At 51.9% G+C, this 109,917-nt stretch overlaps 5 protein-coding genes across 6 annotated transcripts; 1 reads left to right on the top strand and 4 right to left on the bottom strand.

The window, feature by feature from the left end:
* Positions 1-7,919: 7,919 nt before the first annotated feature.
* Positions 7,920-56,843, bottom strand: NLRC5 (NLR family CARD domain containing 5). The gene is made up of 46 exons (XM_075765467.1): positions 56,736-56,843; positions 55,528-55,678; positions 51,594-51,759; positions 50,751-51,051; positions 46,793-46,990; positions 43,650-43,715; positions 40,208-41,963; positions 38,261-38,344; positions 37,816-37,899; positions 37,653-37,736; positions 36,729-36,818; positions 35,804-35,854; positions 34,843-34,908; positions 34,064-34,147; positions 33,021-33,104; positions 32,527-32,616; positions 31,856-31,921; positions 30,727-30,804; positions 29,946-30,029; positions 28,780-28,863; positions 27,461-27,550; positions 27,290-27,337; positions 26,770-26,844; positions 25,618-25,701; positions 24,811-24,894; positions 23,785-23,868; positions 23,068-23,157; positions 22,064-22,129; positions 21,492-21,575; positions 21,329-21,412; positions 20,782-20,868; positions 20,244-20,324; positions 19,606-19,689; positions 19,146-19,229; positions 18,424-18,507; positions 17,677-17,760; positions 17,501-17,584; positions 16,718-16,801; positions 16,125-16,208; positions 15,185-15,268; positions 14,043-14,126; positions 12,827-12,910; positions 12,582-12,665; positions 10,452-10,535; positions 9,247-9,330; positions 7,920-8,122 (listed from the first exon to the last, which is right to left on the bottom strand). Exons 3-46 carry the CDS (start codon positions 51,597-51,599, stop codon positions 8,041-8,043), a joined length of 5,487 nt encoding a protein of 1,828 aa, XP_075621582.1. The 5' UTR covers positions 51,600-51,759; positions 55,528-55,678; positions 56,736-56,843; the 3' UTR covers positions 7,920-8,040.
* A 771-nt stretch (positions 56,844-57,614) lies between these two features.
* CETP (cholesteryl ester transfer protein) lies at positions 57,615-67,287 on the bottom strand. Its single transcript, XM_010303537.2, has 16 exons — positions 67,060-67,287; positions 65,954-66,068; positions 65,107-65,241; positions 64,501-64,571; positions 63,348-63,435; positions 63,164-63,233; positions 62,807-62,867; positions 62,102-62,193; positions 61,644-61,823; positions 61,165-61,215; positions 60,679-60,846; positions 59,172-59,239; positions 59,012-59,054; positions 58,857-58,926; positions 58,434-58,519; positions 57,615-58,339 (listed from the first exon to the last, which is right to left on the bottom strand). Exons 1-16 carry the CDS (start codon positions 67,202-67,204, stop codon positions 58,265-58,267), a joined length of 1,518 nt encoding a protein of 505 aa, XP_010301839.1. The 5' UTR covers positions 67,205-67,287; the 3' UTR covers positions 57,615-58,264.
* Positions 67,288-73,226: 5,939 nt separating this feature from the next.
* Positions 73,227-80,085, bottom strand: HERPUD1 (homocysteine inducible ER protein with ubiquitin like domain 1). Its single transcript, XM_075765300.1, has 8 exons — positions 79,935-80,085; positions 78,887-78,964; positions 78,728-78,802; positions 77,492-77,613; positions 77,008-77,130; positions 76,030-76,377; positions 74,853-74,958; positions 73,227-74,230 (listed from the first exon to the last, which is right to left on the bottom strand). Exons 1-8 carry the CDS (start codon positions 80,064-80,066, stop codon positions 74,063-74,065), a joined length of 1,152 nt encoding a protein of 383 aa, XP_075621415.1. The 5' UTR covers positions 80,067-80,085; the 3' UTR covers positions 73,227-74,062.
* A 2,991-nt stretch (positions 80,086-83,076) lies between these two features.
* On the top strand, positions 83,077-89,430 carry LOC104632556 (partitioning defective 6 homolog beta-like). Of its 2 annotated transcripts, none has more exons than XM_075765297.1 (3): positions 83,077-83,450; positions 85,379-85,601; positions 88,351-89,430. In XM_075765297.1, the coding sequence occupies exons 2-3, from the start codon at positions 85,406-85,408 to the stop codon at positions 89,136-89,138; spliced, it is 984 nt and encodes a 327-aa protein (XP_075621412.1). In that variant the 5' UTR covers positions 83,077-83,450; positions 85,379-85,405; the 3' UTR covers positions 89,139-89,430. The 2 variants fall into 2 exon arrangements, with proteins under 2 accessions (XP_075621412.1, XP_075621411.1); XM_075765296.1 differs by lacking the exon at positions 83,077-83,450 and adding an exon at positions 83,955-84,220.
* A 2,325-nt stretch (positions 89,431-91,755) lies between these two features.
* Positions 91,756-105,015, bottom strand: ENKD1 (enkurin domain containing 1). The gene is given in 9 exon segments (XM_075765298.1): positions 91,756-92,157; positions 92,656-92,792; positions 93,644-93,813; positions 94,923-94,948; positions 94,951-95,083; positions 98,310-98,482; positions 99,720-99,944; positions 100,241-100,365; positions 104,836-105,015. Coding segments are annotated over 8 exon segments (1,110 nt in total). The 5' UTR covers positions 100,326-100,365; positions 104,836-105,015; the 3' UTR covers positions 91,756-91,996.
* Between the last annotated feature and the right edge of the window lie 4,902 nt (positions 105,016-109,917).

Below are 109,917 nucleotides of genomic sequence, written 5' to 3' on the forward strand. Positions count from 1 at the left end.
CTCACATAAAGAGCCCTTTATGAGAGCTGGCAACCCCGAACCAGGACAGGAGACCGCAAGTGTTGCTTTTTCATCAACTGACCGTGTATTACGTTCTCGGCACGCCGGAGGCTCCCGGAGAACAAGCCCTGATTTACGGTGGCGCGAGTGACTCCGGCCAGCTTTCCCCGGGCAGAGGTTTCCACTGAAGTCATTGGGAAACTCTTTCCACCGGGTGTACCGGGAGCAAGAGAAGGAGTTATCCCTCCCAGACTCTTCACATGCCACGCTGAGACTGCTAAAAGGCAAACAAAGCCGATGCAATCCCAGTATACAACTGGGCAGACTGGTAAATCACAGGGTAGCCAGCAGCCGCTCCAGCACGGTGTAACCCTGCTGGTTTGGGACGAGGGAGCCAGATCACTGGGAGATGAGGGCAGATGAGGACTGGGGCAGGGGGGACAACACACAGCAGAGGCATCCCCCCAGGGCAAAGAGCATCTTCACCCACAGCTGAGCTCCGGGAGCAAACCCTAAGAGGATTTTTGTGCACGGGAAACCCCAGTGCACGGGGGCCGTGCCCCTCGTCTCCAGCACAGACTGGCCAGGCGGTGTTCCTGGGTTGTTCCGTGGGTTCCCTGACCCCCCGCAAGCAACGGCTTTACAAACCACACCGGCTCATGAGGAACCGGCGCAGGGTCCCTTGCTGTCCGCCAGCGCAGACCCCAGGAGTGAGGATGTCCGCAGGGCAAGACGCACTGATCCGGCTCTAGGTGATCTCATTTCTCTTTAGATTGAGCTCAGAACAGCAGCGGGGAGGGAGAAGCGTCACAGCCGGCATCTCAGATACTCGCAGTCGTATGACCCTGCCCACCCTCACGTTGCTACAGCGCGATGCCTGCAACCCGTTCAAGAGATGCAAACTGCAACCCCGACCAAGCAGGTCCTGGGAGCAGCGGGCACACCCCGACAGCGCCACGGAGGCAAGCTGCCGGCAAACCCCGTCCCGCGCGGTGAGGGACACCGGGCTCTTAGAGCAGCTCTAGGACTACTTGTCTGCCAAAGGCAAGTGCTAGGGGCTGCCCACATCGCAGGTAGGTGTGCTTTTGGGGACACCTGGAAGCCTCGCTGGGTGCCTTCCCTCCATGTTATCCCAGCCGGGATGCTCCAGAGGCAACAGCAGAGAAAGAAAAACGCACATCACCAGAAAATATACGTCCCACGCTATCACACAACTGTAACCAAAGCAAATGCAGTGTTTCCCTGAGGCTACTCCAGGAAAACATCCTCCACCGACTCAGTTCTTCAAAACAGATCCGTTCCTCACACCCCGAGCTTTTGTTCCCAGCCTTCCTCCTCCCATCGCTCTGCTCCCTGCCCCCCATGGGCTACAACTGGGTGCCATTTCTGGCCCCTAAAAAAACATTTTCTGACCCCCAGAAAAGCACAGAGGTATCACACACCGGCATGAAAGCCCCTGATACCTGGGCTGGCGGGAAGAGGCTGATGCCGGAGACAGAGGGAGAGATATCAGAACCGAGCGCCCCTGGGCTGTGCTCGCACCGGCCTGATTCTGACTCCAGCTTCTCCAGCAAGGTTCAAGTGCATCTCCAGGAGGCTTCAAACCTGGGGCTCGATGTTCCCAGAGATCCTCCCAATTCCTTCCCACGAAGCAGCTCAGGCTCTCAGGGAGTCGGCAGCAAGGACCCAGCCCTTCGGAGACGTTTCTGCCACTGAAGCTCTGCTCTCGACTCACCTCTCTAGCTCCTGTTCCACCCTCCTCGCGGTGACCGGCTCCGAAGGGTGTGTTTGCCCACCATGTCCTCCAGCCCCACTGGCTTTAATCCAACTGCTCGTCTAAATTAGGGTTACTCACCCAGAGGCTTATTGCATCAGGTCCTCAGGCTGGCAGAGCCGATGGGAAAACACCTCCCTGCCTGCCATCTCCCGAGCACCCTCACACTGCTGAACGAAACGCTCCGCTCGCCGCCACCTCGGAGGACGAGGAGAGAGGGGCAGCCCATCCGTGAGCAAAACCCCTCTCAGTCCCCACCGAAATGCGCTGCGTGAAGGATATCACCACCAGCCGGAGCAGCATCGGGCTGTAAACGGCTCCCGAAGAAACGCTTCTGCACTTCCCCAGCCTTCGGCTTCCCAGATCTCCCCCGCGACTCGATGCCGAAGGAGAAGGAGCTGCCAGGAAAAACCCTTACCAAAAATCCCCAGCCTTGGGGAGCGAAGCCACCAGGCCCCAGCGTTTGCTTTTTTTTTTTTTGGGGGGGGGGGGGGGGACGGGACGGACACGTCACGCATCTGGTTGGCATCTTTAGGAGCAGATGCGGATGCACAGAGAGCGGGGATGAGCGGGACAACTTTCCCACCGGGCATGAAGGGAGGGGGCCAGGCTGGGGCGGGGGTGTCAGCCCCGGACGTCTGCTCCAGGGGTTGGAGGGTCTGTCCCAAGGGATGAAGGATCTGTCCAGGGAGGGCAGAAAAGACACCACCCACCCGATCCACGCTAAACGATCTCATCGTGGGACTGCCTCAACCAACCCGTATCAAAACGGATGGTCCTTCTCCTTCTCCCTCCACCCCCGCCGCCCTCCGTTATCCCTACAGCATCCTTCGGGGAAGGGGGGGGGATGCCCCCCCGTAACTCACCGCTCCGGGCCGGGCCGAGCAGATCCCGCGGGGCCGTGGGCTAAACGCTTCCCCACGGCCGCGCCCGCCCCCCGCCATCACCGCCCACCCCCCCCCCCCCCCCCCGCCCCGTACGGTGATGGCGGGGGGCGGGCCAAGCCTGACCACCCCCCCCCTCCCCTCGATCGGCATCATGCATTTCGGATTTAAAGAAATAAAAAAAAATCCACCCTAAAACTTGCCAGCTGGCTTCTTCTTTTGCAAAGATTTAAAAAAAAAAAATAAATTAAAAAACCCACCAAACAATGCATGGAAAGGCTGGGAAATGATTTTCCGCGTTATCCGCCCAGCTACAATGAAAACATAACTTTTTGAGATCGACATCCTTCGCTTTTAACCAAAACAACTGATTTTGTGATGCCTGGGTGCCAGCGGGGCTTACCCTGGCCGGATGGTGTGGGTGCTCCCGGTGCTGGCATCACCCTACCAAAACCAGTACGGGGGCCGGGCAAGGACCCTGTGTCCCGTGGGACCTCGCTTCCCATGGGGAAAAGCTGGTTAAAGAAGGAAAACAGTCAAACCCTGATCCAGAGGCGGAGGGGACTGGCCGGCATCCCACCTCCCCGTCCCCCACAAGGAGCCGCCGTCCTTCCCCTTCCAGCCTGGTACCGCCGGGGTTCGGACCCAATGTATCATTAACAACCTCACCTGACACTCGGCGGACACATCATCAGGCGTCAGGGATGTTTATATAGATATTTTTGATATGGAGATAGGGTAATAAGCCTGGAAGCCTCCCTCTGAGGCTTCAGATTCAATAAACCAGCTTTATTTGCACAGGGCCCTTTACTACGGGCTCTGCTCAGGCTTTTAAAGATCACAGGCAAAATAAGCAAGTCCCGTATTCCCCCCTGGCCAGCTCTCCCCTCTCCTACAGCGTGAGCTGCTAAAGGTGGAGGAGTTTCCAGGCACCAAGTGATTTTTCAGCATGGGCAAGGGCCGCAGGATGGGCTCACGGGTCACCAATGCTCCTGCTCAGCACGGGCAGCACAACAGGCAACACCCAAGTAAAAACTGAACCCAGTTTTTAGGAGCAACCCCCTTCTTTCTGTGTAAACCTGGCCAGAAACCATCCCAGGAAGGGACGAGGTTGTGCCTGAAAGAGGAATTCAGTGGGAGAAGTGGGGTCTGTGCCAGACCTGGCTCCTACCTCCACGCCAGCTGCTTAAAATGTCGCTTGGGGGAAAAAGGGAGAGGCGGCCAGTATTTCATGAATGTGCCTATTTTTGTGTCTCCAAATTCAGTTTTCCCCGTGTTTTCTCTCCTGCCCAGCACGCCGCCTCCAAGTCACAGCAGGTTCAGCTCTACCTGGAACTGGTTTTAACGGAGGGGAGATGGCAGCTGCATTTCCAGCTCCTCGAAACAGCAGCCATCGCGTGCAAAGCCTGGCCCAGCCAGCTGCTCCCCAGCACAAAATCCGGGCTCCTCACGCCCTCCAGCAGCGTGTTTATTTACAGCCATGTATTTCTTTCTAAAGATCTGGTCTCAGGGGGCAAAATCCCTTCTGTGTATGAAACCAGTACTGACTAGCTCAGACATTGTCTGCTGGAGACTGCAGGCAGCCGGAAACAATAGGGGTGTGCGGAGCGTCCTGACACATTTCCATTTTTGGACCGTGATAAATCTGAAACCTAATAGTAACAGCTCTAAAAATGGCCCACGTTAATTATCTGTTTGGGAATCAGTTTGGGATTCAGCCATCGCACGCAATCCCCAACGGCCTCACATCTTCCTGCATACCAAAAGATTCATTTAACCCCTAAAAATTGGACAAAACCTCCAGGTTTCCCACAGAAACTTTCCAACACGACTGCAAGCTGGAGTAGGGACATCAGCAGTGCAATGAAAACGGGAAGCACATTGGGGGAAAGGCGGCCTAAAATTCCCTGGCATTCTCTGTAAGAATCAAACTAGGGGCCGACTGCATCGTTGTGTTTCACGTACAACTCAACCCAAATCTCAATTTTTTTAAAATGCAACCCACGCACTCAAAATACAGCACAGAGCCTGGTTTTAGCCGAAATCACTTGACTACAGACAACCGCTCTCCATTTTTGGGGTTTTGCTGACACCTGGTGTTCTGGAAAAGATGCTGTGACATCCTGCAAGTCCCTTCCCTGGCCACTCTCTCAGGTCTGAGCGATGTATGTTTGGGACCTAACCCTGAATTTGGGGAATAACCTGAGAAATGCAGATGTGCATCGAGATTTCAGCAGCAGTAACCTCTCGAATGGAGAGAAGCGCTGTGGCAGCAGCATCTGTACCACGCGGTGCGATGTTACTGCAAACCCGAGGGCATGGGTGTACACTTCCCAACTTCAGGAGTCAGGGGAACTGCAGGGATGAATCTCAGGTCTCGTTTATTTTTAACCAGTGCATTTCATTTCAAGGGAAAACTATCCAACGATGTGATCCAACCCCAAGAGATCTCTCTAGAATGACTGCTCTACCCGAGGCAGCCATTTAGGTTTAGCACCCAAGACCCAGAAAATAAAACTGATTTCAGCAGTCATAAAAGCAGCATTCTTATTTACTTAAAGTACGTTTTTCCCCATCAAAAAAAGAAGAAACAATTAGAAAGCACGTTTCACGCCAGCAAAGGAGGCAAATAACTTCTCACGACACCTGAACAAATCCAAATGCAGGAGTGGGTGGCATCAGATGATACGATGGAGCTGAACAGAGATCTGTTTGCCATGTGTCCTGGTTTCAGCAGGGACAGAGTCAATTTTCTTCCCAGCAGGTGGTACAGCGCTGTGGTTTGGATTTAGGATGAGAATAATGTTGATAACACACTGATCTTTTAGTTGTTGCCCAGCAGTCAAGGACTTTTCAGTTTCTCACATTGCCCTGCCAAGGGGAAGGCGGGGGGTGCCCAAGAAGCTGGGAGGGGACACGGCCAGGACAGCTGACCCAGACCAGCCAAAGAGATAGTCCATACCATATGACGTCATGCTCCGTATAGAACTGGGGGTGGGCTGGGAAGCGGAGCAGCTCAGGAACTAGCTGAGCATCGGCTTCGGGTGCTGTGCATCACTTGTTTTGTACATTCTTATTACTACTATTATTACTATTATCTTCCTTTTCTGTCCCATTAAACTGTCTTTATCCTGACCCACAAGTTTTACTCTTTTTCTTTTCTATTCTCTCCCCTATCCCACCGGGAGGGGTGAGCCAACAGCTGTGCGGTTGTTGTAGCTGCCGGCTGGTTAAACCACGACACGGTGCTATTTTCTGCTTTTCCTCCCGGTCCACAGGCCTGTGGTAACAGCAAAGGCTCCAGCTATGGATGCTATCGAAGACGACAAAATGGCCATCACCAAGTGCACAGAAATTCCAATCCCAGTACCTTCCTTCTTCATACAGAATAAAACTCAGCCTCTACTATTTAGCACACATCATACTTAGTCCTATGAAAATGGTGTTTAAAATGCAGTGAAAAAAGAATTTTCAGCTCACAGCCTGGACAAAAACGGACTGTTACAGCTGTCTGACCTCTTGTATTTCCAAAAGAAGTCCTGGGAGACCAGGGCCAGAGGACAGCCCAGCTGACAAACACACTCACCTTGAAAGCTGTGAAGAGCTAACGGCATCGAGACACCTTTCGGTACGTGACCAGGCTGCCTTTTGTGCCACACTCTTCCTCTGATGGACACTAGGAAGATTTGTATCTGAAAACTAGATCTGAAAACACAGAATGAAAATAAAAGCCACATTTGGCGAAGCTTTTCCTAAATTTCAGTGTTTGAATCTCAGGTACATGATTACTTCATTGAATTATGGCCTGATAAGGAATTTTACTACATCTTTTTTCTTTGTTGTTGCTTTTAAGCCATTTTCAGAGTACAGTCTCTGCAAAATGAGCCCAGCCGCTACACAAAAATGTCAGTACTTCACAGAGTCTAATCCTGGTCTTTTAATAAGGACAGTGGCTCCCTAGGAATAGCAGGCACCAGCTGTCCGTGTCCTCTGCCCAAAGGTTTGCTGGACCAGCTTTACCACTCAAACGCACGCCCTGCCCAAATCCCATCAGTTACGTCTCCCCAGACAAACACTGCTGAAAACAAAATTCCATAACTAAGTATCACCACAAGGATTAAATATTTACAGCACAAACATGGAAAGAAAATATTATAACACAATTTAATAAATAATAAGAATGACGTGGTCACGCTCCTGCAACTCAAGCTGTCTTTCCATACGTCCAAGGAGCAGCTGTAGTCCATCTCCTCCACCGAGCAGCAAACGCGGTGTTTGGGATCTTCTCCCTCTGGTTCCCACTGGTCCAACATCCATTGCCCTGCCACACGTAGGCTTTGGGATTCAGAGGACAGTAGAGGCTTGAAGGATCTACCAACATTTCAAGCTAACTGACCCCTCGCTTCACCTCAAAGAGATTAGTGCAATCAATTTTTCCAAAAACCCCACAAGGGTCAATAAAATACCACATGAAAACAGTCAGTAGTGCACATCCTCTCACACAGAATAATCACAGTTTTCTTACAAATTGTTTCACAACCTCAGTACTTTCAGGTTTCTCACTGAATCAACCGTGATATCAGCCTTTGCATGTTATCACGGGACAAATATTGATCATTTTTGGGCAATGATTTGAAATTTCAAAAGTCTTGAAGTTTCTGCTAGGAAACTGAAGCAACTCTGTATGAAAAGGAGCATAACATGAAGCAAACAAAATCACATATTATCATTTTTGGCCTAAAAATCATAGAGGTATTTCCAACATAGTTATATACAATTTGCCTGTTTGAGTGCATTTGTAACTGGTTCAACAGTTTACAATTTTGTCAATAATTTTACATCCTCTCCTGGAGAATGCGCATTCATAGAATCCCAGACTGGTTTGGGTAGGGAGGGACCTCACAGCCCACCCAGTCCCACCCCCTGCCATGGGCAGGGACACCCTCCACTAGCCCAGGTTGCCCAAAGCCCCATCCAACCTGGCCTTGAACACTGCCAGGGAGCCAGGGGCAGCCACAGCTTCTCTGGGCATTCTTTTCTTGGAACACCATGTAGGTGTTGTAATCTTGACTACAGATAATTAAATAGATCGCTGGCTTTCTGAATGCCTGAGCAGATGCATCTCATCCTCTCGAAGAGAGTTCAAAATGTTTTTATACCAAGAACACTGTCTTCTCAGCAGCGATTCTTCAGAGTCTTTTCTTTTCTGTACAATAAAAGCTCACAAAAAACCAAAACACCACTAAGTGTTCACACTTGGTTCAGTGCAACAAAGGAAGACCTAATAGTTACAGTTTTCAACTCTGCAGGAACTTTGATTTCCTGGGTTCTTCAGTGCAATTTTTGGAGAGCAATTCCTAGTCAGGCAAGGGTTCTTCTTTACTAGTAGAAGGAGAAACACAGTCTTGGGTCTTGGCTTGTCAAATTCTCAGCGAGGCCCCTGGGCACTGGATTGTCCCACAGCCTACAAGGACAGCAAACGTGTTACTGTATGACTAAGTACGGCGAGCAAGGAGGTGACATGCCAAAGGCAGTGGAAGAGGCAGTTTTGGGTTCTCGTCAAAGCAGGTCCAACAGCGAGACAGGAGCGAGGTATGGCTGTATCTTGGCAACACAGCAGCAAGCCAGCAGCTGCTGACCTGCTGAGATGGACTCACTTACCTGGCTTGGGAGAGAGATTAAGGCTTTGAAAAGTCCTCAGGCCACTAGGATCTCAGACAGTGGAGGAAGAATTGAGTTACACACAAGCAAACCGATTTATGTGAGCCACCCTTCCTCATCTACCTCATTCGGTGGAGTCCACCCCAAAGCTGCCCATACTGGGCTTCTACCGTGCAAAGCAGAGCGCCCTGAGGAGTCAGAGGGACTGCGTGCTGTGCTGCACCCGCCAATCTGAGCAAGCTCACAGGGGCCCCACACTCCAGCCAGGACCAGAAATGTTCCTCAGGGATTGGTCTCGGGCTGCTCTCACTACTGGGGAAGGCAGAGCCTGTTTGGGGCCAAAGAGACAGCTCAGGTAGGAGCAGACACTTGGCTGTGGGACCTGTGTTACCAGAAAGTTATCAGAGGTGCTCTCAGAAGAGTGACTTTTCAAATGAGCAAAGGATGAGTGGGTGTCTCCTACGAGAGGTTTCTAGTGGAGTTTGATACATAGAGTTTGGAGAAGGAAAGAGCAGGAAAAATCAGGTGTCCAAGTATCTGCAAGATATGGATCCCAGGACAGAGTGGGACAGGGCAGGAATGTATCTCAGAAGTGAAACCAGATGCAATGGGAGAAAGAAAACTTATAGGAAAAAATGTGACAAATTTTCTGATGGGGGACATTACACAACTGAGTCTTCATTTTTACCTCATTTAATGCCAGTAAGCTTTGCAGTCCCCTTTTCCCAGGACTTTGAGGGGGTGGAGCCGGCCTGGAAAACCCTCAGCTTACTTGGCTTGCGTCTGCTTCCCCTGCAATCTCCTATTCCACGCCAGCTCACCCAGGGCAGCAGGCCGGCATGGGTCACATCTGTCCCAGGACTGGTCACCCCGACTTCCTCTTGCTGAGCCGATACCCAGCCACAGAGCTCCGCGACAGCTGCTCACCTTATGAACTGAATTTCCGGGCACTTGGCAAGTTCCTCTGCTAGCTTTCTGGCCCCGCAGGCGCTAATGTGATTTTTCTCCAAACTGTTCGAAAAACAGAAAGAGAGTTTTAGAATCCAAAACCAAATCAAGAGTGTAAAACAGCTGAATAATCATCGGCTCCTTCTCCTGTCCCTGAAGAGCTACGCTTTTGCACAAGCACAGCAATGCCATACCACTTACATCAGCCTTACGTCTTTATGACCGTAGCCCTATTTATGCAAGAAGTGTGTGCGCTGCTCCCTGTGACCTCCTTCAGGCAACAGGACTTGTAAGCCAATCTCTTGCCCTTGGGGCACTCTAACTGATCCAGCTGTGAGCTTCGTGCCAGAAAATGCTAGTAATGACTTCTCCTGCCTCAGACACAACCTTTCTGCTTGTACCAGTAAAACAGCCAGGCTCTACTACATAGTTTCCCTGCCCAAGACAAACAAAACTCAGTTCCTGACCCTATGACCCACAGACTAATATTTTCATACAGCTGAGACACAAAAGACACATACCATGTATTCCAAAGGACCAAGGGGAAGAAAGCTCCGTGAAGTTCTGGAGCAGATGACGACAAGTCTCTCCCGTGGAACAGGGCTGGGCTGTGATGCCACCGGGCCAGCGCACGAGCTGGTGACATCAACCCCAGTGCTGGTTGCACTGCAGTTCCAGCACAGCACCTGCGTCTGAGCTCCCTGTGAGTCCCTGAGGCACAACGCTCACAATTTGGCTGCTCCATCCTGGGGAAGGTTTGCTGGCCTGGCTGCAGGCTTTCACAAAGGAAGGCTCTCTGAGCACTGCACCCATCCAGCCCATCCCAGACAATGAAGAGAAGTAAAAGCTTGCAGGAAGCAGCTCACCTGAGGTCATCAGGTGGTATGAGTCATGTCCTACCAGTTTGTCTTCCCTGACTCAAACAGGAGGCCTTCAAAGACTAGCTTGTGCTTGGATACCTACGCTGCAAACACCTTAAATAAAAACCGCCCCTCTGCCCTGTGTATCACCCAAGCAAGGCTGGCCCTCGGTGCACGCAGCAAGAATGCTAAGCAAGAATTTGAACTGCAAAAGCCTGTCTGTTGTTCCTAACATCTGTCCCCTTCTTGGAAGTGCTGTGGTTGAAGACTCAACGACAGAAAAACAAGTCCTCTTCCTGGGGTTGCTCTCAGGGCTGTACTCACTCTAACATCTTCAGCTTTTCCATCCCGGGGAGAGCACTGGCCAGCTCTCGGGCTCCTCTGTCACCAAGGGCGTTCCATGACAATCTAAGACAGACAAGAAATCCCAACTGTGAGTCAGCTGGCAAACATAAGGGGAACAACAGCGGTGCTCAGATTAGCCTGTTTACAAGAGCTTATCACCCTCTTATCATGGCAGGTAAACATTCCCCTGCTTTACAAGCTTAATTTTGAGAATTTCCTGTTTCACCACATATTACCACACCAGTGAGGGTGACCACAGAGTCTGAGGACTGTGGTTATCTCCGGAGTCCTGCAGGCCCAGGGAATGAGATGTGAAAGATGGAAATGACTGCTGAGCACACAGCTTTACCCCAGGGCAACTCCTCCTTGTGCCGATGGTATTAAAGTCTTGCAGCAGCTAAGGTGCCCCTCAGACCTGCTCTTCAAGCCGCCTTTGGACTCTGAGCTCCTTCGAAGGATAGCTCGCAGAGCTCTTGGAAGGCTGGGGTTTTCATTTTCTGATGAAAGTGAGAAAATTCTGCAGATCCTTTCTTTGCCACTGGCTGAGCAGCCTGGCCATTTCCCTCTCACCTGGAAAACAGCAACCTAGCATGGCACCATCAGTGCTTCGCTACAATACTGAACGCTCCCGGGGCCAGCCCACAGAGCCATTCCTCTGCCCAAGTCTGGGGAACTCCAGTTTCTTTATCATGTGTAGGAGCCAAAAAAAGAAAGGTAAGACAGGATCCAGCTTGAGAACTGGGGCCTTCCACCAAACAAGTTCACAGTCTGTTCTGGCATTTCATGGGTATCAGTATATTGCTCGCCGTGTCACGCAGGTTTTCCCAATGACAGAACTCACATGTGTGACAAGACAAGATCCTCCTAATGCTACTGTTAAAGGAGAATCTGCCAATCTGTTAATAACGCAGGAGTAGAAACTAACCACGTGGTTAACTAGTCTTAGTGCCATGCTGCAAGCAACACACCTGTGCACTGAATATGGCTTTACTCATCCCATTACTCCACTGGACTATGTAGTTGTAGCATCAACTACAAGTCACCTCTCCTGGGTCTGGCTTTGTCCTAATGCCCAGAGTCCTAAGATATCTGTGATCTCCACACAAACACCTCCTGGGCGAGGGAGAGCACAGTCTGGTGGGGGCTTATGAGCCATGCATCGTTTTACTCAAACCATCCACGAGTACTTTGCAGAGCTGAGGCACATAAGAGTAGCATGGCTATCGAGTGTCATGCTTTATGTCTTTATCACCCAGCTGGCCACTGCAAAGATGAGTGTGTATGGGTCTCACAGCTCTATATCCTGATAGAGGAGCAATCTCAGCCTGTACCCTGCCAGCACCTCAGGCAGTGTTAGTCTTCACTAAACTCAGGATTGACGAGACCACTGCTGACTCCATGGGATCTTGTGTACTACAATTAAAGTTAAGGTCCCTTTAGTGCAATGGGGCAAATTGCTTGTAAAAAGAGATAAGCTGGAGCAGGTTCCTGGCAGACTTCTCACTGAGGTTCTCTTGGGCAGGTGAACACATATCAGAATGTAGTTAGCCCATCTATGCTGTTTATTGAAAACATGTCAAACATCCACGCATCAGAGCAACCCCTTTTCTTCCAGTGTGGGGAGCGAGACTGCAGCTGGTGGTTCGCCCTGTCCATCTACAGGCTGAATTCACTTTGCTCTCAATCCGGCTTTTGCAATTGCAGAGAAGCTCCTGCTCTGAGAGCCAAACGTGGGCATCTTGTAAAAAAAATGGAGACAAGACTTGGACCACAGAGAAGAAGATGGGAAATTTGTCCCGCCTCACAAAGCAGATGCCAGAAGACGAACAATAATGGGCAGAGTTTGAAGATGAGTGTTTTTCCTCCATATTCTGTTCAGCTCTTCACATTCAGCTTCCAATAAGTTGCTGGTTATACCAGGAAAATTTCTGCAGTGAATTTTGTCAATTAGTAAATTACTAATAGATTTAGCACTAAAAAGTACGTAGTGATAAGTATCAGTAAGTATTTAGCAGGATCAGAAGCATACTGCAGTTGAAAACAGGAGCAGGCATTACAAGAAGAGTGACCTGTGTGTTGAAGGGTGTCCCCACACATTCCCACACTCACATTATCTCCTCCATGGATGGGCACTGTCGGAAGCCGTGAGAAAGTGATTTCGAAGCACTGTCAGTAATTCCACAGAGTTTCAACCTGAAGCGGCGGGGAGAGAAAAAACAGAGAGCACAATGTGCTGGTGTCAGAACCGGTGGGGAATACGGCACCAGCACTGTCTGCTGCGCTCCTGCCCTGGCAATGCTACAGCCAAAGCCGGCCACGCTCTGCCCGGCAGCCTTCAGTGCCCTGGTACTCACTCAATCTTCCGGAGGCGTTCAAAGCACGGCAGCCCCTCGGACAGCGCATGGATACTTCCTTCCCCAAGGTCATTTTCTGATAAACTGTAAGAGTAATGGAAAAGCTTTGAGTGGCCGCAGAAAAAGCAGGTACAGTCAGAGAAAAGCCACCACCAAGGCATAACTATGTGAATTAGCAAGTCAACAACTAGTACCCAGACTAAGTGAGGACTCTAGACAGCAGGGACAAGCCAGATGGGCTCAGGGTCAGTTCCCTGCTTGGTAAAATGGGAATGACAGCCCCGCTCTAACTCGCAACATAAGTCCATTCAGCAGCGAATTGCTTGCAGACAGCAACGTGGGGTTATACCAGTGGCTACGATGGACAGACCTGCAGCACATCATGTGTTGCAAGTGAAACTGGGAATAAGAAGTTCTACTGGAGTTAGTGACTGGTGTGACTTGAAATGACAGTACAGGGGAGTGGGAAGAAGATGTGGCTCTCAGACTCAGGGGGCAGCCGTAACTGCCATCCAGCCTTTATCAGGGTGTGCTGCTCTGTTCTCGTCTGCCAGCAAACACAAGCCATGGCAATACCTCCCCTGCTCTAACATATCTCACACCTCAATTACCAACGCCCTCATTCATCTGGTTATTTAACGATACGATAGGGTAATTTCAGTTCAAAGGGACCTACAGTGACTATCTCGTCCAACTGCCTGACCACTTCAGGGCTGACCAAAAGCCAACGCAGGTTGTTAAGGGCATCATCCAAATAACAAACAAACACATAACAATAATAAAACACGTAACAAACATATAACAATAAGTAAACACATAACAAAGAACGGTTGCATCAAGGATGCAGCAGGAAGAGTTAATTCTCATCACCTCCACGTTTTCAGTTCCACATTCAGAAATTCTCCCGCTCCCCAGGTTCCCTCATACCGTAGTTGAAAGGCACGTGGCTACACAAAGCCTGGCAAACAGCAGTGGCAGGCACGGTTTAACCCCTAAAGCGATCTCAGCTGCCTCGCAGGCAGTGCGCTGCAGCGACCGTCAGAGAGCGTCTCCCCTCATCCTACGAAACGTGTCCAGGGCGGGTGGAAAGGTTGCCCTGAGCACGGACACAGCCTACGTGACAGCCTCAGGCCTGTGAGCTGAAACGATTCCCACCCACAGAGCGATACCAGCCCATGCGTTTGGCACCATCCCAAGCGGACCCGCCATGGCCTACCTTATCTCTTCTAGCAGCCCACATGCCACCAGGGCTCTGGCCAGCTCCATCCCTCCTGCTGGCCCAATGCCATTGTTCTGCAAGCTATCAAAAGAAGCATAAGCATTGGAGGGTTATTTTAGAATAATAAAGCTGTAACAAAAGCTCATATTTAACTTGCCAAGAAGATAACTGCTGTATCTTTTGAATCAGCACCCGGTGCTGGTAATAACCTGGCATCCTTGTGGATTAGTCTTAACGAAGGGGCCTGGAAAACAGGGAGGTGACAGTTGGGGCTAGTAATGTGGCTAGCACGTCACATAGCTCCTGTTGCTGCCCTAAGGACATGCAAGCTCAGTGGATTTGCCCACAGTCAGCCGGTCCTTACAAAGGCAAAGCACAGTACTGCCAGGAGTCTGTCTCCAGCTCTGCCCATGGATCGGTTTGAGATGAGTGAGGAACGGCCTTCAGAACAAAGAGCAGGTGGGAAATTTCATGTCTGCAGATTTTCCCACACCTTTCCAGTGAAGACAAGAGCCCACCCACAGGACTGAAGTCTCCCACCACTGGGATTCCCTTCCTAAGTTATCTTTTGACGATACCTTGTACGCAGGCTGGAAGACACACCACTAGGCTAACTGAGCCCAGTGAGCTCTTCTAGCTCACCAATTTCTTGCTATGCTACTGTGAAACAGTATGAAAAAGTCATACATGTTAGACCTCTGTTACGTTAAACCATAAAAGGTTTAAAAATATAGTACCACTGAGTTCAGGGGGAAAAATGACTCAGAGGTGCCTGCACAAAACAGTGAGGGACCAGAAAAGGTGCTCACGTTTATGCTTACATTGCACCAGCACATGAGGACAGCCAGAGGCATTAGAAGCTAATGTACTCAAAACCAATTTTAAGGGTATTTAACTGTATATACAATACCTGGGTCATCTCTAAAGTTAATACTGCAAGAGATTATGCAAGAATAGTTGATGTGACTTGATGCAGCAGAATAATTGCAGAGGGTTTCTCAATCCTGAGACACTTAAAATAATACCTAAACAAGAGACCAGTGTACCACCACAGCCTAGACCTTTTTCCATGCCTTCTTTCAACCATCTCACATACTCCCAGGACATCCAGCTCTCCTGGAGCAGAGGCTGACACTTACTGCAGGATCTTGAGGTTGGTCATGTGAGGCAGACAGAGGGCAAGTTTCACTGCTGTCCTGTCTCCAAAGCCATTCCTTGATAGTCTGGAAGAAGCAGCGATGCAATGTTACTGGCAGTGAACTAGAGAGCCTCATTCCTCACCTACGTGTCACCCCCACATATCGCTGACCCCCATTCCTCACCCACATGTGCACGGGACTATGCTGACGGGAGCTAATGTCCACGATTTGAAGGACACTGGGAGTGGGAGGAAAGAACAATGAGGTTTTGTAATCCTGCAGCAGGAATTAAAGAGGGAAGTAAACCTGACGTGCACTTCTCAGGAGCACACCAATCTCCCTTTCTGACTAAGTTGTCCTGAGCTGGAATTAAACTGAAACTGCACTTTTTAATATGTGCCCTTAGTCCAGTACACTGTAAAATGAAAGTTATATGAATAGCTCTGGCATTTTAACTGTAACTCTCTCTCATTTGTGGTCTTTTTTATTGTTTTATTTCTTTAATATGGCAGGGGCGCATATGTTCTATAAACTGGTCTGCAATGGGATGACCATCTAGCTCAGTAAAGCTTCTATCTGTCATCTTCCCTCCGTTTTTGCAGCCGTATAGATTAATGCCGATTTCTTACACAACACAGGCACTGCACAGCCCATATGCCTGTGGCACTGGCTATTAAACCGCAGATTCATCTCTTCCCCACTGATGCAGTCCGTTCGGTTCTTGGGAATCTCGGCGAGATTGCGGTGAACAAGCAATCCCTAAACCTCCCACACCCAGCACGACACATTCCTATCCCACGCAGCTGTGAGTTTTTACCCTGCTCTCATAAGAATCAGTAGTAAAACTGATTTTGGCTTTACTGCAGCCAGATTAAATTTGGTTTCCATGCCTTGATTTTTGCTCAGCTTCCTGAAGAGACATCAGAAACAGCACACTTACAGTAGCTCCTCGATGTGCTTGCAATAGGTAAGAGCTTCCATCAGCTTCTCCCCTCCAGCAGGACTAGGACTGTTCCCTGAAAGGCTAAAAAAACCACAAAAGACTCTCAGTGACTGAAGGAGAACCAGAACGTACCAACCTAAGGTATTTCACTGTTTGCCTGGTGTGATGCGAGACTTGGGTCACTGCAATGACGGGCTACAGGGAGCTGCAGGGAGCCAGGGGCAGCCACAGCTTCTCTGGGCACCCTGTGCCAGGGCCTCAGCACCCTCACAGGGAAGGATTTCTGCCTCCCATCCCATCTCCATCTCCCCTCCTGCAGCTTCAGGCCATTCCCCTTGGCCTGTCACTCCCTGCCCTTGTCACCAGCCTCTCTCCAGCTTTCCTGGAGCCCCTGCAGGGACTGGAAGGGGCTCTAAGGTCTCCCCAGAGCCTTCTTTTTGTTTGGTAGATTTGTATCAGGTTGAATGACATTGAACACACTGGAAGATGGGACGTTGTATGAATGAAGGTGGCACAGAGCTTCCTGCACAGGTTTCCCCACCAACTGTGGCCACAACCAAAATCGCTGCAAACAAAACAAAGGGACTCACTCGATTCTCTTCAGGTTTTGCATTTCCAGCAGGACAGCAGCTAGATTTATCAGGCCTGGATCTCCAATGTTGTTGTGGCTTAAACTTTAAAGAAGAAAAGGAAGGCTGTGTTGTAAAGGAAAATGCTCAGTGTCAGGCAAAGTACAAGATCTCATTTAATGTCTCCCATCTGCTGGATGACACCTCTGACCTCGGCAGCAGAATCAAAGAGCTGCTTGTCTCAACTATCTCATGGAATACTAATGGCTGTTAATGAGGCATTAAAAAAATTACAAAGAGCAATGAAAATCACTGCATCTTGTTAATGGGTGGGAAATTACTTCAGCCAGAATACCAGACAGGCAACAGCTCGTTATTATTTTCCAAATGGAGAATGGACAGAATCTGGCTAGAGAGAGAGAGGAAAAAAGCAGAGCAAGCCTGGCTGTTGGCTCTAGATTCGTATCTTTTCAGAACAGAGAAGTGCTAGGTCCAAGGCTCTCTGAGGAGAGAAGGGGCCCTCTGGCCCTGTTCTGGATCCCAGGGGTTCCGGAGAAGATTTAAATCCAGAGGCTGTTTAATCCATTTTCTACGTGACTGCAGCAGAGTGGGTTAGATCAAATTCTCCTCTTCTGAACATCAAGCTCTGATGTCCTCTAGGCCAAGGTACCTCACACATGAGCATTTTGCAATCTCCCTGCTTTTATTTCAACATCACGTATAAGCACATCTGGAGCTCTCCAAATGTTGGCACTAGTGGTCACCTCTCTGCTGAGGAGAGACTGCAAGAAAGGAGACACTTACTTGATTTCCTCCATGTAGTGCATATTCCTGAACGCTTCTGCGAGTCTGGAGCAGCCATCGTTACCAATACTGTTGTGGTTCAAGCTGGAAACATCATCACCAGGAAAATGGACATTAAGGTAGTGTTACTCAATATCACAAGCCGGGCCAGAGGCGAGCTGCAGCCTCATACTTACATAAGCCTTTTCAGAGATGGCATTTCACGAAGCCCCAGCACAAACTTAGGAATGGCGGCACTGCTGAGTTTCATGTAGCCCAGGCTAAAAGATGAAATAACACAGAACAACTAACTACCCAGACCCATCACGCGAATGCTCAGAGCAGAGGAGAGCAGAACAAGGGTGTAAGAGAAGTGGGAGTGTATTCCAGTCCCTGCGAACAGTTTTCAATTTTGTTCTCTAATGCAATTCTACGAGACATGTTTGGATCCTAATAAAATACCAAGAGAATTCCAAATCTCTGGAGCAAGAACCCAGCCCCTCACAGAGCAAGGTGCCACTGTGACCACGTCTCATGACAGTGACCCACATGGTGCAGTGGCACTTTGCAACAGAACCTTGCACACAGGTGCCTGGAAAAGCCATCTCTGTGTGCAGGCCACCAGTTCATCCTCCAGGAGGGAAATGCTGGCTCTGGGACTGCTGCGTGGGAAACACTGCCTCCCAGCTGGGACAAGACCTATGTAACAAACACTACCAAAACACTGGATTTCTCCACTGGACATGTCCTGCCACAGATCTCTATCTCTCTCACTCATTGTTCATTGCAAATAAAAGGAATTGTTTCTTCTTCCCTATCTGACGTCCTCTAGCCACCGGGAAAACTACATCTGTCCACGGTACAGACAAAGAGAGGCTGCAGATTAACTACAGCTTCTAGAAAGACCTGGCAAACTCTGGACAGCCTGGTAGCAACACACTCACTTGAGCTCTTCAATGGCCTGGCAATTCTGCAAGCCCGTGATCAAGTAATCAATTCCAGTTGGCGTAATACTGCTAGAGGTCAGCCTGCAAAACAGCAAGGATCAAATAAGAAGGTCAGGTCTCAGCACACTGAGGAAGAGGAGTTTACTTCACTGCCCCATCCCAAACCCAAGCCAGCACAGACATCAGGGACTGGTAAGTTTGGAGAGATTTCCACAGCCCTCATGCACAGGACTACGAGGACTAGGTAGTTCAGAGATGTTCACATGATAACATGTACCAAACAGCGCAGTCTCTGCCTGGGCCAACCAACCTGCAGCATTTCACTGGCCAGAGATGCCCTTCACAAGTCTACCTCTCACTTAGAGGCACTTGAAGAGGGCTGCAAAAAGGACTGAATGCTATTCATCCCCAAAAGGCTCTCTAACATAGTAGGGTAGTATAAAATTACCTACAATGTAAACAAGAGCCAAGGGCTCAGTCTCAAATTGCTTTCACTTCAAAAAAGAGGAAGAGGAAAAAATATCAAAACACGCACCCGGTGCCCTGCACCGTCAGCATGAACTGCAGAGGGCTCTTGAGTTCCCAACTGAGACGTGGCTCAGCAGAGGTCACAGACCTCATGGCCATATTCCAGACAGAGTGTTTCAGAGAGGATCAGGGTAAGGCAGAGGGTTGAGCAAACGATAAAGATGTGGGAAAGACCACATCTGGGGACATACCCGAACTTCTTCAGGTCTGGAAGAGGTAGCAAAATCCTGACTAGCATTTCTGCTTCATCATTAAGGAGCTCAACATGGGACCATCTGCAAGAAGAGAACAACAGACGTGGGCTACATCCACTGACGACAAAACGTCTTCACCAAGCCCGCAACTAAAGCACGCCGGTGCTGGGACATTGAAGCAGTGTCACGACATTGAGACTTGACAAGGTCCCATGGGAGTTCCCAGCCACGATAAGACAGTACAGGCTGTCTGGGCACAGGGGAGGTTTAGATGTCTGCAAAGGATACCCCAGGAAGCCACAAGGTCTGTGGGTCTTGTCTATTTTCCATCCAAACACTCTAAGTAGAGGACCCAGAGGACAAGGGTCTGGCCTCTCCCTGCTGTGTGCTCTCTTGCACACACAAGGACATGCTAATCCCTTCCCAAAAAAACCCTCTACAGTTCCTGATTACTCACCTCAATTCCTGAAGCTGAGCACATTTTTCACGAATCCTTTGGTAGAAGCACGCATGCTCGACTTCTGGCTTGTACAGATTCAGTCTGCAGGATACGAACACAACACAACTGTCAGTGATGATCAGCAGACGCCACTGCAGCGTCTGGTGCCCCTTAGGGCCAGGCTTAGGAACAGATCAGAGCTTTGCAAGTGCCCTCCCTGGGCTCTCCTGCTATGTCCCGTCTACACCACAGTCCAGTGTAGAGAAACACAGCCCTTCCCCAGCCGCACGAGAGGACAGCTGCCGCCTTCTTCAGCTATGCAAAGGGAAGACGACACTAATGCTGTTCCTTCTCTACACGTTCATGCAGAAGCCAGCATGTCTTCAAAGTGCTCAGATCTCCTGAATGCAGGAGAAACTGCATCCTGCGGGAAACACGGGTGGATTTTTTTTGCCTCGTGCACATCCAGTACAGGCCTGAGGGAGAGTGGCCTGAAAGACATGCACGTGAATCATGTTCCTTCTGCGTGTGTGTCACGGAGGCACTCTGAGACTGAACCCACGGAGACCAGAGCCTCAGACAAGCTGAAGATGTTTTTCATCCTATGGTGAGTTTCAGAACAAGCAGAAAATAATTGCAAATAGTCACTTTCTCACCTGCTAATGACTGATTCCACCTTCTCCGGGCAGTGTAGGAACCTTACACCTAATTGGAAGAGGGTTTTCTCTTTACATATCCTGGAAAGGTAGAAATTAGAGAACATCATAAGCTTGTGAACTCATGAGGGCGAACAAATGCTATTTTCCAGAAGAAAAATCAGGAGAACTGGATGGCACAGGCCCATGCTGGTGCACGAATGCTAACCACCCATCTCTGAAAGGGTTTGCAATATTTAAACTAGTTCCAAAGTCAGCCTAATCTGGGTATCCTTTCTCCCAAGGGAGACCGGGAACATGGTCTCATTTCCACTACACCTACTAAGGCGTGCGACCGCAAACCTTCTAAGCACTTCTACCCGCCAGACATTTGGATCAAACTTGCTTCACGTTGGCTAACAGCTTACAAATCCACTGGAGACAGAGAATAAAGAACAGAAGAGCAAGTTAAAGTGGTGGCTTGAATCCCATTTCCTTAAAAGTATCGGGCTAAAAGAAAAGATCTGAAAGATACCAGAACTCGAGGTGATCTACTTACGTGATCTCAGTAATGTTTCCACAGGCCTGGACTGCCAGCTCGAGAAGGTTCGTGACACTTTCTTTACGCACCCATGGCTCTTCTATGCTGCAAAGCAGAATATAGGCAGCTCTGCTTTATTCACACACACGGATCCATCTCTCCCTCTGTCAGCTCTCTAATATACTCTGGAGTGGCCCTTGTGCTCTAATGCAACATATTTTGGGTGAAGTGAAGAATTTGTCACTCGGGTGAACTGTGGGATGCTCTGGTGAGACCTCTGGTAAGGACACAGTAGGAACGTGTCCACCAGGATTAGCAGCCTTCTCTGTAAGGCAGGTAGAGGTCTACCTATCAGTTTATGGCCACAGCTTTACATGATGCTGAGTAAGAATCAAGGAGATACAGCTGAAATACCAATAACTTAAAGTCACCCATGGAAATTTCTCAGACCAACACTACCTATCTTTGGAAGAAGCACAGTTCATTTTTGTTTTTGATGAAATGAGATCTTAAATGATCAGACCAGCCTCAGGTCAGTATCTGACCCAGCACAGTGACACAGTACCTGATTTTCAGAGGACCCAGGTTTTTCCTCAGTGAATGCAAAAGTCTCTCTGCAGCTTGGACTGTCACGTTGTTATTTGAGGATCTAGAAACAAAGAAAGATCATTGTAATGAACGACTTACAAACGGGACCAGCCAAATGGTCCAAGCAGGCATTAACTCACCTGTACTCTGTCAGACCAGTGCACTTTTCCAGGAGCAAGCACAACTTTTCCAAGTGGTCTGGCTGAAAGTTGCACTCTGCAAGTCTGAAAGGATGCAAAAGAGAACAGTCTTAGTTCCTTACAAACAATTCAGGCTTTCTGATCCAGAAATCTCAGGCATCACAACCTTTCCCACAGGATGGCACCAAAACCTTAAATGCCTTGCAGGGCTTCCAAAAAAGATTGTGGCAACACTTCAGAAGCATCTGCTGAGATGTTCTGATACGGCATACGTGTATGCTAACGGTGCAGCTCTTTGTAGCACCCTGTCCTGTGACAGGGACTGCAGGGACACCTACAGGTCCCTACGTGAGGAATGGTCAGTGGGGAAGCAGTGAGAGAAAGGGATGTGGGGTTCTCTGTGACGTGAGAAAGCTCTTTTCAGAAGGTGAATCAAAGGAAAAGTATCATCTATTGGTGTAAAGTATCACCGTCCCAGGAGCGAGGAGGTACAAGAAGTTTTGTCAGCCTTGTCCCTAGAAAAAGGACAACATCTTGTCAAAGAAATCACAAAAAAATACCTGTACCATTACCTCAAAATCTTTCTTGGGTCATCTCTGCTTGTCAGCTTGATGATTAAAGTTGCTTTGGAGCACAAACTGCACAGAGAAGACACATCAGTATAAGATTTGGAGTGAAAATGACTATTTTTCCCAGCAGTCAGAATTTAACAATACTTCAAGCTGCACAAAGAAACACAGTGACAGAGCTACCTGGTGCAGCTCACCTCTCCCTACAATAAACCAGCCTAGGGAAATGCTTCAGTAAGATTTTGCTAATGCTAAGTTGGCATAAGGCAGCACTGGTGGCTGGAGAAGCAATCCTGATCTGCTCTGATTTCGTCTGTCTCCTCCTGTCCCTGCGTTCTCTGCTCCGCTGCCAAGCTCTGGGAGAGCTGAAACAGAAGATTGATCTGCTTTAAACTAGCCCAGCCAAAAGATTCAGCAAAAGTGACCCCGGTTAAATTTGGTTCATGACAGATCAACTGCTCTATGTGAACATAAACATGGATAAGGGCAGATCTGAGGCATGGCCCAGCCATGAGACTTGAATCCGTGAGAAAGAGCAGTTCATGCCAATGCAACAAGCCCAGAACCATCGGGCTATTTTTGCCAGAGAGGAAAGGAGATAAAGACACAAGTCCAAGCAAAAGAACATCGGAAGTTGCTTTCAACCAACTCACTCTGAAATCTCAACGTACTGAAGTGAATTAGGGACCACAGATTCAGCGAGCAAATGCTGACTCTTGCCCTGAAGAGGTTCATTTACAGATTCATACATGACAACAATTTGTACTGCTGAATACCTCTGTCTTTATAGACAAAAACAACTTGGCCCTGTGGAACAACTGTTCTGCTAACTTCCTCCTTGGCAGCTACATTTGGCCAGTAGAAAGGGACATAAAAGCTTTGCGTCCGCATATACAAAAAGGTAGTTGAAAATGTGGCCCTTATAATTATTACCTGAAGATCACAAACTTTATGATAAGAGGAAAACATGCAGGGAAGAGTCAGGAATTAGTAAGGAGAAAACACACCTGACTTGAACTTCCATGGTATTTCCAGATGTCGCAAAGGCATTTACGAGATGCAGAACTCCATCCTGAGAAATCCTATTATGGCTGAGACTGCACAGAAGAGAAAGAAGGTTTTTCAGGTGTCAAGAGTCAGGGTTTTCCCCAGGCTCCTCAGCCACAGAGGCAAAATTCAAGTGGCCGCCAAAGGCAGAACAGTTTGTGAGGTGCTGGGCCCTTTTGGCTGTGCCAAACGCACCGAACCCCTCCAAGACATGGCATTGCTGATCTGGGTGACACGACTAACTTCCAGCTTGCCCCTTGCACTACAGAGGCAGCCGACCGCTGGAGCAGCTGCTCCCCCATCAGAAAGAGAAAGGGAGAAGCTGGTGTAGGGCACAGCTAAACTCACAGCACCCACGTGCCTTCAGTTATTCAAAGAGGACGACGTACACAGAAAAGTGATGAACTGAAAACTCAGGGGACTGGGTCAACCTGTGCCACGTTACTCCACTCAGGGCCTTCTTATCTTCTGCTGATGCTAACAGAAAGACTTCTACCTACTTCAGCAGGTTTTGGATCAGACCCTGAGTCACCCTGGTCTTGAGCTGCGCTCGTGGCTCACTCAGACCTCAGGTCCTAGGGCAGGGGTGGACAAGAAGCAGGATAACCAGCTTCGGGGGGCGATCGCGCGAACACCTTTCTGCTAGGGCCTCTCAGGTTCAGAGTATGCTTTCGTACTTGAGCGAACAGGTCACAGGCGCTTGATGCAAGTGGTCCAAGAGGCACCGCAGGCCTTCATCTCCCATCTGAGTCCTGGAGAGGCTGAAACGCAGAAGAACAAGGTGGCAAATCAAAACTCAGCATTTTAAGCAGCATTTTAAGAAGATTTGAAGGAAAAAACCCCAAACTTCCTGGACTTAAATCCCATCTCAGCCATTAAAAGTCTGTCTAGAACAAACCGCTACCTCATGCACAAGCTCCAGAGCAAGCTCAGATGAACTTTGTGCTCAGAGCGGAGCTCAGATGAAGCCACAAATGCCTCAAAACAGCCACGGAATGAAAGTGGAAATTGTCCCACTAGCTCAAGCCCTCTTAAAATATATATATAAAGGACCTGTATGTTACTAATCAATTTTGTTTCTAAACAAACACATATACATGCAGACAGGCAATGCTGAATCGTGCCAACCCTGCTCTCCCTCAGTGACTCCTGATCAAGGTCATGGCGACAACGCAAGCCCCACACACTCTACCTCCGCCAGCCACCCACGCTGCTCCAGGACTTTGCAGAGCTCAATCTACCAGCCCTTGACCGATGGCACAGTACGTCAGCCTGCACACGCTGTCGAGTGCGGCAGGATGCCAGATCCCTGCAGGGGCAGAGCTGTGAGATGTTGACCATGCACACGGGTGGTGTGCTGTCACCACGTGTCAACGAACAAGTCCTGCATCTGTTGTGGATGCTGCAAGTCATGTTCCATGGGACCTGCTAAGTGAGGAGTATCTGGGATGCTGTGCCTTTGGTGGGTATTTCTCCTCCTGACCTTCCCCCCGCCCTCTATGTATCATTAAAGAAAAAAGGGTTCAGTGCTGCTTTGGTTCTGGAAACAAGGTAGGAATGGGTGTGAAAGAGTTTCTGCATTTTCTTTGCCTAGCTTGTTAATCTACAATTACTGATTAATGCTCCTAAGATATGTTGTGGTTTTAACACTTTCCAAACCAATGTTTCATGGCAGCAATCAAAGCAGGGACCCCAAACATTACCTCAGCAGCGTCAGGTGACAGAGGTATGGCAGGAAGCTCAGTAATCTCTCAATGCTTTGGTCACTCAATGAATTTCCAGACAGACTGTAAAACATAGAAGAAAACAAATTCCAAGAGAAACTGGGAAAATCTGTAGGTATTTCTATAAAATCTACATGGATATGCACACACACATGTGCATGGGGGTGGTACGGGCAAGTTCTGAAAAAGGATATGCCTGAAATGCCCTGAAAGTTGAGTGAGATTTAGTCTTTATAGGCCAATTCCTATGAGGGTTTCTCTACATCCCATAACCAATCAACATCTCAGTTTCGAGAGTCACACTTTTCCATTACTCTAAGTTTATAAAATGATGCTACTGACATATTTCCTGCATGCAATATGGATATTACGTTATTTTTATTTATCATTACTTCGTTTCTGTTCCGAGCAGTATTCTTCTAAGTGCCCAGCTCCTGTCTGGAGTGTGTTTAGTTTATGGCTATACTGCAAGCCAGGGTCTCAAGGAGGAGATGAGCAGATGACAATACTTGTGTCTAGCCATATGATTGAGGAAGAGTATGAGAACACATATGTGTTCTGGGGTGTTTACATACAGACATGGTAGACTCAGGAGAGGCCAAACGCTGAAGCAGAGAGGGCGGTGGAAGGTGTGGGTTTATCTAAGCATCTGGGTTGTTTTGCAGGGGTTTCCAGGAGGCTATGGTGAGAGGAGAGCCGATTTACACTAGCTGCTAACCTGAACACCAACTCCGTGGGCTGGGGAGACAGACAAACAGACAGGGTGGCCAAGCGCGCAACACTTACTCAATTTCTGTCAGCTGGGGACATTGAGCCAGTATCTGGCACAGCCTGGTCATGTCCTCTGGACCCACTCTGCAGTCCCTGAGACTGAAGAAAACAAAACACTTGGGAGATTAACTTTTCCCACGACTGTGGTATGGCAACACTCTCTTCATATTCCAGAGTCTCAAGTCTTAGAACAAGGCCCATAGCAATCCTCTCGCTTCCACTACATAGATTCTCCTACCCGCAGTCTAGGACTGAGAAGTCAAAATCTGTGATGAGCAGAGGATTTTACCAGCCCTGAGATGATTCAAGAGAGCCAGGCCACCAAAATGCCATGGTATTTTGTGTGTTGCCTCCCTAAAGGCAGATCATTGGTACTTAAATTGTCTCTGGAGATTGGACAGCGTCTTCCTCTGCTCAGCACTGTCTCAGCTCTCCCACAGCAAGGCTGGAACATTGCCTCCTATCTCCTTCTCGAAGAAGGAAATCACAGAAACCTCCCTGGGTGACAAGCTGGCAGGTCTCCATGGGACAAATGTAGTAGCCAGACAGGTCTGAATCTCATTATTATTATACCCATTATATTATTATGGGTAGAAGCTTCCCCTGCAGGAATGCAAGACAATCCTTACGAGCCTGGCCAAGCAAAAGAGGCACTATTTATTTTCGCATACACATCTGTAGCAGCGGACATCCAACGTCCATCCCAAGAGGGTGTATTGTTCATCCAGCCGCCTCTGGGACACAACCATGTCCCTCCAGTGACCACAAAGCACAGATACCTGCTGGCCTGGGTTGATGCCAGCCGGCCCAACCTCTTCAAGGCTTTGCCAAATTACACCAGCCAAGACCTTCTCTCTTGTAACCAAGTGTTATTTTGAGGTCTCGCCTCCCTGACCAGTTTCAGCAGGGGAGAAGATGGTAGAAAGATACATTAGAGATGGATCTCTTCCAGAGGTGTCTCATCATGGGACACAAGCAGAGGAAAGAAACCTCAGCTTTCCAAGAGAGCCAAGTCTGCCTCTGAAGGCAGGCAGGGCACAGGACAGCTCTCTGAGGAGACACAGCTGGAGGGACAGGTCTGGTCCACACATCCCGCTACGGATACAGACCCCTCAGCTGTCTCTCCCTACACTCCTGGGTGACAGAAGGAAGCTGGGGCTGCCATACCGAAAGCACCATCCTTTTGCTACGTGCTCGGGATGCGCCAGGAAACTGCTTCTCCATCTGCTGGTACTTCTGGCCCTGGGGAAAGAATGGTTTACCCATGAGCTGGACCGATGTTATTGCCCCCGTGTAGCTGACTCCCCATGCTGCAGCTGGGGAAGAGGGTGAGGTGGTGGCAGTGGCCTCACGCTCCACTCTGTCTTTTCTCACCACCATCCCCAGAAGAAAAAGGACCTTATCACCCCTCTTCCAGCCTCCAGAGAGCTCTGCATCCCCTCAGCTCTGGGCGGTTGCTCTGACCTGACCTGGGAGGGGGATGATTGCAGCCCTGGTCAGCAGTGGGGTACTGTCGTCTGCTCCATACCCTTGAGCCTCTGTCCATCAGCCATGAAACAGCTCACCCTGCTCCCACCACCCCGACTGGAGTTTGGAGCCACCTCAAGGACTCACACATCACCATCTATTTAAGATTTCACAAGGAGGAATTTGAAAGGCTTAGACAGATGAGCGGGTATGATTTTACCTGATCCTTTCCCAAAAGGTCAGATGAACCACCTGCCTGTGTCCTAAGCTGTAAGCAGAAAAGAACACAATTAGGTTGGAGTTTGAAGACACATGCTCCTGTATCACTCCTCAAAAACCACAGGTTAAGGTTTTAAATAGTAAAAAATGGGAGAAGTACTCCTGGTCATACCTGAGGTTCATTGTTTTAATGTGTTCCAATGTAGATAAGGACTGAGCTAAGAAAAACACAGACTTCAGGGAGATCTGGTTGTCATTAAGCCTACAGGAAGAAAAGATTAAATCAGCTGCTTCAAGCAAAACTACTTGCAATTTACACTGTGTCACGTGATAACAGTGATCCTTCTCTTCAGAGCCTGCTGCTTTGCCACCTTCTGTCTGTGTTTTCAACTACAGTTCTGCAAACACAACTCACTCCAGTATTTTTTTAAATTCACCCCTCACTTTTAGAGTTCAGAGAATCACAGAATAAGTAAGGCTGCAATGGACATCTGGAGATGATCTAGTCCAACTCTCCTGCTCAGAGGAGGGTTAGACTAGAGCAGACTGCTCAGACATTGTCCAGCTGGGTTTGTAATGTATCCAAAGATATCTCTCTGGGAAACCCATTCTAGCGATGGACCATGCTCACCACACAAGTTTTTTCTTACAGTTAAATGGAATTCTTTGTATTTCAGGACATCAACACAAGGCAAAACCAGCTCTTTGGCTGTAAGTACAGTTGTGGCAGTACAAAACCCACACTAACTAAGACCGTGCTCAGGTCTGTTAGGTCTATCACAGTATCTACTGTGACTGTGGGCAGAGTGTTTGATGCTGGGAAAAAAACCAAACAGATAAATAACAGCCGTGTGTTTCATTGCACTGATGTGAAAAGAAGCTGCAGTTGTCAGTAACTGGAACCGTCTTGGCTTGAGAACAGCTCAATTAATCAAACAGGAACAATAAATATCTCTTTTGATAAAGCAGAATGATGCTATAGTCCTTAAGCCATATTCCTGTAGGGTGCAGTGGGAGTGCCAGGTAAAATACCCAGATAAACATGAGCCACCATTGCAGCTATATTCAGACTCCACTACTGAAGCTGTGGCTCCCCAGCATTTATCTTCCAAAGATGCCCACCCCAGGAGAGGAAGGACTGCTCTCCGTCCGATGAGGAAGCAGGAGAGGAAAAATTCAGTGGCCTGCTAAAGATCTCAGCCTATTTTAGACACCAGGTGCCACACCGGCACACAAGACCTCTTGTCTCCTTCATGGAGGACTGAGACACAGCCTCTCAGGCAGTGACCTCGATCAAGCTTCACGTGGAGTCAATCTGTTCTGGACTAGAGGTGGGGACAGACCAGATAGCACAGTGGATCCTCCCTCAACAGACACAGCATATAACTTCACTTGATCCTGAACAGCCTTTCCCAAACACAGACTGTGCTCCCACAACCAATACTCCCACAACAGCCAATCCATGAGTAAGGAGAAACAGGAACTACTCACTTGAGAGAACTTAACATTTTCAAATTCGGGAGGAACAGAAACAGCTGCAGAAGTCCCTCATCTCCTAGGTTATTATTTGACAGACTAGGATTTAAAGAAAGGCATTTAATTTTCATAGAAAAAAAAAACCCACAAACAAACAAGAGGTACAATTAGCTTTTAGTAACTAGAGCTCTGAAAGCAGAACACGGGCACCCTAACCCAAACAACGTGCACCGTCCCTCTCCACTGACAACTAAAGCCTACGGGGAAACCAGAGACTGGAATTATCCAACCTGGGACAGCCAGAAGCCCAGCTCGGGGCTTGCCCTTTTCTTATGCCCACCAAGTGACCTCTCTGGACTGACGGTGCTTTTTAATGCAGTTACCAGGGACCAGAAGTCCACAGCTCTGAGAAATGATCAGCCTGGACAGGCCCAACAGAAGAGCCATGGGTTAGTCCTGGAGAAGGATATTAGGCTCTGATATTGGAGCCTGAGGATTACAGTGGGCTGTGGCCCATGTGAGATCAAGGGACATGACTGCTTAAGAAGAGCAAGGCTAAAAATCTCTTCCACAGGCTACCAGGCCAAAGGGAATAGCTAGCCCTCAGGTGGTGGTACATAGACTATATAAAATGCTTGTGCTGGTCCTTGTTTTGCCCTCAAAACCTAGACGTGAGGGTGTGTGTTGGCTAGCCTTTCTCTCAGGGCTGGGCCTGCTCACCTCTCGGTACTAGCAAACAGGATGACTCCCCACACACAGCACTAACAGAAGAAAGCGCTTTGGTGCTGAAGGTCCTTGCACACCACATGTGGGGTCACCAGCAAAAGCACAGCATGCCACCCTCATTTTAGGTGGGATTCTTCATGCTCTGCAGCTTTGCTCCCAAATGGCCCAAAGGCAAAAATGACAGGGCAAGGTTTTACAGCTTTTGTAATACCTGAAGTCAGGCTAAGTGATCAAATAGTCCCTTTCCAGATTTATATCCTGCAACCTTTGCCCTATGAGAGCACTAGAACTGTATGTCTCCTTGGCAAAGGATATTAGCCCATGTAAAGCTATGCCTGTCATAAGGCTATGTCTCTGCCGCATTTTCCGTACAACACTGCAGAACAAAAAAGTGGCATTTTCTCAAAATCCCAAAGAACTGCAGCTAAAGACCGTAAGAGTTAAGAAAGGCTCACTCCAGCTCGGAGATGCTGCTACTTTTCTTCAGGACTGCACACAGCTTCTCCAGGTCACTGGCTTGAAAACGACTGTCTGTCAGTCTAGGGAGAAAAAGAAATCAATAGTCCAGGTCTGCAGGACTGCGAACAAGATTGTAAACTTCACTCCTTCAGAAAACCAGAGAATAAATGAAGACATAATAATGAAAAAAAAAATCCCCTTACAATAGCTTGGGGGGTGTTTGAGGTTTTTTTTGGTTTTTTATCTGCAACAACTCCTAATCTGTACTCTCAGCTCTTGTCTGCAAACAGAGAAGGTAAAGAAAACTTGTGGCACAACAAAGAACCAGGTCCCCAAGGTCCTGGTTAGAAGGCTTTGGGTACAACTTCTTCCTTCCTCACTGCACCCTACAAAACAGACAGGCGCACTCTGTGCTAGAGGCAGCGCATGCTCTGACACGCATCGGAACACGGGTCCAGCTTAGGATGCATTTCTCCAAACAACAGTAAAGAACCACCCAACCCACAAGCTCTGTCACCACCAGCTCCACCAGCTCCCACGTGGGAGCTGACACAGTAACCACACAATCACCACACCAATTCTGTAAAAGAGACAACCTGCAATCTGCTTGGACTCCTGTAGAAGACCACAGATGCTAACCACAGAGTGCTGCATGCTGAATACAGTAACACCAGCTCTGTTGTGATTCCCCACTCAAACTTGGAGATGCAGGTTACATCAGCGATAGGACCCAGAGACAGGACATGCATGAAATGCAATGAAAATTTGCCATGGTACCTTATTTTTTTGGAGGTCGTAGGTCTCTGGTGTTCCTTTCCATATTGATGCTCATCAGTAGAGAACAGAGGCTCTTCCCTAGTAAGTGAGCACAAAACCAGACAAGGGTAAAACACTTACGCTTTAGCAATCTGGCAGGACCCTGGGGTCCCCTGGCTCTAGCCCACACCTGTATCTTGCCAATAGCAAGTTCTTCTTCCCTTCAGTGATTAACCAAATACTCGAGAGTGCAGGGAACTGGGGAGAAGGAGAAAAGACAGATTGCCCATCTAAGCTACAGTTTGATGGAGAGTTCAGCTTTTGCCTAAACATATTTTGTCCAAAGAGCCCGCATCTATGCAAAAACTATTCAAAAAATAAATGGAACATCCAAATCCTAAAATATCTGAGTTTAAAATGTCGCCTGGAGTCACAGATCACATGTCTCAGGCTGTCACTCTCTTTCAAGCATAGCCACAACAACTGGGTTGCATCCCATGAGAGTGCTGCTGTTCCTCTCCAGCTAGGAGGTGGGATGCAGGTTTACTGTGGGAAATGCTATTTTACAGTGGGCTCAGTCCATGGAGAACAAGGACATCAATAAATGAATCTACAGCTCCAGGAGCAACAGGAAACCATTTCTCAAACAAAACATTTGAGTTGAGCTGTTTCGACCCAGAATGTTCTGAGGGGAAAAACAAAACTCCAAATTCATTTTGATTGAGGAGTACAAAGATCCAGAATGCACAGTGTAGTGAACTAGACTGTTTTAAACATGCAGGGATCTGGGAATCTTTTGGAAATTTGGTTTGGAGGTGTGAGGTTCACTTTGTGGTTTTTTGGGTTTTTTTTTTTATTTTTTACTGCTCACTGTTATCAGATAGCACAGCTGTTATTAAACAGCCTGCTTTGCTTATGATGCTGTGGGTTGAAATGTCCCCTAGGGACATAAAACATAATCAAACACAACAGAAGGCAGTGGGCAACTTCCAAAGTGGCTAGGAAAGCAGAAGAAAGTACTGCCTTTAGATTCAGGAGGAAGGAGCGGCAAGGACTGCTGTAAGATGAACCGTTACCCTTGGTAACCTAAACAGGAAGTAAGAACTAAAGGAGATGCTGAGAAAACACCCTTTGTGCACACACACTCTACCTAGGAGGAGGGGATGCAAATTCTCTGTCTTCTGCAAACCTCAGGACTGCAGTCTGACGACAAAGGCTGTGGAGAAGGAATCAATCAATGTCACATTTTGGTTATTTACAGGACTTCTTGTTTTAAGAACGCTTGATTTTGCTGTTCAAAATGCTGTGGTGACACCAATCACTTATAACACTCCCAAAGCAAGCAAAAAATAATCTCCCTTGGTTTTAAATCCCGGTTGGATCAAACTACGCAATATTGGATTACCCAGTTTCTCTGAACCATTAGAGAAACTGCAGACAGAATTGTTACACTTGAACTCCAGGGGTTTTCCAAGGGCAAGTAATAGGAGGAGAACTTCCTGCTCCACTCCAGGAGATGTCACCAGTTCTCATACTCCACAGAGACCCTCTCTGCAAAACCTCCCAGGGCAGACAGCACGAATGAGTCTAAAACTGCCCCCACGCATGAAAGGACACAGTTCTGCACCTTCTAAATTCTGGTCGATGGCTCAGATAAAATCAGCTTACAGCAGCGTATTACCAAGCGTCAGTGTTAGTAACCATCTGTGGACATGTTCTTCACCTGCCCCGCTTCTGAAGCAACTCAACAGAAAACTCAGAACCTAACTCTCAGACTTGTATATTGGGATTAACCTCAGGAATGATTCAAGACCTACATACCTGACTTGCACCTCCATCATCTTCTGGCAGGTATTTACTGACTTCAACAGACTGCAAATGCCATTAACAGAGAGGTGGTTTTGACTGAGACTAAGAAAGAGAAAAAAGGCAATTAGCTGGTCCCTGAATGGTTTTAATGAAAGGGCGCTGCAGCACTTTGGAAGCTTTTAAACCAGTTTCCGTGCGTGATGCTCTGAGCAAGTGCCAACTTCAGCCTAACAGTCTCATGAGCTGAGTCTCATCCTTCCTTAAGAGTGCTCAGAGCTGCTTCTGCAGCACTGGGCTTTGTCTCCTGGATCCCTACTCAGCATCTCTGTAGGGTCCTTGCCAGGCTCAAGAAAAGAGGGCAATTTCATAGAATCATAGAATCATTTTGGTTGGAAAAGACCTTTAAGACCATCAAGTCCAACCGTTAACCTAGCACTGCTAAGATCACCACTAAACCATGTCCCTAAGCACCACATCCAATTTGGTTTTGTACAAGGCACACTTACTCCAGCTGCTTTGAAATTGATATCCAAGGGAGGCTTTCCAGCAGGCAACTGCAGCCTTTGTCTCCAAGCTTGTTACCTGATAAACTGAGGTATTTTCCAGTTAGTAGGGAATATTTTGAACAGTATAAGCAACAAAGCCCTCAAAATCTCCTTGCTTTCCCTTTCCCACAATTGTGGGGTTTTTTTGCCTGGACTGTTCTTCTGGCCCAGATCAATCTTCCCTGCTTATCTCTGCATGAAGCAACTTCAGACAAAGAGTTTTATCCCTAGGACAATGCGATTCATGCTTTAGCCCCAAAACCATCTTACTTTAGAAAACCTAAGTGGGAGTACAAAACAAGTAACCAAATGAGTGAGTGTCTACTGTACTCCTGGAAGGAAGAAAGGAAGGCAGAAAACACTGGATGACAAAGATCTCCAGATCCCAATTCAAATCAATGAGCTAGAAAACAAGGGTTTGAGGTGTAGCTAAATTCAAGATTCAGTCCAGACTGAACTGTCTTGCAACAGATATTCCTGCATTTTCCAGGGCAGACAGGCAAGAAGGAGAGCTTTACAGCTGAATCCAGGTGGCCTCAGATACAGGCAAACAAGGAAAGGTAGGGACAATACTCATTGCAATGTGCAGGTTATGATGTGGATCCTTCACTCCTCCCAACAGAGCTGGATGGCTTTAGAAGATGAAAGGGACAACACAGAAGCTGGCTCAGAGGAGTCGCTGGAGGAGCTGTGCCTCCTTACGGCCTCCAGCATGCAGCACTGCTTGGTTAGCAGGGTCTGCTCTGCAACTGGCATTTCTGGTTACCGTCTGAGGAAACCAGAGGCTGCAGATGTCACAGGAATCGAAGGCTGGTCAGCATTCATCTCCTGCTGAACTTCACCAAAACTCCCTAACCAGGGTCCCACCAGACACAACACAGAGTGCTGGGACCCCTCCTCGGGGTCAGGCCCTACGTCTCACTGCCCTCCACACATAACATCCCCTGCTCCCTGCCACCCGCCTGCAGCCACTTGGTGAGAAGGGAAAGGAAGGACACACTTACTTCACTTCGGAGAGACAGGGACAGCTCTGGAGAATGTCAACGATCGCCTCTGCATGTTGGGGAGACAGACTGCAGTCCTGCAAGCTGTGAACAGGAAGGGTTAATGAGCAGTGAGGGGACAGTGGGGCCCGGGCACTTCTGGTGTCTCTTTAAACAAGGGCAGTACCAAGAGAGGGAGGTTTTACTCTCTGCTCTGCCGCACAATCCTGGGCACATTACTCCATCTCTCTGTGGCCAGCGCTGCAAAAGGAGCGCAGAGGGACACACTTGCAGTATGCTGTGCAAGCGCAACGCCTTGTGCGAGAGCCGCCTGACACCGCCATCCACAAGAAGGAGATGGATGTACTTGTTCCTGTTGCGCAGAGCAGTGAGGGAAAGAGAAGGAGCTAAGGGAGGGCCATTTCACAGCTTTAACATGTTCAGATAACATGCCTGAGTTCTATTTTGAGAAAGCCAGTACCCTCTTCCAGAGCCCAGGCAAGAAAAAAACCTGTACGGCTCATGCCTTTGGTAGTTATAAGCATATATGGCATTATCAAGGGAACTCTGCCTCTCTAGGGCTGTAGAGCCCAACACACAAGAAATGAAGCCACTGGCTGGGCCAAATAGGGATTTCTAGTATTATTTTTATTTACTGATTCAGGTTTATTTCAAACTTTTTCATATGCGGAAATATCCTCTGTCCCTATGGACCAACACAGCTGCTATTCTTGTCCTTCTGTAGTACCTGGCATCTGCAAATCACATGCACCAGCAGGAATTTCAATGCCTTCTCTTACCATAACTTCACGTGTCTAGTTGGAATGACATGTTCTTTATTCTCTTCCCACATCAAATCCAAAGATCTGCAAACAAGCAAAATATTTGGCCTTTAATATGCCTTCAAAAAATATTTGATAACTTAGGCAGTGGTTAGTATTTTCTGGAGGTTTTCTGGAAGAAACCACAAGGTCTGCGTTCAGTCCAACCATTCCATGCAAGGTAAAGTGATTTTCAAGAGCCAGTGACCTCCATCAGAAGATGGGAGCACAGGGGGTGTCCACACGGGATTTCACTGCATATTTGAATCAACTTGATAACTGAGCCCCAGTTTAAAGGCACTACTAAGATGCAGGATGTTTTGTCTCCACGTGGGATTGTGCCACAAAGGAAGGAATAGACATACCCACCCGCGCCAGGCTGCCTACAACAGCACAAGCCGACTGTCCAGGCATCTGAACAGGAGCGATTTCTAGTCAACTCAGGGCCAAGCTGAGCCAGTTCACACAAGCATGCAAAATACTGTGAGGTCCCTCAAGGACTGCACAACACAGGGCAAAGTGAGTTCCCCATCAGGGAACAAGAGGTTGTTTCATACTTTCTCATTTAAGGTCAAATTCACACTTCCCTCAAAAGTATGCACAAGCAGGGAGAACACAGAAGCCAGCCAGAGAAGGAGCAAAGTCTTCTCCTTTATTTATCCTCACGTTCAACTGTTTTTCCAGCAGTTTTGCAATAGAAACACAGCACTTCAAGCTTACGCAGGCACTAAGGCTCTGTCTTTGTGGAACTGGCTGGTAGGTCTGGGCAAAGACCAGTTAGTTTGGCTCCCTTTCTCCTTGCTCAGGAGGATCCAGCTCTGCCAGATGCAAGGGCAGAGGTAACCAGTTCTGTTGCTGGGGCGGTTTATACTGACACCAAGCTGATGGTTTGCATCAGCATAACTCTGAACATAGCATAACCCCAAGTGCAGTTTCTCACCTTGGAAAATTCCCAGATGGGCCAGAAAAACACATAATCACAGTGTCCTTCCTGAAAAAGAGATCCAAGCCAATGTTAGGGCACAGGGGGAAGGATGCCGTTTCTTTAGCAGGGGTGCTCGGGAAGGACCAAAGCTGTTGCCTGGGTACTAAGGAGGGTTCTGATATCTGCCATGGTAGCACATTGCCACGGGCAAGCAATTGAGCAGCCACATGGCAGCAGGACACCCCGAATGTTGAACTGAGGCTGCTGTGCAGACAAGAGACTAACACAGTTAAGAAAATTGGGCTGGGATTTTTTTGTTTTGTTTTGCAACATGAGCAGTTTGTTGGAAAGAGGTTCAGCAGAAACTCCATTCCAACAAGAAAAATAAGAAAAATCTACATGCAATGTGACTTCCCTTGAGTTACACCAAGGATTAATTTGGCCTGTTAAACTTACAATGTCAGATGACCATAAGAAGAGCTAGGGTTTAAAAATTCTACCCTTTCTCTGTCATCCTGGACCTACGAAAACAGCAAAACTTGTAATTTAAAGGAACATAGAGCTAGAGCTACTTAAATCCACATCTTTACAGTAAACTTAACTGATTTATAGTAAATTTATGCTAGCTAGTAAAGATTTTCCTGGCTGATATATTGCAGAGCTTAAAAGCAAGTTTAAATTCTTATATAAGAAGAAATATTACACCCTGCAAATCAATTTATAGACCAAGGATAAAATAACCTATTAAAAAAATACAAAGAGGAAGTCTGTAATATGATGAATTCAAATTTTGTTTCAAACAGAAAACAAAAAGGATTAAAATTAGTTTTTGTTGACTTTGATTAGCCAACAATTCAGCCGTGAACCGGTGTCCATTTAAAAAGTCAACATCTAAAGAGACAGCATATTTGCATTTGTAACAGCTCTCAAGCATTGATACCTGACAAGCAGTTCAGTAGCATTTTGACACGCAATGACTTCCTTTGCCAAAATGAGAACAGCATTCAAGGACAGATCGTTGTTGCTCAGACTGTGAACATGAGGAAGAAGGCAACCTCAGCTGCTGGACCCAACAGCACACTCTGTTGTTACGCAAATGCCCTCTGCTCTGCACCCAAACACCTTGAAGCACACAATCTTTTAGTTATGGGATTTCTCCAAAACTTCAGAATTTTGCATTTAGGACCCAAGAAAAGCACTATCAGATCATAGTTCTTCTCTGCAAGTTATAGCTCCCATGAATTTGGAATCAGATTCTTCTGTGTGCAACAGGAGAATCATTAACCATTTTTGGGTTAGGTAGGGAACGTACTTTATACCTGTATGATTATACAACTGACCCACAGTGCAGTTAAACTCTTGCTATAACAAGTCCAATTTAACGATAGAGCCACAGAATCCCAGACTGGTTTGGGTTGGGAGGGACCTCACAGCCCATCCAGTCCCATCTCCTGCCATGGGCGGGGACACCCTCCACTAGCCCAGGGTGCCCAAAGCCCCATCCAACCTGGCCTTGAACACTGCCAGGGAGCCAGGGGCAGCCACAGCTTCTCTGGGCAACCTGTGCCAGGGCCTCAGCACCCTCACAGGGAAGGATTTCTGCCTCACATCCCATCTCCATCTCCCCTCCTGCAGCTTCAGGCCATTCCCCTTGGCCTGTCACTCCCTGCCCTTGGCACCAGCCCCTCTCCAGCTTTCCTGGAGCCCCTTTAACAGGGACTGGAAGGGGCTCTAAGGTCTCCCCGCAGCCTTCTCTTCTCCAGGTTGAACAACCCCAAATGATGAGGATTTAAATTCTCTCTGATGCTATGCTTCACTTCATAGTGACTACCATTTTTAATAGATTTAAGCCATTTTTACTCACTTTATTTTCTTCAGCTTTTCCATTCTGGAAAACAGGTCCATCACCCTCTTCACGTCTAGATCCCGTACCCGATTGTCCTGCAAGCTGCACACATTCTCATTACTACCCCAGGCCCCAAAGGAACGAGTGGTTGATTCGAGGGTCATTGCCACAACACACTCACTTTATTTCCTCGAGCTGGTGGCACTGTGATAAAGCCTGGACCAAGTTAGACATCCCCTCAGCTGTCATGCTCCCACCTGTCAGCCTGGAAAAAGAAAGAATCATTCCAACCGAGCAGAGGGAGGACTGGCATCCCGTGCAGCACATGGCAAGCCTGTCTTCTCGGATGTGTGCTTGCACTGCACTCCCAGCAGGCCAGCACAGAGAGGAGATGGCCTGACTCTGCCACCTGCAACTGTTATACTCCTCTGCAAGCAGGGCAATGCAATATTGCTCTTCATACTAGCATAAAACAAGAGCCACACATATCCACACTGCTCTGTATAGCACTGCGTCACTCTCTATACAGAGCTGCACGGAGCAGATGTGAGCCGAAGTAATTAAACTACAAGATATAAACAGAGGACAGATAGAGAAGGCTCTGACCTTAACAAGCAAAGACTTACGCCAGTTTCTTCAGGCTCCCCATCCCTTGTATGCTCTTTGAAAGAGCAGCAGCAAAGTCATCGCCACATCTCCTACTACGAAAGCTAAAACATGAAAAAAAAGAGAAAAGACATAAACACAACACAAACTGAAATAAGCTGGCCCAGAGCAGGTTAAAACATGGTTAAAAAAAAAAAAAAAAAAGTGTTGAATTTCTTTCTTAACAGCCATTGCATCATGCTCTTTTTTGCAGCATCTTTATCTTTTCAAACATCTGTTAAAAAAAAAACCCACAAAACAAAACATTAAACTTGCACATCAACTGGAAATATCTCAAGAGACGGCTTCTGCCTTTTGGTACAGTGACACCATGTGTAAGTGCTGCTGGAGATGAAGAGTCAGCCCCATTGCATGTCCCACCAGACTCAGGACCCTGGAGACAAGGGAGGCCACACAGGGGCAAATCAAACTCATACAAGCAGAGAGTGTCTAACAGCTCCCACATAATGAGCTGCTTAATTATGAGAGGGTTGATTTCAGGCCAGATACTTTAAATTTGGGTGGCAGAGTAGCCAGAGTTCTCCCAAATGTAAAAGACACGAGGTTTACAAGCGTTTTAGGGAAAGTATCTCTTTTACAGAAGGAATTGGTGGTGTTGGAAAAAGCGGATAAACAGGTAATTTTTCAGGAACCCAAGCTCTCCTTTGGACCAGCTGCGAGACGTACCAATTACGGGATGTACTGGCACAAAGCCCCTGGGTTGCATAACTCCCACAACATGTTCAGGGGCCATGAGAGCAGAAGCCCACCTATGGCCTCGTTGCCCCAAGAGCCTCTGCCGCCTTCCCCTAAACCAGGAGGAGTCAGGAACAAGGCACAGAGGTGCGGTGGCATGACGGATGTGGCCCGCGGTCATTAGGAACGTGCCTGAGGCCATGCCGCTTCTTTAGACAGGTTCTATACAAGCAACTCGCAGCTGAAATGCTTGGGGTGCCACTGCCCTTTGCCCGCCCTTCCAATAGACAGTACTCAGAGTGCTCGTACCCTGTGGACCGTAAAGGCACAGACTTGAGTGCGCACGAGCTGAAGAAGAACCCCCAGAAATCCCCTGTTCCATTCTCCTAATGCAGAGGAACAGCCCTCAGGCATCTGCCTAATCTGCTCGTTGAAAGCAGAGGACTGTGCACTGCCCTGTGCCTGCATCAGCAATTTAGAGTCAGGAGGTATCATCAGAAAGCTTTTCCAACAGTAAATTAAATGGTATTCCTATTCTTCTTAATGGAGGCAGAGAACAATCAATGTCCTTTTTACAATTATATCAATGTCCAGGAATAGCAGTTTTCACATCTCTGTTTCTGCTCCTCTGCTTCACAGCAGACAACATCATTCCCTTCACATCAAGGTAATTCTCTACCCTGGCTGCCCCCCGTCTTGTCCACATTAGCAAACCCTACATATATTCCTCTCAGTCAGTCATTCACAGAAATACAGAATGAGACCCGTTCCACAACAGGATCCCCCGAGATCCTCCTTGAAAAGTCCTTCCAGCATTACAGCAAAGCACCTGAGAGTGCAGTTGTCACCTCCTGTTCACCTGGTTATGGTGATTTCACTTAGATCACAACTTTCTCATTTGCTTGCAGGATTCACCCTGCCTTTGTATTGTCAAGAAATGCCTATTGTTTTCTCTCTTACCTGCTACACTAACTACCATGATGTTTGATTGTTTTAATCAAAACAAAGAAACATACAAAAAATACAGCCAGAATGGACTCATCACCTTCATACCCATGAATCACTCATAAATTCATTATTTCATAAATTTCTTCAGTATCAAAGTTAAACTGTTCAGATCAGAATTTCTCACATCTTCTTTCTCTCCCTTCTGAAACAAATACCAGGCTTGCCCTTCCAGCCCCTGAGCCCCTTCTCTCCACCCACCAGCTCACAGCACTCCGCGTGTTTACCTCAAATGCTCTACATTTTTACAGCTAGCCAGAATCTCCAAACAGTCAACATCCATGAGACATCCTGCAAAATCCAAATGAGTCAAATCCTGGCCCAAGTTTATGACAAAAACCAAAGCCGACATGTCCAGAGGCGTCAGTCTAAAGTTCTTAAACTCATACTTGAAATTCAGCAGGCTCCCGATGTGCTGGGCTACTTTGAGGTCTTGCGTTTCAAACGTGCAGTGGCAGAGCTCAATGACCTTAGGCCCTGTCAGATGAGTGGCCGCCAGTTTCTTGAGAGATTGCAGGATTGCGTCCTGCTTATCCTGCACCCAAGCTTCATCTTGGTCAGCCAACAGCATGAGAAATGTCCTACACTCTTTTGACGACAAGCCTGAGAGAAAGATGTGAAAACTCTCCATGAACTCAGTCTTTGCCTCATTCTTTAAAGTCCACTTTGACTTCAAAGAGAACTTCTTCCTCAGGTAGTTCTTGTCCACCCTCTCACTTACCATGAGATACAGGGCTGCAAAAAACTCCTGCAAGCTCAAGTGCACAAAGGCATAGCCAGCCTCTGGGTGTGTGCCACTCGTCTTCACCTCAAAGACAGTCAGCAGTCCGTGTAAGGAAGCAAATTCCTTCACGTGCTCTGGAATATCACCAACATAAAATACAAGCTTCTTATCTTCCAGGCCTTTCAGTGCAAGATCACACAGATCCAAAATGGCCTTCCTGTTACAGTTCAGCTGAGTCTCCTCATCACCTGCACGTTCTCCTTGCTGTTTGTTTATGAAGATGAGAAGCATTTTGATATAAAATTGTGTCATAGTCTGGGGAAGCTCCACATTCATCTGATGTTTAAGGAGCAAATACTCCAAACAGGTGCACACAATGTAACACAGAGCAGGGATCAAGCACAGGCTGAGGAGCTTGGTGTTGTTCTTCAGGTGAGCAATGGCTTGCTCTTTGAATGAATGCTGATGAAAATAGTGGCTGACATATTCCTCAACCTTCTCATGGTCAAATCCCCAAATTTCTGCTAGCAGATCTACTGTGTTCAGTAAGTCTTCAGGTAGTCTCTTAGGTCGGCTGGTGACCAACACTGTGCAACCAGGCAGGAGCTTCCCACGATAGAGGTTTACAAAGAGCTCAGATATGGACATACGGGAGGTAAGAGATGGGCCTCCCATAGAAGAGGATGACACATCCATGTTAGCTGCAAACTCATCCAGTCCATCAAAGATGATCAGTGTATAAGAGGCTTTTTCCAGGAGGTACTGGAACACTGCATCAGGGCTGTCTTCTGGCTGAAGGAACAGGTCAAACAAAAGCTCCTTCAGAGTCAATTTTCCTTTTAATAAATTCAACTGCCGAAACTCAAACAGGAAAGTGAAGAGAAACTGAGGTAGGACACCTTCTGCCCATTTCTGACAAATCCTGTGCATTAGCATGGTCTTGCCTGTACCTGGCTTACCAAACAAAAACATCACCTTTGTCGTGCCTGATGGGACCACACCACGAAACAAATCTGACACTTTCATGGCTGTATCCACACATTCTTCTGGTTCAGGAGCACCTGCCACATCCTCTCGGGGTTTATCTGTTCTCTCTTTTAAGCGGGAGGCTTTGATCTGCCGAATGACAAGGTTGACAAAGCCTTGGTTGAAAGCCAGTGGCTGTGCTTGTTCCTGTGCTGCCGCTCCTGCTGCTCTCCTGCTTCCGTATCTCTGGCGCATGGAATTGATGACGAAACGCCGGTACTTTTCAGCAGAATCTGAGAAGACAACAGAGTGAGTATGAGGGTAAAAAAGTTAGTTCTGAGCCATGACAGATCCAAAATACTACCACTTATACACAGAAAAGCCATGGCCCTGATCAGAGGCTGCTCCACAGAGCTAGGTAGAGATGACAAATTTTGAAGACATGCAAATAACCCATAATTTTTCCTATTTTTGCACAGGGGCCAAAGAAGAAGAAAATTCAGGGAAAGGGTGAAACAGCTTTATATAAAAACTAAATCTTATTATCTCTTTAAGATGAGAATTAGGTATTGGTGTATTATGCATATAATTCCCTGTTCACTAGCTGCCTGTTCACCCACGCTGGCCTTGTGCCACGCTTGCTCAGCTACCTGCACCTCCGAACAGACCATAGAACCACAGGATCACAGACTGGTTTGGGAGGGACCTCACAGCCCACCCAGTCCCACCCCCTGCCATGGACAGGGACACCCTCCACTAGCCTAGGTTGCCCAAAGCCCCATCCAACCTGGCCTTGAACACTGCCAGGGAGCCAGGGGCAGCCACAGCTTCTCTGGGCAACCTGTGCCAGGGCCTCAGCACCCTCACAGGGAAGGATTTCTGCCTCACATCCCATCTCCATCTCCCCTCCTGCAGCTTCAGGCCATTCCCCTTGGCCTGTCACTCCCTGCCCTTGGCACCAGCCCCTCTCCAGCTTTCCTGGAGCCCCTTTAACAGGGACTGGAAGGGGCTCTAAGGTCTCCCCGCAGCCTTCTCTTCTCCAGGCTGAACAACCCCAACTCTCTCAGCCTGAGGTCTCCATAGCAGAGGTGCTCCAGCCCTCTTTTGCTTTGAGAACTGGAGATCCCTGATGGTATCAGCATCTCTTTGCTGAAGAGAGAACAGAGGTGGTAATTAAGGGTGCTCAGCACCTTCTAAAAACCCCTATCCTCACTGCTGTTATGTTTGCTGAGTTCTGTTGAAGGAGAAGATCTGGCCTCCTGGGAGCACCTCCTCAAGAACTTTCCTGCATGCAAACTTTCTGCCAAAAACTGGTTCCAGCCCAGCTGCAGCCTGTGTTCCCCCACCAGACACTGGGCAGCGCTGGACCGTGAGGATTGCAAGGCTAAAAGCAGAGGTAGAAAAGTGTAAAGAAAGGCAGATGATGAAGGAAGGGATGTGGACACTGGTGTTATACAGCCCGTGGGTCTGCTCAGTCTACCCAATCTTTCCTGGAACTACTCTACCTCAACTTTGTCATCACTCATCTATTCAGTTACTTCTCTGCGCGAGGGTGAGCAGAAACCATATGAGTTTTTAATGTGCTAGAGAAACTGTGGAGCCTGTAGCAGGTTTTAAATTGTCAGTATGTCTCCTGATTTGGTAAAAAACCAGCAAGCAAACACAGCGATGACCTACAGCTGAATGCTCTACCAGCATATCACACTTTAAGGGAATCCTTAGCCTATTCCACCTGCATCCCTTCTCAGGTAGGTTTAATATATCTCTGAAATGGAAACAGATGTTTCTCGTTATTTGCCAGGTCCCATTGTCTGTATGCTTTATAACCTGCTGCATTAAGAGTTTATGCAGCTACTAAACAAAAGTTTCCCTCAATGCGGGAGGTTGATTTCTTGGGTGTTTCTGCAGAGTTAAACAGGTCCTTCCTCAGAGGAAAGTGGAGGTCCTTCCACTGCTCTGCTTCTGGAACATCTACATACCTAGTCGTTGCTTTTTAATGTCCTTATCACTCTCAGAGCTGTTGTGATGGCGACGTCGAATAAACCCTGAAAATTGAGAAGTCAGAAATATGTCAAAAGAGCATTTTGAATGGCAGTTTATTAGAGCTGGGCAAGACTCTCCAGCAAAGCATTTGGGGAGCTGAAGAGGCAAAATCAGGGAGACAAAACTATTTGCAAATTCAGGCTGAGATTACAGAACTGCTTTTGCAAATGTTGAAGTAAAAGCAGAGGTGCATCTAGCTATAGAAAGACAGCTTGGGCTGGTCCTCATGAGGCTAATCCATCCTCTTGTCCCGCTCCAAACAGGCTACAGCTCTCAGGCGCGACCAAGGGCTCTGGGCTGGTTTAAAGACCTTCAGTAATGGGAATCCCTGAACTTCCCCAGGCAATTCATGCCAACATTTCAGTTTATTTATATAGATTTTCCTAGTGGGTAACATCAATCCTGCCTGCCACAGTATGATCTGCCATTTCCCTGTTCTATCCACTTGAGCGTTTTTGCTGAGAAGTCAAGCAGGTCCTTCCTCCTCCCTGGGACACATGATCAGCCACAAGGATTCAACATTTATCTAATATTGGAACATGACTTTGCACTTCACAGAGCTGTTAATATCCAAATCTTACCGTTCTCAGCCAACAGCAGCTGGGACATCAGAACTAGGGAGGTACAAGCTGCTGGTGGAAGCCTGGCTTTGAAAATCTTTGCAGGAAACAATGTGAATTTTAAAAGGCATGTTTGCAAGAAATGCGTTAGGTTTAGCAAACGATGCTCAGATCCTTTTGCTCAATCCCCTCATTTGCTTAGCAGCACAGTGCTAAGCAGTGCCAGAACCTTAGCAAAAATCGATCATAACAGCCCATCAAAAAGCATCCTAGGAAATGACCCTACTGGCCGCACAGCTACTGGAAGGCAAAAAAAAAAATGAGGTATGTGCAATTATGCGTTCGGAGGAGCATACATAATAGAGAGAGCATTAAGTGCTACAGACAGCCTAATCAAAGACTTACGCCACAAGCAGTGCAAAGTTACGTAGGGCACAGAGGAAGTGGTTCTGAGCATATGAAAGAAGCCTGGCAGATTTGAGATGGCAATAAACCAAATAGCAGTGCCACATATACCAGCTACACACTGTAGCAAAGCCCACAGCCCCATTTCGTTCAGCTGTTCTCCACTCCTCCTCAGGATTTAAGTCCACCCAAAGCAGGATAAGCCTGTGTGATGGACCTCAAAGAGAGCAGGAGCAGGAGATATCAATGACTAGACATCTCTGAGCTCCACAGAAAGTTTCCTTGTGAGGGAAGCCAGCTGCCAGGTCAGCCTCCACGAGCTCAGCTGGCCAGCGAGCACTGTATCAAGGAGCTGCATCTACTGCTGTGAAAACCTGCCCTGCATTTTCCAAGCCAGACCACAACCACCTCACTGGTGAGTCTTTTTGTAGGCTGGGCGATGCATCCGCCTTGCTTTGAATACAGGAACTGTTCTGTTACCCTGGGGAACAGGGCAGGGAACAGCTATTTCTGGGAACGCACAACCCACAGGGCTTTTATGGTGCTTAATTCCCTGTTTGTTTGTGGTGCACTCTCAGATGGAGAGAATGTGCAAAGCCAAGAGGCATGAGTCTTTCCTAACTGGTCCTAGTAACTTTCAGCACTATTTTTGAATTTCTATTCCACCAGCAACTGGCAAGATCGACCGCCTACTCACTAGGGCAGCACAGCAGCTAGCAGCAGCCATCTGCAGAACAGAAAGGTCACTTTTCAAGATCCGACAACTGCGTGTGACACACAAGATACGGTATTTGCAGTGCCGTGACTCAGAAGCAGTCTGAGTGAAAAGCATGGGCAAAAAGGTCTCTGTGACCACATGAACAGCTGGAACTGGAAAGGGGAGGTTGGGAACTACACTTTAAAATGGGTAACACCAGCAGGGAGTGTTCACTGTGCAGGGAGTGGGGTGCTAAAAGCCTGCCAATGTCTGGCTGGGAGCTGCAAAATGGGAATGCAAACAGCAGATTTGCAAAATGGGAATGCAAACAGCAGATGCGAACATACCAGTTATAAGGTCATAAGGGAACTGGCAAACCGCAGCAAGAACCAGACAGTTCCACAAGAAGCTCCTGTTGCTGCGAGCGTGAGCCTTAGCCAGTCCCCAAATTCACACAGCAGGAAAAAAACCAAAGAGCATCATCTATTTTTCCCCACTGGGCAATCCAGCACCAACATTAAGCACCTCCACAGGACACAAAGCCTGCTCTTTGCTCGCTGCACTCCCAGGGTCCTGGCTCAGTGACTCCTCTACACTGCAGCCTGCAGAACACAAGGCTTCATCTCCCGCTGCTTTGTTTTCCCCCAGCACACATTTCAGGAGGCCATAGCAAGCTGATGGCAGCTTTCTGTGATAATCTGGATCCCTTTTGCTGCTACCTCCACCGTTTATCCTCTCACCAAGCCGGATGCCAGAATCACACCCTTTCTCTCTCTGAGACTCCTCACGTGGGGAGGACCGGGGCCGCTGTTTCATTTTCTGGAAGCTGAATATCTGGTGACTGAGGCAGCAACTCAGAATTCAGCAGCCTCCAGTTATTCCAGCAGCTGTTGTGAGGGCCCAGGGACATCGCTCAGTGGTGGCACATACCTTCAGTATTTCCACATCACACCAAAGGCTTCTGATGGAAGTTTGGGTGACAGATGCCACTGCAGAGTGCCAGGGGAAGAGGAGATATCTTGAAAACAAATCCTTCATTTCATGATCTGCTCTGAGGAGGAAGGCCTCAGTCCCAAATTCACCCCCGAAGAAAGCCCTAGAACTACTACTGTCCATTCTTTTAAGCTCTGATTCTGACAACTCTGCAATGGTTTCTGCTAGATCAACTCCTGAACTGTCTTTCTGCTCTTCCTTTAAAAGCCAAACCAACTTCCTCCTCCTTCCAACAAGCCAACCACAGTAAAAGCACAAAAAGTGGGGATTTTGCAGCATGGGTGGGAGATCCCTTGGCCAGAGAAACTAAAATGAGTGAGTTCCTTAGCAAAGTGAGGGCTAACGACTTTTTTCTGAAATTCAGAGAGAGAAAGCAAAACAGGGAAGGCTCATCTGGAAAGCACCAAGAACAGAAAAATCAAACCTGTAGTTGCAGTGGCTTCCCCACAACTTGCCGGTGCTGTGGCCAATACGTGGGACATTTGTAGCCCTGCCCAGCCCATGGGCAGAGAAGACAAACTCCAAGAGCACAGCACCCCGGGGTCTGTTCCAGCCTTTCCTCTCGGCACAGATGACCTGGCACTCGCATCTCTGCATGCTTCTTGTTTCTGGCTTGAGTTACCTAAAGGAGTTGGATTGGAAATGAAATACAGTTACTGCAAGCGTCCTGCCCTTGGAATCTGGGGCGCTGCTGGCCAACGTCAAAGGGCAAGCAGCTCCCAACACACACAGCGGTACAAACCAAGACCCATTGATGCGGCACAGCCAGGTTTCAGGCTCCCCACCTGATCTTTTCCTTTCAGATTGTTCTAAAATATAGTTAATCTCTGCTTTCAAGGGAGGGGTGAAACAACTTTTCTCTACGATACTGTCCTGTTTCAGCAGGGATAGTTAATTTTCTTCCTGGTACAGTGCTGTGGTTTGGATTTAGGATGAGAATAATGTTGATAACACACTAATATTTTAGTTGTTGCCCAGCAGTCAAGGACTTTTCAGCTTCTCACACCACCCTGCCATGACACCTCAGGCCACCAAGGAAGAGATGCAACATAGAGATGGGCTCACGATTGAGGGGTGGACTTGACTACGGATGCTGTTGCACAGGTTATCCATGAATGTGAAACGTGCTGTGATCAAGCAAGCTGAGCAGTTAAAGCCTCTGTGTGTTAGGAAATATTAGTTGTCAAACTTAGCACAAGCGTTGGCATAACTAACTTAGCATAAGTGGTTAAATTTGACAAAACTGTAGGCTACAAGCAATGAACATTCGCCTAGATGTATCGAACTTTTGTGGAACCCTTTCCTAGCTAAGTAAAAGAAGGCCCAGGAGCTGGTTCAAGCTGCAAGATAAGGAGACTACAACCATCCGCAGAAGCAGCAACCTGAGAGATAAGAAGCAGCCCGCCTAGAGACAAAAAAAGACTCAGTGAATAACAGAAAGACCCAGACCCTAATCTGAACTGTCACGTGAGGGGAGAGGAACTAAGATGGTAAGGGTATAATTGCCCAGGGGCTTCTTTGTTCAGGGTCCCTCTGCAGAGGCATCCAGCTTGAGCTGTTACAGCTGCTGTACCACCCAAATAAATTATCTCATAGGACTTAGAGCCTGAAACTCTGCTGTGGGACACCTAGGGTGAAGAAACTTCCTTAGCATGTGGTATGGAGGACGATGGCTGAAATCTAAATCTGAGGAGGCCTGGCATTGACTATATCGTACTCCCACAAACCCGCCACGGCAAGCGCCATGTGCTTACAATGGTGGAAGCAACTACCGGCTGGCTGGAAACCTATCCCGTGCCCCATGCCACCGCCCGGAACACTATCCTGGGTCTTGAAAAGCAAGTCCTGTGGTGACATGGTGCCCCAGAAAGAACTGAGTCAGATAACAGGACTCATTTCCGTAACAAGCTCATAGACCCCTGGGCCAAAGAGCATGGCATTGAGTGGGTGTATCACATCCCTTACCATGCACCAGCCTCTGGGAAAATCGAACGATACGATGGACTGCTAAAGACTACCCTGAGAGCAATGGGTGGTGGGACCCTCAAACACTGGGATGCACATTTAGCAAAGGCCTCCTGGTTAGTCAACAGCAGGTGGTTTGCCAATCGAGCTAGCCCTGCCCAATCCAACCTGTTACGCGCTGTAGAAGGGGATACAGTCCCCGTAGCGAGCATGAAGAATACGTCGGGGAAGACAGTTTGGGCTACTCCTGCCCAGGCAAAGGCAAACCCGTCCCTGGGATTGCTTTTGGTCAAGGACCTGGGTGTACTTGGTGAGTGATGTGGAAGGATGGGCAAGTACCTCAAGGGAATTTGATTGTGGGTGAGAATAGGCAAGGATTTAATTTGTATGATGTTAATTGCTACATAATATTACATGTCATCACCAGTATGATTGCTATATGCCATAACAACAGTATTACATTAAGAATCACCCAGATTAATGAAGAATGAACTTTGATGAAACTGAACAAAGTGCACAAGTGATGAAACCAGAACTGGCTTTAGCAACGAGCACCCAGGAACTTCAAGACTGATGTCTCAACACGCAGAGCTGAGCATGGACTGCACCAGATGCATCAGCTACAAGTTCCAGATGCAGCATGTGGCAATCCACCATCACACACCATCCCCTGCCCTGAGAGACTGGTGTGACAGATGGAGCCCAAAGTCATGGACTAAAGGAACTCAACGGACATTTGGTGGACATTTATGGACATTTTACGGACATTTCACAGGGGTGGTCCATTGACTAAGGGAACGATAGCTGTGGGTATATATCAAAAGACAGGAAAAGTGATGGTGATTAATTGCAACGTCTTGGAAAGTGTGGGACCCGGGCATGACATAGATGGTATAGAATAAAGGGTGGATACTGTCCTGGTTTCAGCAGGGATAGAGTTAATTTTCTTCCCAGCAGGTGGTACAGTGCTGTGGTTTGGATTTAGGATGAGAATAATGTTGATAACACACTGATCTTTTAGTTGTTGCCCAGCAGTCAAGGACTTTTCAGTTTCTCACATTGCCCTGCCAAGGAGAAGGCAGGGGGTACCCAAGAAGCTGGGAGGGGACACGGCCAGGACAGCTGACCCAGACCAGCCAAAGAGATAGTCCATACCATATGACGTCATGCTCCGTATAGAACTGGGGGTGGGCTGGGAAGTGGGGCAGCTCGGGAACTTGCTGAGCATCAGCTTTGGGTGGTGAGCAATTGTGCTGTGCATCACTTTTGTATATTATTTTATCATTATTATTATTATTGGGTTTGTTGTTATTTATTATTATATTGTTGTTGTTGTTTATTATTATTACTACTACTATTCTCTTCCTTTTCTGTCCCATTAAACTGTCTTTATCTCAACCCACGAATTTTACCTTTTTTCTTCTTTTCGATTCTCTCCCCCATCCCACTGGGGGCGAGGCGTGAGCTAACGGCTGCGTGGCTGTTTTAGCTCCCCGACAGGTTAAACCACGACCAATACACAAACTCAGAGCGTGGGCAGCTTTGGCTGATCTAAAAATCATACTGCAGCCAAAAAGGGAAGCTCTAATATTTACCATCTCGCAAAGGAGTTTCTGTGATGAAACCGTTGGTGGAGTCAGTTAGCAGCCCCGTCAAAAGCCTTTTCTGACTCACTGTATAGCTCAAGCTGCCACAAAACCCCACCCAGCACAGACAACATTCACAGAGCTTCAGAGGGAAATCCTGCTCAGGCCAAGCAGGAGTCCGCACACCACCAGGACTCTTCTGTTCAGATCAACTCATGCCTGAAAGCATCACTCTCCAAAATCAGATGGGAAGCCTTCATATATATATATTCCTCTCACCGTCATTTGCAGCGTTTCCCAGCTGGTATTTCTAACTCTAGCATCAGCATGAAGCAACAGAGAACAAGGCTCCACACGGGCACACGTGCTGTGCCACAGACTCATGCAAAACCCGTTCAACTGCTCAAATATCCTGACCCTTGCCCTGTGTGCCAGGTAAGCAAAGTAAGGGAGTTCTGGTGCTGGAAGACTCAAACCTATTTCTCCGCTGCTCACCCCAGTCTCACTCCAGCAAGGTGGAGCAATAGTGAAAAAGCACATCTGACAATATGAACTATTGCTATTTGCTGGCAACAACTATTTTTGGAGGAACGGATCTTATTCTAGAGATTACGGTGAAAGACAGAGAGGGTGAACCAAGAGGGAAGTTACATCATTTTTTAACTCTCTTGTAGCTACCTGGACACCACGGAGCACACTGTCACCTCTCACTGACCGTGCAAGTGAGGGCACTGGTGGTCTCGCTGCCTAGACTGGTCTGTTGGCTATGGGGGGCCAAGGCGCTGGCTACATTTGGAGACAGTCAGAGGAAGCTGGCCCAATCTCTGTTACCTTCTCCTGCAAAACTGATGAGCAGTGTCTCCAGATCCAGGGGGAGGTCACACTCCATGCAGAGGCACTGTGTAAACTCTTTCCAAGTGGCAGGGCCAGCCTTCTCCAGCAGGTCAAGGAGCACTGAGGCTTGTCTTTTGTGGTCGGTGATGCCATCCAGGCCACTCGGGGCCACCTCTGGGAGGAAGCGCTGGGAGGTCGTGAGCAGCCAGTCGAGACAGTGACTGAGGAACTCCACTAGCTGAGGGCGGGCGCTTGCTACGGCTGCTTCCAGGTCTAGATCATCATTCTGAAATGAAGGCTAGAGGGATGAAACCAGAAGGGTAGCAATGAGCATAGGAGCAAGAGATCCTCACCCACACAGCCCTGCTGTCGAGCAGCCAGCACAGCCCCTGATGACTTGATCTGCTTTTCTACCCCTCGGTCCAAATCAGCATTTCTTATCTGCCTTACGCTCACCATGTCGTGTGGCAAATACCAGCCCAGCCATTATGTGGTGCAAGGACCACAGCACTTGTCCGTGCAGCGCCTAATGCAGTGGCACTGCGAGGGACAGGAGCAAATGAGTCAGTCTCTCTGGCATCAACCAGGGAGAAACTCTGTTGACATCTGTATCGCTGCGGTGGCCATCTGCCAAACATAACATCTCAAGCATCTTTCACGTGCAGCAGGATCTTGGAGGCGGCATGGGACTCTAAGAACAAGGTATTTCCCTGAAGAAAGGGCTCAGGCAGCTGCTCTTGCTGTCCAATTTGCAGCAACTCATTTCCACTTTGGTGACAATATGTCACACTACACTTCCACTTCCTTCCTCAGCAAAATCACGTGTATATGGTCTCCTACCTGCATCGTTATGTGATCAGCCTCCTCTCAGTTGTCAAAGGCAAAGGTGGCTTCTGCTCCATATCCTGACGAAGAACTGATCTGCTAGTGGCAGCATTTCAGCACACAGTGACACCCCAACACATGATGCATGCCTTTATGCGGTTGCCTCACTCGGTGTAGGTGCCTAGGAATAACAACAGAGTAGGATGTAGCTATGAAAGGGCACAGGCAATTACACGAGTCCCAGATCCAGAAGTTCTGCCTGTGATCCTGAGGTCAGCCGTGGTGCTTCTCATCTCCAGGTAGCAACCTCAATCCACACCAGCAGTGACCACAAAGTTCGGACATTTGAGGATCCACTGCTGGAGTGACTGTGGATCTGAGAGACTGCGCCTTCTGCCCCAAGATGCAAGTGAACACAGCCTTTACAGGAACACTTCAAGGAAACCACAGCTTTCCGGGTGTCACTGCCTGACTTGAGCTGGTCTTCTATGCCAACCTGCTGCTCTTAGCCCCTCCATGGAAGTCGATGCAGAAGCAGCAGCAGCTTGCACAAGTCAGGCAGTCAGTCACACCAGAAAAACTGCGAAAAGCTGATCCTCTGAGGTCACACAGCTCTCATGAAAGAGTTTCAGGTGCAGCGGGCTGAAAACACCACCAGTGCCAGTGCCAGTCCGCCCACCTCTCAGCGGAGATGGCAAAAGGAACTGTTTCTCCCTGCACTGCAGCTGGCGCTGGCCGATGTCCAACCACTCCTACCACAGGGAAAGGGCTGAGGAAAGCGATTACCATCCCGCACGTCTCCAAACATCCTGCAGCAGGACTCCAGCCCGGGCTACAGCAGCATCAGGGCCGTGCCACTGTGCCATCCCCAGCAGACCTGCCTACACTGATGCTGAAAGCCAGCTCCAACTACAACTACCACCACGTTTGCAGAAAGGCTGAGAAACAGAAATCAGAGGGAGCAGCCTCCACGCTCCACCCTCCACCACCTATCTGCCATGCATCCAGAGGGGACAGTCTTTCCAGGTCCAAGACCGTTGCGCTGCATGTAGCGTGCACAAATTCCCAGTTGCTGTAACACCTGAGTTTATGTGGGTGTGCAAAGGAGTGCAGACGGGACCAATCTAGTTTAGCAAAAAGCCAGTCATGAGCGGACACATGCTCTGGGTGGAAACATTTCACCCCCTCACGAGGCTGGCGCACACATTGTCGTTCCCCAGTAACTGCCGTTTCCTGAGCAAATACCTTCCTGGGCGAACAGGAGTAGCCACCCCTCCACTACCAGGGTGCTGCAGAGCCCACCTTCTCCAGCATGCAGCCTTCACTCCACAGCCACGCTCTCCTCTGCACTAACCATTCAGTATCTACAGTAAAAGTAAGCCATGGGCCTTCAGGGTTTCTATTTTTGCCGCCTTCTTGACCTGACCAAGGAGGAAAGTGGGAGCTTTCTATGGAGCGAGGGAAGAGCTCAGAAGTGGCAGACAGAAGGGCACTCTGATAGAAAGAGCCAAGTCCTTCCCATCTGAGCACAGACAGCTCCTAATTTATGCACACCAGGTTGGGGCACAGGAGGTAAAACTGCCCAAGACGTTTGTCCCGCTCATGTTCCAGAGGACGCCCCTCCTCCCAGAACCCAGCCCTGCTGGATGCAGCAAAGGGATCTGACCCGACTGAGTGTGACAGGAGAGGACTGGATGGGAAGGACCTAACCAGTCTCTCCTGCTCCTGCGCCCTGAGAGCCAAGCAGACATTCAATAAAAGCAAAGCTGGTGATACCGTATGCTCTTTTACCATATGCTCTTTGCTCTTCAGGTCAAAAGAGCGTCACAAGTTAGGTGTTACGCAGAATCACCAATACGCTGTTATAATACAGTATCACTGCAAGAAAGACTCTACCCGGGTTCCCGTCCCAGATCAAGCTTTCAGGATGCATTACATAAAAAGCGAGACAGCTCTGGGATCCATCAAAATGTGGGTAAAAATCCCGGGTTGTAAAAATTCTCTAATGCCCCTCATTCACTAACAAGAGCAACAAAAAGGTTCCTAGTGAAATGCTAAGAAAATGGGGCTTAACCAGAACCAGTGCTCTCCTCAAGCCATTTCCACGATGCCAAAAACTAAGACTCTGAACCTTACCGGAAAGGACTGAGGGCCAGGTGCCCACCAGAGCCGCTCTATCACTCCCCTCTTTCATTAGACAGGGGAGAAAAGGTACAATGAAAAAAAACTTACGGGTCGAGATAAGGACAGGGAGAGATCATTCTCTAATTATCATCACAAGCAAAACAGACCGAACTTAGAGAGGGAATTCATCTTATTTATTACTAAGCAAAACAGAGTAGAGGAATGAGAAATAAAACCAAATCTTAAAAACACCTCCCCCCACCCCTCCCATCTTCCCGGGCTCAACTTCACTCCCGGCTTCAACCTCCGCCCCCCCCCAGCGGCACAGGGGGACGGGGAGTGGGGGTTACGGTCAGTTCATCACGCAGTGTTTCTGCCGCTTCTTCCTCCTCAGGGGGAGGACTCATTGTTCCCCCGCTCCAGCATGGGGTCCCTCTCACGGGAGACAGTCCTTCACGACCTTCTCCAACGTGAGTCTCCTCCACGGGGTGCAGACCTTCAGGAGCAAACTGCTCCAGCATGGGTCCCCCACGGGGTCACAAGTCCTGTCAGCAACCCTGCTCTGACGTGGGCTCCTCTCTCCATGGATCCACAGGTCCTGCCAGGAGCTTGCTCCAGCGTGGGCTTCCCACGGGGTCACAGCCTCCTTCAGGTGCCTCCACCTGCTCCGGCGTGGGGTCCTCCACGGGCTGCAGGTGGAATCTCTACACCCCCTCATCCTCCCTCCACGGGCTGCAGGGGGACAGCCTGCTTCACCATGGTCTTCACCACGGGCTGCAGGGGAATCTTGCTCCGGCGCCTGGAGCACCTCCTCCCCCTCCTTCTTCACTGACCTTGGTGTCTGCAGATGTTCTTACATCTTCTCACTCCTCTCTCTGGCTGCAAAAAGCGCTCTCTAACTGTTTTTGTCTTTCTTAAATATGTTATCAGAGAGGCGCTGATTGGCTTGGCCTTGGCCAGCGGTGGGTCCGTCTTGGAGCCGGCTGGCATTGGCTCTATCAGACACAGGGGAAGCTTCTAGCAGCTTCTCACAGAAGCCACCCCTGTATCCCCCCCGCTACCAAAACCTTGCCACGCAAAACCAACACACTCTGCAAGCTCTCCTTCAAAATGTTTGATTAGTAAATTAATTTCATATTATCAATGATACAAATAAAGAATGCTAATAGTAGCAGATGCATTAAAAACAAAGGAAACAATGTTTCAAATAACTGGAAAGTTTAAAAGAAAACATTCCAAATTTAAACAAAGTGCAAAATAACCGGGCTTCCTGCAAAACAAACTGACCAGTCAGCCTTTAGGGATTGACATTTTACATTTTTCAAGCCAAATATAGAGAAATCTGTAGACAGCAATGCCCTGACTTTATTCCCCTGATGACCGAGAACTTAGTAAGACTGTATTAAAAAGATAAAATGAAGCCGATGAAGACTGAAAGCCGTTCAGGCAAAGGGTAGACTCATATGAAATAATGAAACTTGTATTCAAGAACAAAACACTGACAGGTTAGATAAAAGCTCAGGCAACACTGCACAGCTCCAACACTAGTACTGCTCTGCTGAATCACACCACCAGAAACAATGGGCATCGACCTCTAGTAAAATCATTCTGAGCTCAAAATAAAGCACAAAAACCTCCCAAGAAGAGCCAGAAAACTTTTAAGCCTTGACTCTTACCCTCACCCTTCAAATGCACAAACACTCTTAAAACGTATTGCAAAAACACGCCTCGCCTCCCCAACTTGGCACTGACACCATCCCCAGCCACAAAAACTCCCTGTTGCAAATCTACCAACCACATGCTCTGAGGTGTGCGTACAACTTACCGAAAGCCCAGAAACACAGCAGCCGCGCCGAAAAGAAAGTGGGGGGGTCACGAAACAAAGGAGCTGGGGGACAATGTCTGCTGTCTGGATTTCTCTGCTTGCTAACCCACTGCTCTCCCGAGGCATACAGCTCTTTGGTGCCTTCTGGGACCTGATAAGGAAAAGACAGAATAAAATGAAAGTAAAACGGGCTAGGAATTCCCCCACTGCAATGCATCTGTGGTAAAAACAGTGAGATGAGCCAAAATACCCAATCGATCCAAAGAAATGGGATTCAGGGGCAAACACCCGCACTGGCATAAACTCTGACTTGGTTGTAGTTAGGGTTCTCGCAATGGAAATATTTTTATTTAAATGCACGGGTCTGATTATTCTAGGACTCAGGGAAATATTTATTTACTGTTTACATTATGTCTAAGGGAAAAACAAGCAACCTGCCTTTCCTTTGGAACAAGGTTTAAGAGAGAATGTAGTAGATGTGAATGATTTAAGGAAAAAATCCCAGATTTCTAGATAGAGCAGTGTGCACAGAGATCTCCAGATCTAGCCAGGTAGGGTGCAAAAAACAATCAAATATTAGTATTTCTCTAGACGCCAGAGAAGTTACACTGGAAAACCAAATGCAGCCTCCAGCCGAGCCCCAGACAAGGCAAGATGGCACACAGCGCTGTTTCAAAATTCATTTATCAGAAAAAATAATAATGATCCGGTCCAACACCACCCACGTTTCCGGACAGACATGTTTGCTCTGGTCATCCTGCCTCAAGCCCGGCGCTGTGGACGGGGCAGCCCTGAGGGAACTGGGGTGGATGGAGGGGCCCGGGGCGGTGAGGAGCCGCTGAGGAGGCAATGGGCAGCACCTACGGCCACGCTCTGCCCCATTTTCCCACCTTCTCTGCCCGGATCTGGCCCACCACACGTCCCGTTGGCGCTTCCACCAGAGCAGAAGCTGCCGCAGCGCTACCAACGCAACCCCTTTATGGCCAAACTAGTGATTCAGTGCTTAAAAATCCCCAACTTCACCCATAACCAGGTTCCCATCATTACTCCAGCTAGTAAAAACTGCAATATCGGTTTGCTCCCAGCACCTGGGAGCCAAAGTCACCTCCAGCAACGTTTCCAACCTTAGACTTGCACATGGGGAAACAAAGGGCGCAGCCGGACCTCTAAATCTAAACCCCCACGGGCTGCCCGCCCGCGGCACTCACCTAGCTGGCAGTCCGTCGCGGTGCGCTGCCATAGCGGCGGCAACAGCAGCAGCTGCTGCTCAGGGTCGCCGCGCCGCGGCCGCACCGAAACCGAAACCGCCCGACGGCGAAGATGCTTTGCTGGGAAAGCACGTGGGGCGGGGGCGGTGGCGGCGGCTCCGTGCCAGGCTCAGCCCCGATAACCGCCACCAGCGCCCGGAGAGGCTGCGCCGCCATTTTGTGGAGGGGCTCGCGGCGAGGCACCCCTCAGCGCCCCGTGGGGGGCTGCGCCGCCATTTTGGGGTGGGCGCTGCAGCCCCCAGGGAGGCAGCTGCGACCGTCGGGGCTCCAGTGGCCGCTTTCCCACTTCTTCCCCCCTTCAGCAGAGTCCCCCGCTCCCCACCCCCCGGCAAGGGCAGCCGTTTTGCCCAGCCCCAAGGGCTTGTCACCGCTGAACATCCCCCAGCAGAGACCTTACCCCCGGCAGGGCAAGGTACCTCCAAGGCAGTAAAAAAAAAAAAAAAAAAGGCAGGTGTTATGCAGGAGGGAGCGCGTTAAACCTAGCCATTGTAGGGGAGCTCTGGCTTTGGGAGAGGAGCAGGTGTGAGAGGCGCTCTCAAGCCCCAGGGAGGACATCCATGGACCACCACACCCAGGGAACCCAAGAAACCACAGCCATCCTGCTGCCAGCCTCACAGGGCTCTTGGTGGAAGCCCCAGCTTCAGTATGGCTTTGTGGGGGAGGAGAACATCGTCATATCATCGTCTGCCTTTGTTAACATGATCACCATTGCAGTCTTAGGGAAGCGTGAATTGGTAAAGGAAAATAACTGAGCCACTTCAGATAAAGTATTGCATTGTCATAGCAACAAACAGGAAGCTGCTGTTTGAGTAGACACACTTTTACTTATCTCTTTGGCTTCCTTTTTATTGCTTTTCTCAAGTTTGCTTCCACTGTTATCAACAACACAGGCATAACACTTTGCCTAGAGCTCTACACAGTCCACAGACTCTGTAAAGAAAGTACCCAAGGCACAAGATCTCTCCATTACTGTACTGCACTGTAAATCCACGTCCCATTTATTTCTTCAGCCATGCCCAGGTCCTTTAGCATAAGTGGTTCTGAGCTTACTTGGAGTTATTTGAGTTGACGTCTATCAAAATCAGGATGCTCTTGGCTCATGGTAGAAACAAAAACTCAGGATCAACACGAAAGGTGCTACGTTTCCAAAATGTAACAGATACCAAAAGGTGGCCAAAGCCCGTTTCTGCAGCTCACCCAGAGCCCATACACTTCAAGGGTCCAACCCTTACTCCTAAGCTCAAGTCCTTTAAAAGATCCTGAAAAAGTAGTGTGCATTGAGGTGCAGACTGCAAGATCTTTGCAGATGAAAGGCTCTGTGGAAATACAACTGCAATGAAACTGAAGCACTTCTCAGGAAAAGAAAATTCAACTGCAGCTGATTTAAATCAGCTCATCTTTTAATTGGTTCACACACAATCTTTCTGTTTGAACACAAGTTCCTACACGCCTTTATGAAGAGAGCAGATCTATAATCTTTTCTCAAGAAAATCAAGTAGCAAATGATTTGGGAAGCTAAAGTCAAGTTGTACAATTACATATCCCTAAAGAGGAAAGAGGAAAAAAAAGTATTATATTAGTTTACACCGCATTCCAAATAAGGGCTTTGAGAATCAGGTATGTCCACACTCTGCTTACCTTTCTTGTGATGATCTCGGGATTTTTGATCTCAAATAGATGAAGCCCTTTGCTGTTCATCAGTGAAGTCAAAGTTGGTTCGATCCCTATGGAATCGGGAAACCCATCCAGTTATGGTTACAGCCATCCTGGCTCACTGCTTAGCACGTACTACAACCTTGTCTACCTGTTGCCAAAAGCTGATTGTGCCCCAACGCCCCACGACCTTCAGCCTAACGGAAAACTCGCTTTTCCTTTGTCCCAGCCATTTACAAAGGGTTCACCATTCCCCAAGCGAATGCAGCAGAAATTCGCATCAGTATTGTGGTTCCCCCCCACCAGCTGTCAGAGTTATTGAAGTATTTTTTCAGTGCTTAGGTTTAGGAGAGCTGATGTTAGATGCCTTATGGAGTAGGTTGGCACTTCCCCAAAGGGAAAACTCACTTGAAATCACTTCTGGGATCCCGACAACAGAGATCATTGTCTGCAGGAAGTTTCTTATGGATGGATCATTCTGAAAGCCAGAAAATTCACACAAAAAGGTTTTAAAGATATCATTTAGCCACAAACAGCCTAGAGAATACTTTTTTCGGACTTACCCCACTTGGATCAGCTGTGCATTCAAAGACTTTAAACTCTATCCTGAAGGGAAGGAAAAGGGGAGGGAAGTCACCAAGGGCTGCAGAGATCCTCTTTTTGTGCTGCTCAGACATGGGCTGAAAGGGGCAATGAAACCCCCCAAGAGACCACAGTACCGACCTGGAGTCCAAAGGGTGCAAAATGAGTTTCTTTTCTGCATAGGCAGCTTGGACAGTGACCGTGATTTCCTGCACAGAGATGAACGCAGAGTTGAGATGTAGCTCATCTTGCCTTATAGCAGGGAGTTGCATTTGGAAATTCTGGTTTACTTTCTATGACCCAGATTTCAACATCCTTCTGGCTTTACCTCCAGATATTGCTAAAGAAGTTCAGCATTTTACTTCTCCATTTGCATGCAACCAACTCCTGCCTGATGCCCGCAGCCTCAGTCTGTGGGGCTCTAGACTGGCTCATCCACAGGACTGATGCTTTTGCTGTTCTGTGAGCCAAATCCTACATAAGGAAGGAGATGATTACGTAGGGTGTTGTTTCCCAGTGACCATCTGTCTCAACGTGAAAGATCATCAGACTGGATGCGGAGAGGCCCGCCCCAGGGAATACTGTTACCATAGTGTTTTCATTTATAATCAAATTTTAAAAGAACACATTTTTTTGAGCAAAGGCTCATTTTCTCACTTTTGCTTGTACACAAGCATTTGTTAAAAGGAACGTTTTGTGATCCAGTTGCTGGACACAGCCAGGGGTCTGGCAGGCCAGGAGCAGATCACATCCTGAGGGCCACAGTTTTAGGAACCACCTCTAGTTCAGTGCTTCTGCAGTCCTACTGGAAATTTGTTTCAAGATATCATCTGGAGTACCAAAACCAGCCATGTGTATTTCCTCATAACACCCTAACGTGGGATACTTGCAGAGGGCAGGAGGGAATTCCTCTCGATTACAGTTTAACCCTTTAAAGAGTCTGGTCTACCCTCAGGCAGGGATTTGTTTTTGTGCAATGTTTAGTGTCCGTACCAGCCCACAAATACAAGGCTGGACAAACATACTGCTTTCTTGTGGTGCTACTCGTGACAGCAAAGCTATTGGCATTTTTTTTTTCTGCCTCCTTAGATTCAGTATGAAGCCGTTTGGGGTAAAACACAGTGTAAACAGGAACTTTCATAAAGACATGCATAGAGGAAAAGAAATGGAGCTTCACATTCTTCAGAGCTGTATCTTCATTTCAGAGACAACCATCCTCTAAGTGGGAGGCCAGAGCTAGATCTTGGGAACAAGGAGATTTCAAAATAAATCCATTCCCATGGTGCCTTCATTCTCTCCTAAAACACCTCAGCTAAAGGCGTGTCACTGTATCTGACACAGGTTAATGGGGGCTCATCAGAGCTTTCCGGTGCTGCACTTACCACTTTGCACACCAGTGATGGGCTGGCCTAATAGAGGAGGTGTTGAGCCAGCAAGGTCACTGCCATCGTCCCCAGCCTCAAATGTTAAGGACAGAGATGGGAGTGCTGAAAGGAACTGAGAGGCCTTCTCCAGCTGCCACAGCTTAGCCACCACCCCATCCCAAAGGGCTCCTCCTGCCATTACTGTCCCTGAGCACCAGGAGCGGTCCAGACTCAAGGCAGAGTCTGTCCCAAGGTCTTCACAGTCAGGAGAAGCAAGAACTGACCTTCTCCATGTACAGAACCATCAGGGGCTCTTCTCCCGTGGGAAAGATGCTGACCTCCACTGCTACCATGGACTTCACGACTGTCCCTTCAGGCTGAACAGAAATTTGGGGATGGGCAAGACTCCACACCTTGGCCACAGAGTCATTGTAGGAGGTGCCTTGAAAAATCTGGTCAGATAAGGAGCAACAGAAGAGTCAGGCTTTTCCCATACCACGTCCCAATTTCAAGCCAACTTGCCACATAACTGCATCCCTTTTGTAGTCCCCAATTCCTCCTCCAGTTCAGACAAGCCCCGTAACTCAGCCGGGTTTCAGGGAAGCTGTGCCAGCATGGAGGGGGCAGAAATCCTCCTTGCAAAGCACAAGGGTTTCTCCATCAGTCCCTGGTTTTCCCCATCAGGCCCACCCAAGACTCCAGTTGTCGAGGGAAGGATATGACATGTTACAATGCAACAGAATCCATTTGGGAATAGGACCAGAAGTTACCATCTGCACCGCCTTCCGCTGAGCTTCTGTGTCTTCCATTTCAAACAGCGCCTTCAGAAACAAACCAGAAACAGATTGTAGAAAAATAAAATACAAGGTTATGGTTAGCCCTGATGCAGGCTGGATGGGCCAGAGTGCTGATGTGTGGCCTGTAGCCAGTTCTGAGGCACGGCTGAGTCCCTCCTGAGGTCACCACCTTTCTACCTCAGTACTCCCACAGGAAATTATGTCACTTTACAACTCAGAAGACAAGTTTTCTATCAGCTGGTGTATCAGCTCTAAGGGATAACACTACCTGGTAGCACATACTTGCTAAGAAGGTACCAATTTCCGACCAGGATCACATGTAGTGACTGACTATAGATTTCTATCTTCTACAGAAACTAGCTCTCACCAAAATACGGTATTTAGAGAATTTTTTACTCTCTCCCCAAAATACAATGTATGAGGTAAGGAGGGAACCACTCTGAAATAGTCACCTGCAACTTCTCTCCTCTGACGGTCAACACCAGGCGCTTATCTAAGAAAGCTGCCGAAGCCAGAGAGTTGAGGATGTGTTCGGACAGCCAGAAGTAGAGCATTCGGGACTCGGTCAGCAGTGACGGGGAGAAAACAGAGTCACTGAAGACATCGGAGTAGTTCTCGTACAGGACAAGGCCCTTTAAAGGAAAGCAAGCGTGTTGGCCATGACAAGCAGCAGGGAGACAGGACAAAACATCAATACCAGCATTTTCATTGCAAGGCGAAGGCCTGGCTGGCCTCGGAGCAGAGCGCAAGCTGCTCGGCTGGGCAGAAGGCTGGCATCAGCTCACACTGCACACTTACCTTTGGCGGCACAGCAGCACTGCATGGCAGCAAGGGACCAGCCCCTCCCAGCCCTCCAGCAAACATCCTCGCCAGAAAACCTTTGATCTCTGAGCAGCCCAGGTTACTTTACCTTGTGATGTGATTCTAAGTAATTTGCTTTTATTAAAGGAAGTGATGCAAGGGAAATATCAAGTCTGATATCCTCATCCTGGACAAAATCCGCTGCAGGAAGAAAACACAAAAAACCTCACACCAGCAATACGACCTCAAGCAGAGCGTGTGACTGTCGCTCTTAGGACTTGCTGCAGAAGGTGACTGGCAGTTATAAAAGGACACAGGGATGGGACTAGGGGTCCCACTGCTTTGGGTGCTAGCACTGATCCTGCCACCTCTCATGGACTCAGTCTCTCCACTGGGAAATATGGGTAATGACTCAGTTTTACATTCTGCTCCTTTTCCTTGGTATTTGGGACTGGGAACCATGGGAAGACCTTCAGCGAGCTGATACGGATGCTGTAATATCTCCAATGCATGTCCTGTTCTAGCTAACATCAGTCCTTCTACAGCTATCCCACACCTCTGGTCATTACGTAATGAAGGAGAAATACCTCATGAACTGAAAAGTGTCTTTCAACCAGAGCAGTCACCCTTAAAAAAAAAATCAACCTGATGCAGAAAATACAAAGCATAGCATTGCTAAAGTTTACTTTGCTGATGGCCCAGGATCCCATGCATTTTCGAAGGACTTTTTTGATCGTGTGGCTAGTGCCCTGCTGGAGCTCAAGTGTTAAATGTTGTATATAAAAAAAGAAAGCAGAAACCCAAGGATATTTACCTGCTAAATCATGTACAAAATTTGCCAGCAGCTGGGCGAGAAAATTTATTTCGTTGCACACCTACAAGAGGAAAGGAGAGAAAAACTGAGGGTGGGAGGGAGAATTTTGGGTTGAGAGTGGAGCTGGGCTGCACGGTGAGACCTGGGGGCTGCTGGTCAAAGTCCAGTACCATCAGAGATCCCAGTGTCAGCACAACCTCCCACCATTCCAAGCTGGGGGTTTTGTGGATTCTTTTTGTCTTATTTCTTGCTAGCACTAAAAGCGTATTGCTATTATATTGTGGGCATACATGAGCAGAAGAGCATGTAGCATACAAACTGGCCTTTCCTCCATCTGCAGGCAGTGGCTGACCTTACCTCACTCTTGAGAACAAGCTTCAGAGTGAATGAGATGAAATCCGTGAAGAGCTGCTTCAGCCAGCCTGGCCTGCGCAAGACAGGGAGCACGGTCACGAACCACCCAGCGATCCCTGTGGTGGGTGACGCTTAGGGACCAGCAGCTGGGCAAGCGAACCCCAATTTTGAAGGGGGACAAACTCACTCCTTGTCTCCTTGGAGGTGAAGCGTCAGTTTGTGGAAAGTCAGGTAGCAGTCCGAGGCATCGGCAGCCACTTGGTCCTTCTGGCACACTGCACAGGATGAAAGAAAAGAAAAAAATAGCTAATTTGGTATTAAGACAAGGAGGAGGAGGAGTGCACTTTGCAGACACAGCAGCCCTGGAGCAGGGCATCACTGCAGAGGGGCAGCCAGAGTTCCCTACACATCCCGGGGGACGTTTCCAAAAGACTGAGACCCTGCAGAGTCAGGGCAGATGGAGCTACCTTGCACCTGGATGAAGGGTTTCAGCTCACAGCTCTGGCTGAGCAAGTCTACCAGGCATCCCTGTTTGTGCTTCATTGGGATACCTGCCAGCTCCTATCCTCAGGGACTCTGTTGTCCCCTAACATCACCCAGGAGAACCTGGGCAGTATGTGGAACCCACAAACCAGAGCAGGGAAGGAACTTAGTTGTATTGCAAAAAGCTTGGAAATTGCAATATATGGAGAGCTTCGTGCTGTTCTCCTCCTCCTGGGAGCTTACCAGAAAAACGTTATTTTGAGGTAGGAAAATATATTTTGATGCACACATGATAACCCTCATCCCTTATGGGAGGTGGAGGAGTGCAGTTTGCCTCTGTCCCCTTCTAGTCTGTCTATTGACATTCCAAAGGAAGAGGTTTCATTTCTCAGAGCACACCTTGGGCCTGACCTGGAAACAGCTGAAAAGGTGGACTATAAGGAAGTTCAAACCTCCTGCACCAAAGCCCTCATTTGGCTCACCCTTTTGAAACATCACTTTTTCCAGTCATCCTGAACAGCAGGAGATGAAAAGCCAGTCCTAAAGCCAGTCCAGAAGGCCAGATCATTCTTCACTTGCGCTGGTGTACACCAGCATTACTTTGCTGAAGTGATTAATACCAGCTTCCTCTGCTTGATCCGTTAAAACTATGAGGTCTTTGAGGGCCGTGTAGTCTCCTACCCTGTGTGCACAGGGCAGCAGTGACCCACTCTCAGGCTCCGGAGGCCACCCGACCCCCCACAGAGGTGAGCACAGCTGGCTTGGGCTCGCTGCCCACCGCCCGCCCCGTCCTACTGCTTTAGAGGAAGCACGCACACCAAGACCCCTGCAGCTAGCGATCCCCAGCTGATACTTACTCAGCTTAATGTTTATCTGGAGGTCAATGGAAGACTCAATTTCAAAATCAACCGAATGAGAAAGCTGCAAACTGTAATGGCAGAGGAGAGGACATTTAGCAACGCGTGCTGGGAGCAGCTTCTCCCTGACCACACATCAGCCGCAGGGTGGGTTTTATAACACCTCTCACGTCACTCCTTGCGCTGCAGTGTGTAAAACCCTGGCACGCAGCAGCCCATCTCAAATACTCGGGCTTTAAATCATTGCAGACCACTGCCTTAGCGGCACTTAACAGGAGCATTAAACCCATTTTTTCCACTCAAAGATTATAGAGCAACGAAGGGAAGTGAAGACAACAACTTGTATGCTTTGGCCATCTTGTCTCCTCATGCAAGGGGTGACGGTGAGGACAGAAAGCAGAAGGCAAGACGAGGAGAGCAGGGGTGGGGCTAAGCAGCACTGCTGGCGTATCCGATCTTGCCTCGCTCAGGCAGTAAGCGATGCTGCCGTTGCTAGAGAGCCAGAGGAGCGCAGCCCCTACTTGCACCATGGGCCAGTCCTGCCTGTGGGCAGCAGCAAGAGCTGGGGCCTCAGTGCTCTGCAGCAGCCAGCCCCCAGGTACTTACAACCAGGCCCCGGCGTAGCCGTAGGTCAGGGTCCCTTTGAAGAAGGCTGTCACGTTTTTAATGTCAATGTGAATAGCATCGTTCTCCTTGAGTTCCACCTCGCTCTGCTCTATGGACAAGTCATTGACCTGGATGCTAGAAACAACAGAAAAGCAGTTTGCCCCCAACCCCAGGGCTGTTTTCTGTGACTGGGCAAGACACGTTTGCTCCTGAGGACGTGGGGTCTTTAAGGGGCCTGCGCCAGCTCCAGGAAGCGCACAGGAGCTTTTGCAAATCACAAGAGGCCAACACACAAGGACGATGCTGCTTTCGCTCTGCTCCCCCACGATGATCACACCACAAGGTGCAGGATTGCTTTAAATAGGAAACACGGAGCAACGGGCTTTATTGCGGTGCTCTGTGTCAGCCACAGCAGGAAATCCATCCTGCATTTGCATCACTGTATTTGTTGTCCCCAAAGAAAAGTTAGTAACAGCAAAACACAAAGCGTGGCCACGTGACATCCCAGTGACAAGGGTGGCTCTGGCAGCCCCGGCCAGGTCCTCTCTCCACTCAGTGTCCCACGGGCACCATCTGTTGGCGATGGGCCTCAGGAGCTCCAGAGCTCCCGTCCCCGTTGTCGGAGACGTGCTCTACACACTGCCTTGCTGTCTGCCCACCGACTTGGGAAAGCTCTTAAATAACACATTAACATCCAAATTGTCTGCAATTGGAGGAAATCAGAAAATGTGCCTGCCCTGGGCCAGACCTTTGCTTTCACCAGGAATTGCTGGATCAAAGCTCCTTCCAAGGCCAGTTTCCTTTCCCCTCCATCAGCCTGCACCTCCCCCAGCACAGAGACACTCACTTTGTCAGCCCGTAAGCCACCTTGCCGAGGAGCCGCATGGACCTTTCCCCAGTGACGTTTGGGAATTTGGCATTTCTGAACGCCGCTTGAATGACCTGCGCTGTTTCCTGGTTCACTGTCAGTAGAAGAAAAGGGCAAAGATACCAAACTGCAACCTCTCCTGGCTGCAAAGGCAGGCCTGCACCCAGGATTAAAGCACCACAGAAGAGTTTTATCAAAGTAATTTCTATTAGATTAAGGAAATGCTAGAAGTAGCTTCAGAGTAAATATAAAAATAGTTAAAAAATTTCTCTAACTTTAACAGCTGATGGCAGCAGGGAACAGCAGTGTGTGGGGCTTGACAGTCACCAGCAGGACCATTCCCAGGGAATCGAGCCCAGTTTTCACACTCTGCACCTTAGGGGCAGATTTTGGAAAGGTTGAGGCTATGCCTGTCCTTACACTGCACAAGCTGTTGACTTTGCTCTGCTGCTGCGACTTGCTTGTATTGCAGTCAGCTGGTGGGTCTCCAAAGGAAAACTTCTGAGAGTTTCTGCACCCATTCTCCTAACATTATCCAGCCTGTTCCAGCCTCAGCCATATGCTTGTACAGGATTTTTTCCTTCCAGAAATACCCTCTCCCAGTATGGCCCAGCATCCTCCTCTACATGTACCACTGTCAGAGTAGATGGGACAGAGCTGTTCCCACCCTTTGCAGAAGCACTAATTATTCTTCCTCCACCTGCCAAGCCCCCAAATCCTTGCAAATAAACCCGCAGCAGCAGAGAACCCCTGTTTCTCCCCTTCTGCACACCAGTCCCAAGAGATGCAATTACAACAAGGTGAGCAGACACACATTTGTTCTAGCTCTTCCCGCACACCAGCCCCCAACGAGGAACAATGCTAAAACTTTGGGCTATGGGGAGGGGTTGGGGACCGCTTTTTAGCTCCTTTGCGAAGTTATGCCTGTTCAGTTCAGGTGCCCCAGGCAAGTATTAATACATCTTACTAGATAAACCTTTTCCACAAGAGCCAGGGAAGCAAGAAACCCCCTCACTTGGCTGATCTCTCACTAACTTGTCCTGATTGGGGAGGGGGGAACGCAGCCCCATAGAGCAGGCACTTACACAGCAATGCCGCGGGCTTGGTCATCCTGCAGACGATCCCTGTGACGGTGTAAGGGAAGGGCCCAAACTCACAGGCTGCTGCCACATGGACGAGCATTAGCAAGATCCCGAAGGTCCCCAGCCTCATCCTGTGAGCCCAGCGCATCTTCAGCCAGAGGGGAGAGCGCCGACGAGATCGACTGATTCTTGACTGTGGCGAAGGCTGCTTTCATACCTCCAAGCAGAGCTCGTTCAAAGCAGGACATGACCTGCTTCCTCCCGTTATCAAAACTCATCACACATTTCCTAATCTTCCTATAGTTTCCTTAACACTCTTCAAGTCGCACGCTGCCTTCCTCCCACAGCAGGCGCTCGGGCTGCAGGACTTGGCTCTCCTGCCAAGACCACTTTAACTCAGAGCATGCACGTATCAAGGCAGGTGGAGAAAGCTGGAGATGGAGATTGAAAGGGGATAAAGTCAAGGGAGCAGCCTCGCACTCTGCCTCCAGCCAGTTCATTTGCTCTGCACACAGAAACATTCCATATTTTGCATTCCTGCAGCAATTTCCCAGCAAAGCCCTGTTCGAAAGGTACCTACATTATTAACTGTTTCCCCCTCCACTGAATTTAGGCACACTGTGGAGAAACTCAGGCATGCTCCTGGGAAGGGGGGCCCTCCTGCTCCTGCGTGAACCCACATCTCCCTGGAGAGCTCTAGGATCAGAGGACTGGGACACTCTCTACCTCCAGGCTGGATTTTTGGACCATCTTTGGTTTGCCATCTTCCAGAGGGGGAAGAACCACTAAGCTGGAGCTTTTCACACACGTAGCATCTCAGCCACTATTTGGGAAGAGTTAGAAACCCAAGTTCATATCTGCTCCTGGTGCACACCTGCCCTGCACAGCACCATCCCCCCGGCACCCCTGTTGTGGTGCTAGGACCCATCCCAAAATGAGCTCCAGGACAAAACAGAGTGAGGCTATTTCAGCAACGAGGCTCCCAGCAGCTCCCGTGAACCATTTTGCCAGCAAGACTGATGGAGAAGAAAAGGTGAAATCCCAGCAACTCAGCCCCCCGAGCAAGAAAAGGTGCCATCCTCCCTCCTCTCCCCAGCAGATGCCTCATCCTCCCTGCGCCGGGTGAGCGTGTTTCCTCCAGGGAGCCCCGCTGTCCAGCGGACCCCACCCTACCCTGCTGTTTTCCTCCTGAGTTGAGAAAGTGAATGGCCTTGGGTACCCTGCGGGAGGCACTCACGGTCACTGACCCACCAAGGGAAACCAAGCATCTGCAGGCTTCCTCCAGATTTCTCCAGGCAAACGGCATGGTGGCCCAGGACAGGCTGCCTGCTGTGAGCCAATACTGCACTATAAACAAACAATTAAATGTTGGAAGCATACACAAATGGTGTCTGACCAGTGTAACTCCTGCATGGCAGCCCAGCGCCATTGCTTCAGCCACTGTAGCATCCTTGCTGTCCTGGCTAGGTCTTTACAGTGAAGCTGCAAGGGGCACAGGCACGTTACAAAAGGATTTAAATTCAAGAGGCTTTAACCTTGCAATGGCTCTGGTTTCTGTCCTTCAGCTCATGGCTCTCACATGCCCAGCTCTCCCCAGCAGCTCTCAGTTCAAGGGTTGTTGGTGCAGCGGCCAAGACCTGGGGTGAAGGAGTCCTGCAGCCACAGCAGGAGAGGGTATGTACCCCCAGGCACTGTGGCCCAAACGTGTCAGAGGCAGTGAGGCACTTAAATTGGCAGTCAGACACAATGCTGCTGGGTGTCACGCAAGAGCATCCGCCTGCACCCTCAGCACAGCTTTCGGCAGAGGAACAGCGCATTCCCATTTATTGCAGGCCACAAACTCAGGAGTGTTGCACGCAGTTTAGGTTTGTGCTGGAACAGATCTGGAGGAGACACTGCAGGAGGGCAGCAGCCCCACTGAGACTGGTGTCAGCCACTAGAAATGAAAGCAGAGCAGGACTCGGGAGGCCACAGCCACCCCTCTGCCCAGCATGAGGGCAGCAATTTGCCCCAGCATGAAGGAAAAGGCAAAGCGGGGCATTTTGATACAGGGGTATTTGTTAGTGATGTCCCAGGGTAGGTAAGGACAGAAAGACCAAGAACCCAGAGCCAATGTGCTGGTCATGGTAGATCTAGTGCATTCACGGCCCCCTTATGGGCCAGCTCCCGGGCCCACCACTGCTTCAGAGGCTACTGCTGGCAGATGACCTGAGCCGAGAGCACGGGAGGACAGGGGAACTGCCGGGCATTGACCTCCAGCGAGCACAGGAAGGCTGGAGACTTTCCGCCTACAGTAGCAAAAGCATGTGGAACATGGAGGTGCTGCGAGCATCCCTGCCCTGGAGTAACCAGGCAGAGGCCAGGACAATGGGGACACAGCAGCCCAGCCTCCTCCCAGTGCAAGGTCAGGCTAGCAGGAGGCAGGCCAGCTTTAAAAAACCACAGAAAGCTTAAATTCAGCTAGCAGGAGGCAGGGCAGGCTTTAAACCCCAACAAAAGGTTAAACATCCAAGCTGCTGTGTAGTGCTTGCAAAGGGAACACTGAAAGATGTTGTGATAAACATTTGCTATGTAAGGCCTTATCTGAAGGCCACGCACGCACACGTGCTCACCACCTTGCTGGGGATTGTCCTATAACCAGGGTTGTTTTTCCCCCCACACAATCCAGAAGTACATCACAGCACCATTAATCTTCGTGCTGCATTGACCCAACCGTTCAGTGTTACCCTGCAGCTGCTTCCTGTGGGAGCCTTCTAGGTAGCCCGGCCACGCTCTGCCCCTCCAGCACTCACAGCAGGTCAGCCCCTGGCTGGCAGGGGGGCAAAGCCCAAACCCAGCAGCTCCCATCTCACACAAATCCAACGCTCAGCAGCACAAGGCCCTGGTCAATCAATCCCACTCATCCAGCACCAGCCCATGGAGACTGCAACCACGTACACCTTGCCCTGCTCAGGGCTGTGCTGTCAAGCCCCCAGCAGCAGGAATCTTGGGTTGAAAAGACTCAGCTGTGAAGAGAAGTTATTTCTTACAGTTAAAATTGTGACTATGTCAGGCAGCAAATAAATTCACAAACTCCAATTTGTGAATGGTGAGATTTTTAACAGGCTATCACTTGGAAGGCAAACCACCCATCAAGGTTTTTGAACAATGAAGTTTCACATGGCTTTCCACAAAATTCTCCTAAAACCAACCTGATTTCTTCTCTTCCCTACCATAACCTCCAAAACCCCAAAAATAAGCTGGCACACCCACGTGACCCTAGGTCAGCCCCAGCTTTTCATAGCTGAGGCTGCCAAGGGCAGCTGGGTTGAAGCCTGGAAGAACAGCCAGCTGTGTTTCTGCACACTCTGCACTGCCAAATCCAGACTGAAAGAGCAAATACAACTTTCAGTGCTAATTTAAGAGATCTGGGTGGTTCTTCTGCAGCACAGGCCACTGAGCAGACACAAGCCATGGGCCTCAAAGCAGCATCTCCCAGCATTTGCCCAACCCGCCTTGGCAGGCAGCTGAGCATTACCTGACCTCACAGCAGGCCCGGTTTACCTCCATGATACCATCCCATCTGATGTTCAGATGACATCAAATACCAGCAGACATTTCAAGAGCTGTTAATGAGGCAGAAGGGGTAGGATGAGGTGATGAAGGTGCAGTTGGCATGTTTGGTAACACGATAGGGGAGTAGCCCCTGGCTGGCCCGACACCTCTGAGGACAGGGCCTCTGGATGCACAGCTCTGCAGATCCCACCAGCCTCACAGCTAGAGATGGATCACAGCAGAGACCAGAGGGCACATTGAACACTTTGCTGGGCAAGTGCACAGCCACTGGGATGCCCCTGGCTGCTGAGAACAGGGACAACAAGCACGTGCACAAGTGAAGCAGCTCTCTGGAGAAAAGGGGAAGTTGCACACCACCACCCCCAGCTTATCGCCTCAGCCGCAACCTCATTCTCGTGAGGTTTTTGTTCCATAAGTTGGTGACAAACAGGACAAATGACTCCTCAAGTAAGCAGCCTGTTAGAATTTCCTGCAGCAAGAAATGCCTGGGAAGACAGACTGTACACTTCTTCCTCAACTTGTTTTCCAGCAAGTACGGATCTGCTCTCAACTGGGCGAAGATGCCAGAGGGTATCAGGAGACAAAGCAGCAGAGAAGCTGGGTTTATTCTGCTGCTCACTTCCCCACCCAATGGACCGTCACCACCTGCACAGCCCCCCTGCTTTCAGGGAGGCCAGCACACACCCAGGGCCACATCAGTACATTTGCGTGCACCAGTACATTTGCACACAGCTGTGCTCGCAAGCATGAAGAGGGCTTAAACCAGCAGCAGAGTCACACGGCTTGAAGTGTGAGCCAAGACAAACCCAGCTTCCTAAACCCTTAGCCTCAGGGCCCTTTCTGTTCTCTGCAACTTCTGTCCCAGCAGAGGGTGATGTTATTCCCAGAAAACCTATCTGGGATACTTACACACTTCCAGCAGCCTTGCTCTGGAAGTTTCAAGGCTCATTTTTTCCTGAATTCCCTCAGCTAACAAAGCCCATGCTCACTGTCTCGCCCACAGCTGGCACACAGGTTGTATCTCCTTCCTTGCCCTCACTATTTGCATACCTCACCATTACATTGCCCTTCCTCTAGGCCAAGCTGTCTCACAGCTTCCACTGCTCCTGCAGTCATCCCTGCTTGCTCCCCAGGGAACCTGAGACCTTCACAGGTCAGTGATCAGTAACAGGAGTCAGGGCCATGCCACCAGGCCCGTGTAACACCAGGCCCTCAGCCAAGCACTGCTGTCACTTCCCAGAGCTCCTGCCCGGGGTTCAGCACTGGCAGCTCTCTGCGGAGTTACACAGTATTTACTGTCACATTATTTACTCAGTGTCCTCTGGCGTAGGCACAGCTTCCCTCCACCCCAACAGCAAAGAGATATGCCTTTCGCTAAGCCTTTAGGGAAACATTCTCTAAGGGCCAGGAGCCTCACTGCATACCTCCAGTGGCATTAGCTATGCTTAATTAATTTTCTAGTTAATTTTAAACCAATCTGCCTGCTTGTGGGAGTAGCAAAGCCTCACAACAGCAACAGATGTTTTGCTGTCTCTGGTAACTTCCCAGATTAGACGTTTCACAAGTAATGCAGCACTCAGTGCTGTTGCCTAAACCATACCAGAACAGTTTGTTTCTGGTTGCCAAGAAATGCCCTCTCTTCCCGAGACTGGGCCCAGGCACATCTCAGTTGATTTAGGTGCTTTGGAGATATCTGAGTGACCATTAGATACACCCAGAAGAAAAAATCCATCATCCACCAACACACTGCTGAGCACAGGTAGACCTATACCACTGGCAAGAAAGAGGGGACGCCACCTCTGGCAACATCCTCAGAGGCTTGTACAGAATGTACCTGAAGTAATAATTACTTCATTCTAAGTATCCTCTCCAATTACTTCATTCTAAGTATTTACAGAAGACTTTATTGCTAAGTGTTACCACTTTGTCCTACCCATCCTCCTCATCTCCAACAAACTGAAGATGTGGCAGAAAAATACATGATTAAGCAGAAAAACTACTTGTAAGATGCTTAGAAAGGAAACTGTTCAAAGCCAAAGAGACATCACTAAGATTGAACTTGCTACCACAGGTAACACCAACAAGCCATGTTCAACATCAATCTGAAGTAGCAAGATCAAGCATTACCAGTTAAGACTGTTACAACTGCTTGTACCAACTCATGCATGTCAGCCCTGACCAGACACTCCTAAACAAACACTGCAGGTGGCACTGAGGAAAAGCACTCCAAGTTTCATGGGTAGCTGTTGTTCCTAGACAGCACATTTCAAGGCAAGTTAAATCCCTGAGCCAAGATAACACATTGCACCACCACCGAGGCACACTGGGTTCAAGGGATCAAATTCTGATCTCTCCAAATACCTGCAGACTGACCAGAGCCTTTATGCCAGCAGCTTTCGGCAAGAAAATGCAACCTACAAGCTATCCAAGGCACTTCAAATGCTAAAGGCTGCTGAAGAATACAGTAAGGAGCTGAGTTTAAGGCTCTGTGAGCATCTTTTGCCCTCATATCCCAAGTGATTTATCATGATTTTTCAATAAAAACAAGGTGAAAGCATAGCCTGTGCTTTGCATGGGTAGTCTTCCAATTGCTGTACAGCATACACAAGTACAGATGTAAATACCTGCAAATTTTATTGGAATTAAAGCCCTTAACCGTATCAGAAATTAAAGGGAACACAATGAAGTAATACAAGAGATGCATCAGAGTTGAATACAGGCATTAGACTGCTTTAACTTTGCATCCAAAAGCAGTGAAGAAGTTTACATCTTACAGAAATTCTTGCTAAATAGAGCTGAACACACACTTCTCCCATGATTTGGCAGAGGGGAATTAACCTTTGAGTTTAAATCATCTGAATTTGGCAACATGAAATTTAGCCTGCAACTCCACTGAGGTAACTGCTTATCCGGAGGTGACCGTCTTACAGCCCTCCACTTTGTCCAACAAGGAAATTGCACCACACATCCTTCACAGGAAAATAGTTACACAGAAAGTGTAAACTATTGTTGAAGCAATTTAACAATAGACTTTCCTAGAAAACTGCTAATGCATATCTAGCAATTTTTTTTTTTGAGATCCTACACTCAGTGTAATTTAAATAGCGTTTGAGACATTCCAACAGGAATCACATTGCACAGAAGCAGCAATTTGCTTCTCTAACATTTTTGCACACCTGCTCAGAGCCTGTGCATTTAGTGCACAAGTTTGTAATGCCAAGCCTCTACATAGGTACCTAATAAATGCTACAGAACAAAGTTTTCTGGAGTGAGGGCAAGCATCTTATTCTCTAGGCTGTAATCACTTCAGGCTTCTTGCTGCTTCGTTTGCTCAGTCAGTGAAAGCCAGAGGAAGTGCCATCCACTTTCACTCCTGGTTTGGAGCTGGTATCTGATTTGCTCAGGTAGACTAAAGCCCATTGCAGTTCCAGACAAGCAGACCAGTGACAACTCAGTTGCGGGTCACTCCAGGCCCTTCTGGAAGGAGGGATGCAAAGAAAGTCTTGAAAAAAACCCATGCTGTGCTCATAAATGAAGGGTTGGCCTGCTGCAGTTCTTGTAGAACTCGTCCCTCATCAGGAGATGCCTCAGGTTCATCTGCTCTGCCTGCATTTCCCTCCTGCCAAAATAAAGGGTATTTGGTAAATGAAATCATTTCAGAAATATGTTAGAAGAACCACATGTCAAACAGCATGTTGTTACCCAAGTGTCACTGTCAGAACAAAGAGTTTACAAGTATTCCTCGACAACCACCAAGTCAAAATACCCAAGCTGCACACTAGTGTCACTGGTTCTCACGCTGCATCCAACACCACTGTTTAGGACAGACATGAAGTACCAGATCAGGTGAACTATGTATGTATTTACAAACTTTCACTGACATCAACCAGAAGCATCAGCTTGAAATGCAAGCCTCAGATGGCTTATTACTCACATCCTGCCCTGAGGCACTACTCTAAACCCTGTCTTCAGCCACAGGAGCTGGTCGGCCTGTGACAGACCGCTCTGCATTACCACATCCTGAAGGACAGATGCAATTAAACATTCAGCCTGAAATATTTTGTAGAACAGAGGCATTAGCTACACCAAAGGAGGACTCAGGCTGGCAATTATTCCCCCATGGGAGATAGTTTCTGACAAATTTTAGAGAAAAGTTTTTGCTACTACATGTAATTAGTGATCTGAAAGTAAAAATCCACAGGGTTTCATGCTCATGGTTTAAAAATTAGCAAGACAAATACCTGTAAGTTATTGTTCTGGTCCTGGTTTATAGCAGCACGGGGAGGAACATTGCCTGGGAAGGGCTGAACTGGTCTTCGTCTAAATGGAAGCCATCCAACATGGTGCCTGGGGAAGGAAATAGGGTTTTATTAATACTCTTAACCATTACTCCTTCCTGTTACACCAACATAGTTCAAGTAACATCTGACTGCTTGCATTCAAAATACTACACTACATCCAGGTCTGTATCTAGCATGCTGCTAGAAGTACAAAGAGCCTGCTTGCTTACTATGTTTCTACACCCTGGGTAACTTCTGTACTCACCCTAGGAAGGGCACAACAAAGAATATGCGAAAGACAGCATTATTATACCAAAACACCACAGGCCATACAGACCTTATTAGAACTCTGTATCCCTACAGCACCTTGTAACTCGCAATATAAACTGTTTGAAGTTACACTTTAAAATTGTCAATAGTAAAATTTAAGGACTTTTAATGAAACAATTAGCCTTCACTCTCCAAGCCTGCATAGAGGTTGGAAGAGCAAATAATTTGAGCTGCTCTAGTTGCAACTCCTACACTACCAACAGGAATTCAAGGGCCTGCATCACCTGTTTTACTGGTCATCAAAAAATTTGAGAAGACACATTATCCTTCTCAGGCAAGACAGCCCAAGCATGTCAGCAGAGGGCCCATTATCTTTGTTGTGCTTCTAAGATTTATCCCAAGTTCCCCTCAAGAGGCACTCAAAGGCTGTTCAGGACACTGCACTCAATTTAGCTTGGTCTGCTTTCTAGAGAGAACACAGCAGAAAAACCTGCACAGGTACATAACTTTGGTGTGAGACCCTCTTCCCAGACTTCAAACACTTGTTTCCCAACAAGCAACTGTCACTTACTACATCAAACCTGCAGGTCTCTCTGCTCTACACTGCCGAGCCATTGGGGCTGAGAGCTACTTAGGTTTCAAATTGTTTTCTAAAAAGCTAGCCACACCAGAAACATTAGTATAAAAAACAGGTAAGATCATCCATTCTTCATTTAATCTAGGCCTAGGCTATACTTATTTTTGGTAAATACTGAGTTATACCAGGACAGAGGAGTGGTTCACCTTTTCCAGGTACAAGAGCACAGAGCTCAGTACTTCAGCAAAACATTTCTGAATACAATAGTAAATATTAATACCACACACTTACAGGTACATCAGAACAGTGCCACCCATAACCAGGAGGAATCTGCTGACACTGGAGTAGAAATAGATAATGTTGACAAAAACATAGAACAGTGTTGCTGAGTAGAGCCAGTCCAACCAATCTCGATTGCCACCCTCCTCCTCTTCCTCCATGAGGGGACCCCCTTGGGCGTTCATCCGCAAGTTCTGGTTGGCCACTGCGTTAACCTGGGCAGCAGCATTCTGGTTTCCAGGCTGATTTTGTGCAGGAAATGGGTCTGGGAGAGGAGCCGGAGGTGTCACTGGTGCCACCGGTGTGTCCTGCAGATGTCGTGCATGGGAGGGGTCAGCAGATGCAGCCGTAGAAGCCAAGCTGAAGTCAGAGAACACAGAGTACAGAATAAGGCTTAGTCAAAGACTTTCACACTTAACACAGGCACTGGAAGTTTCTCCATCTTTAAGTATAGAGTCAGATCACATGCAAGTAGAAGGTATCAAGTTTAGAGGCCACAGAAGGGTTAAAAACAAGTTTTAGTGCTACCCATGACAACAGTTGCATAGTGATTTCAAGTCACAGCAGGCACCTTCACTTTAGGAACAGTAATTCCAATACGTTTTTGCAAAAGAGTTCTTTAGAGCAATCTAAAGGTAGCCTAGAAGGCTTCCGCAAGTCTCAGCTTTCCCTTTGTCACTGATTCCAGTCAGTGCTCTGTGTGCGACTTTAAGCAGTCAAGAAGAAATCCTTAGCTCTTCAGCAGGATTACATTCACTCTACACACACCTGCCCTCCCAAAGAGGGAGAGATCTGCGGTTTGCAAGATTCAAACCCATCAGCCTAAGCAGTAAGCCAAGCACACGACAGTGGCACCTTCCCACACCATTCAGCATAAGTTACAAAAGAGTCTTCCAACCACCACCAAAAGAGGAAGAACTGCCAGAAGCTCTCTACTTCCTTGTATTGCAGTTTCTACTTCCTACTGGTAGCTTTGGACAGAAAACTTACTATTGCATGTAATATTGCCTTGCATAAATCTGCTGGAGCCAGGACATCTGAAGCATGCTGTAGGTTGTATAAGCCGAGAAGCCAGGAGCCACGTTTTGGAAGGGATGCCGAGTTGTTTCCAGCCTTGACCAAGATTTGAACACATTCATTAGCAAATAGCAGACAAACTCCAAGTCGTTTATTACAGGACAATCTAAATAGCTTCTGGTATTTTGTACATCTAAATGCAACACCAATTCTTCCTTCTGGAGTATTAAAGACAACTCTTTACCCACAGGAATAAAGAAAAGATTTTCAACTAACAGAACAGTGCATTTTCCTTTAGCTTCTTCCATAGCCACTAAAGCTTTTATAGATATTCTCTTCATGTTTGGCCCATGTTCTATGGACGTAAACACAGAATGTGTGGCATAAGGAGCTAGCATCCAATGCAAAGCCAACATTTAAGAAAAAACTTAGTGATGTATGTAAAAATTGTATTTACCTGTTACTGGCTTCTGCTGAAGACTGGCCACCAGAAGAGCACCTCAGTCTTTCACCATTTGAGGAAGATACAGATGGTTCTTCACTGGCTTCTGACAATATTTTCAGCTGATCAGCTTTAACCTAGGGACAGCAATACAGTTGGCAAGGTTCATTAAGGACACTAGGCAAGCCTTATGCAAAAAAGGTTATGCCACACTGAACAGGCTCTTATTTTATAACCGCTGCACAGTTTATAATTTTGTACTGCACAGTACCTCTACACACTGCCACAGAACTGACACTGCTCTTGGGCACCATGCCACAAGCACCTCCACCAGTACATCTCCTTAAAAAGTGACTGGCATCTTCACTTTCACCAGATCTACGCCTGTATTTTTTTTTTAATTTATTTTTACATATACAGTCAGGTCCCATCTGGTTACAAAAACGTAATTGGAAAAAAAGAACTGCATTCATGACAGTCTGACTTCCTGGCTATGATGAGTTTGTACTTGCATACACAAACTGCTGTACACAGAATTCAGAGCAGTTCTGTAGCAATACATCCATGTAATAACCAGAGCAGAGCTGGCTCACGTCTAGCAGCCACCAGACATGGGTAGGATAAGCTCAAATCACCCACAGCAGGCACTACAGACACACCACCAGACACATCAGCAGGTCCACTTGCAAGTAAAAGCTGGGTTTGGCCATTTGCACTTAAGACCAGTAAGTACTCAGTTCAAGCACTAAGGCTCCTCTTCACCTTCCTCTCTACAGGCTGAGTCATTAACAAGAGCAGTTCAAGTGTCTTCAGCTCACAGCTGCCTTCTTTCCCCACACCCCACGTACAGAACCCCTTCCACTTGAACAGTACGCCTTCTGCCCACAAGCACAGCCTCTGTCCAAAAGAGCCTGGAATATGACCAGTCATATTCTATTTAATAAAACTGAATTTATCAGAAAGCATTTATCCAAGCATTTCTCCCAAGTGGTGTGTTATAACTAGATTAATTTTCATATTTCTTAATAGGTGCCATAAGAATCTTTACTGATCAACTGTAGAGCCTATTTTTACTCCGCTTCATCCAAATACCTCTTCACATTCCTAAACAAGCTACCACAAACTAGTTCTGCCACCGCACTACCAGGGGAAATCTGCAGTACCAGTGAACTTCAAAATAGCCATTCGACACTTCCCATTTTCAGTCACAGCCCCAAGATTCAGAGCAGCACTTTAACTCAGCGTAAGTACCTCCGCATTGGTTTCTGGCACATTTGCAGGAGTCTTGAAGTTGTATACCAAATGCAGAGCATGCAACTCCCCGTGCTAAAATGCAAGGGAAGACAGGTTAAAAAAACCATTCACTTTTCTTGATATATGTGAGCACATCCTAAAAGATTTTTTTAATACCTTTGGCAGCAACTCTCTCAGATAATGATGATCAAGCAACAGCTTCCCAGAATAAATCAGCTTTTGGTCCTCTTCAGGCTTTGCAGAAAGAAAACAAAGAATTGGATGAGCTGCTCTGCCAGGCAAGGATTAACTGACACAACTTGCAGCCAGAGGGATGGAGGCATGCAGCTGGAAGCACATTAAGGCACACAGGGAACCGCGCACATCTAAAGTCAGCTCACGAGATAAAAGCAACTGAAGTGCAAGATTACTAACACCCAGGTTAAATCGGCAGGACGATATAAAGCACCCCTTCGGCAAAGGGCTTTGCTACACGCTGTCTCTTTTACGGTCCCAACAAAACCAAAACCATTTGTGTCTCTCAGTGGAGTACCATCTAAGGCCATCAGCACTAGCGATGGGGTCAAGTCAATCTGTTCCACCCCAGCAGCTCTTCGCCCGCTTCCTCCCGCAGCACAGCGCTCGCTGACAGCTGATCGTGGTTCTGGGCAACCGCCTCACCCCGAGGGAAAGCGAGGTGAAGAACCCCGGCTGCCGGGCGCGGGCTCAAAGGCCCCGCGGGTCCCAAGAAAGTCAAACTTCTGCATTTTCCGCATCCAACGTCTCTACGAGCGCAGTGACCCGCCGTGCCCACGGGCTGCCTGCCTCCCGAAACGCCTCAGCCCGCTGCTCCCCCCGGGCCGGGGCCGCCCCAGGCGCTGTGCCGCTGCGCACCCAAACACCGCGCAGGACACGCTGTCCCGGCGGGGGCGGGGGGGGCAGTTAATGTTTAGCAGCGGCCGAACCACAGACCGAGCCAAGTCCCGACACAGCCCCGGGCCCGCCCCGCGCCCGTACCGGGCAGCTGATGCAATCGGGTGCGGGATACCCCGGGGAGGGGGGGGGGGCAGGTGGCGGCAGGGCTCGGCCAGGCGAACCCCGAGAGCCCCGCTGACCCCCATCGCCGCCCCGCGGGGATGTGTCGCGCCCCCTCCCCCCCCCCAAGCGCCGCGGCGGGAAAGGGATCGCGCTGAGGGGAAGGGGGACGAGGGGGTCGCGCGCTCACCGGTGCCTCGGGGACGAGGCGGCGCAGCTCGGCCTTAAGGCGACGCACGGTCCACGCGGGCGCGGCGCGGAGGCGCAGGTCGGGGTGCCGCTGCGTGGGGCTCCGGACGAGCAGCGCCAGCGGCTCCTCCATAGCTGACGCGAGAGAAGCAGCGACAATAGCGGCAGCAACGCCCCTCCCGCCCCGGCCGATGCCTTTATAGGGCCCCGCCGCGCCCCGCCCTGCTGCAGGGCCGCGGTGGCTGCAGCTGATTGGCCACGACGGGAGCGGGGGCGGGGACTGACACGTGGGCCAATGGGACGGAGCCCCGCGTGCGGCGCCGCGGGAGGGCGGTGGCGGGAGGCGGAGGGGCTGATTGGGCGGGGCCGGGTGAGGGGCGGGGCCTCCAGCTCGGCGCAGCGTCACCATGGCGACCGTGATCTTTCCCCCCCCCCCCGTCCCGCACCGGGCCGGGGCCGTGCGGGGCTGGCGGCCATTGCGGGGGCGGCGGGGCCGGTCCGCTGTCCCGCCCGCGCCAGGCCCCTGCCCGCCCGCCCGCCCTCCCTCCCGCTGGCGGCCGGGCGCGCTCAGCCCGCAGGGCCCGCAGGCAGCGGAGCGGAGCAGCCTCACCGTGCCGCGATGGCCGCCCGACCCACACCCCCACCCCCCCCCGGGCCGCGGGGGCCTGAGGCAGCTGAGCCCGCCCGCCAGGCCGCGGCGCCGGCAGCCTCCCCGGGCCCGGCCCTGCTGCACGGGGCAGGGAGCGGGGCACGCGTAACCGGTGCTCTGTCCTTCAGAGACCCGTCCCGTTCCCGCCTCGCTGCCGCCGAGGCGTGTCCCCCACCAGGCGGTTTCTCTCTGCTCCTCAGGGCCGGGGGGCTCCACTGCCGTCCCTTGGTCACCTGCTCGGGGAGAGGCTCCACCGCACATCAGCCTCGGCAGCAAGGGCAGGTTTAGGGATCCCTGGCTTCGCCCTTCCCTTTGCCCGCAGCTCCCTGTGGGCCCCAGCGCCCGCTGGCTCCGCAGCCTGATCCGGGTGAAAGGCCGCCTTTTGCCGTACGGCCATTTCGCCAGATCTGCCTGCCTACCTCAAGAGGTTTGTTTCTCACTTTGCGGGGACAGGACCCAACCGCGCGGGGTCAAAAGGAGCGCACAGGGGTGCTGGGCAAAGGTGCTAATTCGAGAAATTATCACTGACCAAAAAAAAGAAAAAAACCCCAAAACCCAAACACCAAACTGTCGAACAGCAGCTTCTCCCCATACCCATCTTCCTTTGAGATGTGATCCAGCACCGGGAAAACCAGCGGCAATGATCCTGATGCACCAGGAGGGGGGCTTAGCGTGCTTTAAAACAATGCCGCAGGAATGTCAGAAGTCAGTTTTATCTGGCAGCACCACGTATTTGCTGTGCGTGTTTCATGAGCGGCGCAGTACTCCCTGGCAGCCAGACCTGTTGCCCAAAGGCACGGATGAGTTTGCAGCCGGTACCAGGTTTTGCAACCAGAAAAGACGCTCCGCCGCAGGGACGCATCACTTCGCAGCTTCCTGGGGAAGAGCCGTGCCACGGGGCATCGCTGCCTTGTTAGCCGACAAAACAAAAATCGCACAGAAAGGAACTGAGCCTACGTCTGCTCCGACAACCCCCCTGTGGCTCCAGGGCGAGGATGGAGAACGCCGACGGAGCCCATTCCTGCGTCGCATCGCTCCCCGCGATGAGCACCACGGCAGCAGGAATCGCTTCGGAGCTGAGGCTGCGCTCCCTGCCTGCCCTTCCCTCAGCTGCCCGGAACAGGCTCAGCGCTCGGGTGGGTTTCTGTGTCCCCACCGAGCCACAGAGCCACCGTCAGAGCTCCAGGGACCGCGATCCGTGTGCCCCAGCTCCTGACGGTGCTGGAGGAGGGAAAGACAAAGGCAATGCCCAACACCGCCCTTGCCAATGTCCCCCGTTAAGGACAAGGTGACCTTGTTTGCTGCTCGCTCGGTTGCAGCCCTTGCTCAGAGTGCCCAGAGGGCTCCCTGGGGCAGCAGGGACAGGATAAAGCTGTGGAGATACCGGGATCAGCCCGGGCTCTCAGGCTCCACGTATGCTTTTTGCTGGGACTCCCTGTGCCGCTGCTGGCCTGTGAACCGAGCGAGTGGCTGTAGTCGCAGTGCAGATCCTGCTTCCACCTCGAACTCCCCCCGTCACGGGAAGGTGCTGGACAGCCCTGTCCAAGCCCAGCGCTGACCCGGTGTTGAACGGGGGGGTGGAGGAGCGACCTCCCGAGGCACCGGCCAACCTGAGCGCTGCGAGTCAGGGGGTGCTGAGTCCCCTGAGAGCCAGACCCTCTCTGCCCTCACCCGGAGCAGCCAAGAACCGTGGGTCTGAAGTCAGTGGTCACGTCTGGATGGTTGGTAGCATGTGCTCCGGTCCCAGAGGCTGATTCAGAGCTCATGGCAGTAAGGCAGAACAGATACCTGCCCTGCTGCTGGCTGCTCACCCAGGGGCTCGCTCAGTAGCCGCAGATTTGGGGACATGGCACAAAACAGAAGGCGTGACCAGCGTGTCACCCCACCATCTGCTGAACAATTAGCTCCCATTTACCAAAATTGGAGATGAAGAGCTGCAAGCTTCTTTTGTCACCGGTGCCTGCGCAAACATTAACCCTGGTGTAAATCAGGATTATCTCTCTGACCTCAACACAATTACTCTGTTTAAAAAAAAACCTGGGGGTGGGGGGGAGGAGGAAATTGCTGATGAGTTTACAGCTCTGTGTGTGGTCGGGCTCGTTTTCACCGTGTGGCAATCTCTCGGCGCAGCAGGAGCAGCCGGCGGAGAATTTGCCGGTACGCGAGGAGGTATCCCGCGGCCTCGCAGCCTGGCACGCTCCCCTTGCTCACCCAGGAGTGGTGACGCAGGGCAAGAGCCTGCCAGCAGACACAGTCCAGCTTACGCAGGCCCGGTGCTGAGGTGATGCCGGGGTCTGATGCAATTTCGTGCCATCCGAAGGTTGCTCCGTGGGTTAGGATAGGGTAAAGATCAGAGGACAGAGTGATTCGGACAAGCCGGGCTGATTCTTGGGATTTGGCTCGGTGTGTTTATCCAGTAGGAAGCGCTGCGCTTGTTCAGTCTCCAGCTTTAAAACGCGTTTCATGGCACTGTTGTCACGGCCCCTTCGGCCAGCGCGGCAGCTTCTTTGGAGCTGGGTTGGTGACCCCGGTGCAGGCAGCACGCGAGCAGGCAGGGAGCTGGCGGCGCGCTCCAGCATCGCACAGGCAGAGCTGCACCACGGGGAAGGGGCTGCCTGCGTGTGTCTGAGCATTTCTGCGCCTGAACAGAGCCAGGTCGGCCGGAGACGCATCGTGAGGGCGTCACAGCCCAGCAGCACCGCAGGACGCGCGCTCTGGCAGCCGGGCGCTGGGACGGGCGCGAGCGCTTTGCCGTACGCCCGGTGACCTCGAGCAGTTGCCCTCCTTTCGCTCGGTCGTTCCACCGCTCGGTAAATCGGCTCATCCCCAGAACGACTAACCTTCCCTGGCCCGTGCTGCTGCGGAGCGGTAACGAAACTCTCCTGCCGGACAGGGGAGAAAAACCGGAGGGAAGGTGTAACCGGGGGGGCACTGGAAACACGCGGCGTGGCGGCGGCCAGGCCGAAAGCTGTCCCGTGCTGCCCGCGGTGCCCCGGCGGCCTGCCAGCCCTCTGCCCAAAGCCCGGGGAGCAGGCAGCGCCGGGGCCAGCCCGGCTGAAACGTCCGCGGGTGGAGCCGGGGTTCCCACCAGTGACGCTCGTGGGGATGAAGTGGGGATGCCGGCCACGCGTCAGGCCCAGCGGGGCACCTGCCCGCCGCGCCGCTAACGGGGTTCCGACAGCGACGGGACGCCCGGGATTACCGCCGCGGGGCGGGGCGGGGCCCGGGACAGGCCGCGCCCGGTGCCATCCCCTGCAGCCCGGCGGGGGCCGGCGGGGGAGAGGGGCCGTGCGGGGCGGGGGCAGCGGCGGAGGGGGGCGGGGCGGAGCGGAGCGGGCCCCGGCCCGGGGGGAACGGGGGGGGGGGGTGTGTCCTGCCGCCCGCCCGGCCCCGCCCCCGTTGCCACGGCGACGTTGTCAGCAACCCTCCGGCCACGCCCCCCGTCCTGCCTGGGCCTATGGCGCGGCGGCGCCCGGCCTGCTCGCCGGTGACGTCATGGCCGGTGAAAATCCCCCGTGGCCGCGGGAGCGGCGGTGGCGGCGGCGCGGCCCTGTCGGCCCGGCCCGGCCCGCAGCATGGCCAAGCACCACCGCACGCCGGCGCGCTCCGCCGAGCCCGTCATCGAGGTCAAGAGCAAGGTAAGCGCCCGCCCGTGCCGGTGCCGGTGCCGGTGCCGGTACCGCCGGGTCACGGCCGGGCGCGCCGCCCCCGCCCCGGGCAGCACACGTGGGGCGGCACCGCGCACCGGGGAGCGGCGCGGGAGCCAGGCCGTGCTGCCGCTCCGCTCCGCTCCCCTCACGGCGCTGCGGCGGCGCTGCCCGGGGCCTCCCCGAGCCCGGCCCGGCCCGGCGGCCACCGCGTCCCGCCACCCTGGGCGCTCTGCCGGGCCCGCACCGGCCGCGGGAGCGCCGCCGGGCACCGCTCGCCAGATGTGCGTCCCCGCTGGGGCGCGGGGCCGGCAGCCCCGGTGCGCGGCACGGCCCCGCCGGTGCGGGCGTGCTGGCTGCGCCGTCACCACGGGTGCGCACCTCGCCCAGATGTGCTCTCGCCCAGATGTGCACGCTCACCAGGCCACGCACATCCCCAGCTATGCTGTCACCCAGATGTGCACCCCCAGCAAGGGATGAACCCCCTGCCGTGCGTCCAGATGTGCCCGCTTGCACGGCTGTCTGCTCGCTCAGATGCGGTCTCCTCCAGATGTGCGGTCTCCTCCAGATGTGCGCTCACCTGGCACGTTCTTGCCCATGTGCCCTCGCCCAGCTGTGCCCACCCATCTGGCCCTGCGCTCGCCCAGATGCGTGCGCTCCCTTCCTGCGCCCTTGCCCAGATGTGTGCTTGCCCAGCTGTGCCCTTGCCCGCCCGGCTGTGCCATCCCCCTCGGGCAGCGCCATCCCCACGGCGTTCCTCAGCCCGTTCTTAATCGGCTTCCCCTTCGTCGTGACTGAAGGAGGCAATAATTAACGCTGTTGCTCACCAGGTGCCGCGGGAGGGAAGGGCCTCCAGGCAGCACGGTGCCCACCGTGGCTGGCGGTACAGCCGGGGGGTCCTTCCTCTGCTGCGTGGGCACCTCTCGGCCTTGTTGCTTCAGTGTTTGGACGGGAGAACGGCTCCGTTCTTTTTTTGGAACGGGCTCTGGCCGACGGGCGCTGCTGCCTTGGTGCTGCCGGGGCTCTGGAGCCGGCGCTGCCCGGCTCTGCCTGCCCCGGGGCAGCTCTGTGTGGTGCCCTGCCTGCGTGGGTCCTGCCAGCCCTGCCCAGCCTCACCCTCTTCCTCCTCTTCTTCCTCCTTTTCCGCAGTTCGACGCCGAATTTCGCCGCTTTGCCATGAAGCGCTCCGGCACGGGCAGCTTCCAGGACTTCTACCACCTGCTGCAGACGGTGCACCAGATCCCGCGGGTGGACGTGCTCCTGGGCTACACGGACGTCCACGGCGACCTCCTGCCCATCAACAACGACGACAACTACCACAAAGCCCTGTCCTCCGCCAACCCCCTCCTCAGGGTCATCATCCAGAAGAAGGGTAAGCGGGAGACAGAGAAGGGCACTGGATCCATCCTCCCCCTCAAGGGAGAGGAGTCAGGTCCTATGGTTCTGCTGGTTCCACATTTCGGCTGTGCCGGCGGTGGAGACAGCCGGTCACGTACCCTCCGGCCACTGCTTTGGTGGACAGATCCAGAGGTGGTGGCACCGGGAGGTTTCCAGCACCCCACCGGGGCCGTGGCACCCACGTGGACTCTCTCCAGCAGCCCTTCCCCGCGGCGGGGGGCACCCACCCCAGCCCGGCCCTGCGTGCCCTGGCGAGCAAAGGCAAATCCTTGCGATTCTCCCCTTTGAAGTCGTGTTTTCCAGCCAGGCTCTCATCCCAGAAAACACCACGTTGCTCCCGTGAGCGCCGCGCTGGGAGCCCTGTCAGCTCCCTGCCCCGAGGCGCGGCAGCCATCGTTTTGGCAGAGCTCTTGGGGTGCTGGGTGCCACCGAGTTTTTGGCGGTGGGAGGAGGTTCATTTCCTCTCCGGCAGCCCAGGGGCTCGCCCTGACCGCAGCGGCGTGTTCCTGGAGAGCAGCTTCCTCGTGCAGGGGCGCAAAATCGCCGTGATAGCAGCGTCCTGGTGAGGATGAAAGCCTCCCGGTGACAAACGCCCTGGGTATGTCTCCTCTTCGCCGGGGCGAGGAGACGAGCCTGTCCCCTTCCACTTAGCTTAGTAGCACTGAGTAGCTACTCTTTGGTAGCACCATCAGGCAACTGCCCAAAGCCTGATCTAAAAGCCCCCGTTTCCCCCCACACGGCCCCAGGGTGACCCTGTGTTTCCAGCTCACGTTAGCGGTACAAAGTCCCTGGGCGAGGGGTGATGCTGGTGGCCAGCCCCAGCTCCTGTGCCAGTTTTCCTGGGCTCTTCCACCAGGGCGATGCGGAATGCCCTGAAGGTGCGTTTCCTCTGGGGCCACGCAGCGTGGGGGCTGGCAGGAGGGGAGCCAGAGCCCACGGTGAGCTCTGGGGTTGCCGCTGCCGGTGCTGAACCATCCCCTGTTCCTGGACCAACGGCTGGACCCAGGCTGCGGCACAGGGAGCTCGGGGCTTGGTGTGCCGGGGCTGCCGTGGGAGCGCTGCTCCTGCTCCCAGAGCCACCTCTGCTGCTGCTGGGAAAAGCCTGCGAGGGCCCGTGGGTGCCTGTGCCGAGCTGGCACAGTGCAGAGACTGGGCAGCTGTGGCCCCCGGCCCCGTGGGCAGCGCGATAAGGAGGGCGAGGAGGCAGCACCAGCGAGCCCTGGCACCCGGCTGTGCCTGTGGGAGAGGGGCCATGGGGCCGGCAGCACCACGGGAGGTGTGTGGAGAGGCCGGGAGCGAGCCCCGGGTGAGTCACAGCTGATTTAAAATGGATCCAGGTCATCCCGGGGCTGGGCTGTTGTCGAACCAGTCCGGGTCGACGAGGAATGTGGCTGCAGAGCTTCTCTCACATGCCGGGCACCAGGAGCCGCGCACACGTGTGCGTGTGTAGGTGTGCACCCGGCAGTGGGCTCTGCGGCAGCCAGTCCTGGGTCAAAAAGCAAAGGCTTGGTTCCTCTCCGTGCTGTCACCCCATCGGGTGGAGCCGTCCCTGTGGGGCAGCCCGGCTGGGGACGACAGCGCTGGCCTCCGCTGGCTGGGCTTGGCTGACGGGAAGGGCCGGGGAGAGCCTGGCATGTCCCTGGGGCCACCGGCACGCTGGTCTGAGGGTGCTGGACCTGCCTGCCCCAGCCACTCTGCGCCCCTCGGAGAGGAGCCGTGTGCTGAAATAGCTGTGGGAAAGCCTCCACCGCCCTTCCCTGAGCTAAAAATACGCCAGGCTATGCGTGCAGGGAGATATTTATAACCCAGGAGCCCTGGCAGGCTGGCTGGGCTAGGGAGAAACCCCGCGTCCCCTGGGCTCCTGGGCATCCCCAGCGCCTCTGCGGCTGGAGCAGGGTCCGGGTGCCGGTGGGGGACACCGTGCGGAATGCGCTGGCTATGCAGCGTCTGGATCCGGGCTCCCCTGTGGAAAGGGATGGGGAGAAACCAGAGAGGGCCTGGGGGGATGCTCCCCAGCACCCGATGGATGCGGCCAAGGAGGGGACGTGGCGGAGTTGAGCCCCACAGAGCAGCCCCAGGGCAGGGCCAAGGAGGACGGAGTCAAACCCTCCGTGCTGGTGCCAGACGGTGGTACAGAGACAGTGGCACAAATCCCAGTGTGGGATGTTCAGGGCCCGTGGGGACGCTGCGGCCCTGGGACGGGTCTCCGGGAGGTGGGGATGGCTGGGCTCTGCAGGACACAACTGCGGCCATCCCCATCCCGTGCCAGCCACGGCCCTGCGCCAGCAGGGACAAGGGACTCTGGTGCCATCGCACAGGGCTGGACTCGCCCTCGGGAGCTGGCTGCCACCGCAGCACCCCTGCGTGGGGGGAGTTCCCTCTCCCCAAACCCAAACTGGGGCACGGCCACGGCTCCCGGGCCATCAGGGCTGGCAGCTCTAGTGTTAAGCTGCAGAGTCAGGCTTAAAGTGTGATTAAGGCTGAATCACCGCCTCGATCCCACTAATCCTGGCCTCGTGTACGCTGGGTAATCCCAGGAGATGGGCCCGGCAGAGACAGGCTGCAGGAAAAGCCGGGGTGATGCTACGGGGAGGAAAAGCTGGCGAGGCCCATGAGCAGGGCACCTCTCCCACTGGCGCCCCTACCACCCGGGGCCAAGGGCACATGGTTGTGTCCCCAGGCGGCTGCGGTGCCTGACCCGTGTCCTCCCTCGCTCCCTGCAGCAGAGTCTGACGCCGGCGTCTTCGCCTCGAACTCCTTACAGCGGAAGAAGAAGGGGCTGCTGCGCCCCGCACACTACCGGGCCAAGCCTCACCTCCTCATCGGCATGCCCCAGGACTTCCGCCAGATCTCCTCCATCATCGACGTGGACATCCTCCCCGAGACCCACCGCCGCGTGCGGCTCCACAAGCACGGCTCTGACAAGCCGCTGGGCTTCTACATCCGCGACGGCGTCAGCGTACGCGTGGCCCCACAGGGCGTCGAGAAGGTGCCCGGCATCTTCATCTCCCGCCTGGTGAAGGGTGGCTTGGCCGAGAGCACGGGGCTGCTGGCGGTGAGCGACGAGATCCTGGAGGTCAACGGCATCGACGTGGCCGGCAAGTCCCTGGACCAGGTGACGGACATGATGGTAGCCAACAGTCACAACCTCATCATCACCGTCAAGCCGGCCAACCAGCGCAACAACGTCATCCGCAGCAGCAAGGCCTCGGGCAGCTCGGGCATGTCCACAGACAGCACCCCCAGCCAGCAGACCCCCAGCCCGGCCTCGCAGTACCTGAGCAACTACAGCACGGCCGAGAGCGACGAGGAGGGCGACCTGGTCATTGAGAGCGACAGCGCGCCCCACTACATCCCCAGGGGCTGCCCCAACGGGGGCCCCACGGACGGACCACTCCAGCGGAGCCTGTCCCCGCACAGCTCGCGGGGCTCCCTGCAGTCCCTCGGCAGCCATGACGGCAGCCCCGGCCGGGGCAGCGGGCGGGAGGACGGCACCCTCCTCACCCTATAGCCGCAGGGTCCTGCACCTCCCTGGGTGGCCGGCCAGGTTTCCAGCAGCCGGGCAGGTTGTGGGTCCCGGGGCGACGCTGGGACCGGTGGGCAGGGGCAGAGCGGGGCTGCCCGCTGCCCTCTCCCGCCACCCGTGTCCCCAGCTGCGACACCCACTCCCGCCAGGCACTGCCGCTCCGAGCCTCCCGCTCCCCTCCTTCCAAACAAGTGGGTTTTTTTTTAAATTGTTTTATCGAAATATGCATCATCAATTAATATATTGCAACGGACAGTAAAACCTTTTCTAGAAAGCACCCTGCTTGTCCCTGGTTCGCGTCACCGTGGGGGCTGGAGCCCACCAGCCGTGGGGCACAGCCCCCTCCAGGACAGCAAACAGCCCCGGTGCCGTGGGACAGGGCAGGCACGTCCCCCACCACCCCCGTCACCCCGTCCCACATGCCGTGGCCTATCCTGTCGTGGGCCAGCACGAGCCCTGTACCAGCTCTGTAGGGCCCCTGGGAGAAGGGGACATGTTGGTCCCCATCCCGGCCCACACGCCTCGTCCACCGCACACGTTGTGGCTTCGCTGCTGTGCTGTGTGGCCCCAGCGAGGCCTGCTGTGGGGAGCTGGGGGGTTTGGAGGGACACGGGCATGTCCCTCGCCCTGGCATAGCCCTGTCCCATGGCACGTCCCAGCTGTTTTGGGCAGCGAGCCCGGCATGGTGGCCCAATGCAATGAGCCTCACCTGGCTCCGCGGTTCCCACCTTGTCCCCGCTGCGGTGCCCTCGTTTACGCAGGGGACACCCCAGTGCTGGGTGGCACCTGGGCTGGCAGCAGCACCCTGCTGTTACTCAGCCCCAGTAAACGCCATTGAGGGTGGCACAGCTCCATCCTCCTCCATCCCCGTGCTCAGGGGGCCGTACCCACCCCTCCTGCTCCCTGGAGCTCCCAGCACCCTCCGTCCCTCTCCCAGCACCAAGCACCGAGCAGGTGGTGGCTTTGGCCTTCACTTTGCTCCTGCTGGCCCAGCCCTGGTCCAGCACCTTCCTGCCCGCAGAGAGGGACAGAGCAACACCCCAGCAGGGAGGTGGGCTGGGCCCTGGGGGACCCACAGCGCTGACAGCTTCTCCCCTCCTGCCCCGGCTGCAGGCACGAGGGTGCACCCGGCCGGTCACCCCCCAGGGAAGGGGGGGCTGCGTCCCAGCCCTGCCGGGCGCAGGCAGGGAGAGCAGCCAGGGCTGAGGCCAGCAGCCCTGGGGCTCCCGAGGGGGGACAGCCACGGCACGCAGCCGGGCCCAGACGGCGAGAGAGCAAAGCAGGCAGCAGGGCTGGTTAGTCCAGACTTGTTCAGGGCTGGGAGGTGCGCGGGGGCTGATGCCTGCGGCCCCCAGCTGCTCTCAGCCTGTTCTCGTCTAGCTGGGCTGCGGGGTTTGCCCCAAGGGCAGCCCCAGGGGAACACGGGGGGATTTTCCAGCTGGCATCTCACCTCCTCCAGCCCCCGAGCGCTGAAGACTTCCACGGCCCTCGGCAGGAGCATCGGCCCTGACGTCCCAAGGTACAACCGTGCGGGGCACTGCGGGCAGGGCCGCACCGCTCTGCAACTTCCCCACCCTGCAAACCCAGCCCGGGACGGAGCAGCCCCGTGCAACAGCCTGGGGCAACCTGCGCAGCATCCACACCCCACCCAGCAAAGGAGACGGGGCAACAGGCACAAGCTGCAACAAGGGAAGTTTTGATGGGAATTCAGGGGAAAAAAGTGTTCCCCAGAGGGTGGGCGCAGGCGGGGACAGAGCCCCAGCGAGGTGGTGGTGGTGGCAACCCCGTCCTTGCAGATTTTCCCATCTCAGCTGGACGAGGCCCTGAGCTATGGTGCTGATCCTGGCAGCTGAGCAGGAGATGTACCGAGCCCTCCAGCGATCCCTTCCAGCCAAAATCTTCCCATGCGTCACAATCCCTGCCAAGGTCTGCACAGGTCCCCGCGTGGCATCTGAAGGTCAGCAGGCGGCCAGCTCACATCCACGACAGCACCTTCCCGGCCGCGTCCTGCCTGCCTGCAGATCGAGATCTGGCAGGACTTCTGCAGAACCAGGACTCACGGCTCTCCCTGCCCGCACTGCGTCAGTGCCGCTGGTTTCTGCTGCCCCCCGCCCTCCTCAGGCCCTGCCGAGCCCACCCGGAGCTGCACGTGCTCTGAAGGAGGGCAACGATGGAGCATGTCCTGCCCCACAGACGATAAAGGCTTCTCCAGACCTGCTGCCACATCCCCCTGCAGCCAGCCCAGCTCTTCCCTGGGCAGGAAGGACTGAAGCGCTGCGCCTCTTCCTTGTCCCCAGGCTGTCCCCGAGCTGCTGAGCCCAGGCAGCAGGTCAGAAGGTGCAGCTGTGTGAGAGGGATGGGTCAGCGCTCAGGACCATGGCAGACGTACCGCACGAGGTTTGGGCGTGGACAAGTCTGTAGGTGCCCAGAATGAGCCATGACCGTGGCACAGCTCAGGAGAAAGAGGGGGACAAGGAACACCACAGGCAGCAGCATGGGAGACCTCCTACCAGTTTCTAGAAGTGGGAAAAAATGGAAAAATAAGAGGTGATGCAGAGCAGAGAGCTGATCTCTGAGAAGTCAAGCAGCACAGAGACAACCATTCTCCAGATCACAGAGTGGAGAGTGTATTACGGCACGTCCCTCCCTTTGCGCCAGACAAGACGCAGCGCTGGAGGGCGAGCAAGAAATGCCGGCTGCACGCTGGATGCTGCATCGGCACCTGTACGGGCCCAGGGCCCTGAAATTGCCTTCCTCTCCTTCCCTCCCAAAGTGACGATCGTCCCTTCCCAGCGATGAAGGATGTTCACACAGAGCAGCACAACACACCCAGTCCCACCGGCTCAGGAGTCCAGCTTGATGAAGACCTTAGGCCTTGAGAAAATTTTGATGGCCTCCTCGATCTGGGAGAGCTTCCTCTCCAGCTCTACTCGCCTCTTCTGCACGCTGAGGGTGTCTGCGCGCACTGGTAGCATCACCAGGTCCTTTATCAGCTGCTCCTGGCCTGTAAAAAAAAAAAAAAACCAAACAAGTTGTGTAAGTCAAAAGCAAAGAACTCCATCCTTTTCCTAACACTACGACCTCATCCTCAGTCACGAAAATGGTGGCAGCACTGGAACAAGGACTTTGAACACCCATCCTTCCATTCACAGCTCAGCTGGATGAGGACCTGAGCAAACCTGCTCCAGCTTTGACGAACCAACGGTTGGACTAGAGACCTCTGAAGGTCCCTTCCAACTAAAATCTATCTATCATTTTAAGAGCAATAGTGACCCTACCATCAGGTCCACTGGACAAGCCTGCTCCAGAGAGCCTGTCCCATATCCCGCACGTCCCACCAACCTGAAGGAGATTGCTCTTTCCACACACAGCTCCCATCCAGCTACATGCCAGGCACTCTCCAAGTGGCAGGAATCTGTGCCCCAAAACTCTCTTCTCCCTAATCCTGGCTAGGGTCCACCCATTTTTCTGAGCTGGAATCCCCGTTTCTTTTCCTCATTACTCCGCTTCAGATCACCCAGGGTCTCCAGCCGCTGGCCTTCCGGCATCATGGTATGACCGGGTGGCGTGTCGGGATCCGGCAGGTTTTGCAGCCGCTCCTCCATCTGTCTGCGCCACAGCTCCTTCCTCTCCAGCAGGCTGGCGAGGCAAACGAAAGCCCGTGTCAGCACATCTGTGGGGGGGTTGCCCAGGGATGCAGGCAGAGGCCAGAACGGAGCCCTTCAAACCCCGCTGGTCTCCATGCCGTTGCCCGAGGACCGCAGAGACCTGCCCTGGACTAGCAAACACGCTCCACATGCACTGAAGGGCTGCTGGCAGGGACGCACCGAGGCCGACACGAGCTCCTCGGGGACAAGGGCTTCTGCTCCTTGCTTCTGGCCCAGGCCACCGAGTCCTCTCAAAACCATCTGTTGGCCAGTGACGGAGTGAAGTTGGTCAAAGCGGCTCAGAGGCAGGGATCCTGGCAGAGAGCAGCAGGCGCAGCCGAGAGCCAAAGGACTGACACCAGTCAGTCCCAGGACAGGGTCACCCAGGAACGGTTTCCCACTCAGAACCCCAAAATGCAAGTCACTAGCTGGAGGTTCCTCAGACTCCGGGTCCAAGGCAGGACGAACGCTTGTGAGGCAGAGTGAGCTACCTGCCTCGTCAAAACCGGACCTTTGAGTACGGAAGCTACATCACGTGGAGCAAGGCTTACAAAGAGGTGAGAGCACATTTCTCAGAGCATCCCCACGTCAGCATCACTGTACGACAGCGAGCAAGGGAGGAGGAGACATGATTCTTCCTGAGCCCAGCCACGGTGGCCGTGGGGATGTGCGTTAAGAAGCCAGGAGGGATCACATTTATTCCCCAGTAAATCGTGCTGCTTGCGTCTGGCGAGAGCGCCTTTGCCTCCGGCCCCCCCCTCTTTCTATGCAGAAGCCGGGGGACGTGGTGAAGGGAAGTGGGCTTCTTATGGAGTCTCGCGGACCAGACAGGGGCATACGTACTACTGGGGGACGTGGCCCTTTTGCTTGGCGTTGTACTCCTCCTGCTCCCGGTGCTTCTGTTCCAGCAGCTCGGCCAGCGCCTGCAGGGACTGGGAGCGGCGCAGCGGGGCCCGCTTGGCGTTGCGGGCGTTGTGCTTAATGAAGTCGATGCTCTTGCCCTCCACCTGGATCTGGAAGAAGAGAGAGGGAGGCGGCAGGGGCTGGCTCAGTGTACATGTGCAGGGCAGCTGCTCTTGTCCCCCACAAGGGACAAAACGAAGAGGCACCCGCACAAGACACCGAATCGCAGGGTGTGTAGTACATACCCTCAGCCCATCCCATCCCCAGTGCGAGCCTGAGAGGAGCTTTTTACCAAAAGCTAAGCCCAAAACTGGCCTTTTTAAGGTCCTCAAGCTGACCCCACGTCCTCAAAGCCAGAAGGACAGAAAGAACCAGGCTTGACATACTCCACGTGGCTCCTGCTGGTGCATTTTGAGCCCATCAGGGGCAGCCAGAAGGTCAGAGGTAAAACTAGTCAGGCCCTCGCCAGGCCAATAAAGGCAACAGAACGCCTGGCAGAGCAGGAATGTAGCTGGTCCTTGGGCATTTCCCCAGAGACAGCACCCTCTGGCACAGCTCCTCTGGTGGTCGAGACAGGGGAGAAGGTCATTGGATTTGAGTTTAAGGTTTTCTCGGGCTTCCTCCCTTAGGAGGAGTTTATGCCTTGTTTAAATTAAGTCGCTCCACAGCAAGTGGGAACCAACAAACCGACAACCCCTCACTCGCCAAGGAAGAAGACATGAGTCACGGAGCAGTTTTAGGACCTCCCAGACAGACTACCTGAAGGTTTAAACTGTTAATACTGATTAAGTCTCCTTACTAAAAAGCACACCCCTTTCCCATTTTATCTAACATCCGGAAGCCAGAGTTCCTATGAGTAAGGTGGGAGCAGACTCCAAATCCCAAGACCTCCTGCAAAGCCCTGGGAAGAGCAGACTTGAGATCACCGGCACTTCTGCAGTGAGGAGGTGGGATTTTCAAAGGGAACTTCACGGTCTCTTTAACTACGAGCAAGGATGAAGCCAGAGGGTGGTATTCGCAATCTTTGAGCGCCTGGCTCACCACCCCAGCGACCAAGACCCTGCTCCTTCCCTTCAGCCAGGAACAGTATTTACAGATCTCCCTGTTCATGCAGCACATCTGACCCAACACTTCAGAAGAATACGTGAAGAGTTCAAAGCAGGAGCAATGGATGAGTGCCAGAAACCCCTGGGGTGGATGCAGTTAGCGTGCAACTCACCTTGGTTTCAGCACCCAGCGCCGCTGAACCTCTGTGTCTGCTCCTGCTTTCATTCCGGCAGGCCTTGGGGAGAGCGGTCTGCACGGCTTGATCCCAGGGCCACAGCGAGAATACGCCCTCAGGAATTTCAGAGCCTCTGGATTTGGAGGTGGGGAGCTCTCCTAGGAAAGGTGAGAAAACATACACTAGTGGAGGGAGGCTGGAGCAAAGAGAACCCACCCAGCAAAGTTTGGGTGGTCAACCACAAGCTCAACCACAAGTTTCCAGCAGGCAGATGACAGCACGCTCTTTCTGCCATGACTTGGCAGGAGTTCTTGAGGGAAGGCAACCTGTACTCAGCCAGCGAAGGCAAACAGACTGCCCACAGCGACGAATCAGACTTGGCAACTGAACTTTGTAAAGAAACACTAAAAAACCCAAAGAAAAAGTCTGCAGAAACACACATTCGGAGCATGCATAGCATTGACTGAGAGTCCCTAAGGAGAGCAACACCAGATAACCCAACAGAGAACCCACCAGACCTAGGGACAATCTAAATGGACGGACAGCCCAAACCGACAATCATCATGACTCCTTCAAAAGCAGAAATCTTCCTGTGAAAAGGGCAAATGGCAGTGTGGAGCGAGCATGCTTGAAAGCTGAGAGACACACATGCCAGTCCTCCCTTGTTGGCAAGGCAGAACTTGAACTCCCAGAAGAAGCCATCCCACCTCGATAAATCCAGAGCATGCTACAGAGCTCTGCTACAGCAAGCTTTAATGAAAATGGCACAGGTAGGCACAAAGCTGACGCTAATTAGATGCTGCTCTCAAGTGCTGCTCTGTTCAGCACCCCAAATCTGTGGTTATCCCACTCTAGAAGGAAAGAGGAGCAGAGAGTGAGGGAGTCTGGTAGTTTCAGGAGGGTGGAATTGCATCTGGGAGGCATCTTCAAAGGCTGTGGTCAGCGTTGGCACAAGGTGACGCCGCTTGATGTCCAACTGGTGGCCTGCAACAACATTGTCTGAGGCAGACCCCAAACAAAACCTGAAAACTGGCAGCTGACACTATGGCAAGAGGACGACCTTACAGTGAATACAAGAGGGAGCGCACAGGGCAGCCCCCAGATCTTTACAGGCACCCAGGCTCTGAGCTGCTCTCTCAGCTGACCTGCGGTCCCCTCGAGGCAGACTCCTCCTTGCCTGGCCCACGGAGCATGGCAGACCTGAGGACTGAAGGTGGGGTAGGACGGGAACATCAGGAATTTTGGCATAAGGACCGGGGCACACGATGCCCTCAGTGCTGCTCACGGTCCGAAGACTATCAGTCTCTTTTCAACAGGAGCCAGGAGAAACAGATCGCTCCGGCAAGTCAAAGAGAAGTGTCTTTACCTGGTGCGGTCAGTTAGAAATCATTCAGTCTGTGATTCTTAGGAGCACGCTAGCAGAGCGTGGCGTGCCCCATCTTGCTCCACGGGAGCATTGCGACTGCCAGAGCCCTGAAAAGGCAGCTGCTACAATTAACAGCCCCGGGGACAGAGGAGAGAGTAGGAACTCCGTATTAGACACCAAGATGTAACCGAATCAACCTCTGAGCAGCAGCTCCACAGAAGATGGGGATCCTTCACAGGAAACACCCCAGCTCTAGGAGAGCTGCAGCAATGTGAGTTAAAGCAACGTGAGTCCAGCACCGGGGCCTCCTGCCACCTCTCTCTGGAGGAATCCAAGAGCACGAGTAACGCACCACGCAGAAACTGCCTGCGCAGACACCAACCCCTTTCCCCAAAACAAAAGAAGAAATGATCTCAATCTTCCCTAACCCAGAGGATTTGTCAAACAAGAGCGTAGGCTTGTGTTCCTAAAGCACCTGTGGGTTTGATCCTGTGTGTGGACCAACCTCTGAGAGAGGTTGGTGGCACACCGGGAAGAAAGGACACAGCATTTGGAACCACTGGCTTGGAAATCATCTTGCCAGCTTTTGCAGTTATCCACACACATAATTTTAGTGTCGAAAGTTGGCCCGAGGGCCACAGACCAGAGGGAAGCAAGGCAGAGATGAGAAAGAACTCGAAGGCTCCAACTCAGGATGGGAGCACCAAGGGAAGGCTGCAGAGACAGACCAGAGACGGAGGCTGTGAAGGCTACCAGGGACTCGCAGAAGGACAAAGCCCTCTCCTGAGGCTGACAGGAATGTGGGATCCAACAGTGCAAGGCTACTCCGGAGAGCCAGCGCTTACCTGCCAAGGCAGCAGCCCTGCACTTCCCCGCCCCAGGCAGCTTCTCCCACGCGAGGCTGAGCTGGACGGGAGCCCCAAGGCCTCTCCTCCAGGAGGTCGCTATGATGGGCACGACCTGCCCTGCCATGGAAGCCACCCCATCCACAGGAGCCGCAGTGCCCAGCTCTGGATGAAGGAAGAGGCCACTGAACGCAGAGCTTACCCAGATGACAGAGGTCTCCCAGGTCTCCACTGACAGTGGATCCACCCAGAGATAGTGATGGAGCTCTCCTTCCCTCTCCCAGGGGGCCTTCACTTTCTGCACAAACAGGTACACTTCTACCAGGGCAGCCGCTTTGGTGCATTTTTTTACCCTTTAAACACCAGGAACTCACAAGGGGAGAAAAAATTATCCAGAGAAAGAAACAGAAAGAAGCCAAAAGCAACCCAAAACCTTCACAAAGCCAGACACCTGTTTGTTTCAGCAGCTGAGAAAGCCTGAGAACAAGGCACGGCCCCGCATCCCCTCTCCCACAAGCACACGTACAGAGGACAGGAGGTACGTACACCCTTGCAGGTTGTGCGGATCTACGAGGCCTCCACCTTGACCGCCTGGAGATGCCGCAGCGGTTATTCACCAGGACAATTGCTCGGAGAAGAACCTGAAGATATACGGCCCACTGTGGGTCCACAGGGTGGCAAGAGTTGGACCGAGGTTTGATGCAGCCTGAAGACCTACCTCTGAGGACCATGATCTGATCTGTGGACCCAGACAAGCATTGCCCCCAACACTGGGAAGCTGAAAGCTGGCTGGAGGCACCTCTACACAGGGAATATGGCTGAGGGCTGCTCTGCACCCCGCAGGAACCGCCTTTAGATCCCTAACAACCGAAGGACTGAGTAGGAGCATCCAGGCAGAAGGTGTGGTAAGATTTTCATCTTCTCAGCTTCTCCTGCATGGGGGGGTCTACATGGCCGGACAGGATGGGGATTACAGCAGTTGCTCTCTGGACCCAAGCCACACGTGCTCACTCAGCACACAGCCCCACTGTCACATCTGCCCGCCGTGCCTCAGCACCGAGTTGCCCCCAGATCCATAGGTTCTGGGTCTCCCCCATTTCCACTGTCCCACAGAGCCTCATGGCAGAACTGCATCCCCAGCCCGGAGAGCTCAGGAGCTCAGTGGGTACCGACCTGCAGTTTAGCCTTCACCTTTGACTCCACGTTTTCATATTTCTGGGATTTCCACAGAGCTTTCACAGGCTTGGGCTGGCTGTGCTCTTGGGCTCGCTCCTTCTCTTTGCACTTCTTCTGAATCTCCTTTATCCGCCTCACATTCTCCTTCTCGTGGTCCTTGGACTCTTTCCCTGCACAGCAAGGGGAGACGCAGCCTTCACCCCTCAGGCCCTGCCGAGGGATGCAGGCTCTTGGAGCACTGACACCAGCGCCCACCGCTCCGTCTCCAAAGCCAGTCCAGCCGCCCGCAGAAATAGCAAGCTTTCCCCTCTCCTGCAGACCCAGCAATCTGTGCATCTTCCCCGTGTTAGATACACACTCCCGGACTGACCCTCTTCTGCCAGAGGATCCCACAGTGCCCAGCACAGGTCTGTGTACGTTACTGGTGTTCGCAGACTCCCTTGCTCTGAAGGAGCATGCCTTACTTGTCCCGGTTGGGCTATGCCAGACAGGCCATGCCAGCATCCTCTTGAGAGCAAGGTCAATTCCCAGTCCAGCATCCCACGGTGTTTCTGAAGCAGAGGGCTGGTTAATGGCAGCTGCAGAGCCTTCAACCCGCGCCGTTTCTCGTTTCGGGATCAGCTGTTATCCCACATTCAAGGGGGACATAATCAAAACTGGATTGTACTTTTTTGTTTTTGAATCAAAAATGATCCTTCCTTGGGCCCCCCAAGCCAGGGAAGATCTCAGCTGACACAACCAGACCCTCTTCCATTCCCCTCCTGCTTTGGCACAGCAGTTGTGGCAGCCGCCAGCTGGCACCAGGCAGGCCTAGGGGCAATGCCAGCACACGAAGCCCATCAAGTGACAGCCTCAGCCTTATCTCCATTCTGGACCTCTGAACGTACTCTGGGTCACCTCCGTTTCGCAAAGATGTTCTCAGCATCCACATATACAGAGAGTCTTCCCAAATCCTGCTTGGCTTCACTAACAAGGAATTCCCCAGGCTAAACATCATCTACACATTAAGATTTCACTTGATCCCTCTTTAAGTTTGACTGAAAAGATACTGGTTATATTCTGAAGCAGCAAACTAGAAGGGCTTGATTTATTCCCAGCATCTCTCAACAGTCTCTCATCCATGACTAGTTCCTCAAGCCCAAACTAAACAGCATCTTTTTTACAGTTCCTCTTCCCGTTCCACACCTGGGCCAGACTGGAGTCAGGGAGGGCGCAGCAGCACTGGCTCCAGCACGGGCAACGGCCTGGGGCCACCACGGCCAGGCCAAACGCAGGAGATGGGGCGACCAGTCCTGCGAAGCTCAAGCTCTCCTCAGGCAGCAGAGCCAAGGAATCCACCCAAACCCCTGATGCTTCACCCCTGGCCCCAAGCGCAACTCAGGCCAGCAGCGACACGGCCGTACTTACTCTTGACTGGCAGCCCCTCGCCAAGGGAGATCCCTTCGAGCTGCAGCAGGAGACTGAGTGTCCCCCTCTGTCCCTTCTCTAGGAAGTCCTTTCCACTGGGGCGAATGCGAGGGGCTGGCTGGATCTGGCGGGCGCTGCCCAAAGCTGGGTATGCGTTGGGAAACGGGTCCAGGGGGCCAGAGGTAAAATCCAGCTTCTGAGCATTCCCTTCCAGCCTCCCTCGAGCTACAGAAACAGACACAGAAAGAGATTATCAGGAAATGATCTTACCTCGTGGTTTTCTTCACCCACAGCTTACGAACAGTGCTGAAAACACCCTCTCCACCTCCACCTTCTGCTTTCCCATCTTTCCACCAGCTGTACAGACCACCTTCAGGATCACCATCCACGAGGCAGCAGAAGCACTGCACCAGCGCGAGTGGAGACCGTTGAGGACGCCAAAGAATAAGGACATCAAACGGGTGAGCCGTGTCATGCCAACATACAAAACCGCACATCCGTAGCAAGCATCAAGGACTCACCTGAGAAAGGGCGTTTGTAATAGTTTGGAAAGAGCGTAGGGTCTGGAGGAATGGGTCCAGAAATCCTGGATGGCCCTTCACACATCCTGCCGTCACTCTGCCTCCGCCACGGAAACCAGCCACCACTGAGAACAGAAATGAACAGTCCTCAGGAGCCACCGAAGAGGGATGTTTTGTGTATATATATATATATATATATAGGTGAACTTCTGACCTTCATTAGAGAGCTCGCACCCAGCTACAGAGATGACCTGCAGGTAGGAAACCACCCCAAACTGGACTCCATGCAGGTGAGGCAAGAGATCCAGCAGCACTGACCCTGTTGTGGGGCTAATCAGCATTTTTACCAGCATTGAACCTGAATTGTCCGCAGTTGCTGTAATATCGATATCTTCGGTACAGAAAATCCTTCCTGGCTTGGCTCTCCCATCCAGGAGCACGTAGTACAGACATGCAAGCAGGAGCTGAGCTGCTACAGCTGCCCTGTGTGCCTTTCGTCAATACGAAACACAAGGCAGCAGGAGATCGTCTGACACATTTTAGCCTTAGATTTGAATTATCTTGCACCTCGGGCTCCTTCTAAATTGCTCCTGTGGTTCAAACACAACCTACCCAAAGCAAGCTGAAGCCCCTGACAAACCTCTCTGCTGTATCCTCCGTGAGACTCAGCAGTGCCGTTACCAGCCTGGAGCAGGATGGGGCTGAGCTGCAAAGGAGACAAAGCGGTTCGCTCCAGGAAGGGGCAGACGTTGAATTTCTAGGGAAGAGCCCTGAGACAAAACCAGCCCGGCTGCCTCTTGGCTCTCCAGGAGAATGGAGAGTTACCTGTTCAGAAAAACATCTTTTTCGCTTCTAAGTAACTTTTCAATGCAGATCAGCAGAGACCAGCACAGATCCGCAAACCCCTGCCCTGGCCCACACCGGTCCCTGCTGCCTCTCTCCTCCCCATGACATGAGGAGCACAGATCCTTCCAGCACAGGGGCAGCCAGCATCTATTTCCCCAGAATGCTCACCAAGATCTTGTGGACAGCATTTTATCGCCTACAAGAAACTCGAGGGACTTGGTCCCCGCTCAGAAAATAAGGACGCAGGACGCCGCACCAAGAGGCGCAGACTGCCGGTGAGCTTTTGGCGGATGCCACGAGAGCCTCGATTCCTCATCAGAGTCACGCCGTGACTTTGACAGGCGCCAGGGCAGCTTGGCTGGCATCACTGCTGTAAGAGCTGGGGCTACAACCTGCATGTCCTGACTCCCAAGGCAGTAATTTAAAGACTTCCGAGACAACGCTATGGGAAGAACCCTTTTCAGGATCCTCCGCATGCCAGCACTGATGGGACGCAGCATCTGCAGTTTAATTTATAAACCAATAAACGATCAGGACAAGGCTGAGTGAGTCTGAATCATAGCAACTAATGCACTGCAGTCTTCCTTGCTAAATCACCCCTGTTGACATGAGATCCATTAGCAAAAAGCTGTTATTCATCTCCCAGACACAACTGCAGAGGCAATGTAAGCAATGCTGACTATTGCACACCAGCATGCGCATACAGTTCGTACCCAGCTTCTCTGGAAAAGCTATTTCTGATGAGCAGACACAGACTCAGCCTGAGATAAAAGGACACTGTCTTGGTATTATTTAATCTCCTTGAAAACGGATTCAACTAAGCCAGAACAGGCTCTCTTAGTCTAGGAAAAAAAGCGTTCACCACGAGATTGCTCCAGAACAGCTCCTGGCCTTGCACCTCACATCTGATCTTTGAACTCGCCTTCAAACCCAGTAATTTACACGCAAAATGACAGGCTGAAATCAAGACCTGTAACAGAGCAGACAATTATTGTGGAGGATTGAAGGAGGAAAGGCAAGCTGATGGGAGGCGGGGGATGGAAGGCTCATTCGATACCTTCGCACAAGTCACATTTCACATCCCAACAGCACCCTGCCCTGCTGTGGGGAATTTGCAAATGACACCCACTCCCTGATTTGCAAGTCACATCACCTCTGGATTGGGATCTCGCAAGATCAAATGTTATGACAATAGCAAGCACCTGGCCTACCCAGGTACCTACGGCGAACTCTCCCACGTGGGACACAAGCCCCTGGGATCGGCCTCCCAGCCCTGAGAAGCAGCAGCCAAGCCCCAGTTACCGACGATCGGTACGGACTTCCCAAGCTGCCGCTCTGCTCCTGCCGACCACGGGCGTATTCGGGGGACGCAGGTGAGAGAACGTCATGGCTCACTTCTGCCAAAAGGGGATGTGCAGACCTCTGCTGCCATCCCCATCCTTCTGCTTCATTTCTCGTGATGGCTCTGTAACGCCAACAGTCCTGTGCTGAGCCAATTCAACTCCCTACCGCTGCAGGAAACAAGTCACTTCCTTTGCTGGGTTAGTTTTCTGTCTGTCTAATCTTCTGTCCAAAAGTAACCTGGCTGTTACCTCCACGGGGGGATCAGAGAAGCACTGGAGCAAGCACAAGGGAAACACAGCAGGGGCCCATGCTTACGAAGGCAGAGGAGGGAGGAAGAGTGACCCGATCACTGGCTCAGCCACACTCTTTAACTTACACCCAGGAAAGCATCTTCTCTAGCACCGCGTTAGAAACCTAAACATCAAGAATGTAGTACCTGACCTGTTGCCACCAGAAAGACACTATTTAGAGCATTCTCAGGCTATGAGACGCAGGCAGACTCTGCGAACGCAGCCCAGTTAGGTCCAGGGAAAGAGATACATATGTGTGCAACTCCTCTCCCTTCTTAACCCCCTGCCAGACCGCAGAACTCACTAGGGAAGCAGCGACGCTGCTCCTCGTCGCAGGGCTGCACCAACCCTGTTCCCTGCTCCCCTGAAATCAGCACAGCGACAGAAGAGGCGCAGGGCAGTTGCCAGAGTAACCCAACGGCTCCAGCATGACTTACTCACCCAGCACGAGCCCAGCTGGCTGCTCGCTTCCCCGCCAGGACCACAGCTTAATCCTGGACTAGGAGGGGAGCAATGCAGGCACCAGCCCTACCTCTCCCAGAGCCTCCCTGTAAGTTTAAGGACGATTAAATCGACTCTTTATGCCCTTTCCCCAGCTTACCAAGTGGTAAAAATGATACTTATGCCCCCAGTAAACTGAGATCTTTCAGAGCCCGTACGAACCACAACTTCCTTTTGTGGCTTCTTTTTGGCATTGCAGTCAAGGAAACTACGAAACATGGGAATGGACAAGGCTTTGGCAGGTGTTTTTCACAGCCCTGAACCTGCCGCGTCTGACTTTGCGGCACTCCCCCTTCTTCACAGATCCCATTTTCACTGTGCCTGGGTCCCTGGCCAGGAAGCTGCTACCACACACAGAACTGAAGCAAGAACAGCTTCATGCCTTTATGAGCCACCCTCTGCAAAAAGCATGGGAAAAAAATCCCACAGCTGTGATAAGCTGTGATAAGCAAAGCAAGTCATCTGCAGCAAATCAAAGGGCTAATCTCCATGCAGCTGGTCTTGGCTGTTTGCTTCCTCCCTTGCTAGTTTTAGCTGAAATGGAAAGTAGCATCAGGATAACTTCCGTGCCCCAGGGCTGCACCAAAACGGGGGCACGTGGATCTGGGGCCGTGCCTCCTGCAGAACGGGGCATCAGGAAATGAGGTCAATGTGCTGTGAGCCTAACCAGGGATGTTAGTCCACACCTAAGCTTTCCCCCTGCTACCCTCTGCAGATTACAACGGGAGAGATTAATATCCTGCTTTTAATACCTCATGCAGGTTCCCTCAGGTACCACCAGCTCTTCCCCACCTGCCAGTCTCCAAGACCCATTTTCTCTTTTGCCTCTCTGAAAACAAAGAAGCCAGGTACGGCGATACCGGTGTTGGCACGTGGACATCTGCTCTCCAGGAGCTGGGCACGTGTCCCCCAACAGCCCTTTAGGAACAAAGCCAGCTTGTACCGCCTGCCCGAGGAGGCAAACGTGCGTCCTGCAGCACCAGCCTCGAGCAGGGGGTGAAGGTGGGCAGAGACTGATGTGGGTATTGCAGAGCCGCAGCCAAGTCCTCTCTCAGGAGAGCCAGGAATGAAGGATGACACCAGAGAGGCCCCACCTTAACGCGTGGGATTCTCTCTGATGCGAGGACGAGCCATGTGCTGCGATCACAGGACCTGACGTGCAGCGATGGAGACCGGAGCTGTGTGTCGCAGTGGACAGTCTCCCCTGGCCGTGCTGTCACGAACCCTGTGCCAGGGCACACGCTCAGACCCAAGACCCCACCGAACAACCCTGGATACCCCTGAAAAACCCTTCTCGGCTCCGTCCTTTCCCGTGTGCCGGGGGAGCGGGCAGGAGCGGCGCAGCCAGCACCGCAGACCTGGGGGTGCTGGAGCCGGACCGCCCGCAGAGCCCGGAGCCCCAACGCCTTCCCGGGCGGCGCGCTTCCCCCTTCCCGGGGCTGCGGGCTGCGGCCTGGGCTGCGCTTCCCCCCGCGCTGCCCTCGAAGGGGCATGGCGGCCCCCAGCCCCCGCCCGGGCAGTTCCCAGCCCCTTGCCGCCCCGCTGCCCGGCGGACATCCCGGGGACAGGCCGCGGGCCGGGGACGATCCCTCGGGCTCCCCCGGGACGACTCACCGAGGGAGGCCGCGGAGAAGCTCTCCCGCCCGGGGCCGGGGGGTGGGCGCCAGGCCGAGGAGGCCGCGACCTGGGCCTGGACCTGGGCCGCCCGCCGGGAGTCGAAGGCCCGACCCGGCCCCGCCGCGCTGCCCGGCAACAGCCGCTTCCGCCGGCAGGGGCGGGGAGCGGGGCCGGGACGCTCCCGCCGCTCAGCCCCGGCCTGCGCCGCTTGTCCCCGTTGGCAGCTGCGGCCCGGGCGGCGGCAGGAGCAGCGGGCGAACCCCCCGCAGCCGGGCGGGGCTCCGAACCCGCTCGGAGCGGCCCCCAGCACAGCACAGCCCGGTTTCGGGCTCCAGCCCAGCCGCGCACACACACCACCACCCATACCCCCGTGCCCTCAGCCTCCCCTTTCCCCGGGGTTTTGGGGGGATCCCGCCGGACCTCCCTGCCCGGCTTACACCCACCGAGCCGCGGGAGCTGGGGAAGGAGGGAGCTGGGGGCCGAGGGGCTCCCACGTGTACCCCAGCCCTTCGTCGGCCCGAGGAAGGCTGTCTGCAGAGCCTGTCTCTGTTTATGCGCTTGCCCTACAGCTTAGAACAAGGCTGGTACAGTTAAATTTATTTTTTATCAGCATTTATTGCTGAGCAAAGGAGACACGGGTGCTGGGGTCAGCCTTGCCTGCTGCACCAGCCCTCTGAGCACTCTCTCCAGGCTACAAAACGCCATCGCGTTTGTGAAGGACGTTCCTCCCGCCACGGTACGGTGAAGACAGAGACCACTGCTCACAGTCAGCCTCTCCTCAGCGCTCCGGGCTGCAACTGTCACACAAAATCCTGGCTTTTTCCAGGCCGCTGGCTTGAGGGATGGGACTTAGTGCCGGTCTTCATAGACCCCACAGCAGCGTTCATGGGGACGGGGCCACGGGGTCCCTTGTCCCTGTCGCAGCAGGGCTGTCACTGAGCCCTGCCATCCCTGAGCGTGGTGACTCCCCACCTCCTGGTGACCCCTCCCAGGGCTGCAGCATCCCCAGGACCCCTGAACCTCTGTCACCACGGTGGCCAGCCCCGTCAGCCCGGCTCCACTGTGTCCCCCAGGTGCCAGGGAGCATCCCCTGGCCCCTCTCGGGTTTCTCCACCTCCCTTCTCACACAGGAGCCCACGTCTGGGGAACACGCTGCCGGTGCAGCCCCCGCGGAGGTTAACGGTCTTCTGGAATCTCCTGCCCAACTGGCACCTTCAAACCCATCCCCAGAGCCGAGCCTGAGGGAGGCTCGAAGGCGAGAGGTGGGGAGAATGGGCTCAAAGTGACACTGCTCATCCCGTTACCAGGGCTTAAAACACTCACAGTTGGCTTTTGCGGCTTCCAACGGCCTGTGCCAGTCCCCCCCCCGTGTTGCCTTCCGGGCACAGGGCCGCTTCGCCGGAGGCCTCGTGGCTGGACAGGGAAGCCAGTGCGTGGGGGGGGCTGGTGGGGCGATGCTCGGGGCGGGCGGTGCCTGCAACCTCTCAGGGTGGTGGTGGGTCACTGGAAACGCTGGAACCTTGTTTGGATGTCCGTTTAACGGGCAAACTGGGAATGAATTTGGGAAGGAATAGTCTTTAATATATCAGAATATAATGCTCCTTATTAGATACTAAACCTGCGTGGGGGCTGACCCCCCTTGTTCCTGGTGGAAGGGGAGGCAACGCCAATGCTTTGGCCGGGGGCTGGGTGCCCGAAGGGGGTACGAGGCAGAGGTGCCAGGTGTGCTGCGGCGGTTGGGCTGGAGTGGGGAGGGGGTGGGATACAGGTTTACTGAACAAGCGGCGTGATGGAGGTGGGGGGCTGATGGCTGAGCTCAGTGCTGGGAGGTTTTCACCTCCCTGGGTGAATGAGGAGAGCTCCTAGGGCCGGCTGCTGTGGGGCAGCTTCTGGGGGTCTTGTCCTGGGCAGAGCTGAGCCCCCTCAGACCCTGGGCTGGGAGGGGGAACCTCTGTCCCGAGACTCGGCAGGGAGAGGCAGACGGTGCCCACGTCGCTGCGGAGGGGACTCACCGCTGCCTGGCAGAGCACCAAGCGTTGGGGTGAACTCCCCCACCAAACCGAACACTCATGGAGACGCCGGTCTGCCCGCAGCCCCCGCCGGTGGCCTACAGTGTCTGCCATGTCAGCTCCAGCACCGGAGCCTCCTGCCCTGGCGAGGAGCCCCGAGGAGGGGCAGCACGGCGGCCGCGGGCCTGGGCAGGTCCTCGCTCAGCTGTCTGCAGCCCTGGAGAACCCGGACGTCAAAGCTTTGGAGGTGAAGGGCGATGTCGCGTTGGACATGGGAGTTGTGATGAGCGCAGGCTTCGTTCCCGGGTGCCATGAGCACGGCACTTGCCGCTGTGGGAGCCTTGTGCGAGAACCAGGGGTCCCAATGTATCCCAAAATTTGGGGAGGGGGAAGGAATAGGAAAAGTTCCTTTCTGCAGAGGGTGGATGTCCCTGGGGCTGGGTCTGCTGCCCAGAAACAAAAGGCACGATGTTCCTCCCCAGTCTTTTTCCAACTGAGAGTAAATGACCCCAAAAAGTTATCTGTGAGCTTCTAGTTAAGCTGTGTGAAACTGCAGCTGAATCATTTCCAGCCAACTCCTTGTGAACAGTTTTCTGCCCTGGCGACGTGCTCGAGGGTGTCCCCAGCTCTGCTCGGAGCCTGGCAGTGCCACCGTGGGTGATGGGGGGGCAAGGTGGCAACCAGAGCCCCGGGAGGGCCAGTGGGACTTGTGGGGCCACCCAGCCCCACAGTCCCACCCGCCACAGACAGCTGTTGCGCAACACGGGTTGCTCCCGCTCGCTAGCCACCCGGCTCGCCCCCAAGACCTTGGGGCCATGTTGGAGGTAAAACCCTAAACCCAGGTGGTTATTAACGGCCAGCAAAGGGGCCAAGGCATGGCGGGGCAACCATGCCAGGGCCCGAGGAAAGCGGGGACAGGGACTGACAGGGCCGGAGCATCGCTTCTCAGCGCTGTCCGCCATGTCTGCCGCAGTGGTCCAAGGATGGGCGAGGTGTCCTTGTCCGCACCAAGCTGTATGAGGAGGAGATGGGGAAAAACAAAGAGCTCTTCCCGGAGCTGGCGGATCTTGGCTGTGTCGCAGCGCTGCAGGCCTGGCTCCTAGCCTACGGTTTCAAACTCAAGGGGACAAAGTAAGTCAGCACGTCTCCTTCACGAGCCAGCTTCGTGCTGCAACCCAGCCGGGATTACTGTGCGAGGAGCAGCCACCAGCGGGGCCCGGGTCTGCCCGGGCGGGCTGCGTTGCGTGAGCGTGAAACAAGGGTGGGAGGAGGGCATGAGCGTGGGATGGAAGGTATTAGTTACTATCCTGGATTTGTGGCTGGACGTGGTTCTGGTTTTATTTTGTTGAGAATAGAGGAGCTTAGTTTGTAGTAATTTTGGGAGTTGCTTCGAGTTGAAAAGAGCAGATAAACCAGAGAAGTGCGGACAGACATAAACTCAAAGAGTCACAGGGCTGATGGTGGGAAGAGAAACGGCACCTATGGCACGGCAGTAGCCCCGAGCCATCCATCAGCCACAGTCCATGACCACCAGCCACGTCCAAGTCCAGCCAGGGAGCGGAACCAGCACGGCCAGGGCAGGAGCAGCAAGGTCCCAGGCACGGCCGTGCCATAGCACGGGGACAGACCAAGGGCACGGGCTGCGCTCAGACGCCGCTCCTGTGCCGGGGCCCCGAGGTGCCGCAGGTCTCCATCTCCCACCACAGCCCGAGCCGGCCCTGCCCTGCAGCCCGTTTCTGTCCCACAGGGTGGACTCGCACGCGCTCCTGTTGCAGCACTCTGATTTCCGGAGGGCATATCCCATCGCCGAGGAGCCAGGCACCCTCAGAGGCGATGCTGGCCTCTCTGCCAAGCAGCAGAAGAAAAGGAAGAAAAAGAGACGTGCGAGCAGCCTGCGCCCCCCCAGAAGGGCCACGTCCCAGGACACGCTGGGTGAGCAAAGCTGGTGGCTACAGCCGCACAAGCTGGGCTGGCACAGCCCACGCTTTAGCTGACTTGTCTCGGGAATGACGCTAGTCTAAGGCTGGATCCATAGTACAATGGGGCCGACCCCAGCCCTGCTGCTTCTCCCAGACCTGGCAGCATCCCCGTGGGTCGGGTGCTGACGGGGGCTCTGCCACTGGTGATTCCTCAGCTGGGCCCTGCGATGTCCAGGCAGGCTCGCCATGGCTCTTCCCTCCAGCTGCTGTTTTGTCTCTGGGACGTGGCCATGTATCCCTGGCTTTTATCCCACCAGGCAGCCTCAGCTCAAGGGCATCTGCCCCCCCCGCAGCCCCTGGCCCCCCTCCTGGCAGGGCTAACGTTCTGCCTCTCCTCCCGGGGCTGCTGCAGCCCCTGAGCTACAGCAGAGCCCTGGCAGGGAAGGGGGTGTCAGCGTTGGGCTCTTCTGGTACCTCTCCAGGACAACTGCCGTGCCTGCGACCCTTGTACCAGTACATCAACTTCGACATGCCGGAGCTGATGCACCCATCAGCAGAAGAAGATGAAGTCCCAGGGGTGGCACAGCCAAGCCAGGTCCCCGCAGCCCCTGGGAGGGCAGCTGCTCCACAGCTGGAAGGTGAGCTCCGCTAAGGTGTACCCAGCCCCTGTATTCCCCAGGGAGCTGGCCTTGTCCTGCCAGTGACCTGCCGGTCCCCATAGCTCATCCCCCCAGAAATGGAGGCTTTGTGCCGCTGCCTGTGCAGACTCTGTCACCTTATCCTGTTTCTTCCATGCTTGCTCCTAGACTTTAGAGAAGCAGCTTGGATGCCTCTGGGTCACCATTTGCAGCAGCTCTTCCCTTAGGTTTTCTCCTGAAGCTCTTAGGTGGCCCAGCCAAACAGGGCAGGACTCTTCTCCCTAGGGCAGCGCTCTTCAGAGTCTCCAGGTTCCAGAGTTGTTTTCCAGGCCTTGGTGGGACCAAAGCCACGGCGGGACCAAAGCCACGGCCAGCCTGAGCTGGAGCTGGTGACAGCCCCGCTCCAGGCGGGAGGTCAGGCTGGAGACCCAGAGCAGCCATCCCACCCGTGCTGCTGCAACGTGGCATCCTGCTGGTGCAAATACTCCGAGGAGGTGGCCGGGCTGTTGATGC

This window comes from Balearica regulorum, chromosome 13 (assembly GCF_011004875.1).
Source record: "Balearica regulorum gibbericeps isolate bBalReg1 chromosome 13, bBalReg1.pri, whole genome shotgun sequence".
Taxonomy (NCBI): domain Eukaryota; kingdom Metazoa; phylum Chordata; class Aves; order Gruiformes; family Gruidae; genus Balearica; species Balearica regulorum.

Coding starts and splice junctions, on each gene's coding strand:
- NLRC5 (XM_075765467.1), bottom strand. Junction 33,105..34,063: donor CCCTGTCTCTCCGAAGTGAA/GTAAGTGTGTCC, acceptor AAAATACCTCAG/TTTATCAGGTAACAAGCTTG. Junction 23,158..23,784: donor CCTGTGACCTGTTCGCTCAA/GTACGAAAGCAT, acceptor TCTTCTGTGCAG/TCTCAGCCATAATAGGATTT.
- CETP (XM_010303537.2), bottom strand. CDS start 67,204: ATGCGCTGGGCTCACAGGATGAGGCTGGGGACCTTCGGGATCTTGCTA. Junction 65,242..65,953: donor GTGGCTTACGGGCTGACAAA/GTGAGTGTCTCT, acceptor TGTTGTTTCTAG/CATCCAGGTCAATGACTTGT. Junction 61,216..61,643: donor TCAGAGGAGAGAAGTTGCAG/GTGACTATTTCA, acceptor TTGTTTCTGAAG/GCGCTGTTTGAAATGGAAGA.
- HERPUD1 (XM_075765300.1), bottom strand. CDS start 80,066: ATGGAGGAGCCGCTGGCGCTGCTCGTCCGGAGCCCCACGCAGCGGCAC. Junction 78,803..78,886: donor TGAGAGAGTTGCTGCCAAAG/GTATTAAAAAAA, acceptor CTTGCATTTTAG/CACGGGGAGTTGCATGCTCT. Junction 74,959..76,029: donor GGCACTGTTCTGATGTACCT/GTAAGTGTGTGG, acceptor TTCCTTCCCCAG/GCACCATGTTGGATGGCTTC.
- LOC104632556 (XM_075765296.1), top strand. CDS start 84,158: ATGGCCAAGCACCACCGCACGCCGGCGCGCTCCGCCGAGCCCGTCATC. Junction 84,221..85,378: donor TCATCGAGGTCAAGAGCAAG/GTAAGCGCCCGC, acceptor CCTTTTCCGCAG/TTCGACGCCGAATTTCGCCG. Junction 85,602..88,350: donor GGTCATCATCCAGAAGAAGG/GTAAGCGGGAGA, acceptor CGCTCCCTGCAG/CAGAGTCTGACGCCGGCGTC.